This window comes from Barbus barbus (genome assembly GCF_936440315.1).
Source record: "Barbus barbus genome assembly, chromosome: 33".
In the NCBI taxonomy this organism is placed as follows: Eukaryota; Metazoa; Chordata; class Actinopteri; order Cypriniformes; family Cyprinidae; genus Barbus; species Barbus barbus.
This window is the reverse complement of record NC_136761.1, coordinates 8,853,994-8,986,972: the sequence shown is the minus strand read 5'-3', so window position 1 is coordinate 8,986,972 and position 132,979 is coordinate 8,853,994. Positions and strand designations below refer to the sequence as shown.

Sequence of the window (132,979 nt, the reverse complement as noted above, 5' to 3'; positions counted from 1 at the left end):
AGGCTATAACGAATTATTTGATTGTATGTAAATGTCGAAGATTCAAGTGCCTCGTGTACTTTAATGACTAAAGAATGCTGTCCGGAAGTTGGACACAAATGGAACTGACTTCAAAGGAGTTTAAACTAAATCTTCTGGAATAGCTATTTGATATATATATATATAGATTCTTTTCATAGTGCTTTTTTGTAGCTTGACATAGGCTACTGTGGACGACATGAGGGTGAGTAAATAATGAGAATCTTGCACTTTTTATTAAATAACGCGACATATCATGTAAACATATCATGAGGTGAAATAGATAGCGTTTGTGCAGCTGGTTGGAGCTCAGATAGTATCAGTTTATGGTTTAAGGGGCTCAACCACATAAACTCATTTTTTTTTTCGCTTCCTGTAAATGCTGCGTTGGCTGTCCTGTTATCCCACCTCATCCCATTTCCTATTGAGCAAGGTGGGCGTTAGTCTTGAGCAATCATAATTTCTTGTCAACTATTAAACCAGCAGATGATTGAACCGACTTGCCCTGTGGTTTAGTGCTCAGTGTTGTTTTGAGGTGATTGACACCGACACTCTCTAACCTGAAACAGTTCCTTAAACCAGAAAAGTGCAGCTTAATCATTTCCCTTCACACCTTTCAGGAAGGAAAACAGTCATAATAGTGGTGTTTGCCATGTCAAGTATCACTACTATTGCTCATACTCAGGTTAAGGATTTCAATACTAACCTTAAAAATTATATTTTGATACCTAGCATGTGCTGCACCGTTTGTACTGCGGATATGAATAATGCCTTGTTTTATGATTAATGTATGATATTCTTAGACTTACAGATCGTAGACAGTCTTAGGACGATCATATAGATTGATTGCATGCATCATATGGGACCAGGCCTAACTTGATGCAAACTTTGGAGATCATTTCAGCCACTTCTTAAATTAGTATCTAGCCTATATCTATATGTGTAAACTTTATAAATATAACCTCCCACTGAGCATTCCTTCCTTCCTTCATTTGATTTGTTTAAACTTTATAAGAAATATAGAAATCTCCTATTGACAATTTATTTATAATTCATTGTATTTGTGTAAAGGTTATAAGAAATGTAACAATTTATGACCATTTATTTAATATGAAAAATATAAGAATCTCTTCATTCATTCATTTTATTTGTGTAAACTAAATAAATATAACCATTTATTTATAAGAAATATAGAAATCTCCTATTGACCGTTCATTCATTTATTCATTTTATTTGTGCACAAGGTATAAGAAATATAATCATTTATGACCATTTATTTAATATTAAAAATATAAGAATCTCCCACTTCATTCCTTTATTTGTTTTACTCATTCATTCACTTTATTTGTGTACATTTTATAAGAAATTTAAACAATTCATTTTTTGTTAACTTTATAAGAAATATAAAGTTCTCACATTGACCATTCATTCATCCGTTTATTCATTTATTTTATGTAAATCTTATAAGAAATAAAGTTAAATTGACACTGACAGAATTTGCTTCGTGTAAAATATAACCAAAAGTGATGACATCATTGTAATATTTACTAAATGTTTACTAAATTGTCTCTATTCTTAAATTTATTTACTTACTGAATTGTGGTTCTTGTACTTGCATATATTAATTATTTCATGGTTGTCTTCACACTGTACAGTGTCTGCACTGCTGACAGAAAACAAGACGAGATCTGATGGCTCATGTACACTGACTGTCCTTTTGCTGCATCTCAGGTGATGCTCTTTCAGGAAATGCAAATATAATTGGTGAGTTAATGTTACTCTGGACAGATGCTTACTGCTGTCAGGGGTGAGAGTGAGTAATGCTATAAATTTGACCTCTGAGGGAAAAAAAATTTTTTTGTTTGTGACCGCAATGACATTAAACGACCTGAATTAGCATGTGTAGTGAAGGAACGTGCCTTAACGAATAGCTCTAATTCACTGTAACACTAAGCATCCCAGTGTGGTTTAGGTGGGTAAGAGTGATGCATGCTGACCTATTAAATATAAAAAATGGGTGGATCTATTTTCCAGGCCTGTTTCCCATTGCTTGTCATAAAAACGTGTGATTAGGGACTTTCCCATTGAGTTCACACACATCATGTCCACCTTAGCAATGGAAAATATCAAACACCCAAAAAAGTGAAACTTCAAAATTCCGCTGTTCGCTGTCCCGCAGTTTAAAAATAGGTCAGGGGGTCAGGATTGAAATTAGCTGCCGCATTTCCATCCAAAGCTGTAGCAGAGGTGCAGTTCATCACCTCTTGAAATTACATTTAAGTAATTATAAACCCACATATCAAATGTCAATGAATAAATCTCAAACTTTTAGAAGAAATCTGTTCACATTTATTTCTATTAAAATCACAGGAATGCATATAAATAACAAATAAATAGATTCATAAATACATAAATAAGCAGTAAATCTTGTGTAAAATATTCTAGTGCTTTTTTTTTTTTAAATACAACTTTGAGAACTGGCAACGTCTGTCTTCATAGAAGTTACATACACAATTATTATAAAAAATACGTTCCTAGCAATGCAATGTATAAAACATTAAATAAATAATATCGTAAACCAGTATGATGTGACCATTACATCATATAAAAGAAAATTTAAATTACATTTAACCCTGATGTTTTTTAGTTTCCTGAACATTGTCCAGAAATAGCTTGCATCCTTCAGTGCTCAAGAGCAGGTTCACATGATCACTGGCCGGTCAGTTGTCCCTGCATGCACTTGTTCCACCTGAATTTTCATGTTGTTTAGAAACTGCTCAACATCTGTTGGCTCGTACATCTCACAGCTGCAGTTTGAGTTTGACTTAGGTGGAATCTAGAGAGAGTAAGAGAAGGAAAAACATTTTAAACTCTTAATATTAAAAATAAAGCTTCCAACTGGAGTTTTGTTTCATGTCAAACTTTTAAAGGTGGCATTTAAAAAAAAAAAAAACTTTTGGCAGCAGTACCATAGAAGAACCATTTTTGGTTTACCCAAATAATCTTTAAGTGAACAGTTCTTTAAAAAATAAACAAACAAACATTTTTTCTTAGTATGAAGAACATTTAAAAAATCTTAAGAAGCTTTTTTCACTATAAAGAACATTTTGTGGAATGGATGTTGAAGGTTCTTAATGGAACCATTGATGCCAACCTTCATTTTCAAGAGTTTTCAACACAAATTACTCATTAACGTCTATACTGCCACTTTTGGCCTATCAGATGAAGCATAGAAAATTGGTAAGGTGAGAGAAATGTTACTTACATGTTTTATCTTAAGTTGCAGTTGAAAGATGACGTTTTCTATGGCTTCAGCGTCGTCTTCAGGAAAATGACAGTCTTTCATAAGGAGATCTAGCTGCTCAAGAGTGCAGTTCAGAGCTGAAGACATGCAATCCTTCAAAGAAACAGAGACAGGATTGTATTAGGCCTGTTCTAAAGCATCTTGTTTGCAGAGCGCATCTCTTTCTCCCTGCTGCTGTGAGCGTGTGTGTATGTGTGTGAGAATTCTTGTGAGAGCTGTCTCTGCTGGCTTGAGGTTTGGTTTTCTCGTAGTAACCTCCTTCCTGTGTGAGTGATCTACTATCACTTTAGCGAACAAAGTGATGTTAAGTGCTCAAAGCTCGAAAAAGTGCGCTTACCTTTTCGATGTCAACAGGAGATTTTAAACTTATGTTGTTTGGCTGTAAAAAATAAACAAATGCACAGTTAGTTTATGACTTTAAAATGCAATGTGATGGGTAATATTGCTGGGTGTTTTAAAGCAAATAATACTTACACATCCAATATTATCAATGGTTCTTTTTAATTCTGGAATATGCCTCTTCAGTAGTTCCCCAGTATCCCTTTTCACAGGGTTGGCGCTCAGGCAGCTGACCAGTACCAGCGTCAAAGCACAAATCCAGTGTAGAGCAAACATGATGTCCTTTCACCTGCTGTATGGTTATCCTCAGTTCACAGTAGTGCGAGTGACTTATAATCAGCTCGTCTTGTCTATTTATTGGGTGCACTTGGAAAAATGAATGGGTGGGCTGAGGACTTCAGATATTAGCTAATGCAATCAACTGCTGGAGTTTTTTTTTTTTCCTTTTGATGACTGTTGGGATTTTCTTTTTGCCCTCTCTCCCTTTGCTAGCCCCCACCCCCTGTCCTTCCACCGCCACTCTGTGTGTGTGCGCATTGAGGTTTTACGCTGATGTGATATTCTCAATGTGGGAACGTAGTCGCCAATAAATAGTACATAACTTTGTTCAAAAATAATTTGTCAATCATCCTGTCACCTCTGATGCAATACATGTATTTGACATGAGATCATACTGTACAACACCATTACATCATAGGCACCATCGGGTCATTGGTTGTATGGGTTTCAAAATATTTCATCATTTTACTTTATAAGCCAGAAAGAAGTTGGTGTTGGATTTACTTTGTAATTATTTACAAGCAAATTCTGAGTGAAAATTGTTTCAGAAAAACTTCAATTAACATGATGAATGAAAATGTAAAGAAAGATTGAAATACTATATAGAACTTGTATAACTTTTGTATATATATATATATATATATATATATATATATATATATATATATATATATATATATATATATATATATATATATATATATATATATATATATATATATATATATAATGTTTTTTTTTTTTTTTTTTTTTTTTTTTTTTACTCATTATTTAGAGTGCAGGTTTTTACTCGCTCCTTGTGTGAATATGATGGTGTGTCATTTTTCTGACAGCAGTGGGCACTTTAAAGCATTACATTGGTGGAGATGTGTCTGTTGTCTTTGGGCTACTGAAAGTAATGCGTATAAAATTCTAACAAATAAAGGTTCTTTATTGGCATTGATGGTTCCATAAAGAACCTTTAATATTCATATTTCATTGAACAGTTCATGAAATATTTTTTAAAGCCTTTTTTTTACACCTTTTTTTTAAAGAAAATACCCTTTTCCACTATATTTTCTCCCACTATATTTATACCTTTTTGAAATGGAAAGATTCCATGGATGTTCAAAGTTCTTCATCGAGCCATCAGTTCCAACATTGAAAAAAAAGATTGCTGCGATTAGTTATCCTAACTTAAAGTAATAATGCGTTGCTTCAACTTAAAAAACTAAAGAGCCAGATTTACTAAACAAGGCAAACTAGCGTGAGAGCGCAATTCCAAAACAGCACTGATGGCAGTGAAAAGTTCTACCATGCGCTCTGTTCTCTGCGGTGCCTCCTCCTGGCAGCAACAATCATAGCCATGTCAAGAGCGAAATGGGTTAAAGGGTTAGTTCACCCAAAAATTTAAATTCTGTCATTAATTACCCTTATGTCGTTCCAAACCCGTAAGACCTTTGCTCATTTTCGGATCACAAATTAAAATATTTTTGATGAAATCCGGGAGTTTTCTGACCCTGCATGTACAGCAACGTGCAAGGCCCAGAAAGGTAGTAAGGACATCGTTAAAATAATCCATGTGACCTCAGTGGTTCAACTGTAATTTTATGAAGCTACGAGAATACTTTTTGTGCACCAAGAAAACAAAAATAACCATTTTATTTAACAATTTCTTCTCTTCCGTGTCAGACTTCAACATGCCCTCGACGCATGAGTGTGGTGCTGCTGACGAGGCATATTCTAGTTCAAATGCGCAAGGCTGGTCAAAAAATTGCAAGTCATCCTCTCTGTTGAAATCTTCAGACATGTTTATGTTTCATGTACAGATTGCGTCTTCTTCAGTTTGTAAGCAGCGCATCCAGGTTTTACGTCAGACATGCTTTTTTGCATGGTAAATAATGTCGCAAATACCATTAAACTGACTGTTGCAAACCTTAGTAAATCATGTTGCGTGATTCGTTTAAATGCTAAAATTACTGTGTCCACGCCTAATTCATTGCTAAATTTTCACTGCGTGTCTCTCTGTAGTTTTTTAACACCAAATGAGAGTTTGTGTTGTCGCTAGCTGTTAGTAAATCTTGCCCTAAGTGTGTGTGCTTTACTTTAAGACATTTGTATGTCAATTCCCCAAAAATGAGTAACACTGTGGTGCTTTTAAAACATTGTTGTGACTTTGGGGCAATTTGTCTAACTAAAGACTGGCAGAATGTTTTGGGAAGCTTGTTTCTTTTTATATATTAATATATATATATATATATATATATATATATATACACTGTTTGGTGACATGAAAGCTATGCAAGAATATTAATTCCTGGCATTAAAAGATTTAACAAATGTATAAATATAAAAGAAGTGGTTAATTTTTGTCATTTCTTAAAGAAACAACATCTTATATTATTATAAATGGATAATTCAGTTGTTTCTACTCTAGAAATCTTTACACTACAATCTTTTACAAAAATTGTTTTACGAGAAAATACTATTTAAGTCTTCCTTCTTCAAACTATAATTTTTAATTTAATGTGTTGCCATTTCTTTGCAATTATTTGTGAAATTTACTAGAAATTTATCAGTGAAAATTGTTTCAAAGTAAATGCTGAACCAATTCTTTCCCAGTCTATAATGTAATAGTTTCTGGGGGTTTTATAGGCAAAGAAACAGAGTAAATACATTGAAACCCAAACAAAACTCGAAGGTGCTTCAGATGTAATGGTGTGGTATGACCTCATGTAAAATACATGCATTGCATCCTACAATGCATGACAAACCATTGTAAAAATTGTTGCGATTCAGTGTGATCTCACTTTCCAACATTACACTGTACTGATTCGTTTTCTCTGCTCTAGAGGTAAAAGCAGTGGCTTTCAGAAAACAATACATTGATACATTTCTTGCATCTGAAAAGTACATGACTCAAGTTTGTAGAGATTATCTCCAGACTGTTCCTTCCTATTAATGTCTACATTTACACATTTGGAAAACAATGAAGTAGCTAATGGATTTCAAAGTCTCCCATAGGAGAAATGGTGACATCATTTCCTTTTCTATTGCATCACAAACAGTTCATTAGTATAGTGCAAACCCTTAAAAAAAAGGGTTGGTACCACAATATGGTACGTCATGGTATACCAGTTCTGTATGATTACTTTAAGTGATTACTTAAAGTATATTATGGCATACTATACAAGGTATGCGGTATTACCTTAATTGGTAGTGTCCAAAAAGTTATATGGGGCTTATTTTTTTGAGACTGAAATGACACATATAATAGGTCATTAAATGTGTCATTTTCGCCATTTAGTAATATCCAGTGGTGTGGCACAGCAAACTACTACATTAAAAAACTGCCATGGAAAAAGTACCGGTAACATTATTACTAATAGCCTACATTATGCATAGAAACTGGTTTTCCCCATGTACATAGTTTAAAGATCCTGATATTTACGCACATTGCACACGCTACCTAAGTTGTTTTGGTTTGTGGTCAAAAAGTCAGAAAATATTTAGTTATATATTTTCTTATTTTTGTGAATTTTGTGAAGTTTAATAATAACTTCATGTTTATGCAATCTTGGTAAGGCTTCAGTAAGTTTCCCCTTTGCCTCATTGGGGATTGATTCAGTTTGATCATTTTTCCATGCTACTTAGCTGTAGATTGAGATCGATATTCATGCAAATGAGTTTTTAAGGTTAACATGAAGCTTGATTTTATGCAGTGGCCTTGAAATATATATGGGTAGTTGACAAATAAAAATTGGACTGTGTCCTATGGTGTAACATAGCAAAAATGTAGATTAAAACTTAACATACAAATAACATGAGAAAAATGTATCTTCATTCTTAGAGTTTATCTTCAATGTTTAACATTTTTCCATCACACCATAGAACACATTGATATACGTCAACTACCCATATATAAATAGTTAGGCTGCATTTCAACATGTTTTAATTTAACTGGATGGTGGCTGTGAAAATAAATTTTCCTCATTGATCTTTTTGATCTTTCATTAAAAAATCACAATATTCTAACCTTTCATTGAAGTAAAACAACGGAAAGTGGGGGTAGACTCACATTATGAAATAAAAGTCTTTCTCCAATGCATGTTGGCCATAATTACTTGCACCCCTAGAAATTCGTATATGTAAAATATTTCTGTATTCCCATTCATATTTACACTTTTTTTGTTAGAACACCAGGACGACTAGGAGCGTAAAATTGTCCAGCCATGACTTCCTGTTCCAGAGGATTATAAATATGAGGAACACAAAAGCCAAATTCCATTAATCATCCATCACACGGAGTAAAACCTAAGAATATATTTCTGATGTGCAGCGAAAGATTGTTGAGTTTCACAAAATACAAAGTGACTGGTAGAAAAGAGCTAAAGCATTTAAAATCCCCATTTCCACCATCAGGGCAATAATTAAGAGGCTCCAAACAACAAAAGATGTTACAAATCTGCCTGGAAGAGGACATGTGTCTATATCGTCCTAATGCACGGTGAGAAGGAGAGTTTGAGTGGCCAAAGACTCTCCAAGGATCACAGCTGAAGAATTGCAGAGATTAATTGAGTCTTGCGGTCAGAAAGCCCCTACATCACCACATGTTATTCAGGAGGGTTTCAAGAAAGATCCTCCTCCCTCATCCAAAAACAAACTCCAGCACATTCAGTTATCAGACACGACTGGAATTTCAAATTGGACTGGCTTCTATGGTCAGATGAAACTAAACAAAGAGCTTTTTGGCAGCAAACACTCAAGATGGGTTTGGTGCAAACAGGGATAAAAAAGTACCCCACGTTCACAGTACTGCTGGATCTTTAATGTTGTGGGCCTATTTTCCTGATCATGGACGTCCTGGACATCATCATCATGGATTCTATCAAATACCAACAGATAAATAATCTAAACCTGACTGCCTCTGTAAGAAATCTTATAATAGGCTGTGGTTGGATTTTCCTTCAGGACAATGATCCAAAACAAACATCAAGATCAACACAAAAATGTGTGTCACTGAGCACAAAATGAAGCTTCTGCCATGGCTGTCCCAGTCCTCTGACCTGAACCCTGTTGAAAATGAGTGGGGTGAACTGAAGAGGAGAAGCACCAACATGGAGCTGAGAATCTGAAGGATCTGGATTGAATGGTCTCTGAACTCTTGTCAGGTGTTCTCCAAACTCATCAGACATTATAGGAGAAAATTGTTATCTTGGGAAAAGGACGTTACAATAATTGGATCCTAATAATTGTGGCCAACGTGAACTAGAGAAAAACTTTTTTTTTTATATAATGAGACCCCCCCCCCCCACACGTCCTATTGTTTCACTTCAATGATAGGTTAGAATTTTGTGAATTTTTTTCATGAAAGATCAAAAGGAAAACTGAGGGGTGGAGGGCATTGTATGTGCCTTCATGTCTTATTGGTTTAAAGATGGGTCAGTTTTGTTCTGTTTGTTCTAGATTTAACCCTAAGGCCCCTGTATCTTGGGGGATACAGTGATTTGAGAGGCAGTGAAAGTGTAGGTCTCATTTCTTGAATGTTTAGATCTGGTGACTTCATACATACATGACTGGTGTTTATTCTTTGTTTAGTTCAAAGCCAGCATTTAAAAACCTCATGGCCACTAGTGGGAAAATACTCACCCACGTATAAAAGTTTCTAAAAATGTACAATATTTAGATGTTTAAAAAATGTTTGTGGAAATTTTATTAACTTAATTGTTATATTTTTCGTATAATGTTGTCTCTCAGGGGATGTGTATAAATCAAGATTTTTTCCTAATAGATTCTGTGGTCTATAGACTTAAACTTTGAAATTTTAGAAAATCAATTCAGTGTTCTTAAATTAAAATTTATATTCATTCATTTAGTCATTAATCATTAGATATGTTCAATTTAGCTTTAGGTCAACAGTACACAGATTTTTTCAGGAATGTGTATATGTATAAGTAACTATCAAATAAGATGCTCAACAAAAAACAAACATACAAACATTAAAATCAAAAGTAAAAGTTTGTTGTTGTGTGTGTGTTTTGTAGAAAACAAAATTTGTCAAAACAAAATTAAGCGATTCTCAAAAAGCATGAAAGATGTTTCAGGTGAAGAGTCTGAAGAAGTCTGATGCTTGAGAATGCCTTTAATCTTTAATAAAATTCTCGAGCCTCATGTGGAACAGCTGTCCAATATGAGCAAATGTAAATCAAGTTAAATCAGATAATACTTCAAACAGTATATAACAGAGTTGGGTATTAAGACATTTTAAAAAGATGAAGTACTGGTTGTTCAGTGGAACCTTCATCGCACATGATGACTGTCCCTTGGTGATTAGAGAGTGTGGGAAGTGTTTAGTGAAAGTGCGAGAGAAGGGAAGCCTTCAGGGAAAAGCCCTCTTGTGCTTTGTGCATCACAGGTCTTACATGCATCTAACGGCAAAGTTGTCACGGAAAAGCATCTTTTAGCACCTCAGGGTTCCCTCTGTGTGTGTGCGTGATTTAGAGGCTGATTTTATCTTGAACAAGCATCACTCGGTTGTGTAAGAATCCCACTGACTTTTTCCCTAAAACGAAGAAAACTCCCTCTTGACAATTTCTACTGGGCATTTTAAAGGCATCCTGCCCACTTCACATCATGGTAAATGGATAGTTGATTTTTTCCTCTATAAATTTGGAGAACATCAGTGGTTGGGAATAACAATAAATGTTAACAATTCCTAAAAGTGACCTGTTGGTTACCTGAGCTAAAGTCTTGTGACAGGAAGATGTTCACGCTCTCATTTAAAACGTAATGTTTTTGGTATAATGTTTCTGTCAAGATGATGTGAACCATTTGATGTCTCTGAGTTTACAACTGTGATTTATAGAGTGACTCACCAACACGTTCTCCATAGATCTCTTGTCTGGAAACATGAGGAAATGTCTGTTTAATTCAGAACAGCTTGATTTTTGTAAGTGGAAAAACAGGCATGATAGACCTTAGACAGCATATTGAAATTTATGTGGAATGAAACCGAGGCTGTGAGAATTAGACTGCAAAAAGGTTCATATAATTTACAAAACACAACTTTCAATGTTTCAATGCTTTATGGAGGTTTTATCTACTGAAAGTCTTTTGAAAGACATTTGTATGTTAAACAATGGGACAATCCATTGAATGCACTGTACTTCTATTTCTCAACTCCATTTTCATTCCAATCAAGGTAAGTCTAACATTTTGAATGGACATTATGAAAGAAGTTATTTTTGTTTTGTTTTTATATTTTATATACAATGACATAATATGGTGAAGGTGCAGCTCATGAATATGAATTGATGTATTGCACATATAATCTGATGTCAGCCTGTAGCAAGGCCGTTTCTTTTCTTTTAAATCATAACTAGGTTGGCAGGAAGTTCCCACATGATATTACATCCTGATGTGGTTTAAGCAATAAAGCCGCTTGTGAGGGGCTTGCGCCTGCAGGGTCAGGTGTGATCAAGATAACCGCTGTGGGCTGCAACAGTGATGATAATTTATATAAAAGTTCTCCTCAAAAACCCACACACTTGCGTCAGTGCAAACTACCTGAACTATATGGAAAAATGGCATGGTCAGAGCAAGAGGGAAAATCAGTTTCACTTAGTTTCACAAGCGCGTTGTGCTGCTGAATCATAATGATGATTGGAACGTGAATAATGATAAGGAGCTCTGATTTGATCATAGATAGATGGAGAGATATAGATAGATGTATAGATTTATTGGGAGAATAATAGATGGATTGATTGACTGATTGATTGGTTGGTTGTTTGACAGAATGATAAGTCAAACAAGTCAAACAACAACTTGTGTGTGAGAGAGAGACAGAACATGCTATCCACAGATAAATGGTTTTTGAAACTTTTTAATGCCAAGGGCCCACAAATACAATAATTCCCTTCAGGCCTGGTTTTACGTGGGTGCTAATCCACTTCATCCAACGCTATTTGTTCTCTGTCTTCTTAAGTGTCTTTTTTGTTTTACTGACAGGCGATCGAAACGACTGATCACTTTCTGCTAATTCACTCCTGTGTGCAAGGTGGCGCCGACCAACAAAGCATTTTCCCTCAGATATGTATCTTGTATATGTAATTAACATCGTCTGCTGCTCAGCAGCATTGAAGATAAATAAAGTTTGGTTTTACACCACAAACACAAACTATCTATAATGCTTACAAGAATACATGTTAAAATGTAGATTAGAGGCACAGTTAGCATCACTTGAAACTGTGTGTGATTATTAATGTTCTTTTAAACCCACTTTAAAGCATCGTCGAGTGCTGTAATAAATTCATATTGTGATCTATAGTTGATTTTGATTCTGTAATAGGCAGACAGGCACTCTTTTTATGTTTTATAATGGATTGAACAACACCTGCTTATCATTTGTCATAAACATCCTTTAATGTTATAAAAAATACCATGAGCTGCATAAAAAACACATACAGAAAATGTATTGTCATAATCCCCATTATTAGCCCCATAGGGATCTATTGTTTCGTTTCAAACGGGCCGTTTTGCTGAACATTCGTTCAAATGGCATCTCGGCTTTGTTGTCTCCACCAATAAAGTCTAATTTTGACATCTAGAGCTCAAAGAGAAGACTTTTTTTCACAACAATGGATGGATATATTCACAGATGGAAAGGTAGGTATAGATAGGCAGAGAGAGATATTTCATTGGTTATGGTTGTTAGTTAATGGTGGGTGAAGTATTGTAAAAAAAGATGTGACCCTTAGAGTTTAATGTAAGAATCACACATGTAGAGGAAAAGTGGCCAGATAGATAATCTCAGATTAACTCACCCTTTTCTATAGATGACTTATGAACAGTGACCCAATAGCATGTGTCCTTGTGCAACAGGAAGGACCTGCTGAGGTCAATTTCCAGGTTTCACCTTTCAAAAGCTGAAGTATTTTGCCCATACATGTCTAGGCAGCACCAGAACAAGCTCTGAACATGCCATGCTTGTGTGGTTTGCTGTGACCCTGATTCTCATATCTGTACTCTGGTGCTGACTCACCTGTTATTGGTCAGACTGTGATCTGATTATGCTGTTTGTTTACTTTCTGTGTGTTGTATATTGCAGAAGGTTTTTTGTGGCTATCTGAAAATCTGAAATCCCCCGGTTGGAAATCACACACGGCTGTTGTTTAAATCAAGAAAACACATTTGTAACACCTGCTGAGAGAAGCTGTTTGCAGCTGCCAAGCTTTGAAAATTTTGTGATGTGGCTAACCACATTTCATGAGTATGCAATTAAACAAGCTTTTCTTTCATTGATTTGTATTTTTTTCAAAATGCAAATTGCTAAAAAAGAAAAAAAAAAATCCAGGTGTTTGAAACCACAAAGAGGTTTTACCCTGCACTATGCTAGCAAGGCTGGTAATGGGGAAAAAACTCTTATATTGTAAGCAAAAAAACAACAGTCTGAGGGACTTTTTAAAAAAATGATCTTTGCTTTACAATACTACTTGTGCTGTTTAATGCATTCTCACTAGTTTCAATGTCACTTAAACAAATAGCTTTCTCATGATGTACTTCCTAACACATACTGGAGAAATTTGAATGATATTACATTACCAGGCCTTATATTATCAGTTTAGGGCCAAATACCAAAATCAACAACAACAAAAAACCACCATAAACAGTCCAAAAAAAGTGCAGCGGCAGCTCTTCTTTTCTTTCACCATCATCATGTTCCTCAAACCTCTCCTTGACGATTCTGGCAGTGTTATCCTGTAGGAAATGGCCATCACTGGCAAGGAACACAGTTGCTATGAATGGGTGCTCTTGGTTCAAAATGATGTTCAGAGAAATGTGCTATTGGGATAATGAGGCCTAAAGTGTCCCAAAAAACCATCGTCCACGGCATAACCAGCCCGTGTCCGCCCAACGGGGCATCCAGTGTGAAGTATGCAAGTCTTGCGTGTTTGTTTCAGGAGCAAAGGAAGCAAAGTTTCCTTTACTTTAGCGAAGGAAAACCAGTCTCCACTTGGCTTATATCAAAATCCTCCAGCATTTTTCTTTACAAATCCTCGTTTTGTGCTTCTAATTCGTGACCGGTGTTTTGTTTTGCCGTATCTCTGTCACGCTTCCGTGTTTGTCATTAATCACCGCCAGGTGCGCTAAACATACGTCATATGCAGTGGTGGGCCATCAGGGGCAGCAGGGCCTTCTCTGCTGGCCCTATAAAAAATTCAACTGTGTGAAAAATGTTTTTATTGATTATTTAGGTATCATTTTAATTTGTGTAATGTCCACAAAATTGCCTATGATTAGTTTAGTTGAGGCTGAACTGGAATATCCTACATAAAAAAATGTATGGCCAGCACTACAAATAGTGCTGCCCTTTTGTTGAAAGAAGTCACATCTGATTTGTTATGAGCATTAGGGACAGAATAATCAGCCCTCTGGGTCTGGCTACGTGCCCAGTGCTACCCCCTGCGTTAGACCGCCCCTTTAGTCAGGAGGGCCTTTTTGCACTGCTTTAGTTCCAGAACTAAAAGTACAGTACTAAAGTACTGGGACGATTTTGCGCGAACTATTTCCCAGTACCATTTGATACAATGTTTACACAGTATATGTTTACACAGTGTTTTTAAATCATGGCGGGTGAGGGCGTTTTCGTATGCGTTTAGCCAATCAGCATACACTTACGTCACTAGGATAGTTCCTAGAACTGTTTTAGACCCTACTCTGAAGTAGGAGCTAATTTAGTTCCTCCAAACGGAGTTACTGGACCTAAAACCGTTCCTAGTTCCTGCGGTGAGAACACGCCAAAAAGTGGGTAGTTCCATACTTAGTTCGGGTACTATGAAAAGGTTCCTGCGGTGCGAAAAACTACAGCTGCAGTCACTGGCGCCTACACCAGATCTTGTTGCTGATCTACTAAAAACGCCTTTTTCAAGGCGCTCTTTTGCAGACAAAAGTACGGTGGCCGAAAGAACTCAACGCGCTGCAACTTCAGAAAACACATGCAAATAGAGAAAGCACCAGCAAATCAAGAAAACATCTTCATCAGTTTGACAGCAGGTGGTGCAAATGCTCACAACACAAACAAATAAAGAAACACACCGCAAATGCTCACAACACAACCAAATAAATTTTATTTGCAGTGCGTTTCTTTTTTTGGTTGTGTTGTGAGCATTTGCAGCGCGTGTGTTATCAAATTGACGAAAGTTGTTTTCTTAATTTGCAAGTGTTTTATCTATTTGCAGCGCGTTGAGCTCTCTCGGCCACTCTGAATTGGGACACATAGTGTGTCTTCTTTAAAAATACACATATATAATGTCTTGTGACCATAAACACTAGTAATCAAATTTCTACTGACATACATTGGTCTATATATATAGTTCAGTCATGAAACTCTAGATGGTGCAGGCTGACGGGTAACTGATGATATTCAGAGAGTTAAATGACTTGGCACAAGCTGATTAGTTGACTGACAGCCAATGAGCTTACTGCCTTTCATTTATGTGGCTGGCTAGTATTCACTTGAGAATTCCTGCACTTTCAGAGTTTCTCTGAAGCCTTCCACCTTCCACCTTGCAAATGCAGGTCTGACATTGGTCTCCTGTGATGTCATTGCACACATCATCAATGGCATGGAGAAGAATGACTTGTTTGTGAGGGTGACTGTTGTAAACCATCCACCTCCATGTGGAGAAAAACTCCTCAGTTGGGTTACAGTAAGGAAAGGGGAGTATGGGAGTGAGTACAAGATGATAAACTGAGGATGGGCCTGAAACCATGATTGTTCTCAGTGCTGTTGTAACTCTGGGCCCACTAATTTTGCTATGGGGCCCTTTCAAAATCAAGTTCAGTGGGGTTGGTGCCCCCCCCAGAGAACATGGTTCTGGGCCCTTCTCAACCGCTGGGCTCTCAACCTCTCCTCCATCTCTTGGCAAGGTTAAAGCCTGCCTCATCCTAAAATATGATTGTTTTCATCAGCATCCAGCTTTAACACCCTCTAAAAATACATTTACTGTAGGAAAAACAAATACTAATAACAATAATTTAGAATTTTTGGCAATGTTTTTCCTCACAAAAACAGGCATCCTGAAATTGATCATACCTGAACATACTCATAACTCGTTTGCTTCACTTTCATAATCTAAATGTGTAATATTGCTCATTATTTCCATAGAAAATATACATTAAGAGTAAAGCAACAGTTACTTAGCATTTTGAACAGTTGTATCAATATCATTATAATGAAATGAATAGACAAAGATAAAAAAAAAAAAAATGTCAAGAAGGCTCCAATATTAGTGCAACAATTATTGGAAAAAAACAACAACTGTAAAACAGTCAACAGGAACAGGAAACATCTCAGAACTTTGGCTAATGTTCTGGTATGGTTGTCTTTATGAACATAGAAATTATGGTCTTTATTTCTGAAACATTTTAGTTGGATGTTGCATCTAACATTTCTAAATTTTACTACATTTGAGAATGTTCAGAGAACATTCAGATGGAACGTTGCCATAATATTTGCAAAATCATACAATGGAATGTTTCATTTAACAATCACGTTCTTAATTTGTTGTCCTTGCAACGTTTCTTTGCCTTGATCGTGGTAGGACTCTTGCTGTCTATGGAGGGTCAGAGAGCTTTCGGATTCCATCAAAAATATCTTAATTTGTTTTCCGAAGATGAATGAAGGTCTTAGGGTTTGGAACGACATGAGGGTGAGTAATTAATGACAGAATTTTCATTTTTGGGTGAACTGTCCCTTTAAGTATCTTTCAAAGAGAGTTCTGTGGTCTTTGGTGTTCTTAAAATGTTAGCACAAAAAAAAAAAAAAAACGCTATTCATACATTGTTCATTTTATTTCTGAAATGTTTTAGTTGGATGTTCATCTAATGATGAACTCTCTTTTTTTTAAATGTTTCTATTGTTTGGGAATGTTCAGAGAACATTCCCATGTTCTTTTGAAGTTATGTTCTACCAGTAATGTTAATAGAATGTTTGTTAAGAGTTACTGTATCTTTTTTTTCTCCCAAAAATGACTGCATATAAACATTTACACATTGTTATTGGAATGTAATGTTCGCAGAATTCTAAAATGTAATATTCTGTTTAGTTACGTTCTTCCATTAATGGTAATAGATTCATTCAGAGTTCTCTGGTCTTTCATAATGTTCTCAGAAAGTTGGCGCAAAAACCTTTATTTATTTTTATGTCATTCATGGAGTTTTGTTTCTGAAAATGTTGGATGTTCATATAACCCTTATCTAAATAAGTGTTACTACTTGTTTGAGAACCTTAATGTTCCTATAACCAAAAAACAATAGCAAAACATTCTCAGATCATATTTTGTTAGCTAGGTTCATCATAATCTTTGAAGAACAAACAATCCAGTTGTCATCCATCCATCCTCCACTCTGGTAGAGTAAGTTTAGTGTCACACTGGCAATACTGAAATCCAGGTAAGTCTAAATATGAATAAAGGATCCCAGAAGAGGCCATTAACAGGACACATTTAATCCATGTGTACATGGACCTTTTCGCAGTATCCACTTAATTTTTCAATGCAGAAGACATTTTCTGTGAATGTGCGAGACTTCCTCCCATTCAGCTGTAGGGAAATCACAAGACAAATTACAAAGTGCAAGGCAAGGCAAGGCAAGGCAAGGCAAGTTTATTTATATAGCACATTTCATACACAGTGGTAATTCAAAGTGCTTTACATAAAAGAAAGTGAAATAGACATTAAAATCAATAAAAACATGGAAATAAGAATAATAAAAACAAGGAATTTTAAAATGATATAGAAAATGATTTAAAATAAATTTAAAGAAAATGATTATACATAAAATATATTGCAGTCAGTTCGGACATATAGCACAGTGCTCATTCAAATGCACAGTTAAACAGATGAGTTTTGAGTCTTGATTTAAATGTGGCTAATGTTTTAGCACATCTGATCTCTTCTGGAAGCTGGTTCCAACTGCGGGCCGCATAATAGCTAAACGCAGACTCCCCTTGTTTTGTGTGAACTCTTGGTATTTCTAACTGACTCGATCCTAATGATCTGAGTGGTCTGTTTGGTTTATATTCAGTGAGCATATCAGCAATATATTTAAACAGTGCAGTAAACCGTAAAACTGTTTGTGCTACAAACCAGTGTTTATCATTAAGACTACATGAAAATAATACGCTAATAAAGACCAGTTGCAGTATCAAGCAGCAAAACAAGCTGTTTTGTAAGCGAATGACACCGGAAGCCCAACACATAAAAATGACAAATGTCCGCGCCCGCACTCATGGGAAAAATATTGTTGGTATATAGCAGACTCTTTGATGTTTTAAAAGGGTCTTTAGAACTTTTTGATGATTCGATTAGCACTGCTGTACATACATACAGTTTCCAGTAGTAATCATGAGGAAAATTGTGATTTCCTTCCTCAGTTTGAACGGCTGCTGTGATCAAGCTTTAGTTATTTTGAGCTCTCCTGTAGCTCAAATAGTAGAGCATGGCGCTAGCAACACCAAGGTCATGGGTTCGATTCCCAGGGAAAGCAAGAGCTGATGAAATGTAAAAACTGTAACTTGAATGCAATGTAAGTCGCTTTGGATAAAAGCGTCTGCTAAATGCATAAATGTAAATGTAAATTTTCTCACTGGGCAGTTTTGTAGATCATAAGTGCACAGATGTTTAGAAATGTTAGAGTTTACTATCGTTCCCATTAGTGACATTGTGGTGGGAAAAATTCGGGATAGGAGGAAAAAATATTTTTCAAATGTTTTGCGTTTCCTCGCAATGATATTTGCCTTCAACTCGATAATAATAAATCCTGATAAAAATTATTAGGCAAACATGAATAACCTTATTTATAATATTACTAATAAAGCAGAATATGAACGCAACGTCCTGCACGTTAAGCCTTTTCTTCCCCATAAAGCTTAAAGTAGGCCAATGAAAGGTTCCTACTCGTATGTTCACAATAAAGTTTTTATTTTGAACTTGTAAATTCTATTCTTGACATATCAAGAATAGACATTTTTACTAGTAAGAATTGTATTTCTGATATGTCAAATTGGAAGTTCAACTAGTAAGAAATTAATTCTTGATATCAACAACAGATTTTGAATGGCAGCCTATGGTGACATTTAACTAATACAATTACAGATATCAACAATTTAATTCTTGATATCAACAATTAGCATTTTAACTAGTGAAAATGTAATTGCTGATATCAATAATTAACATTGTTACTAGTGGAAATGTAATTCCTGATATCAAGAATTAGCATTTAAACTAGTAAAAATTGAATTGTTGATATCAATAATTCATATCATGTGAAGGAATAAAAGTCAAAACGGCTTGTCATATACATGCAGGGCGTTGCATTCATATTCTGGGCTTTTGCTTAGTAATATTATTAATAAGGTTATTAATATCAGCCTAATAATTTTATCACCTTTTATTATTATCGAATTTGGTCCTCCAATGTCACAGTTTTAAAGCATTAAGCCACATTAAGCGTTTTAGAATGTCCCAAAACTGTCCCTTGTCAAAAAATCTAAAGGATTCCAATAGGAAAATTGTACAGGATTCTAATGGGAATTTCTATTGTATTTTGGAACCATTCCAATAGGATTCCGATAGGAATAGTCCTATAGGACAAGACATAAAAATCCTGTAGGATCATTCCTATAGGATTTTAATGGGATTTTAATCCTATAGGATTTGTTTTTATTATTATTCTAAAGGTGCACTTTTCCACTGTATTTGTTTTACTAACAAATAGTACTTGCAGTTTGCTTAAATTCACCCTGATGTAGACATTGTTCATTGTATGTTGCAAAACCTGCAGTAACATTGTAAACAATGGGAGGTGATTTGTGCAGCACAGCATTAGTACCAAAACATTTCTAAGGCACTGGTAATTGATTGATGACACACACACAGATACAGTATGTAACACTTGCATCCTCCAATGCAAATATCCCCTAGACCAGTTCTAGACTCGGGGAAAGAATTGGGGAGGAAGATATAAAGCTTATACCAGGAGACCAAAGTTGAATATAAAAAATAACACTTTACTGTACCAACAACAATAATAATAATAATAGCAAATACAATTACATCACAACACAGAGCAATAAAACATCAAACAGTCAGTAGAATTTGATATCGTAAATCAGTTTAATTTCCCTTTGAGGTGTATAATACTGTTCATTTCATGCGATAAATGTAATAAAGTTCAGTTTGTGTGTAATGTAAAAAGAGAGAGAGAAAAAAAACATCAAATTCAGTTAATGGAAAACCGGGAAAAAGTATGAAAAATACTGTATCCAATATATTTCAAAGCAATCACTAATGCTCTGTCAATTGACCATATGCACGATTACTTCCTGCTTTTAGATAAGCCAGCTCAGTCATTTCCAGTCAACTGTACTGTGCTGTAAGAGGCTTTGCTTATTTTCTGTACAAAATCCATTCACAATTTGAAGAAAATTTTTGTTTATCTAAGAGGACCAAACGTCCACGTATCATTTCAGGAATGACAAAAACGCAGGTGTTAAATATTATGTGGGTAAATCTGCTAAATTGTTCAGGGACTCATTGCTATGATTGCCAATGATAATGGAAGACAAGCCAATGTCAAAATATAGCAGTGCATTAAGTGATTCAAATTAAATTTAGAGTAGCAAAACTACAACAGTAACAAGTCTGTGTTGACTGAATATATTTAGCAGCTTTTACAGTTAAAGATCAAACTTAAAGTTACTCAATTAAATCTAAAAATATTTAATGCATTATTTAATTGCTATAGCATTAATAATGAACTGGAACATAAACCCTGACCTGGACAACAGGCTCCATTATTACTCCATCAATACAAATAATTAAAATAGCACTAATTTATACAAAACCATATAAGTTAGCACAAACAGCTCAAATATTGTACTCACTACTCCAGTGTGTTATATAATGACATTTTATTATAAACAGCATACATTAATATCAGTAATTAAACAATATCTTTTGTGACGGCGGACTCTGTGCTAATCACCATACAATAAAACGAGCTCAACAACTCACCAACAGATATCGTCCACACAAAACTGTTATTTTCGGATGCAGATCAGATAAGTATTACGATTTCTTCCTTTTTAGCATCTTTAAATACATTTTAATAAGTTAAACAACGTTAATCACTCGATTTCTCAGCTTCTTCTCCTCTTTGACCGTTACTGTTCAAAGTGCGCGCGCTTCAGTTCTTCAACCTTCTGCCCGTCTGTGGTTCTGAATGCTCTGGACTGGGTTTTAATTAAGGCTCTCTCTATATTTTGGTGCATTGAGGTTTTCTTCTACTCTGGCGAGTGCCTCAATCCCTGCCGCTGAAAAACAGCCCCACAGCATGAGGCTGCTACCAACACACTTTACTTCTGGGATGGTACTCTGCATGTGATGAGCAGAGCTGGTTTCCTTCAAACATGATGCTTGGAATTGAGGTTCATCAGACCAGATATTATTTCTCACAGTCTGAGGGTCCTTTAGGTGCTTTTTTTTTTCTTTTGTCTTCACTGAAGAGAGGATTGAGTCTTGCCACACCGCCATAAAGCCCAGATCGGTGGAGTGTTGCAGTGATGTTTGTCCTTCTGTAGATTTCTCCTATCTGCATATATGATCATGGAGCTCAACTTGACTTACCATCAGGTTTTTCGTCACCACTCTAACCAAAGCCCCTCTCCATCGATTGCTCAGTTTGGCCAGGAGGCCAGCTATAAGAATCCTGGTTGTTTCAAACTTCTTCCATTAAGGGCAACAGAGACTACATGCTTCTGTGACCCTTCAATGAAGCAGAATTTTCTTCTGAACACTTTCCCAGATGTGTGGCTTGACGCAAACATGTTTCTGAGCTCTACAGACTGTTCTTTTGACACCAGGTCTTGGGTTTTGCTCTGATATGCATTATCAGCTGTTGGACCTTTTATTAAGACGTGTGTGCCTTTCCAAATCATACCCATTCAATTGAATTTGCCACAGGCTACCTTCACTCAGTCTAGTAACACCTACAAGCAATATGAATGCTCCTGAGCTAAATTCCAACTGTCCCAGATAAGGGTATGAGAACTTATGCAATGGAATAATTTAAGTTTTTTTATTTTTAATAAATTTGCAAAGATGTTAAAACCTTTTTTTTTTTTTTTTGCTTTACCATTATAGTGTATGGAGTGTAGATTGATGTGGAAAAAAAAAGTAATTTAAAGCAGTTTAACATAAGGCAGCAACATAAAACGTGAAAAAATGAAGGGGTATGAATACTTTCGCAAGGCACTGTAAGATCTTACAGGACAAAGTGAATTTCCATTTAAAAATCACAATGTCCAATTATGATACAAATCAATAAAAGATCCTATAGGAAAAATTTAAATCCCATTAAATAAAACACAATGTCCAATAAGAGACTAAGCATCAAATAAAATCCTACAGGACAAAGTGAAATTCCATGAAAATCAATCAGAATGTCCAATAGGATTCTAAGAATCCAGTAAGATCCTAAAGGATAAACTAAAATTCCAGTAGGATTTTTTGACATGGGGTGCCTTGAACTAAGCATGAACTGACTGTATTTCTTTATACTTGAGGCCAAGTTCAAAATAAAACTCTATGAACCTCTCCATTGTGAACATACGGAGCTGTATGAACCACTGCAAGCTGTAAACAGTCCGAACTCAACTGGTTTTGCGAGAGAACTCAGTTTCTCGAAAACATTTGAAAAATGTGTTTTCCTCCCACCCCGATTTTTTTACCCTCACCCCGAATTTTTCCCACCGCAATGTCCCTCCAAGGGCTCCGTAAAAGTCAGTAGACCATAAACAACTAATTACAGGGTGTGTGAGTTTTCTAACTTTCAGCTTTCTCCAGTAGAGGGCGCCTTCGGTTCGTCTAAACAACATACACATTTCATTTTTCCTGACTGGGTGCTCGGCTGGTTATGCATGTATGTATTTATTTGCTGTCAATTGTTCATCCTTTGCAACATTGAAAACGCATAGAAAATAAATATTAATATAAATTAATAATTAATTATCCTAGAGATTTTCAGTGTACTGGTCATCACTATGCATGCATGTATTTATTTGGGATTTATTAGAATTTTTCTAAATTATTATTTTTCATTTGTGATGTGTTTTAGAAATCACAGTTGAAATTATCCTTATGCAGTATGTATTTAAAACTAGATGTGCTTATTAGGCAATGACACAAGCCTAGATATACATTATTATTAAAGAATAATTAAATAAACATTATTATAATAATTATTAATGACCTTTTCTAAGAGTACAGAAATGTTTGCATTTTAATTTTTGATGTTTTTAATCCTGAAGAACTTGCAGAAATGAAAGTGACATAGGACCTTCTATTTGATTTCTAATTATTATTATTATTATTATTATGTATTTATTTAATTTTAATGAAATGTTCCTTATGCAATATGTATTTTAAATTAATTAGATATACTTAAGGCAAGGGCACAAATCGAAAAAATGGTTAAACCACAATAATATAGTGATTACTAATAATTTTAAGTACAGACATGTTTATTTGTTATTTTATTTTCCAGATAATATTATCTAAATAAAAATATTTTCAAGTTAAAGAAAGAAAAAGGAAAGATAGAAAGAGTGAATGAGTGAGTGAATGAATGAATTTCCTCTGTATATAAAATCTTGTATTTTCTTGATACACCTGTCACCAACAAAGCACTTCATTCAAAAATTTCTATTTATACATCCTGAAATTAAAGAAATAATGTCTATGTATAAAAAGTCCTTGACTAGTCCAGGATGGAACAAGTTAGATTAATACCATTCAGATGCATTCAAATGATCTCAGAAACATTTTCCTAAAGACTTTTGTTTTGATAAAGTTTGTTCGCAAACTTTAACTGGTGGTGTATGCCCACAAAAAACAACAAGAACTGTTTGCTGGAACTGATCAGGTTTAGCTTTAAAGGGGTCGTCAGATGCAAAATTCACTTTTACATGGTGTTTGAACATAAATGTGTTTTGTGTGTGTACACAACCACCCTATAATGATAAAAATCCACCCAGTGTTTTTTTTTTAAATCCCCATAAATTTAAAACACACTGATCGGCCTCATCCAGGACGGTGACGAGTCTGTTTGCAGACAGGAGGTTAAGGAGCTGGCTATATGGTGCAATCTTAACAACCTGGAGCTGAACACGCTCAAAACTGTGGAGATGATTGTGGACTTCAGGAGAAACCCCCCTGCTCTCCCCCCACTCACCATCATGAACAGCACTGTGACTGCAGCGGAGTCATTCAGATTCCTGGGCACCACCATCTCTCAGGACCTGAAGTGGGACATTCACATTGACTCCATTGTGAAAAAGGCCCAGCAGAGGTTGTACTTCCTTCGCCAGCTGAGGAAGTTCAACCTGCCACAGGAGCTGCTGAAACAGTTCTATTCAATTCTTCAATAACTGTCTGGTTCAGCTCAGCTACCAAATTTGACCTCAGAAGACTACGGAGGGTAGTCCGGACTGTTGAGCGAATCATTGGTACAACCCTCCCCACTCTCCAAGAACTGTACTCATCCAGAGTGAGCAAAAGGGCAAAATCACTCTGGATCCCTCACATCCAGCACACTTTGAACTGGTCGACGATTCAGAGCTCTGAGCACCAGAACGACCAGACACAGGAACAGTTTCTTCCCTCAGGCAATCCATCTCATGAACACTTGACAATAAAACACGGAACACACAATTCTATTATTTATTCATTATTATTTATTCACACTTGTTTACTTTTTTTATCTAATTTTTTCATTTCAAATTTGCACATATCAGACCTGTACACACATAATTGTCAATATTATATATTGTGCTATTGCTGTTTTGTACATTGCCTATTTGGATATTTGTATTATTCTTTATTATCTGTGTCCTGTCCTGTTGCTGTTTCTCTGTTGCACAGTGGAGCTTCTGTCACTAAAACAAATAAAGCTCATTCTGATTCTGATTCTTCTAAATGATAACCCCTTTCTCATATCAAGCCATTCTAAGAATCTTGGCAGTGTTGTAGTTCTGCACAGGCCCCTCCCACGATTGTTGATTGACACTGGTGTTACATTGTACATTGTACTTATTTTTTGATGTAAGGTACATAGTAGTTAAGGCCACCTAATATAAAGTGTGACCGATGTAATAATGAACATAGCAGTCATCATTTACTCCCGACATCTGAGCCGCTGAAGATGCAGAGGGTTACATTTGTTTTTGAAGGGAATGAGCCCCCGATCTACCTAAATTTGTTTGTTTATGCGAATCATTCATGATCCAGCTTCACCTACAGAAGAAGTGAGTATACGTTTTTTATGAATCTTTGCAAATCACCTTTCCTAATAATGTGCTAGTTGGCAAGTTTCATGATGAATGCGGCTAAAGTTTACAGTCTCACAAGAAGGTTCCCTCACCCCACAGAAGAGAGGCTCATTAGCATTTAAAGAGACATGCAATAAAACGGCTTGCAGTGAACAGGGCTGTTTTTGACATGGTAAAATTGGTGTTGTTTTACTCTACCATTGAGAAATTTTAACCAAAGTATGTTATAGACTTCATCATAACAGCTTGTGGAAAATGTGCATCCGATTAACGGTGACAACAAACACCTTTAACCATTAATGATGTTTCTGTCGCATCTGCTCAGGCACTAAACACATTTGAAATACACAGAGAATTCAACGTCCACCTCAAATAACAATCACAGCCATGATATAAACATAAGGAAACATTTTAATGTCAAATAAATATCATCCAAAAATATGCATCTCATTGTGAGACATTTAATAAGTGTATCTGCTTTTTAAAGATATATTGGTAACATATCATCTGAATGAGTGGTGTTCCTGACAAAGATTAAGAATAAAATTCCTAGCGTACTTAATAAAGTGAAAAATCTACTCGAAAGCCCTTGTGTTGTTGCATAAGGCTTCATCTTCATCAGGGAAACCACCCTTCTTTGCAGGAAAGGGGCTGTTATGAAAGCGGCAGTGCTGGCATCTCACCACAAGGTGTTGCCTAGTTCCTAAAAACGTGAACAATCCTTTAACAGACCCTCCACTTAAAACAAACAAGAAAACGTCCAATAAATAATCAATAAATAGAACAGCAGGAGCAGCGGAGCGTGTGAGCCTCTTCTCTGCTGTGGGTCGGTCAGGTAGTGTCATACACACAGTCTCTTCACTCCTTCATCTCTACGCTTGACTGGCATAGATCTAGAAAAAGAAAAGTAGGTCGTTAACACAGGGCTTCTTATCTCTGTTTATGCTTTCAGAGGAATCTTTTTTCATTACAAAGAAAAGCACCACTTGGACATGTCTTGAGTTTCACCAAAGTCCCTTTAAGGGTAAAATTAAAGTGTTCTATAGTTTTTGGTTTCACCCCAAGATCAAATTAAATAAATAAATAACTCTAAGTAATTCTTTATAAACAAACATAATTTAATATAAAAATAAAAGAAAAAAATATATTTTGCATTAAGAAAATGTAACTTTAAACTTAATATATATAGGATATAAGGGATTGTTTCGAACTAACCTTTTGCAGAAGAGTTTTAAAATTCTGCACGAACATTCGGCTGTCGACCTTTTTGTACGAGTCGCATGATTTGCACTGAGCTGCCTGAAACAGAACATTGCACAAGTCAGAACTGTATGCAACAACATTATTACAATTTATACAAAATACATTTGCAGCAGTTATTTGTGTTGCTTTGTGTTTCTCACCTGTATCTCTTCAGGTTTGCAACTGGATACACCGTTCACCTGTTAAAATGAAGAACAAATAAATAAATGAGCATTTCTCATTTCTTAGATTTAAAATCATGCATGCATTGTGATGCAGTTCACTCTGCCCATAAACATAATAAAAACACACACTCACAATGAATGATTTTTGAAGCTCACGTGAGATGATCTTCTGTGAACGCTTTAGTTTGGCATCAGCGACTGACAGGAGAAACACCTGGGACCGAAAACATTCCAGAGCAGATGCAACACAGCAGTCCTGTGTAAAGAAACAAAGCCAACTGTTAACATAAACCCATCAAACTAAAATATATTAAAAGAACATTTTGCCAATGTCAAGAAAACGTTATTTCTGAACATTACAGTTTCTTAAAAACATTTGTACAAACATTCCATTTTAGCATTTTGCAAAATTTTTGCCTTTTAATATCCTATGAACATCCAATTTAACTTTGAACAAACATTCTGTTGACGTCACTGGAAGAACGCTTGGTCATAACCTTGCCAGAATGTTCCCTGATAGCCGTTAATGCCTTCATGAGTTTTGTTGTCAGTTTTTTTTTTGTGCAAAACCCTGCATGAAAGGCTCTCGGTTCCCCAGCCACGAGCTCTTTCTCTTCCTGTCTGTTATTGTATGCAGAAATCTATACATCTTGACTCTAAATTTCCCTTGTGCTCAAGCAGTTTTCACAGAAACTATGAGGAAACTCTTTTTTTCCACACAGAAAAACACAAACCGTTTTCCGTACGTGAGACGAGAATGTACAGAAACTAACTTTTTCTATGTCACTGAGCCATTATTGGTTTATTTTAGTGTCCTTGTTACATTGCAATTATACATTTAAGTACTGAGTAGTATTAATGAACTACATGTACCTTACTATATAGTTAGGATTAGGGTTTGATTTAGTGTTACTTGCATGTAATTATGCATCATTTATTGTTATAATAGTAAGCATGTGTAACGTTAACAAGGACACCTTAAACTAAAGTGTTACCCAACTATGCAATGTTTGTAATAATAATATGAAAAAAAGTCTGCAACTGTGAAATAGGCCAAATCTGTTTTAGCAGCTCTACTCTCACTCCCCGTGTCAGATTACTCATCATATTTCTCCTAAATGAAGCATACTTTCTCCTGACTGACTTGCACAAAATGACTTTTAATCTAAAAAAGGGAGCAATTACAAAACGAGAGGGTGTTTGCCAAGAAAAGCATGACTAAAAATCGTTATTTCTGTACTGATTGATGGATTCAGCGAAATGTAGATCATTTGTATGTAATCAACCCACGTTTTTTTGCAAATCACGTTTGTATGAAAATCAACTGTGTTGAACTGAAACTTGTTCTGTGAAAGGTGGGCTGTATAATGACAGAAACGTGTTTCTAGTATGGCAGGCCGAATCACTGAGTCATGCAGAAACCGCTATTGAAGCAAGCCTAATTGTGTGGTCATATTAGACCGCCGATGGCTGTATTTAATGGAGAAGAAGAGAAGAAAAATCATTTCTTACCTTCAGATCGTTGACGGTGGGTGAGTTCAAACTTGTGCTTTTGTCCTTTATCTTCTAAAAAGAGAAGAAAATGCAGATTAAAAAATTGGTCAACGTTATGTACAATGTGTAAAAAAAAAAAAAGCCATCCGTAGATCTTTTGAAGTCAACTTACCATTCCCTGGTTGATCTTGTTGAGTTCATGCATAACTTTATTGAGCGTGAGGATCTTTGGCGACTCCTCTGCCTGCGCTGCGATCCAACAAACCACTGCAAACACAAAACACACAGACGCCTTCATGCTTAAGCTGCAAGTTTTCTTCTGTAACTTCTCTAAAGCTACTTGGATTGATGTCCGTCATACTGTCGACAGGTACCCAATCACCTTATATAAGAATCCTTGAGGACGTTGGAAAATCGCTTCTTTGTGGAGATTGGAACACTCAATTTCTACAATGACTAATTAGTTTTTCTTTTCCACTGGCCACTCGTCACAACAGTCAGTTGACGAAGATGTAATCGAGAGGCGCGTGCGCGGGGGTGTACGGATGCTGTGTGTGTGTTTCTGTGTGTGTGTGTATGTGTGTGTGTGTGTGTGTGTGTGAACCTGACCCAGACTTTCTGCACACTTGGCAGGAAACTACAAAACGCTGTCAGTTCCTCTTCTCATTCTGAATCAGCACCAGAAACATGTGTGTGTGTGACTTAGGTGCGGCATCATCAAGCAAGTGGATATGAAAAGGTGCTTTTTTCTTTGTGGCTTCCCACACAAACCATATTGATTATAGACAAAAACAGGAAGTTTAATGTACTTTTCTTCTAGTGAGATAAGAATAGATCGACCTGGAAATGAAATATTTGCAAATCCCTAAACCTGCAGGGTATTAAATGACATCAGATACATGGCCTTCAGAAAGAGTGCACCTGTGTGTTACCTGCTTGTGTTGCTAGGGTTATGATTGTTTATTCACACTAAAACCATTCAAAAATACATTGAAATAAAATATGAAAACTTTAACTTTAGTTAGTTGCCAAGACAACATTTTTCATTTGAATTTAGTTTAATGTAACTTAACTAAAACTAAAACGGAGATAAATGCCATTGAACTATATAGACAAATAAAAAAAAAATGCTAAAAAGTATAATTACAAAATTACTCAAATTTAAATGACAATGTAAAATATATAAATAAAAACAGATTCAATATATTAATACAACTACAAAAAATAAATAAATAACTGAAAATGGAAACCAAAAACATACAAATAAAAACTTGCATAATTTTAATAGAAACTACAATAGCATCTTAGTGATACTAAAAAACACCGCTTGTGGCTTCGGTTCCACAGTGTCACGACACACTAATAGAAAGATCCGAACGCTCAGCACGGCAGAACAGGAAATGACATCACATTGGGCATGTGAACGAGCCCCACCGCCGGCTAATCGTAGGCCATGCTGAACAGGAAGTGGTGGGCAGAGGTTAGCGGCTGTCATAGCCGTAGGGGGGAGGCCCCAGTGACCCCCGGACAGGACAGGTTCACGCTGGGGATTCCTCCCTTCACGAAGATCATGGAAGACAATTTGTGCTTTGGGTGAAAATTTCATGATTCAAAACTTTCCTCTGCCAGTCATGTCTAGATCTGAATGATTTCCCTCAACCTGGAAAGCACAATGCATGCGTGGGTTTGAGTGTAAGCGTATGGGTGGGGGTCTAGAGGTGAAACTGATATCATGACATCAAGACAACATGTCATCTTCCAATTAATGGGTTCACTGATGTGTTTTCTGTGGCTGATGATGAAAATCCATCTAAAAAAAGAAAGTATGTGATGTTCAGTGATTGGGGAATATGCTGAAATACTGAAGGAATTTAAGCCTGACAAATGAAATAATAGTCAGAAAAATGTACAAAAAGGTGTTTTTTGAGTATCATATTTGATACAGTAGGCTTTTATGGCTCATATAGTATGATATAATATGGAAAAAACAGCTACATTTTTATTAAGAGGCTCAAACTGAGCCAAACTAGGTGCAGAAGCTGATATTTATATGGACAAAAAGTATGAAATTCTGATTGTAATGTAAATCAATGACATCCTTATAACAGTATAGCAGGTACTTACATAATATGATATAAATATCAGTCGTCATCTCCCAATAATATGTATTTACTGATGGTATTGATCATCAAAACTTATGATGCAATGCAATATAATAATGATTGAGAGATGAACAAATAAACGTTCCTCCAAAGCCCGATGGCCATATTTGATACTCACTGATTTTTCTAAAAGATGTTTTATGGATAATATCAAGTAAAGCTAAGCTGCTTCAGTGAGTTTTCATATTGAAATATTACTAACAATTTCAGAGTTATTCTTGTTTACTTTATAAGATTTCACAGCGAAAGACACGTGAAGCCCAAGCTGAAGGTTGACATCCAACTATACTAAAAGAAGGCATGAAGTAGACTGTATGCAATAGAAATCTTTCAGCAAAGTTTTGATCGTGTTGTTGATCATTTAGAGTCTTTATTTGTGTATTAAATATGATACATGAGGCTTTATAGGGTTAAACATGCTAGTGAGTGCAACATGTTTTTGGCAGCTGCAAGCATTATCAAATTAGCTGAAATATTTCATTAAAAACACTCAAAAGACGGTAGATATGTAGAATTGTATGAATGACTGACGCTCCAATTCTGTGGAAATCTGCAGATTCTGTGCAGGCCTGAAAAAAAATCTAAATCAAGCCTATTTATATTTTTAATAAATGCTCCTTTCCCGTTTCCCCCATGTTTAACACACAAAGAAGTTCTTTCTCTATCCAATCATTTCCTGATTGATACATTTAGTTTTTCTCTTCATTGTAAACATTCACTTGGAAACATGCCATTTGACAGAAAGTCTTGTGAATGTTGTTTGTTTCATGTTGACTTCGGTGTGTATGTGAGCAGAGATGATACAGATCAGTGTTATCTGTGGCTGATGGTGTAAAACCGAAGAAAATACTGGCAATGATTCACACTATAAAAATGACCATTTTAAATATTATATTACAAGACATCTGGAAAGATGATCCTTTAGAACGTGTTTTACAAACATATAGGCAGACAGTTTTTCCATATAGATCTATTTTTAATCATGTTTGTCTATATTAGTGGGGGGGGGGATTTAATAAAACATAAAGGCTGCATGCATAATATTTTTTTATTAAAAATAATTTTAGAGCATCATAACTGACTGCAGTACAACTCCTAAAGTATTTCTTGTCAAATGTTAGTTAGTCATACTAGGACTTTACATACATACAATAAACCTTTATCATATTTCTTCTTGTTTTTGCAAGTTTTTTCTTCAAAGTCTATTTTTTGCAAGATCAAACACACAAGAACGGTTTTCCATTTTTAACTTCTTTTTCTTTACTTTAATCATTTATGATGACTAACATCACAAAAGTCCCAAATTCTTATGCAATATTTGCATACAAAAATAAAGAGATGCTGTGGAAATTGCGTCTGAGTGTCTGAGGCAAGACATTGAGAACATTTCGTTTATCTTTAAAGACTCAATATTTCCATTGAAGGAAAATGTACCATTATATATTCTGACAGTTTAATCGACCGCAACACGCAATCTGACACACATTGGACATGCAGGCATTGCAATGTTTTCTTTGAATTCCCACAGTAGTCTGACATAAAACTGAATTTCTAAAACTCAAAAACTGTGAATTTTCACAAAAACCATGAATCTTTACTTAAATGTGGGGAAAGACCCTAACGTTGATCAAAGATAACCTATAGCTAAGATACACAGAATATTTCAAGTTATGAGTCAGTTTCTGTTGTCATATTTCCATCATAAGATGAAACTAAGCAAAATTCAGAACAGAAATCTTACTCACTGTTTTTCTGTTAAAACAAGGCTGTGAACCACATCATTTGAATATCAGAGACTGCACTAAAACTCATATACTTTTGCAGGTGAAACTAGTCTTTCAGTTAGACCTAGCTTCCCTTTAAATTAGTTTATGGTCTTTTTCTGAAATTTGGGTTTTAAACTGATAGTCCCACTTCCTCGCTGGAAGCAGAACTTGTTTGTTTTGTGGAGGAGGTTCACATATGCTGATATTGAGGTGGGTTACAGCTGCATTAAAATTGAAAATCAAAACAAAACAGCTGGTTACAAACAAATTGACTCACACTTGAGTCTCGACCAAACAGTTTTGACTTGACTGAGTCACATTATGGTTTTACAAGCTGCTAAATCAGGGAAGTACTTCATGTTAATATGAAGTTCTTGTTTAAATGTCTGGAGAGGAACATAAATTAAGGAACAAAAACTATATGTGTTTGACAGACATACACTATACGATACCATATATGCAGTTATGAATAATTTACAGGTGCTTTTAAACTTAATTGGTTCAATTGCTTGGTACGAATCCAAGTTCAGACCAAAAATATATATATAGCCTTTAATTTTATGTATAGCATTTTTTTTCATTACTGATGATTACTGATAGTCAGATTAGCTCATAGCTGACTGCTGGTTAGTTTTGATTTGCTTACTTTGATGATAGGTGAGGAGTATCTTAGCTAACTCAGTATTTTAAAGGAAATTATCAGTTGACAGCAATTATTATATTTTAGTTTTTGCAACAAGTAGAATCAACCATCAAATCCTCAACTTACCTTACTTCCAGAAATGTTTTAATCAACTTGATTCCAGATTCAAATTCCATCAGTTCCCAGAATCGATTCCCAACTAATATTTACAAATATTATTCCTGTTGTGTGTGTGTGTCAGAGATCATATGCGATTATTGGGGACTTTCAGCAGTGTTGGCCAGTAGCGTTGTACTGAAAATTCAACTTTTCATTGAATTGTGAAAATATCATAAATAATTTGTACCAAAAAATGAATGAAGGCATAATTTCATTTCGTAGCCCTGCTGCTAAATTTAACACATAAAGATGATTAAATTTCAAACAGAAGTTTTAATCATATAAAATCAGTCAGATAAAGAATATCATTGTAGGCAAGATAATACAAATATAAAAACCTAACTAATCAAACTTTTCAGTTGAGTTATTGCTAATGTGTGAACATTTGAGGTCTGGAGCCCTGGTTCATTTCTTCTGTTCAATGTATTGAGATGAGATGCCCATGAGTAAAAACATAAACACCAGAGAGCGGATACTAAAAATTGAAGTTGTCATTCTAATCAAAAGTGAACCTGACAGTGTATTTATAAAAAAACGTAACGTATACATAACATAACTCCTGCAAACATATCCACATGATCACGTTATGATTAAATGCTTTTTTAACTGCTGTTTTCTCACTGCTTTCATTTGCTTTTTACCCCTAAATGAAGAATGAAAAATAACTTAGTTTGAGGTATGTCGGGCCTGTAGTTGAACATTAGCGCTATAATTGAATGAGGCTCTTCTGAGGGCCAGTTGGACCAGGTGGACATTCACCTGGCTGTAAGACCAAATTAGACATAAAATGTTTCATCGAAGTGAAAAGTCTCAACTTGCATCCAAGGGGAAAATAAAAACTCTTATAAAATGGCATGTCTAATATACTGGAAAGAGTATTAAGAGAGTGCACCGTATATATATGGATACCAAGAACTTATTAAAAGATATGGTGTCCTGGAAATGACTCTCTTCCAATCAAGTCCCAACTCCGTATTTCCATGTAGGAACACAGAATATTTGCTCCCCAATGCTAGATCGAGTCATTTTCTCTGACATCTGCAGCTTATACATGACAGTTGGGTTTGGGGGACTGAACAGCAGTTGATACAGGAAATCAGCAGCCTATAAGAGGAGTTAGACTTCAGTGCCTCCGGTGGTATGGGCACCTTCGAAGGATGGGAGAGGAACGACTGGCACAGAGAGTATTTGGGGCATAGCGCCAGATGGTAAGTTAAGGTAATAAAGAGGATGGCTGACACAAAATATTTTATATTTTGAAAATAAAAAAACTAAACTTAAATGTATTTAACAAATTACAAATTACATTAGATTTTTTTCAGAGGTATTAAAATACAAAATAGTATGTAGTATACATGTAGGCTATCTGAAATACTGCCCATCTCTGGCAGAAGGCGAAATGAATGGATGCTTGCTCATTTCATTTTTGTACTATGAATTTTAAATGTAGTTTCGTTTCCAAAGCGCCAGCACAGAAATGGCACATGATTCCATTTATCACGACTAAAAAAAATATCTCTAGTCAGTCACGTTTATCAAGAAAGCAAGTGAGTAAACACATAAATACACAGTTTGACCAATTCATACGTCATTAATAACGTCATGATAAAGTATGATTCAAAAGCATACATCAGAAGAAAACCGTACCGGAGTTCGCATGAACCACACCCCAGACCACCCTTTTTAGGCGGACTCGGGCAGTGTTTGAATTGAGCAGGGGCTGGGTGACCCGCACCTCCTATAAGCATTAAGGGGACCCCCCATAACACCCAGAAAAATTAACTTAGGGAGTCCCATGGTTTTTCCAAAAAACTATAATACTTGAAACATGAAACGTTAAATTAAAAGGTGTCCGGTGTCCCCCCAAGAGCTTTGACACCATTTGAACACTGGACTCGGGTACTTTTTGTGGGTGCGCACCCGAGTTCAGAAAATGGAGTTCATACAAACCTAATTCTGACGTCAATCGACCCCGGGTGCGCACCAAAAGTGCTATAGTGTGAAAGCCCCAGGGAAAACATTTGTTAACATTTAGATTACATAATAAAATTACATTTATATGTTTTATTAAAATATGTGAATATATTTATAGCATTTTTTATTTATTTGTGTATTGTACAACAATACATAGGTTTGCTTTGAAAATGATTACGAAACCATGAAAGCAAAACACTAAAATTAAACACAAAAACACTCAAATTAAACACGAAAATGGAAAAGAGACAAACTCCAAGTCTCGGATGAGTGTCTGAATGCATGCTTAACTAGCTACCAAAAGTCAGTTAAAGAGGCTAAGTCTGAATTACTCTCCAAACTCATTATTGAAAGTGCGACCTGACCGAGGATGCTGTTTAAGACAATTGATTTGGTGCTAAATCCCTTACCTGCCCCTTCTCTTGATCCATCTCGGGAAGCCTATGAGAACTTTAAAAATAAATTTGATAGTAAAGTATTGGACATCAAGGCTTCTATCAACATATGATCCCCCATTGAGCTGTTCACCAACAGATTTGTTAACTTGTTTTCATCCAACTTCCTCTGTACAGCTAGCTGATATTGTTTTTAAGGCTAAATCCTCCAGCTGTGAGTCCGATGTCATCTCAGCTTGTCTTTTCAAAGACGTTTTTGTAACCTTGAGTCCAGCAGTAAGAGCCATCATTAATAGTTCTTTAGCAAATGGAGTTGTACCAGCTAGTTTTAAACATGCTGTGGTTCACCCTCTGCTTAGAAAACCTCATCTTGATCCATCTATCCTCAGTAATTTTAGACCTATTTCTAAGTTGCCTTTTATATCAAAATTATTAGAGAGAGTTGTTTATCATCAGTTGAATTCCTATATGAGTATGTCCAATGTTTAAGATACTTTTCAGTCGGGTTTTAGATCACTGCACAGCATGGAAACTGCATTGTTGAAGGTTAGCAATGACCTTTTGCACGTTCTCGATACTGGTTCATGTGCAGTGCTTGTTTTGTTGGATTTAAGCATGGCATTCGATACAATTGATCATAGTATTCTGTTACATCGGTTGGAAAAGGTGGTGGGCATTCGTTCTGCAGTGGTTGGCCTCTTACCTCAAAGACAGAACCTTCTCAGTGATCATTGGGAAGTTTTCTTCTTCATCAGTTCCCTTGTCATGCGGTGTGCCCCAAAGGTCCATTTTAGGCCCTCTTCTCTTTTCACTTTACATGCTTCCCTTGGGTGCCATTTTTAAGAAATATAACATCTCCTACCACTTCTATGGTGACGATACACAGTTCTATCTTCCAGCAAAAACTGACAGTAGTGATTCTTTGATGTGCTCTCCGGCTGTTTAGAGGAGATAAAATGCTGGATGGCTAAACATTTTTATCAATTAAACGAAAGCAAAAGCGAAATTCAGATTTTAGGCCACTCTAGGTCTTCATCTGTTTTTCATTTAGGGTCTCTCTCTACCAGTGTTCAACCTTATGTAAGAAATCTTGGGGTTACATTTGATTCGTTACTCAACTTTGAGAAACATATAGCGCAGTGGTAAAGGGCAGTTTCTTCCATCTGAGATCAATAGCTAAACTGAAACAGTTTCTGCCCCATAAAGATTTGGAGACAGTAATCCATGCTTTCAAACCATCATGCCTGGACTACTGTTATTCCCTTTACTGTGGCCTGTCTCAAATGGTGATTTTCACCAGCAAATTGTCCAAAATGCTGCAGCGAGGCTTCTTACTGAAACAAAAAAGAGGGATCAAAATAGCTATAGGGGTCTTTAAAATAGCTGTTTTTGTGTACAAGGCTTTATCTGGTCTTGCACCAAAATACATTAGTGACCTTCTGATTCCTTACTCTCCTCAAAGAGAATTACAGCTGCATCTCAATAAATTAGAATGTCGTGGAAAAGTTCATTTATTTCAGTAATTCAACTCAAATTGTGAAACTCGTGTATTAAATAAATTCAATGCACACAGACTGAAGTAGTTTAAGTCTTTGGTTCTTTTAATTGTGATGATTTAGGCTCACATTTAACAAAAACCCACCAATTCTCAACAAATTAGAATACTTCATAAGACCAATAAAAAAAACATTTTTAGTGAATTGTTGGCCTTCTGGAAAGTATGTTCATTTACTGTATATTTACTCAATACTTGGTAGGGGCTCCTTTTGCAGTAATTACTGCCTCAATTCGGCGTGGCATGGAGTTGATCAGTTTGTGGCACTACTGAGGTGGTATGGAAGCCCAGGTTGCTTTGATAGCGACTTTCAGGTCATCTGCATTGTTGGATCTGGTGTCTCTCATCTTCCTCTTGACAATACCCCATAGATTCTCTATGGGGTTCAGGTCAGGAGAGTTTGCTGGCCAATCAAGCACAGTAACACTATGGACACTGAACCAGCTTTTGGTACCTTTGGCAGTTTGGGCAGGTGCCAAGTCCTGCTGGAAATTGAAATCAGCATCTCCATAAAGCTTGTCAGCAGAAGGAAGCATGAAGTGCTCTAAAATTTCCTGGTAGATGGCTGCGTTGACTGTGGCCTTCAGAAAACACAGTGCACCAACACCAGCAGATGACATGGCAGCCCAAATCATCACTGACTGTGGAAACTTCACACTGGACTTCAAGCAGGACTCAAGTTCAAGAGGACTGTGGACCACTGAGCAACAGTCCAGTTCTTTTTCTCCACAGCCAACTTAAGATGCTTCTGACGTTGTCTCTGGTTCAGAAGTGGCTGGTAGCCCTTTTCTTGAAGACGTCTGAGCGTGGTGACTCTTGATGCACTGACTCCAGCTTCAGTCCACTCCTTGTGAAGCTCTCCCAAGTGTTTAAATCAGCTTTGCTTGACAGCATTCTCAAGCTTGCAGTCATCTCTGTTGCTTGTGCACCTTTTCCTACCCAAATTCTTCCTTCCAGTCAACTTTGCATTTAATATGCTTTGATACAGCACTCTCTTTTCGGGCTTTTTCAGCTGCAGCTCCTAAACTTTGGAATAGTTTGCCTGTAAATGTGAGATTCGCTCCTTCACTAACCAGTTAACTAACATGTCAGTTTAAGGGTTTGATGTCAAATTGCTCTGAATCTATTTTTTAATGTGTTTATTTTTCATATGATACATGTTTCCTTTTAAGGCTTTTTATATACTGTGTTTTGTTGTATAGCACTTTGGCGCAACACTGTTGCTTTTAAATGTGCTATAGAAATACATTTTGACTTGACAAAATAAATATAAATGTTTTACTTCACTTATATGATTTATTCAAATATATGTTAAAACGTTTGTTAAAATGTATTTTTTATTCACTTGTGCATTGTACAACAATACATAGTTTGCTTTGAAAATAATTCTGAAAACATGAAAACAAAAACAACACAAAAAATGCAAAATAAAATACATTTTTGCTTCACTTATGTTTTATTAAAATGTATTGATATATTCATTAAAATATTATTTAAATGTATTTGTGTTGTACAAAAATACACTGTCTTGCTTTGAAAATAATTATGAAAACATGAAAAAACTACAAAATACATTTTTACCTCACTTATGTTTTATTAAAATATATAAGTATATTTATTCAAATCTATTTTAAGTTATTTGTTTATTGTGCAACAATACATAGTTTTGCTTTTAAAAAATTATGAAACCATGAAAGTAAAAACACAAAAATTACAAAATGAGAAACAGATCTCAATCTGAACTTCTAACATTTCTAATCACATTCATATTCATTTTATAGCTCTATACTCTTACTGCTTGATAACGGTTGACTCATTTGTGTCTAAATGACACATAACTGAGAATGCCATTAAGCTGAGAACTTCTGAGCTATGAATGGCCATGATTTAAGCAAGATTTGCTCCTAAAAATAAAAATAAAACTCTCAAAATATTCCTGCTGCTTTTTAACACACAATCAAATGCTCATGATCTCAAAAAAGATGAAATGTTATGTATATTTGAAGAGTTCAGATGCAAAAGCCTCTAAGTGCCGTCTGAAATTTTCTTCTAAAATGAGCATTTTTATCAGGCTCCTATATTTATGGTCAATTATCTCACTTGAATTGCATAGGAAATGATGTATACATTGCCATTATAGTAAAATTACCAAACTTAAACACAAGAGCCTGATAAAAATGCTTATTTTAGATGAAAAGTTCAGAAAACACTTAGAGGCTTTTGCATCTGAACTCTTCATTTAGAAATAAATAATGTACTTTATATTGATATATGTGGTTAATATAATATCCAGGCCATTTTTAGTGATTTTAATTCATGTAATTTTTGATAAATTCAGCTAATTTCAGTAAATTTGGTTAATTTTGTAATATAATTTGTTTTTACAACAGGACTGTCTTTACAACAGAAATATTGCAAGCTTGTAAAATATCTTAGTCCATTTATCATCCATGAATTATTTTTTAGTCATTTTATTTGATATACTGGATGTTCACACTACTTTTTCTACTTTTTAACTTCACTGTAAAAAAGTGAAAAAGTAGTGTGAAAAGTAGTGTAAAAAAGTGTAATTTTAACTGTAAAATGTTGTAAAAACTGTTAATATGTTAACAGTGAGTTTCTGTACTATATACAGGGAAAAACGGTAAAAACCAGAAATTTCATGTAATTTTACAGTAAAATGCTGTTGACTGTACAGTTTTTAGAAGTAAAAATAACAAATCAATGTATAATTTACAGTCAAAAACTGTAAACTGATATTCCCAGAATTTGAAAGTATTTTGTTTAAATAATCATGTTTCTTTTATAATTTTTGTTATCAGTTATGTACGTTTGGGCTTTATGTTACATCTTCTGTTGTTTAATGAAAGTTTATTGCATTATTTAAATATCATGTGTGTTACCATGATGGTGTTTTGTGTTTGCATGAATGACTCTGTGCACCTTCTATATATTAGTATATACTTCTGCTTGTGGTGAAGCTACCTGTGATGAGCTTTGATTCTTCATGTTGCTTTCTATTTTACCACCAGCATTGTTATGGTGGTTGTCAGTATGTAAAAAAGGTACAAAACCTTTAATTAATAGCAGTGTGTGTTGTTGAATACATTCAAATTTCCCTGTTTGTAAATTACAGTTTTATACTGTAAATTTTACAGTTTTGTTCTGTAAATGTGTGTTTTTTTTACAGTGTATCCTTTTCAAATGGATTATACAATTGTACTGTATAAACACTCTCTTAGACCTAAATCATACACTTATACACACATAGGTATGTGAACACAAATAGCTACACAAGCTCAAATTTACATGTTATAAAATGTGTCTAAATTAACATTGTTTTCAAGAGGGCTAGCTGATATTATAGTCAGTTTTCTACTTGGAAAACTGCACATTGTCAAAGTACTACAACTTAGTTTGTATAATGTTCTATATCAGGGATGGGCAACTCTAGTCCTGGAGGGCCACTGTCCTGCAAACAACCTGCTTGTAATTTTCATTGTTTAGACATTTGTTAGGATTTTCAGGTATGTTTGAATGGGGATGTTCTGTATGATTCATGTGACCTGCAATGTAACTTGTGTTGCTTCCATGTCATTTATGTATCCTCTCCCAAGGTCTCATAGTAAATTGTCATTTGAATGCATACTTCAAAATATTGCAAATAGTAGTGTCATCTAGGTACTTTCAACTATACTGATATCTGATTTTCATTACCCAATTAGTTCCTTTCCACTACATTAAGAAAATTCAAAAACAGCCTGAATGTATGCGTGAGTAACATTTATGAAAGTGTATTTTAAATCCCATTTATTAAAATCAGTCCAGCTGTAGAAGATTTTAGACACATCTCCTTCATTTGACAGATGTTTTCACTCAAAATAAGGTCTACCGTACAGTTGGGAAATCAGTTAAATAATAGACAAAACATGCATTACAGATTTACACTGAAGTGTTATTAATAGTTAAAAAAAATGAAGGCTGTTCAATAGAACATTCATTCACGTACATTAAAAAACACTAATTCATGTCATTTTTACTTTTCATTAACTGTTGCATATTTGTGGTGGAACAAACACTAAAGGCATCTTTACACAGCAAAGTTAAGGCTGCTTTGCGCCTGCCCTTAAAGTCGGTGTAATGACACAATGCTGCATAAAAGCTTATGCCTGCTCTGATCCACCTCAGCCCCTGGTATCAAAGCATACATTTATAGTTAATACATGCATAATTGCTGTATAAATGCCTTTATGCCATTTCTGAGCAGCATTAAACCAACTGTGTAAAGGCAAGTGCTTCTGTGCCACCTTTGCAGTGTAAATTTGACATAACTAGGTTCAAGTGACAGCTTAAATTCTTAGGTAAAATAATCAAAAATCTAAATATTAAATAATGTTAATTCATGTCAATTCATGACTCTATGTTGCAGGTTGTGACAGTGTTAAAAGACAATAACCTGCAGACTTTTATGACAATGGGAACAAAACGATTAGAATTGTTAAAATGTTTATTGTAAAATCAGCAGCTGTATTTAAAACCGCAGTAAAATGACCACAATCGTTTAGCATATTGTAGGCCTACTACTAGTGTGTCTTGACACTGTAATTAATGCTCCCTCATTTCCTTGCTTCTTTGGCCATCTTTTCACGACCCGCAAATTGATCAAACCTGAGTGTATCAATTTAAATAAACTATACATTTCACGTATTTCAACAAGACATCTTAATATTTATTTGGAATTTCTTAAATAACCAAACTTCAACAACATCAGGGCAGATCCCTTAAGTGCAGCTTAGAAGAATATTCCAAAATACAAAAAAGTTTTCCTTTGATTCCTCCAATCTCAGTTTCTTTCTTTCTTTTTGCATCCTAAATGGATGAAGCTAAGACATGAGGAAAGCAAGGATGCACAAAAATCAGAAATGAGAAGCATCAATTATTGTCCAAATCAACGCAAACCTGGGAACCGTTTAGGTTTGTGAGATGTACGGCAGTCTATTTGCTGACTTATCGTTCATACCACACTGTGTTCTTAAAGGCATATTATCACAACAGAGATTTTTTTTTTATTGTAATCAATTAATAATATTAATATTCTAAAAACAAAAAATAGTTATTGTTTAGCATTTGAGACCGAATTGTAAAGTTAATTAACTGTAGGCAGTGACATGTTGGAACCATAATCAATTTAACGTTTATTTACTTTAAAACAGGCATTAATGTTATTTTAAAAAACAGAAATATTTGGTCACACTTTATTTTAAGGTCCAGTTCTTGCTATTAACAAACCATTAAGTATGATTTGTGCCTCTAATTTACTAATAAACTAATTTGCTGCTTATTAATAGTTAGTAAGGTAGTTGTTAAGTTTAGGTATTGAGGGATGTAGATTCATGCAGAATATGTGCTTTATAAGTACTAATAAACCGCCTATATGTTAATAATAGGCATGCTAATAAAGTGCTACAAAATATTTATAATTGCACAGAATCATAAATCACCAGTATGAAAACATCAAATTGCAAATATACTAAATATAACTGGAAAAATATAACTTAGATAACTTAAATCACCATATTCTTTCAATTAAAATGTTCCAATTTGGCAACTCAAAAAGTCATTTGGTCCCTAAATGTTTCATTTGAGAAATTTTGTCACTTGTTTAGTACAATTGCAGATGTTTTTCATAAAAAAGAAAAGTCTGACTGACTGTCCTATAGAGACCAAAATGCATCCAGACTAATACAAATGAATTTAGGATATTTTCTAACCATTTTTACAAACTTTATAATGTTTATAACCATCTCAACACTTTCTGTAATATCATAAATCACCTATAGAGACTTAAAATGTTCAGATGAGTTCTGTGAGGGGTTTTAAATCTGTTTTCAGGTAATTATGTTAGTATTATAGGTCATACGCGTTTTGCTTGAGAGTTTATTCATCACGTGAACCATATTGTTGCATTTTCTGTTCTATACATGGGCCTTTTTCTATACATTAGCATAAAGCTCGCTGTGCGCCGAGAGTTGCATTTGAGAGTGGGTTGAGAGTTGACTGTAATGTTTCTCTTTTTCACTTTCTCTCTCTGTAGATCATTAGACATGCAGACACAACAACCTCCGGTGCCACTGTTCATCCAGACTGAAGCCAGCTGAAGGCAGCAGCGGACTGACGCGGCTGATATTGGGGGCATGTGTGAGGACACAGGTGAATCAGTTTTCCGGCTTATTCAGACTGAGAACGAGAGGCATGTCGATTTTGCGGATATTACGGTAAGCACACAGGAAGACAGGGCGATGTGGGCGGGGGACGGCCAACCTGGCTGTGTGTGTGCTAGGAATAGAGGCACTGTATGTTTACGCTTTTGCTATGGAGCATGAGGCTCGTGTCCTACTTCTCTTTTTGGCCATTTTGGTGCCATGATGTTGAAGTTGCTAATGTGTTGTCATGATATTTAAAGCAGTATTTCACTTTTTGAAGAAAGAACACAACTGCCCTTGACTATACTGAAATATCACACGCTCAAAAGGTCATCCCAGTGCACCTTACATCATTTGATAAAATAATTACCTAAAAATTCACTATTTATATTGAAATAAATATACATTATTTGTTTACTTACTGAAATATCACATGCACAAATGGCATCCCAGTGCACCTTACATAATTTACTAGAATTATTACCTAAAACATTCACTATTTATATTAAAATAAATATATATATTTTTATGATTTTATTTACTTACTGAAATATTACACACACAAAAGGGCATCCCAGAGCACCTGAGTGCAGTGTACCTAAAAAACATGAACTCTTTATATTAAAATAAATATAAATATATTTTATTTATTTATTTGTTTGTTTGCTTACTGAAATATCACATATATAAAATAAATATATATTAATACTGAAATATCACATATATAAAATAAATATATATTAATACTGAAATATCACACGCACAAAAGGGCATCCCAGTGTACCTGAGTGCAGTATACCTAAAAAACACTAATTCACTCTTTATATTAAAATAAATATAAATTGAAATATATTTGTATTTATTTATTTGCTTGCTTGCTTACTGTAATATCACATACACAAAAGAGCATTGCAGTGTGCATCTTATATAACTCAGTAGAATTATTATTACCTAAAAAAATTACTCATACGCTATATGTATATGCTTTTACATAATAAAACTATTCTCCAAAAAAAAAAAAACTTAATTTGAAAATGAAAATTCCTAAATTACAGTAAAATGGATGTGAACTATAATATATAAACAATTAAATTTAATTTAATTATTTAATTTAAATAAATGAATTATAATTTGAACAAGCAATAATTTCTGTTACAATAACGTGAATATTTAATCTATATGAAGATTTATGTCTTAAATCATAAACACAGATTCTGTCCAGAAATCGCAACGTTTTTGGCTTGATATCAAGCAAATTAAAAGAAATATGTTGTTTTCATAAGCAATAATGTTGCAACAATGATGCAATAATGTAAGCTGCTTTTTTTCTGTAGATTTAAAAAACAGGTCTACAGGTGACGTAGATGTTCCATCTCTCAGGTACTGTATTCCACTTTCAGAGTCTCATATGCTTAAGAGACTAAGCAACACCCTTTCTGTGCACCACAGGTACATCAGTGTTCAGAATACACACACTTTTCACTGCTATTAACATTTTAACTGAATAAACAGTTTGTCAAAATATAAATGCACAAGCACATACTGTATATAAAGTACATACATGACACTGAATACCTTTAAAGTTAGTTGTAACTTAAGCAGATCAGCTCAAACATCAATTTCAGTGACTGACTCATCCTTTTACAGTCAATATGTGCTATTTCTACACAACAACATGCCAAAACAAACAGCAGAAAGCAATAAAATAGTCACGTTTACATACCAGTGGATGCCGTGAGCCTGAGCTCTTATCAGTGTGAACGGTTTGCTGTCTGACTGAAAACTAAAGGGGTCTCGCACTCAATTATCACTATATTTATCAAATCTGAAACAGTGACATTTCCTTGGCATTTAGGGGTTAACAGATCACCGCTTCTAAAAACAATGTTGTTATGGAAACGCAGTGATTTAGAGGAAACAAGACACAATTTCCTGTCCAGAGGCCCGTATGTGGGAGTATTATTTGTGAGTTCAAAGCTAATTTTCCTATAAGATCGTGCAGGGTACGCTTGCAATGCGCTGGGAGGTTTCTGAGAGGAGTTGGCCTTGTGTTTTTAAAGGTTATTCGGTAGTTAAACAGTTAATTTGGGGGGAAAACATGGTCAGTGCACTTATAAACAAAGTACTGTGGCCGTACCATGGTATTGAATGATTACAAAAAGGCACAATGGTGATAGCGTGTTATTTGGACATATGCACCACATAAATACAATTTTTTATTCATTTAGTGATACTATGGTATAATCATTTGATACCATCATTTTACCATGGTAAAACTTATGAAAAATTGGTGGGGTGTGATTTGTTAGACCTATAATATTTTTATTCTACTATTTAAATTTTTATTATTTTTTTTGGATAGAGGGGAAGTTGAAGGTCCATGTGAAACTGTAAAGTCCAAAACGTGATTTTTGTCTTGGTAATGTAAAATAAATAGAAACAAGTGTTCAGTTTCAGTAGTACTCCATTAAAGTACAAAATCCCCAAATGAAATACTTAAAGTAATCAATAATTAATTCTTAAAGTGGCATATGTTCAAACAAGGTACATTAAAACTGTATGAGTCTCCCCCATGTTTCAGTCTCTTAAACATTTGGTACTTTTTAAAAATGTACAGAGTGTGAATAGATTTCTAGTTTTTGTTTGAAAGTCTCAAGCAGACAATAATATATGGTGTGTTTCACAATTTTGAGAAGAAATACATATTTGAGACACCGTTATAGTTCTAGATTCAGTAAAAGTACATCAGTCTGGTGCCGTTTTCTCGTTTGTGATTCATATACTTTGAAGAGAAAATGTTTAAACCGTCAATAAGCAGTTAAAGTGGGTTATTTGGAGCTTAAAAACATCCGTTGCACTAAAAAAGGTTATAGATGGACACATTCCGGCCCGTTATCAAACGCCCATCACTCACACAACCCAACCTTCAGATACGGAGGCAGCGATGAAATTTTGACACCTTGACGCAAATCGCTTTACCATTTCCTACTTTCCATTTAGAATTTTTAGTGCCTGAAACTTGTAAACAACTTTCACCTTGATGCAAGCAGATTCGCCAACGTCTTTGAGGGCCTGGAAAATATCTGTGACTAAAATCCTGTTTATGTACTTTTAATTATTTTTGGCTTCTGGAAAATCTCACTTTAGTTGGTCGCAGTGAAGATTTGTCGGCCTGTATTAGGGGTCGCGTGGTGCAGTGTGTTTTTGCAGCTTCACTTTTAGACATAAAGAGCAAAATCACTTTTACTGATGCCTTAGTCAAAAGGGTTTGCGTTCAGTCATTTCATTAATGTGTCATTCATTTCTATCACAGCGATTGAGTCATACTGGTGGTACGATGGTCTTAAATGTTTTTGCTCTCACATGTCTTTAGACACATTTACCATCTAAGCAGACACACCATAAAAATCTGTTGTTGCTATATAAAGTGAATTTTTATATATTATAACACTGCATATAAAACTACAGATTGGAGTGGGCTATATGGCAAGAATATCTTTTTCATGCTGGTCTTTAATTTTGCAAGTTACTGAGCAGTAAAACTAGTAGGTAACTAATATAAGTTAAAACAAAGCAAGTAAGCAGTATGTTTCTTACAACAGTTTTCAGGTAAGAAATACTACAGAAATCAAATCAAATGTAAGATACCATACTGTATGAATTAAATATTCATTGATTAAGATACAAAATGATTCTGGTGAGAACTGATTTTCTCTTAGTCTTTTGTTGTTTAATATTTATGATGCACAACAGCAGGTTTATTAGGCTGCTGTCACTTTAAGACCAGTGGAAACTGATGCACAACAGTCTCAACTGTTTCCTTCATCTAAGACGTAACTGACTGTATTTACGTGAATACTCACCAAGGCGGCATTTTGCCATATTTTTGTGTGTATTTGACCATTTAGGTGCGCATCCGAACCCAAAATATACTTTGCCGGTGCACTTCTCAGAGTGTATAAGTTTATAAATAGTGTTGTGTGTTCCACAATTATTGTCAAGTGTTCATAAGATGGATTGCCTGAGGGAAGAAACTGTTCCTGTGTCTGGTCGTTCTGGTGCTCAGAGCTCTGTAGCGTCGACCAGACGGTAACAGTTCAAAGTGTGCTGGATGTGAGGGGTCCAGAGTGATTTTATCCTTTTGCTCACTCTGGATAGGTACAGTTCTTGGAGAGTGGGGAGGGTTGTACCAATGATTCGCTCAACAGTCCGGACTACCCTCTGTAGTCTTCTGAGGTCAGATTGGGTAGCTGAGCTGAACCAGACAGTTATAGAAGTGCAGAGGATGTATTCAATGATGGCGGAGTAGAACTGTTTCAGCAGCTCCTGTGGCAGGTTGAACTTCCTCAGCTGGCAAAGGAAGTACAACCTCTGCTGGGCCTTTTTCACAATAGAGTCAATGTGAATGTCCCACTTCAGGTCCTGAGAGATGGTGGTGCTCAGGAATCTGAATGACTCCACTGCAATCACGGTGCTGTTCATGGTGGTGAGTGGGGGGAGTGCAGGGGGGTTTCTCCTGAAGTCCACGATCATCTCCACTGTTTTGAGCGTGTTGAGCTCCAGGTTGTTAAGACTGCACCAGACAGTCAGCTCTTTAACATCCTGTCTGTAAACAGACTCCTCACCGTACTGGATGAGGCTGATCAGAGGTGCAGTCGTTGGTGTAGAGGGAGAAGAGCAGTGGGGAGAGAACACAGCCCTGAGGGGCACCAGTGCTGATCGTACAGGTGCTGGATGTGTATTTTCCCAGCCTCACTAGCTGCTGCCTGTCTGTCAGGATGCTGGTGACCACTGACAGACTTTCGCGGTTTTTAACAACTCCTTTTAATTTCAGCCGTGTCGTATTCTTTGCTTTCTCATTCATCCATGTTTCTTGATCACTCTTATATAGGGGTGGGCGATACAACCAAAATCTTCACGATATGAGTACATTTATATATATCACAATATAAAGTTATTTTTGCTTTTAATAAGGTTTTTATGATATCAAAATTTTTGATATCATAAAATCACTTGTTTTTAAACTGCAATACTTAAAAATACATGCAAAAGATTGAGAGCAAAAGGCGATAGTCCAAAAATCTTTACCAATTGACCCATTTCTTCCGTTACATTGCCCCCCCCCCCCCACTGTAACGCATTAATCATTTTAAAAAGGCCTGTCAACTAAAAGATGTGTCGATATATTAAGCTACATACAGACACAAACGGACGCATTTGGTCACAGTTTGTTTGAAAAGTACAAAGTGGACATCTTCAAGGTAGATACAACATTGTCAGAACGCCTTCTCCTACTACAGAATTAGCATTTTACAATTTAAAAATAGCATTATTGGTGGTATTTACAAACAACATAGACACCATACACTTTACAGCAAATCTGTCTCACATGCTTATACAGGTTCATTTCACATTTTCTGATCAATTTGTACGTTATAAATTCAGCAAATATATTTCTACATTAATCATAACTCTACCCTAACTCTTACAGACTTTAAATAAAAAATAGTGATCATTTACTCACCTTCAAGTAATTTAAAACCTGTATGACTGACTTTCTTCTCTGGAACACAAAATAAGATTTATTGAAGAATGTCAGTAACTAAAGTTTTGGTTCCCATTGACTTCCATTGCATGGACAAAAATACTATGGGAATCGAAACTGTTTGGTTACCGTTATTTTTCTAAATAATCGCAGGAATAAATAATTAAACACAGGTTTGGAATAACTTGATGGGGAGTAAACAATGATAGAATCTGGGCGGTCGATCACTTTAACAAACCTTTTTTCTAACGACTTCTTAAAATGTCAGTTTTTCTGGTTTTACTGTATTTGTGGGAAAGTTAAAAAAATTCAACGCATGGCAATGAGGTGTTTCCCAGTTCAACACTCACTCTCGATTTGACCTTTGTTTCATCCTAGACTTGAAATGCAAATATCACATTCAACTTGTGTAATATTTGGTTTTTAATGCAAGTTGTCTATTGCTGTCTGAAAATTCCCATGCTACATGTCAATATATGAGGAGTTCATGTGCAAAATCAGATAACTCTGTTTTTAACAATTCTCAGAAATCAAGTTTTTTCATTGTGCATTCCAGTTAAACTCAATCAAACTGCAGTTGGGTTATTTTGACTAGGTTAAAAAATACAAAAAAAAAAAATTACAGCTAACTCACACAATAAAAAACATGATTTTTGAAAATTTTAGAAAATGGAGTTATCTGTTTTTGCAGTTTTTTTTTTCAGTTTTGTCTTATGTAAGACTAAGGCAGCTAATGTGGCTTTATTTGAAGTGAAATTTCAAAATCTCTGCTGTTAGCAGTGTGACATACCAACAGTCATCATAAAACTGAGATGTGCTATAATTGTTTTGAGTTTACTTAGTATTTAACAATCATAGGCCTGGTTTCACAGACAGGGCTTAGATTTAGCCAGGATTAGATCATAGTTCAGTTAGGACATTTAAGCAATTTTTATAAACGTGCTTAGAAAAAAACCATTAATGGTGTGCTCTTGGGACAAAACAAAGATATATACACTGATATATTTTAAGATCAATCAGTGCAAGTTTCTTTCAGTTGAAACAGCTCAGATTTAGATTTTAGTCTAGGACTAGGCTTAAGCCTTGTCTATAGAATAGAAAGTCTATAGCATTTAACAGATGACTGTGGTTTGAGGTGTCATCAGTTCACTGACATTGTATTTTAGTGATATTTTATTAACACACATAATTGATGTCTTTAAAAAGGAGTTATACTGAGGCACTATACAGTAAGTTGTCAAAGACCAAGAGGACATTTTTATGGCCAAACCCCCAAACATTTGGTTCTGAGTCGCAGGGTTTCCACTTTAAGACTTAAAACTCAAAAGGATATCTTCAATTTTTATATATTCGTATATATAACATAGGTACATTTATTTTCATGCATTGGGCTTGATCATTATGCGGCACACAGATGCAAATACATTTTTATTTCATACTGTACAAAATATGTATAGATTAAAATGTTTTTACAACCTTGTAAAAAAAGGAAGAGAAAACGAAGCAACACAAAACAACACTTCAAGTCCTTTAAGAGGCTTATAGATATAATAGCTTTAGCGATGGAGGGATTCAGTACAGACTGGTCTTTTTCATTATCCGTAGAAACTCCTGCTCATTTATCTCTCCGTCACCATCTCTGTCGGCCTCGTCGATCATTTCCTGTTCCAAATAAAAACCCCGAGACACAATCATGTCACAAAACAATTGTCAAAAACATGCAGTGTTTCCTAACGGTGTCAGCTGTTGCTCCGTGATGAGGGATCTTATCTGATCTTATGTCATTCACTACCCACTGACTAACCAGCCACTTTCTCAGGAGAGATACAATTTGACTGTGACTTTTACACACAGGAACATCCTCTTTCTGTGTATTTCCCCACATCTGGAGAAAGACGCACCTGTAACTCCTCATCCGTGAGGTTCTCCCCAAGCTCTTTGGCCACTCGCTTGAGATTTTTGAAAGAGATTTTGCCAGTGCAGTCGTCGTCGAATAGCCTGAAAGCCTTCAGGATTTCTTCTTTTGAGTCTTTCTCACTCTGTTGTGAAAGATAAATGACACACAGCTTAACTCAGTGGGAGTGGGCATGATGAGCAAAATCACAGTATGAGTAACTTTATATCACGGAAACGGTATACCGCGCCAAGACTTTTATTTTTGTTTGGAATTTAAAAAAATAAACATTTGGTCATCATAGTCAACTAAACGGAAACTAAAATTGAAACTCTGAAACAACAACAACAAAGCACACAAAAACAATTTTCATTACTTGAAATAAAATAAATGTAAACGGAAATAAAATATATTAAAAATATATATTCAGCTAGCTTGCCAAAACAGCATTTCTAATCTTAATTCAGTTTATCCTGATGTACTAAAATTACTGATAGTAAAACTGAAATAAAAAACTGATATGACTGTTTTCTTCTGTAGAGCTGCTTTACAGTTGAGATTGACGTCTTTCAAAATTGATGAATTTTAACAATAACATTAACATTGTTATTTTCCTGTTTGTTACATTTTAATTTTATTATTTTCATGATATTTAAGGTATGACCCAAATTACAGTTTGAGTAATTTAAGTCATAATGATATATGGCATCAAGATTTGAACAAATAAACATTTTATATACAACATAACCATGTGCTTAAGCTTTTTTTTGGATAATTTATTGAAAACTTTACAAATAAAAGGTATTTCGACTAACTTGATTGCTTTTTCTTTTGAATTTGACAGAAAAATTCTGATTATTTATTAAAAATAGGACACTATTGTAATGAATACAATGGTCAAGATTTTATTTTTGCTGGGAAATGAAACAAATGAACATATTTTGAACGATGTACCAAAATTCAGATTATTCATATAAATAAAAAAACTACATTATGGAAAGCATAAGTTAAAAAGAAAATAAACTTCATAAAATGGTTAGTTTAAATTCTAAATTCTGATTGGATGAGCCACTTTTGAGCTTTTGTAAAAACAGACGTTGGCAACCGTAAACAACTCTCTCAATGCTTCACTAATCTAATAACACCACTTAATAGCAAGATCCTTTTCATCTTGATGCGTTTCTTTTCGGATATTTTACTGACGTCATTTTCCATCCAAACACCTGAGGTTTGCAACAGTGGCCAGATAGCTGTCTAATTAGTTATGTTATCATTCGGCTTGCAGACTTACCATTTTCTGTGTCATCATAGAAAGGAAATCATTAAAGCTGATTACACCCGATCCTTCTTTATCAACATCAGCAATCATCTTTTTTATCTCTTCTTTCTTCGGCTCAAACCCCAGAGCTCGCATAGCAACCTGTGGAAACAAGTTAATTACTCTGTTAGTATATATACACATATTGGAAACATATTTGAATAGATTCACAATATTAACATTTTTCAACCATTTACTTTTAAGGCAAAACACTACAGGCAAATAAACAATGGGTTGTTCATATATCATTTTGCCTGATTTTATACAACATTTTATTTTTTTTTTAAATGATGAGAATTTTTTTTTAGCGGTTCACGGTATTTTCTGAGTCATTTGGATTACTTGTGGATTATTGTGATGTTTTTATCAGCTGTTTGAACTCTCATTCTGACGGCACCCATTCACTGCAGAGGATCCATTGGTAAGCAAGTGATGTAATGCTACAATTCTCCAAATCTGTTCTTATAAAGAAACTCATCTACATGGATGGCCAGCAAATGTTCATTTTTAAGTGAACGTTTCCTTTAAATGCATGAAATTTTATTTAAGAACAAATATAAATTATGCTTGTTTATATGTAGAATACCTCTTATGGTCAATAAATAATTCTAATTTGTGTTAAAATTAATAACAGACTATTAAAAATAAAAATAATAAAAGTATATTAAAATTCCTGTTAATGACAATTACTGATTATACATGTAACCTCAGGGTCATGGCAAATTCATTAGCCGGTAGTAGGTAAGGAGTAAGATTCATCACTGAGATGGGATTTTACGATTAGGTCATTCCTAGATTAAGTTTAGATGCTGTCTCCGGGCCTTTATCAAATATAACATTATGGCTACAGGTCTCAAACCACTGATCTATATATAATGAGTGTGTCGCTCATTGCGTTCTAAACTGCAGATAGTGAAGCCACCGGAAGTGTTCTGTCCGCCATTTTACTACTCCCTACCAGCAGTGATTCACAGGCAAACCGCTGACCTAAAATCACCTGATTTGAAGTGAATCAGACAAACTTATGCACTTATGCATCTCCATACCATCAGAGATGCTGGCTTTTGAACTGAACGCTGATAACACGCTGGAAGGTCTCCCTCCTCTTTAGCCCGGAGGACACGGGGTTCGTGATTTCCAACAAGAATGTCAAATTTTAACTCGTCTGACCATAGAACACTTTTCCACTTTGAAACAGTCCATTTTAAATGAGCCTTGGTCCACAGGACACAACGGCGCTACTGGACCATGTTCACATATGGCTTCCTTTTTGCATGGGAGCTTTAGTTGGCATCTGCAGATGGCACGGCAAATTCTGTTTACTGACAGTGGTTTCTGGAAGTATTCCTGGGCCCATTTAGTAATGTCAATGACAGAATCATGCCGATGAGTGATGCAGTGCCGTCTGAGGGTCTGAATACCAAGGGTCTACCATAGGTCTTCAGCCTTGTCCCTTACGCACAGATATTTCTCCAGTTTCTCTGAATCTTTTGATGATGTTATGCACTGTAGATTATGAAATTTGCAACGCCTTCGCAATTTGATGTTGAGGAACGTTGTTTTTAAAGTATTCCACAATCTTTTTACGCATTCTTTCACAGATTGGAGAGCCTCTGCCCTTCTTTACTTCTGAGAGACTCTGCCTCTCTAAGACATCCCTTTTATAGCTAATCATGTTAGTAATTAGCTGCTAGACGTTCTCCCAGCTGAATCTTTTCAAAATTTCTTGCTTTTTCAGCCCTTTGTTGCCCCCGTGCAAACTTTTTTGAGATCTGTAGCAGGCATCAAATTTGTGGATAAAAGTGTAACATTTCTCAGTTTAAACATTTGTTATGTTCTCTATGTTCTATTGTGAATAAAATATTGGCTCATGTGATTTGAAAGTCTTTTAGTTTTCATTTTATTCACATTTAAAAAATGTCCCAACTTTTCCAGAATTCGGGTTGTAGTATCAGAAATTGATTTGAATACAATGAATAATACAATAGCCTCTGTTACTATATTGCTCTACATAGTCAGTACTGTATGTAGTCAGTTATTTTTCTGAATAAATTATGATGTGTATATTTTTAATGTCCTGATTGAGCAACATCTATTTCCTCTCCAAGATCGCGCAAATATGTTTACTAGCATTACCATTTCCATGTAAAATGTTTTGTATATATGCTAAATTAATAATTATTTTAACCACCGTTTAAATCATAACCTGCTTCAAAATGAATGCAGTTAACGAAATCATTGTTGAAACATTTGCAGTTAGCCTACTGTACGAATAAAAACTCTATAAAAAATTATATAAACAATGAATTACTGTACAAGGCGAAAAAAGGTAGCCTATATGTATATACAAACATAAATCTTTCTTCAGATTTCAGAATGAGCACTTTGTCAATTGTTATATATATGTTGAGGTCGTGTCCGTCTGATGTTCGCTACTGTAATGAACGTAACTTTTTAATAAGCTGGGGAAATTCCTGACATTAAAAAAATAACCGTTTACATGCCTGTTTTTTGGATTGTAAGAATGTACAGGGATACTTAAGATTTAAAAACTCTGACTTGTTAGGTGACATTTTCTCATTAAATTCGTACGATTTCCTATTAATTCAATGGAATGTATGGGACCAGTGAGGAATACCAATATGGTGGCACGGTGGCTTCACTTTCGTGACGTCATGAGCAATCCAGTTCTCTACTATAGATCAGTGTCTCAAACCTTTTTTACCTTCAGTTCCTTTACATCTATGTTTCCAGACCCGTCTGTGTCAAACAGATCGAACGCCTCTTTGATCTCCTGCCTCTGTTCCTCTGTCAGTTCTGGTTTAGGACCTGCTCTCTTCCGCTGGTTCGTGGTGGCGCTGGGTTTCCTGAAGCTTGAAGCCTTGAAAATAAAAGCAGAAAGAGAGATTCAGCCATGCTTCCACCAGGGGGTGTTATCATGGTTTTCTTATACGTCTTAGAAATGCTTCTATACGGGAGATCTCAATGCACTGGAGGAGCTATGCAGGCACCCCCTCCCTCATTTCCATGGTGCACACAGAACAGTAAAAATAAATAAATGTATAAAAACTAAACTCAGTGGAAATAAATACACGTGGGAATAAATAAATACAACATTAAATGGATGCATAAATAAATAAAATAAATGAAAAAGTTAAAGTTAAAAATAAATATATAAATTAATAAAGGAAAAAGTAATACATTACAACTGTATTTGTTTTATCAAGTTATGATATATTTTCCTATTATTAAATTATTTATTTTTCATTTCTTCAGGTTTTTTCCTCCATATTCTTACTGTTTACTGAGTTTTGTTTGAAATAATCACATAAAAATCAGACATTCAGAATATGAACTGAACTAAAAATATTATTCCTGTTGCAACACAGATAAAAGTGTCCAAACACATCCTAAATGTTGCCTATCCTGTGTTTCCTTTTGTATATACTATATTTTAGCACATTTTTACAATAATTTGCATACTTATACTATATATATATATATATATATACATGCACTGGTGTTCATTAATAGCAAGAATAAATAAATGTTACTTAATTAAATCACATTTACATAAATTATTCACAGGCTAATCTGTATTTGGTGGGAGATTTTAAGAGCTGGATTAGTTTCATAATCACAGATTTACAAAACTTCGGTTTAATTAATTAGATTCAAGCAAGCACATTTACTGTAAAGAATAACAGTTTCTATGTTACCTCAATAAAAGTGTTTTATTCATAATATAATTTAAAGAAACGCACTGTTTATGCCTCTCTGCTGGTTTCCACAACAATAACGCCATCAAGCTAACAGCTAAGGCTAACGGACATCTATAAATACTCTTATTTAGTTTCTGCTAATGTGAAATCATTCACAAAGTTATAAAAGTAACTTAATTTATACTTACCATCTCGAAAGTTTTAGGAGAATTAAACAACAGCTATGCAGCTTGCGTGAAATGTTAATAAACAAGAATGTCGTTGGTTTCCTTGAGCGCGTTTGGATGGGCGTGTCTTCTGAGTGATTGACAGCAGATTGATCCAATAGCAGGTACAGCCTGTCTGTCTAGGACGTATTCTACCAATCAAACATGAGTGGGCGGGTTGTTAGATGTAGTTGACAGTTTGTTTCGTGTAGCTTCTGTCTCTTAGCAACGAGCCGGTAGCAAGCGTGTTGTAGCGCATTTCAGAAAATGGACCCACCAGGTAAACAATGCAGCTCCGCGGTGAAGGTTAGTAGCTTCGGTTTGATTAGGACATTATATAAGATAGAGTTAGTACATATGACTCGAATTTGAGTTGAAATTTGATCCAAAATGAAAAAATGCTTTGTTTTGCCTGCATAAAAGCTAATTTGCCAGTAAGACTGCATAACCTCGAGTCGACCTGTCATACGGAAATATTCTTTTATTGAGTCGGTTTACTCATTTTATCTAATATAGCAGCTTTTTATGCTTTTGTCAACTTCATTTATGCGTAATTTATGCATTTAATCTAAATGCAATAATCTATGTGAAACGTGTGTGCAGGATCCACATTATCCATTGTATTAAATATTAAATAGGGACATATTAGCCTATTAATCTTACTTACTTACTTACTTTTAGTCATTTAGCAGACGCTTTTATCCAAGTCTTACTGTACCGACACTGACAGATGAGAACACAAAAACCTGAAAAAAAAAATGAATTGAGCTTAATAATAACATTTTACAGCTGAAATGTTGATAAAAGTTTGCAACATTAAAACTGTTATTTTCCTGTCCTTTAACGTTACCTGGTTATTTTATTATTTTCGTTTATTAGAAAAAAAAAAAAAAAAATAGTATGAAGTGTAGTATAAATGCAACGTGATTATACATTTTCTCAGTGTCAGATGTAAAGTTTTAATGTTTGTCAACAGTACAGTATCTTAAAACCATCAGAAATCAGTTTTTCTTAACATGGTTTGCATTGAACATCTAGTAGAGACTCAAAACAATATCAAAATTACAATAGAAAATTACATTTTTGAAGGTTTCATGCTCTTGGCAGCCAATAATTCATCAAACAACACAATGTTCAAAAGAAACTTTTAATCTTAGCAACAGACGAATTTGGGGAAATACTGTCGAGTTTGATTGGAAGATATTGCAGAGATTTTCTGATTCCTTTTAAAAATTTTATATTTATTTTGCTAACCCAAATATGTAAATATATGCATATTTATGCATTTTATTATTTATTGGATTTAACCTTGTTTTTCCTTCAGCCAACAACCTTATCACAACACACAGCTAAACAATAAATAATTAATGATATAATTAATTAAATTAATAGTTGAATATGTGTCCTATCCTGAATATGTACATCCTTTTTGTGCAATAAATGGAAAATTTGAAAATGTTAAATAAGAACATAGAAATATATTAATAAAATATATATTTTGGTAAATACAAATACATGTAAATTATTAATGTACAAATTATTAAGTCTAATAAAAGATTACAAAAATCTCCCAAAAATGAGTGAATTAATACAAAAAAATTAAGGACTACATATCTGGGGGGAAAACCTTGAGTATTTTTTGTTTACATATTATAATTGTTTTATTTAAATTTTAGTTAATCAAAGTTTTATTTTTACATGGGTAATTGCATTTTATTATTGTTATTTAGCATTGTTTTGTCCCCTTTGCCTGCAGTGCAATCCTATCAGAACACACAGCTAAATAACATAATATTTATGTTGTAAATATTAACTATCCAGCATCTCTCGTTATTCCTTATTCATAGATGTGTGGAAGTGCCACTGTTGCTCAGCGCCGCCACATCGGACTCCAGCAGTTAGAGGCTATAGCCGCAACCACACATGGTTTTCTGGGCCCCAACAAACGGCCCAAGTTTATCCAGGATGAAGACGCCGGGGATGCGATGTTGGTCAGCTCCTGTTCACGTCTGCTCGAGTGTATCGAGCTGGATGGCTCAGTCGGACAACTGCTGCTTGAGACGGTACAGGCCCAGCAGAAGCTCTTCCACTCTGGGACAGGCGCGCTAGTGTTTCTGGCAGGAGTATGGAGTAGAGTTGCATTAGAGTGTCTAAACAGAGGAATAACTGTGTTGGATATCAAAACAGCCATGAGGAAAGGATTGGAGGTGTGTTTGGAGGTATGCAAACAATCAGCTGTAAGTGTGGAAGAAGTTTCTTGCCAGAAACTAAAGGACTGCAAACCTACTTCAGCTCTTAAATCAGAGATTCAGGACACAAAGATGCAGCACATGGATGTTAAACATTCTCAGAATCTCAGGTTGACACTCAAACACAGCAGACACTTTAATTTCCATGATGCACAGACCGAAAACACACAAACAGCTCTGGATGACGTAACTCACATAGCGCAAGCCGTCAGCCACGGATGTGACTCCTCCATGCGTTTAGTTTTAAAAGCATGCAAGTTGCAATCCAAAAACACAGAAAATGCACAAAACAGATCTTTGGATATTCAAAAACTGGTCACGTGCCTCATTCCAGGCCTGTCTGAGGAGAAATCAAGCGTGTTACGTGGCTTTGTCACGTTGCTGTCAGTTGAACAGGCCTCTGTGGTTCGATGTCTTCAGGGTCAGGCGTTAAATATCACTTTGGTGAACGGCGATTTGTGCGAGAAGTATCGCCACATGGGGTTTAATAGGCCTGGGAATGTCGTGCACATCACGGATCACGCTAACATGTCTGACGTGAGTCTGGAAGAGCGTTGGATTGAGGATGCATTAAGAAAACTGCATGAATTCAGCATAGATGTTGTGCTTGTGAGCGGCACGGCTGGCGTGAAACTCAAAGACCGAGTTCTTGGCGCAAACGTCCTGGTTATTGAAGACGTTAAAAGCAGCATTTTGAAGGAATTCAGCACATGCACAGGCGCCGTCCCAGTTTCGTATGTCACACAGATTGACGAGAACTGCGTGGGACAAGGAGTTACAGTCAGTCAACTGAGAGATTTCAGTGGAAAAAATGATTTAGTCGCAGTTAGCATTGTGACTGCAAGCACGTCTCTGGTTACGGCGGTCATAAGCAGCTCTGTATCTGCTAAACTGCAAAGCTTGGAGGATCTGTTTTGGAGCTGCGCTCATCGGTTGCACCAAGCACTCACAGATGGGAAGTTGCTGCATGGTGCAGGAACCACTGAACTCCTGTGCATCCAGCAGCTTCATCAATCTAAACAGACAGAGATGGAAAACCCACAGGAAGGTGTGGTGCTGGAGCTGATGGCTGAAGCCTGGATGGATTATGTCTCCACTTTAATGATGAACAGTGGGTCGGTGGGGTCCAAAGCAGAGGCTTGGACGGCTATTGCACATCAGATGAGACTTTATAAAGATGAAGATGCCATATCGCGGGATGCAGATGGAGCTGGTGTGTATGATAACGTGACAGTAAAGTCTGAAGCCTGGAGGAGAGCTCTTGATCTGGTGTTTCTGGTGCTTCAGTCTGACACGGAGATCATTACAGGTGTCAGTGAAGGAGAAAATGTTTACAGGGAGCTCATGTATCTTTGATATCTGAGGCATAATTATTTTTTTGAATCAAAATAGAATTTAAACGTTATTTTCATATATTCTTCACTTTGAAGATATTTTAGGTCTTTTCTGTTCAAGTAAAAATATGCTAAAATACATCATGAGTGTTGTTTTGAAGATTTGCGTAATATTTCATGGCCTGAAAAAATGAATGGTTTTGTTGAATGAATTTGTTTTTTATTTATTATTTGTCTGTTTTATACAAAATACATATATGATGGAAATGTAGAAATGATTAAGTCTAATAAATGATTATAGAAAATACCTAAAAAGGATTAAATACATAAATTCAGGACAGAATTGTGTGGGGAAAATTAGGTCATTCATTCATTCAGTCATTCATTCAGTCATTCAATATAGCCTACAGATTTTAATTTGTATATATATATATATATATATATATATATATATATATATAGATCAGGAGAGAGTCTCCTGATTGTTTGATAGAAAGGCAACTAGTACAGATGGCAATGCCATGATGTTCTTTTAAGTACAATTCATTTATCATTATATCATATTCCATTTAATATCTTCATACCCTTCAAATCCCAGTTGAGACCATTTTCATTTGAATCACTTTTTTAGCTTACTATACTGCCACAACGTGGACATAAATGTGCATTGCATGCATAAATACTCAATATATACTATACATACAGATGAACTCTTTAGTGAAAAGAGTTAAATATTCTGCTGCTAAAATAATGTACAAAATCTGAAAAGAAACATATTCAACTCAAATCATATTTATTTGTATAGCACTACAATAAATATTATTAAAAAAAAATTCTAAACAGAATTATATGGAGATTTATTTCACACAATGCGTCCAAGTGAAGTAATTTAATATGTGTCTGCTGCAGCTCGGTATACACAACAATTGAAGATATAAGAAGACATGTTTGTCTTAAGAGTTTTATAGTAACATAGCATATCAACATGATGATGATGCATTTGTAAGTAAATGTGATTAACATCTAAATAAATTCACAAGAGCAAGTATATTGTTTGCACATGTTTATTTACATTAAAGGCAAAATAACTGAAATAATAAGAGCACAATTATAGCTCAGGAACATATTTAAGTCTGTCTAAATGTGTAGTAATTGCAATGTCTTCTGGTCCATATCCTTTTCTCAGGAATGTGTGCTAGACACTGATTAATGTAACATAAAAATACTATACATATTTATATATTTTGCTATTGTATTGTGGAGTGACACTTTCATAAACGTTTCTATGCTCCTCTGATTATATAAGGGTAAATATTTCAATATCATAGCACAACAAAAGTGATCAGCAATAAAGATAAGCCTAATACAATAAAAATAATAAGGTCATATAGATCATAACACAGTCTCGGAGGTAAGAAGTGGCTTATCCTTCACCTGAAATTTCTTTTCATCCTGAATGAGACTGATTATATAAGTGTTTGTGTGTGTGTGTGTGTGTGTTAAACACATAGAATTAATATAATAAAATAACATATTATCCGAAACTAAAAATAAAAAAATTATTTTACGTTAATATTTTTTAAGGATACATGCACAGAGGGTCCCCAGATTTAGTAAACTTCTGAAAACAACATCGAGAGCAAGCAACTGGTTATTTGCCAAACAGGACAAATAAAATACAGTCAGAAAAAGTGACATCTCTCAGTGCAAAGACGTAATAATAAAAAAAATCTCCGTGTTTTAATGCTGCTGTGGAACACAAGTTCAAATCTATTTACAGACATATCAAATATATTTGCAGAGCACACTGTGTATAAAATAAGATATAATAATGATAATAGTTTTATTATCGGTGGTGGTAAAGACTTTTAATTTGAAGTTCCAGTGACTCAGGAGGCCATTTTGGCTCCACGGTGGCTGGTTTCACCCGCAGTGAGTTGGGCGGCTCATGCAGACAAACATCAGCTGAGTCTCGTCCATTCTGGCATGATCAAAACTCACACATTCGCCGCATCTACAGAGTGAAAGCGCCCGTGAAGCCATGTGGATTACCCCGGAGGAGGTGTTACTGGCCAACGCGCTGTGGGTGAGCGAGCGAGCGAATCCCTATTTCATCCTGCAGAGGAGGAAGGGACACGGGCGCGGAGGAGGCTTCACAGGTATGAGATATTACCCAAAAATAAACCATCAGGGCTCGTATGCATGACCGATCACACATGCATAATGAAGGAGAGTTTATCAACGCAGTTATACTAGCTGATGATTCATTATAACATGTGCAATAACCTGTAGGTGGATTTGTTTTGGTCGCATCTCTTTATTGATGCTGACTGTGTTTGCGTCATCTGTTTATTGATATCTGACGTGCTTGTGAAATGTAAGTTTATACATGCATGTCTTAAATTTAAGTATATTTATATGCTTGTAATTTATAAGTGTATGGTTTAATGTTGGTTTTAAGAAATACAGTAATAATTAAATTACAGATGGTTGAAATGATAACTTTAACATTTATTAGGTGCCTGATATAAAACACACTCTGCAGTACCGTGGTTGTGTATGTGTGTGTGTGTGTGTGTGTGTGTGTGTGATATATATGCATATGTGTGTATATATACATGCCTTGAAACTAGAATCTAAATCTATACTAAATCTATAAGATTTAGTTAGTTATAATCTAACTAAACCTATATCTTGAGTATCATGAGAGAAAAGCCTTTGTTTGGTTTGTGTCACAATATGCTAACTACTTATTCCCTCCTGAGAAAGATATTCATATGCGTTTCCTTGGCTCCTAAAAACAAACAGACAAAAACAGGCACTTTTTAAGACGAATGTCTCACATGACAGCAGAATGACTGCATTCACCTCTGAACCTGAATGTAAACTCAATTACGTTACGAAGACCTCAGCATTACCCTGTTGTTGTCTGGAAGTTACACATTATTGGTGTTTTGCCATACTTGAGTGAGACTCTTATTAGGTGTAATGTGTGTTAATGTCACGCTTGTGCAATATTCAACACATCGCAACAACACTGTATCCCTTTTGAAGAAGCCAGTTAGTGTTTGTCTCCATTAGAATCACACATTAACTGATCATGTGACCCCTGTAGGAGGAAGTCAAGATGTGTGTGACAAACGGCATGCCATGCCTTAAATTCCTCTCTCACGCACACGAGTGTTTATCTGGGTAAATATGTGTGTCTCAGCAATGAGAAGTGAAGGAAACACTGCGCTCTGACGCCTGTTATTGACTAAGACATACTGCATGTAGATGTGACCTGTGAACTTTTCTCTCTTTCTGTCTTTCTCTCAGGTTTGCTGGTGGGTACGTTGGATGTGGTGTTGGACTCGAGTGCTCGCGTGGCTCCGTACAGGATCCTGCACCAGACGGGAGAGTCACAGATCTTCTGGAATATTGCTTGTGGTCTGTATTTAAAGTCTGTAGAAAATCACTTGATATCTGGGTCCTAAATGTACTCAAAATAGGGATGTCCCCACATTCTTAGTATGCAGAAAAAAGCAACAACTGCATAATTTTAATTTCAAACTGATTTATTAGTTGGTGCTTACTTAATTTTATGTAATGTTATATAACATAATAATATTATTTTTTAAATATAATCATTATATAAATGTATATAATATAATTTATTTTAAGTATATTAATATTCATTCGTAGTTTCTTAGTGTTCTTGTTATGTGGATTGGTTAAAATTAGTTGTGGATGCTTTTGAAAACACTGCTTTGCGAAGCTTAGAAACCTTCGCAAATATTTAGTTTTGATCCAGAAGTTCAGAGTGCATATCGAATTGTCAAAGTTGTGTGATCAGTAAATCTCAGATCGGTGTTATAATATAGACACATTTATATAATAAAGAAGGAAGAGTAGTAGTTAATTTCCTCACAAAATACACTACATTCGTTCCATAAATTTGAATGTACATTCAATAAAAATGCAGTTTAAACTTACTACTTAAAGATAAGGGGAGAGAGAGAGAGCACACTTCTGTTGTATGATCCTGATTGTTGTTTGCTTGAATGGCACATGTATCATTTGAATTAAAACTAAATCGTAAATATGGAAAATGGTGACATTCACTATAAACAGCATTTTAAATGTGAAGCATACACGACTTTATGGCCAAGTGAAAATAGCAGCCTGTGTGAAATGCGCTAGTCTTTACATGTCTCTCTCATTCTGCACCAGTATAAAAGCGTACACACATTGCGCATGTTTTGCTTGCTTGAGGTTAATTGCATTATGTGAGTCTTTTTGGACTATAGGCCACAGCATGTTTCAGATGAATAAAAAACGTGACTTATTTCAGAAAATATGTTCATCACAGTTAAAGAAACACTCCACTTTTTTTGAAAATAGGCTCATTTTCCAACTCCCCTAGAGTTAGACAGTTGAGTTTTACTGTTTTCGAATCCATTCAGCCGATCTCCGGGTCTGGCGTTAGCACTTTTAGCGTAGCTTAGCATAGATCATTGAATCGGATTAGTAGTCCCCAGCTAGGTAACTAGTTATGATATAGCTGGGGACAATATAAGAGTTCCTAGCCTTATCAGCCTAGAAAATCGCAACTTTTCATTTCCCGTCAGTCTTAGTACAAAATGTAACTATAGAAGAGTCAAGTTTTAAATAGGAAAAATATCTAAACTCTTTGGTCATTTTTGAGCGAGATGTTCCTTTAAATGATTTATATATAATGAGTGGTTCCCTGAATTTTTACAGTAAAACAGATTACAGTTCTGCTGCAATGGAGCAGCTCTAACACTATTCAATTAAAGATGAAGTAGGCTACCATAGAGCAAAAAAAAAAAGAACAGTAACAAAAGCTTGTGGAATACATATTAATGGTGGGCATAATTAATTGTGAAAATAACTGAAGGAAATATCTATTTGCTAAATGAACTAAGCCAACTAATATTATACATATTCTTTTGGTTTCTGTACCCAGCATTATTAAAAATTATAAATGCAATGAAAATACAGGTATCGGGACTCGGTATCGGGCCTGTTCCTCAAAAAGTGGTCAAGCATCCTTACAAAAATGAGAAATTTTGTCTTGGCAACTAGCGGAAATAAGTTTTTATAAGTTAAAATTCATTGTAGTTAATGTTTATTTTATTGCAAGTAATGTATTTTTCAATGGTTTTAGTTAATGAGCACAAATCCCTCCATCCACAAACTCAAATGATTAATCCAACAATTACTCACTTAAAATGACAAACATCTGTAAACTATACTGACTTTGTATTATAGGTGATCTAGAGCTCTCAGTCTAGCTAACAGTCTTGATTTGTCTTTTTCCAGACAAATTGATTAGTCTGGATTTGTTTATTCAGATAACAAAGGAAACCGTCTTGATGTTTTCTTAAACAGATACTCTGTAGTTCTTTTACTCGGGTTCAATTATTACCGTCATCTCCGCATCGACTGAAGAGTGACTGGCTGTGTTCAGTCACATCGGCTGTATCTCCTGTGTAAACCTCACCTGACCTTTAAACAGCCGCTCTGAATTTGAGTGACATATTAAAGGCTGTGACACAGTTAATTCTGATGGATGTGTGTGTGTGTGTGTCTCAGGCTCGTCTCGTAAGGAGATCACTGAACACTGGGAGTGGCTCGAGACAAACCTACTGCAGACTCTGTCCATCTTTGACAACGACGATGACATCACCACCTTCGTCAAGGGCAAAATACAGGTGTTTTTTTTTTTGTCAAAGTAAAGACATATTGAAGCCATTAAATTAGGGTTAATTAATTTATTCAGAGATAGTGAATTATAGTAGCTCCTCAAATCTTAATCTAGGTCTAAATGTTTCTCTGAATAAGTAACACAACTCTCACTTTTTGTTGGTTGCTAGTTTAACATTTTTATGTTAAAGGGGTCCTCGGATGCAAAATTCACTTTACAGGTTGTTTGAACATAAATGTGTGTTGGAAGTGTGTGTACACAACCATCCTATAATGATATAAATCCACCCAGTGTTTTTTTTTAAATCCCTATTTTAAAATCCCCTTTCTCAAATCAGGCTGTTCTGAGATTCCTGTCAGAATGATGTAGTTCTGCACAGGCCGCTCCCATGATAGTTGATTGACAAGACCGTCTTACCTTAGACCCGCCCTGAGGGAGCTGTGAGCTGTAAACAGTCCGACCGACTCTGGTGCAGGGGATTGAAGTGTTTAGTTGTTGGATGCAATAATGAATATAGCAGTCGTCATTTACTCCCGACATCTGAGCTGCTGAAGAGGCAGAGGATTAACGTTACTTTTGTTTTGAAGTGAATATGCCGAACCCTGATCTACATAAATGCATCTATGTTCGCCCAAATCATTCGTGATCCAGCTTTATCTACAGAAGTAAGTGAGTATAAGGGTTTTTATGAATCTTTGAAAATTGCCTTTCCTAATAACATGCTAGTTAGCCAGTTTCGCGGCTGAAGTTTAGTATGCTCCATAGATATATATACCTAGATGCCTCATTATCGACAGTTTCTATGGGCTGTGATACGTAAGCCATCTGACATTTTTGGAACGGTCTGCAAATCTTTGAGCGCATTGACTGTTTGCGTCTACAACAGCAAGCTATATGCTTGTATATCTTTGAATATTCATTGATTATTATGGTGAATGCTAGATGGCTGACACGTCAAGGTGTCTGGAGCGGTCAAATAGGGAATCTACACATATCTATAGTCTGCTCGTCACTCCACTGAAGAGAGGGGGGTGGAGTCAGCAGAGCTCACGAGCAAAGGAGGATAAAGGAGGTATTTTTTACACTACCATTGAGAAATTTTAACCAAGGTATGTTATAGACTTTTCATTAAGACCCTAAAGAATCATATCAACTTGTGTAAAATGGGCATCCGATGACCCCTTTAAAAAAGGAAATAATCATGATTAGAAATCGGAAAACTGGTTGTACTGGTTGTACAAAGAATGTGAAACTGTCACTACATTTTCAAGCTGGAGTTTTGAGGCAAAATAAACTACAAAACATGCATGCAAAAAGTTTTCAACGTTGATAACAAATGTTTCTTGAGCAGCAAATCAGTATATTAGAATGATTTCTGAAGAATCACGTGACACTGAAGACTGGTGTGATGATGCTGAAAGTTCAGCTTTGATCACAGGAATAAATTACATTTGAAAATAGATTCAAACAGAAAACAGTTATTTTAAATTATAATAATATTTCACATTATTACTGTTTATATTGTATTTTGAATCATATAAATGCCGGATTGGTGAGCGGAAATATCTTTACTGACCTCAAATTTCAACTTGTTCTTTGTAGGGCATCATCGCTGAAGAGAATAAAAGTGGCAAACCTCAGGAAGACGAGGATCCTGGGAAGTTCCGTGAAGCCGAGCTGAAGATGCGGAAGTTGTTTGGAATGCCGGAGGAAGAGAAGCTGGTGAACTATTACCCCTGCAGCTACTGGAAGGGCAGAGTCCCGCGGCAAGGCTGGATCTACCTGTCCATAAATCACCTCTGCTTCTACTCCTTCCTGCTGGGAAAGGAGGGTGAGATGCATTTTACATTTATGCATTTAGTAGACACTTTTATCCAAAGCGACTTACATTGCATTCAAGTTACAGTTTTTACATATTATCAGCTCTTGCTTTCCCTGGGAATCGAACCCATGATCTTGGCGTTGCTAGCGCCATGCTCTACGATTTGAGCTACAGAGAACATACTTGATGCATACTGCAAAATGTACCGTGGAACTAAATTTGTACAAAAACAGAAAATGGAATGAATCTAGAACCCAAACAAACAGCGTTATATTTTTGATTTTTTTTTTTTTTATAAATTACTATTTTTTTTATTGTTTGTACATATATATTTTTTGCTTTTTATAGCAAAATAATATACATGTACTTGTAAAGAAACATACATACACATTTGTAAACTAAAATACTATATATATGGTTTTTAAGAGTTTCAATTGAGTTTGAGTGGAAACAAGTTATGCTAAGCTATTTTATTCAGCAAGGATACATTAAATTGATCAAAAGTGACAGTAAAGACATTTCTAATATTACAAAAGATTTCTATTTCAGTTCAATTCTGTTCTTTTGAACTTTCTATTCATCACAGAATGCTGAAAAATAAAATCTAACACAGTTTCCACAAAAATATGAAGCAGCACAACTGTTTTCAACACTAATAATGGACCTTTTTCAAATTTCCGGGTTTCTCAGCAGCGGAAATTATCATAGTTGGGTTAACTTCAACAGCAGTGCATGGGAGAGTACCACAAATATCAGAAAATAGTATAAGATGTTAGCATATTAGAATGATTTCTGAAGGATCATGTGATACTGAAGACTAATATTGATAGTAATGATGCTGAAAATTCAGCTTTGATCACAGGATATGTTACGTTTTACAATGTATTCACATAAAAAACAGTTATTTTGAATTGTAGTAATATCTCACAGTAATGTTTTTACTGCTTTTTTTAAATCGTTAAAAAAAAATCTAACCAACTCCAAACTTTTGCTCGATAGTGTGCATAAAATATCCACAGTATGCCACGACTGGCCAATCAGAATTAATTATTTTAGGTAGCTGTTTAGTGATGTCATTTTAAACGCTCTGTGAAAAGGGCTCTGTTTGATATTGAATTAAGTGTCCTTTAGTTAGTGTGAAATTGTGTTAGTGCATGCTTCTTTTCTTCCACCACCCTTCATGAAATCTGTTCTTCCCCTTACTTGTTTTCAAATCTTTTTCATCTTTGTCTTCATTCCTGTGACTGTAGTTTCGCTGGTGGTGCAGTGGACAGACGTCACGCAGTTGGACAAGAATGCCACGCTGGTTTTCCCCGAGAGCATCCGCGTAAGCACACGCGACACCGAGCACTTCTTCTCCATGTTCCTCAACATCAACGAGACCTTCAAACTGATGGAGCAGCTGGCCAACATCGCCATGAGACAGCTGCTGGACAATGAGAGCTTTGCCGCCGACCGCTCGCTCCCCAAACCCGGCAAGACCCTGAAAAACGTCTCTGCGCTCAAGAGGTGAGCAGACCGCTCACAGATGAGTCATTGTATAATTGTATAAACAGAGCACCCTTTTTGTCAGAATTGTCTGGTTTTATTTTGTGATTTTGTGTTTTCTCATGTTTCAGGGACTTGGATGCACGTGCAAAGAACGAGCGGTACAGAGCGCTGTTCCGGCTCACACAGGACGAGCGTTTGGATGGACACACCGACTGTACACTCTGGACGCCATTCGCTAAGATGCATGTCGTCGGTCAGATGTTTGTTTCTAACAACTACATCTGCTTTGCCAGTCGAGAGGAAGATCTGTGTCAACTTATCATTCCACTGAGAGAGGTAAACGCACACACACTAGTGCGTTTTATTTTGTATGCAATTATTCTCTTGACAGCACTAACACTCTCTCTCTCTCTCTCACACACACACACACACACACACACACCCATACAGTTACAACAGCTTGACGGACACGTCCTCTCTCATTCTTTCTCTGTAGGTGACTATAGTGGAGAAAGCGGACAGCAGCAGTGTTTTGCCGAGTCCACTGTCGATCAGCACTAAAAACAAGATGACCTTCCTGTTTGCCAACCTCAAAGACCGTGACTTCCTGGTACAACGCATCTCTGACTTCCTGCAGCGCACGCCTGACAGGCCATGTGGTCTAAACACTCAATCTGTGAGTCAGAATTGATCAGAATAGTAATAATTTAATTTTATGTACACTTTCAATCAAAAGTCTGGGGTTGGTAAGATTTTCAAAATCTCTTTTGCTCACCATGGCATGTATTTCATTAAAAACTACAGTAAAAACAGTAATATTGTGAAATATTACTACAATTTAAAATAACTGTTTTCTATGTGAATACATAGTAAAATGTAATTTATTCCTGTGATCAAAGCTGAATTTTCAGCATCATTACTCCTTCAGTGTCACATGATTCTTAGGAAATCATTTTAATATGCTGCTCGAGAAACATTTCCAATTATTATCAGTGTTGAAAGCAGTTCTGCTGCTTCATATTTATCTGGAAACTTTTTTTTTTTCAGTATTCTGTGATGAATAGAAACTTCAAAAGAACAACATTTATCTGAAATAGAAATCTTTTGTAATATTATAAATGTCACTTTTGATCAATTTGATGTATCCTTGCTGAATAAAAGTATTAATTTAGTTCAAAAACAAAAATCTTACTGACCTTAAACTTGTTAACTAGAGTTTTTGCTTCATGATTCATGATTAAAGACATTTGCCCCATTGAAGCATAACTCGTTTCCATGTTTGTCATTACTTCCAGGAGAATCCCAGCCCGAGTACGCCACCCTCCCTGCCCCCATCCCCTCCAGTACTGGGGCTCGGAGAGATGCCCCAAAACCAACACTACAACCCCAGTCTGCCCACTGCCAAGAAGGGCCTACTGCAAATCTACCAGCAGGATGTCCCGGAGGAGCTGGGGCCTAAAGTGGTGAGACACACCCCTCTCACATCCATCAGCCTTCTTTTGAAGTGGTTAAAACAAGTATGCATAAAAGGATTTTAGAATAATTTTATCTGCTTATTACGCAGCTAATTAGCACTTAAATGCACTACAGATCAAACGTTTCTGTAAGATTCTTTGATAAATAGAAAGTACAAAAGGACTATTAAAATATCTTTATTTTCAAAAAAACTTACTGACACAAACCAACTTTATTTTTGTTAATTAAAACTAAAATAAAAAAATACATAATTTTTTGGAAATTAATTTCCTCAGAAACAGAATGAAATCTAAAAAAAAACAAAAAAAAACTTGTTGCCTTATGTTTTCTTGGTTATGTTTTGACCTTCCTCCTTCACCTCCTCCAGACAAGAGAGAAGATGAAAGAGGAATCATGGAACATCCACTTCTTTGAGTTTGGCCGTGGAGTTTGCATGTACCGCACGTCTAAGACCAGAGAGCTGGTTCTGAACGGGATACCAGAGAGTTTGAGAGGAGAACTGTGGCTGCTATTCTCAGGTAATGAGTTATCCAAACACCAGGGGGCGCTGCTCACCAAGACCACATTACTTTTTTTTTTAGTAATTTTGTTAGGTATATATTATATATATATATATATATATATATATATATATATATATATATATATATATATATATATATATATATATATATATATATATATATATATATATATACTTGTATGTATATTTAAAAATTATACATACAATGTTGTTTAAAAATTATTTCAGTAAGCAACTTTCCTGTTTAACTCTTATTTTTTTTTATGTTTTAGAAATGTCAAATTTTATTTTTTTCCATTTTTTGGGAAATTAAAAATAGCTTTAGTTTTTTTTAAATATTAATAACAAGACTGGTACTACATTCCAGTCACATGATTTAGTTTTTTGATTCAAAATTAAATATTGTAATTTTGCACTTTTAATCTGATTTGTCAAGAAAAAGATTGTTTATTGTAAGTGTATTTATTTATTTGGAAGGAACCAAATAAAAATAGTAGTCAGTCCCTTAGCATGTTAGCAGGTCACTAGGGCTGCCCTCGACTAAGGATTTTTCTGGTTGACTAGTAGTCGTTAATTTTAAGCATTAGTCAGCTAATCACACGTTTATTAATAAAACATTTAAATCATTATAATGAGCCTTTAATGATTATGAATGTGTGAGGGGAAAAAACAGTAAGGAGACTGCATTGACACATCATAAGCCACATTGTAGGTCGATGAATGATAGGCGAGCGTTTGGGTGTCCTGCATTACCCATTACCTCATAGACCAGCCGTTAACGATCTGTCCGTCACAGACTGCGTGACTTTTCGTCTGTGGAATTATTATTATTATTATTATTATTAATTTCCTGCGACTATGCGGCTAATACAATTTTGGTCGACCAAGCCTTTTCTGGTCAACTAACGATTTGTCGACTATTAGGGGGCAGCTAATAGTCGACTAATAGTTAAAAACCCCCCCCCAAAAAACATGTTGAACATGTTGCATTATGGGAGACAGTATTCTGCTTTGTGTGCACTGTTTATATCCTGCACATTTTGGAAAACGCAGTACATCATTTGGGTATGCGGTGCATTAATGAACATTTGTGTACTGTGCACAGTTAACACAAGTATTCGCATGCTTATCCACGTGTGTGTGTGTGTGTGTGTGTTGACTTCTGCTGCCTGTGTGTGTGACCATCATGTTTGCACGTCAGTGTGAGATCTCTCACGCTGTCAGAGAAAAACAGGCTGTCAGCTGTTGTTATAGAGCTGCTCTGCTCATTACGATCACATTATGACTTTTAAAACCTGTTATTTTCCCTGTGTTTCAGGTGGTCAGAATGAGATGGCCACACACCCGGGTTACTATGCCAGTTTGGTTGAGCAGGCGATTGGTAAATGTACTCTAGCGACAGAGGAGATCGAGAGAGACCTGCACCGCTCCATGCCTGAACATCACGCCTTCCAGAACGAGATGGGCATCGCTGCCCTGAGACGCGTCCTGACTGCCTACGCTTACAGAAACCCCAGCATCGGATACTGCCAGGTACACACACACAAACACACACACAAACACACACTCACACACACACAAACACACACTCACACACACACAAACACACACACACAAACACACACACAAACACACACACAAACACACACACACACACACCCCCCAGTCTGATGTTGAGTATATAGCTACAGTCAGCCCAAAAATTATATCAAAACTTAACCTACATTCTCTATGAATGCCATTGGATTACTTTTTGCAGCTCTGTGTGGAGGAGTTGTGACCATTTGGACAAATGAGATTTTATTATGGCCGAACTACCTAGTGTGACCAAGAAACAAACCATGTGAACAACAAAATGTATTGTCATGATTGATTTATGGGTTGTTTTGTGTCATTCTTGGTCTGGACATGTTGTAAAATATGTGAGATGTTTTTGAGATCATAACATAAAATCAGAAGAATCACAATGAGAATAGCTTAGGCCTAAACGCTTGTCTTGATGACAGAAGAAGCCAAGAGAAAAACAACAGCATGACACAAATAATAAAAATACAGTAAGGATAATTGAATAATATATTAATCAATTAAATGTGTGTGTGTATATATATATATATATATAGAGAGAGATGGATAGATAGCCCATGGTTATTGCACAAAAGTAAAATAAAACTAAACATAATTTAATGCAGCGTTTTTATGCTATCACTGGGTTTTAATTTAACGGTCAAATTATTTACATGTATATAATACATAATTCATAGTAATCAATTTACACCTGAAATTATAAATAAAACTCTTATATAAATGATAAAAAATTGATTTATAAAACTCCTTATAAGTCCTTTCTGATAGACTCTTTGCAGCACATCAAAAACAGGAACATAGTGTTTGTCAATCTTGCGTTGCAGCGTGCCACATAGGTCACTTGAAATGTATTTTTTTTTCCTTTGGTATGGGAGAAATCTAGTTTTGTGTAAAAAAAAAAAAAAATGTATTTGCTTACTCATTTATTGTCTTGCATATTGATGATGTTTTGCAGTCTGTGCATGTTGGGTACATTATATAAGTACATTATCTCAGACTTAAGGACTGGTTTGAGACCAGCATGGCTCTGGCACAGTGTCTGTCTGTGGAGAAGTCATATGAGAACTGCTGTTAAACATTGTTCATCACTCTCTCTCCAGGCGATGAACATTGTTACGTCCGTGTTGTTGTTGTATTGTACTGAAGAGGAGGCCTTCTGGCTGCTTGTGGCGCTGTGTGAACGGATGCTGCCCGACTATTACAACACTAGAGTTGTTGGTCAGTCAGGCAAATATAAGCACACAATGAAAGTCGTAACCAGTCAGATGTGATTGTCTGCTCACCGGTATTTTCTGATCTGTGTCAGGAGCACTGGTGGATCAGGGTGTGTTTGAGGAGCTGACCCGCGAGTGTTTGCCGCTGTTGTACGAGCACATGCAGGATTTGGGCGTCATCTCCACCATCTCTCTGTCCTGGTTTCTCACACTCTTCCTGTCCGTCATGCCTTTCGACAGCGCGGTGCTGCTGGTCGACTGCTTCTTCTACGAGGGCATTAAAGTCATTTTCCAGGTAAGGATTATCAGATGCTGCATCACATACTGGTGAAGTTTCTGAGGGTTTTGCATGCATGCAAGTCTTGGACAATTTTGCCTACAAAATCTTCACAGCATGCAAACAGCAAATGTTAATTAGGTGTGATTTACTTATGGAAAAATATGACCTAGACCTGCACGCCATGTTGCATTGTATGCAGTTGCTAATGAACATGATGTAGAACGACAGACTGTGTGATGTAATCTATAGAACGCAGGCAGCGTTTCCCACAGACTTGCACTCTATTTGTGATAGCACTTTTTCTGGAATTTATAACTTCGATGTGATGAAAAAATGATCGCTATTCGATATAATTTATGATACTATGGCGTGACACTACCACAACTTTGATTGCATAAAATTTTTATTTTATAAAAAAAAAAAAATCAATATGGGAAAGCCTGAAATTCAAGATCCAAGATTTCACAATACAAATCGTTGCAATGCAGCTTTACAGAAAATTTTAAGTTTCTTTATATTTAGGAGGAGGTTATTAGTGGTGACTATGGCAGAAATGTACAGTAAAAATTATGCAGCTAGTTACAAATTACACGTAATCAAACAGACGGTGAACACTATTAACTGCAATGATTATATGTTGCGATTAAGCAAAATTTGGTAGTTTTATTATGTTGTTCCAGGGTTAGCATCATCTGAGGTCTTCTGGGGGGTTGGCATCATCTCCTCTCAGGTGTTGTGTAGATATGAAGTCAAAAATGCCCCTGAATGGGTTTTTGTCTTATGACATAGTTTAGCAATATCACAAAAGCAGCAATATCAGACAAGAGTGCTGTTTTCCTAAATATCTACATGGTTGCAAATGTGATATTGTTTTTATACAACAGTTCAGTAAACAAGAGGTACATTTTAGTACCAAAATAGTTCCAGATAAATCCATAGCAGAGCTGTTTTGCATATCAAGTGAGTCAGTGATTAATTCATAAAGACAGTCACTTAATTTATTTCCGAATTAATCGCTCATAAAGACAGTGACTTCCCACCACCTACTGGCACTATTAGCTTCATATTTAGAGCAACATTTCATAAAAAAAAAAAAAGTCTAATTTCAATATTTATTTACTATTAATGCCCATTTAAATCTCATAGGATTATTAATGCAATTCAAATTGCAGTGTAGATGTTCAAAGGTGGCATGAATGCAGTCTATGTAAATATATCTCAATGTCACTTCAGAATCAGCTTCTGAAAACAATGCGATGGCCAGTTTCTAGCCTTAAAATATTGTGTAATGAATTATATGTTGAATTAAAATATTTTCTTAAAGCTACTTTTTAATGCAATAATAATTTTAAATGATCTTTTGGGATGTATTTTCTCTGCCCACATTGATGTGTGATTTATTTGACTTATTAATTGGCACACAATGTAATTAATTAGATAAAAAAATCTCTTAACAGTCCTCATATACGTGTTTATATATGTATGTGCATTTTTGAGCAACATTTCCCAAAGAACAAAAGCACCTGGTCAGTGTCTGTGACATGTAAATGTGACTAACAGGTGTCTGTCATTCTTCTCCAGGTGGCATTAGCTGTGCTACATGCAAACATGGATCAACTGCTGTCCTGTTCAGATGAGGGAGAGGCCATGACTATTCTGGGCAGGTGAGTGTGGCTAATACAGCATCATATAGTTCATAGTTTACAAGATGACTGTAGAGTGAATGCAATATGAAGGCAATGTTAATTTAACAGTTTTTAGACATTCACATTGGCATAAAGCAATTAATGAGTTTTTTCTTCTTATAAATTCAGTTTTAACCCTAAAGCCTGTATGATATTTGTATGTATAATACTTAATCTATGAAACTGTTTGACATTTCACAAATAAAGTCTCTAAATGATAAAAACTTTGCTGTTGTACTCCATCTACTACATGCCTTCTGCCGTCTGATTGATAGTTTAGCAAGCAGAAGGTCTTTTAGTATAAACGTCCACCTTCAGCTCGTGCCTCACGTGTCTTTTTGCTGTGAAATCTGTACTGATTTTTATTAAGTAAACTTAAGAATAACTTTGATATTGTTAGTATTATTTCAACACTTACTAGACTGAAACAGCTTCAGTTTACTTGCTTATCTAGATATATATATATATATATATATATTTTTAAATCTTGAGTAACAAATATGATCATCAGGCCTTTGAGCAACTTTTATTTGTTCATCTTTCAATCATTATTGTGTTGTATTGCACTATATGTTTTGATCATCAAACTAAGCATTTCAATACCATCTTACCAAGACATATTATTGGTGCTATAGAATGACAACTGATATTTTTATCATTTTTATGCAGTGTATCTGCTATACTGTTATAATGATTGATTTACATTACAATCATCAGAATGTCATGTTAACTTTTTGTCCATATAAATATCATCATATGCACCATTTGTTTTTGTTGTTTTTTTTGCTCATTTTGGGCCTATGAATAAGGTTGAGCTGTTTTTTTTCTTCATATTCTCACTATATCATACTATATGAGCCATAAAAGCCTGATGGATCAGAGATGTTATTTTTAAAAAAGCAAACTTTAGGTTTATTATCCCTTTTCTATTGTCTGAGCTTTGTGAAGATGCATTAACAAGTTTTGTGTTCTTTCTCTGTCCTGCAGATATTTGGATAATGTTGTAAATAAGCAGACCGTTTCTCCACCCATTCCCCACCTTCATGCCCTGTTGACTAGTGGCAACAACCCTCCACCTGAGATTGACGTCTTTGAGCTCATTAAAGCGTCCTATGAGGTGAGGGGGTGGAGCAAGAGGGACCTAGACGAACACCAATGCCAATATGATCCTTATTAACTGCATTCATTGTTTTCATCTAATTGTAGAAGTTTGGCAGTCTGCGTGCCGACGTCATCGAGCAGATGAGGTTCAAACAAAGGTTAAAGGTCATACAGTCACTAGAAGACACAGCCAAGAGGAGTGTGGTAAGTGTGTGATCAAAAAGTCTTATTTCACAATATTAAATCTCCACATGTGATCATTTATGCTTTATTGTGTGATATTCAGGTGAGAGCGATCATGACAGAGTCTGCCTTCACTATTGAGGAGTTGGAAGAACTATATGTTCTTTTTAAGGTAAGATAAATGCGTAAACTCAGGATTTAATTAGAACTTTTTTGTTTTATTTATTTAGTTTATTTATTTGTAGTAATATTAATTAAATTGTAATAATAACTCTGTTTTACTTAAATTGTTTTTGTTTGTTTAATATTTTATTTATTTTGTTTAAATATGTTTTATCTGATCTGTGTTTTTCCAAACACCTTAATTCTCATTTTAAACGAAAGAAACCACTAGCTGTCAGTATTATAGTAGGTACCACCAAAATTGGTCATGGCACATTTTGTTTATTCATTCATTAATTTATTTATTAATATTTAATAGTAGTAATATTTTTTTTTAAATAATGTATCATCATTATTACATTATTGTTTGTCTGTCTATTTATTTATTTTTTATTTTATTTTGCTTATTTTGTTTGTAGATGTTTTTTTTCTGATCTGTGTTCTTCTGATCACCTAATGCTTTTTTGCTCTTTTTATTTTCCACAAGTTGATATAATTCTTTAGGGTCTTAATGAAAAGTCTATTACATACTTTGGTTAAAATTTCTCAACGGTAGTGTAAAACAACACCCTTTTTACCCTGTCAAATACAGCTCTGTTCACAGAGAGCCGTTTAGTTGCATGTCCCTTTAAATGCTAATGAGCTCTGCTGACCCCGCCCCTCTCTTCCATGGGGTGATGAGCAGTTCTCTGAGAGACTCTTAACTTTTGCCGCATTCGTCCTGAATCTTGCTAACTAACACATTATTAGGAAAGGCACACATTATTTATTTGTTAGTTTGTTTGATAATCTGTTTATTTTGTTTGTAAATGTATTTTATCTAATCTGTGTACTTCCAGAAGCGACTTGCTCTGTGTATTTATGTACATTATAGTGGGGCGGTACTGCCAAAATCCATCACATTACAGGTTATTTTAGATATAGGTATATTAAAGATGGAAATTTAACTAAAATGGTCTATATATTAAATCAACATGTAGTAATGCTTGTTTTTTATTGAACCAGTGATTAAATTTAGATTAAGAAATTAGAACTAAATTAGAAATTACATTAAATTTACAGAAAGGTGCTTCTCATTTAGTGCAGTCTAATTGGATGATTGTGTAGTTGCATGCATTTGTGGTATATGTCTGCAGTACCTACTGTCATGTCCTCCAGCTTTAGTTATTGTATGTGTAATTGTGTGAATGTTAGTGTATATGTGTGTTTGTCCCAGGCGAAGCACATCATGAGTTGTTACTGGGGTGCGAGCAGCACTGCGGCGGAGCGGCACGACCCGAGTCTGCCGTATCTGGAGCAGTACCGCATCGACTGCGGCCAGTTCATTCAGCTCTTCTCTGCTCTGGCACCCTGGAGCTGTGGCCTTCACACCAACACGCTCTCCAGCCGACTCTTCCGCCTGCTCGACCAAAACAAAGACTCTCTCATCAACTTCAAAGAGTTTGTCACCGGACTCAGTGAGTGGATGCGTTTACACCACAGCTTGGAGATTGATAGAGTCAGAGTTTGATTCATGTGAAAGCTGTTACTGCTTCAGATAAAAGCTCAACAATCTGAGACCTCAAAAGCTTCTCCATAGAATTCTGAAACGCCTCATCAGGAAAAAGAGATTTTTTTGGCATCATACATTTAGAAGACCTAATTAAAAACAAACACCTGTCAGACAGATTTAAAACAAATTTGGCTGATTTGTAAATAATCGTTAATATCATGCTCGCATATCGAGTATTCACAATACATCATACAAAATTAAATTTTATTGCATCCTTGGACTTTATATTGGACTCCATAATTGCCTTTGTCTTGCAACTTGTGAGAATAAAAGTGTTAAGTGATGTTTTGATAGCATTCAAGTTGGCAAGTTTGAATAATTTTTTATGAATCAGTTCAAAGTGTCATTTTCAGTAAATTGATTCAGATTCACTTGCAGGATCAATATACTCTACCGTTCAAAAGTTTGGGGTCTGTGAGATGATTTTTTTTTTTTTTTTATGTTTTTGCAAAGTCTCTTATTTCTCACCAAGGCTACATATATTTGATCAAAAATACAGTAATATTGTGAAATATTGGTATAATTTAAAATAATAATTTTCTGTTCAAATTTACTTTATTCCAGTGAATTTTCAGCATCATTACTCCAGTCTTCAGTGTCACATGATCCTTCAGAAATCATTCTAATATGCTGATTTGCTGCTCAAGAAACATTTTCTATTATCATTGTTGAAAAATTATGAAACTGCATTCAGTTCATATAATTACAAACATTGAAAAATAGATTTTTGCTGTTTTAGATCTTCTAAAAATCTTGAATCTACTTTGCAACACTGTTTGGTGGAAATATTATACTAGAAATATATTTATAAAAATAGAAGGTCAAATTATTGAGGGATAGAATAAGTTAGTCTGCATGTATTGTGTAACAACTTACAGTAAATCAAAGAAGCAACTTGTGTATCTGTTCTAAGCTTCTCGACATCCTCATCACAGCAGTTTTTGGTTTGTGTTGCCTCTCAGGTGGAATGTATCATGGCGATATGACGGAAAAACTCAAACTTCTCTACAAACTCCACCTGCCTCCTGGTATGTTTACAGTCACAGAGACTTTATTGACCTGGGGCCTGTTTCATAAAATAAGTTGACCAAATAAGACTTAAGTTATTTCAGTTAGTCTGACTTATTGTGAGTTATTGTGAGAAATAAACCTGGCTTGTTTGATAAACTTGTTTTATGAAACATCCCCCAGGCCATGGAAAGAGTGTAAAAGTGTAAGTAGAAAGAAAAACGAAGTAGGTTTTATAGTTAGTGTTTTTATTTGTATTTACGAACTGTGTGTGAACGACAAACATGAGCGCAGTGTGAGGAAACCAGATCACTTACTCTCAGCAAACACTCTTCTGAGTGTGTGTGTTTGAGGTTTATTGAAGTGAGAAACTAGCATTTGTTTTTGAACCGTATGTGTGAAGATTTTTAGACAAGATTAGAATGAGATGATTATTTCTGAGAGTGTGTCAATTTGAGTGCGTATGTGATAGATTTGTTCATTTCATTTTCTCGTCTCTCTTTCTGAAGCGATGTGTCCAGAGGAGGCAGAGTCGGCGCTGGAGGCCACGCAGTTCTTCACTGACGATGACACGCCTCAGGGTACATGAACGAGACATGTATACTACATAAACAACATTTGAAGCCAACATTAAAGAAATATTTCAGATTCAATACAAGTTAAGCTCCACAGAAGGTTATTTTGCCTTTTTTCAAAATAGGCAAATCAATGAGAGTAAACAAGGTCTTTTTCACTTTTTTGCACTTTTTCATGCACCGGGTTTAAAGTTGGTTCTTGTTTGATAACAATTTAAAAAAATTGTAGTATTATGTAATAAATGTACAGTACAGTCGCAAAGTTTGATGCTGACTTTAAAAGCCAAAACTACTCGAGTTTTTATTGTTTTATTTACCGTTGTACTGCTGATAGAGCTTCACTTGTATGAACTTGTATTTCTTTAGCAATATATGAGAGAATATTCAATTTATTCCAAATAAATGTAATTGTTATTAATACTTTCTTTTAGTTTTCTGAATATTTTATTTTGAATAATCATGTTTTGACTTTGATCTCCCTGCATGTGCCTGTGGATGGTTCGGTCCAGGTTTAATGACTGATAACTAATTATTAATCTTCTGCTCTCTTATTTTCCTCATTTGTTGTCTTCCTTATCTCCCCTTTCTCTCTTTTAATTCTAATACTTTCTTTCTCTCATTCTCTTTTTCTCGTTCTTTCTGTCTTTCTCATCTGATCACTCCAGATCCTCCCTTCCTGTCTCATCTGGACTTCCTGGCACAGGAAGTGAGCTCAGGTTTGTCTGTCATGTTGAGTGTGTTTTCTGTCTCTCTTGTGTTTTTGGGCATCAGAGGATGCTGTCAGAACAGATGAGTTTTTTTTTTTTTTCTTCACTAACCACCTCTGGTTTTGGTGTTTCCCAGTCAGTATCAGTTCACCATCGGTCTTTCACATGATATTATCTTACCTTTGTGGTGCTCTTTTAATTTTTAACCATGGGTTTGATGTCATGAAACCTTTCTGGTGGAGACTTTTAAATGGTTAATGGCTAAATGTCATTATGATGTCAGTGTTTATTAATGCAGCATTAATATCATAACAGGTGAGGAGCTGAAGGAGGCAGGGGACGCGTCAGCGGCCGGAGACACAGATGAGAGAAAAGGTGATAATACTCGCTAATTGATGACTCCATTAAGGAATCGGTTTTAATCTGGTTGTTGTTGTTTAAATGTCAGTGTCTTGTGCTTTTCAGACGAGAAGCCGAAGGACTACAAGTATTATCTGAGAATGTGGGCCAAAGAAAAAGAGCCAAAGAAAGAGAGTATCAAAGATCTGCCTCGGATGAATCAGGTGACCGGTATTCACTGATCTCGCTCTCATTTGTTGGGAGAGAAATTTGTGTCCTTGTGGAAATTTTAGGCCAGTGTGGCCTAAATCAGATCTCCACTGACGAATAACCAGTTGCATATCTGATTTTTGTGCAGAGATTTCAGTGTGAACAATTAGATCTGATTTTTAACTACATGCTTGATTTACCCTCGGCATGAACTATAAAGTGATTTATGAATTGGACTGTTTCAAGTATTGCACAGAAAGGTGCAAAAACATATGCTGATGTGCATTAGATCTAAAAGGTTTTGGAAAATCTCAGTGAAAGGTGAAATGGTAAGACAGACCCAAAGAAGACCCGAAGTCCAAAGATGTTCTTGTTTACTATAATAAAAAAAATTAAAAACTGGATATATTATTAGTAATATTATATTATATAACTCATATAATTACTCTAATAAATCTAAACAAATTATGGATTATAAAAGTACATTTTAAACATTGCAATCCAGTTCAATAATTGTTTACCTGTGCATTATATCTATGCCGAACAAAACTTCAGTGTAAGCACAGTTAAATTGAAGAAAGTAGTCAGGAAAATATTAGCCATTTAAACCTCTGAATCTATTTAATCATTTAAGATCTATATAACTCTAATATTCACGTTGAGATGCTTACATGAAGGTTTTTCATTCTGATATTGATTATTAACAGCTGAATTTAAACATAGCCATTAACATAAACTTTGTGCTTTCAGACTCTTACAAAGCTGAAATGGGACAATTGTAATGTGAATATGGAGAAAAGTTTATTTTTTTTCTAGTGCTGTCAAACGATTAATCGCATCCAAAATAAATGTTTTTGTTTACATAACACATCAGTGTGCACTGTCTATTTTATGCATACATAAATACAAACACATGCATTTATATATTTAAGAAAAATGTTGTTTATATATTAAATATATTTGTAAATATATTACATGTAAATATTTTCAAAATATATACTGTATGTGTGTATTTATATAAATAAACACAGTACACATATATTATGTAAACACAAACTTTTATTTTGGATGCGCTCAACTGCGATTAATCGTTTGACAGCACTAGTTTTTTTCGTTTAGAGACCATCATGTACTATTGAGACCTAATGATATTGATATATATATGATAACCATTACATATATTTTTGTATTGTATATAATTAAAACTAACGATTAATTGTTAACACATTATAAATGCTAAAAAAATAAATTATATATTTTGAAATGAACATAATTTTTCTCTTAAGCCATTTTACCAAATAATAAACTAAATTTATGAAATATACTGTATGAAGTATTGAGTGTTAGCTCTAATATATATATAACACTGAAGTACTAGATTGTAAAAAAAAAAAAATATATATATATATATATATATATATATATATATATATATATATATATATATATATATATATATTATATTTTTTTTTTTTTTTTTTTTTTTTTTTTTTTTTACAATCTAGTACTTCAGTGTTTTTGACCTATTGAACAAGTGCATTAAGACTAAAACACATTTTTGTATTCATTCAATTACAGGAGCAGTTCATTGAGATGTGTAAGACTCTCTACAACATGTTCAGTGAAGATCCCATGGAGCAGGAGCTGTATCACGGCATCGCCACGGTGGCGAGTCTCCTTCTGTGCATTGGAGAAGTGGGCAAGAAATTCACCAACAACGGCAGCAAGAAAACTGAAGCCCAGCTGCCCTCAGCGGTCGACGCTCTGCAGCCGGAGAGGGAGGACTCGTCCGGCGAGGGAGGATCAGGACAGTCCCTGGTCTCCAAGGCTCTGGCAGAGGCGCAGCTAGAGACGCCACCTCCAACAGCGGCCGGCTCTGACGAAGAGGCCAAAGACGACACATCCGTTTCGTCCTACTCCGTAGTGAGCGCCGGTTCACTGCAGTGCGAGGACATCGCCGACGACACGGTACTGATTGGCTGCATGAGCGGAGATGCTGTGGATCGGAGGCGGGGCAGCGCGCCAGATGCCGATTGGTCAATCACATTCGAGCAGGTTTTAGCATCATTCCTGACAGAAACATCGCTGGTCGACTACTTTGAGAAAAAACACGATCTCCAGAGCAAAATAATGGCATGCAAGTCACTGAGAGCCGTGGAGAGACAGACAAGTACGTCGAGCGATCACGATTTCTCTCTGAATACACAGTGACACGCTCATAAAAACATGCATGAACACACAAACACACACATACAAATGCAAAACAAGCATATGTGTATGTATGTCCGGTTATTCTCTTTAGGAGTTTGATACTTCTGTGTCATAGTCAAACAAATAGTGTTTCAAATCCATCCCAGCAGCTTTCCATACAAGTAACCTCTGGAGTTTTAGATGTAATGACCATGTTTCACCCTAGTATCTGGTTTTTGATGGGTTGAATGCGTCAACTAGCAGGTCTGGAATAGAGGATTATGGGATAGGGCATACATAAATCTAAATATATCTGTATATTAAACTGCTTCGGCTCATACAGATCAACAAATGAATCGTGTCACTAAAAATATCTGATTTGCACACTCGTCCCAGGTTCAAATATCCCTCACTAAAAGTGTACATCACTAATGCTTTCTTGCACGTGTGCTACAGTATAGCTGGATATATTCTGTGTATTTGGCAGTAAGAAGTGTCCTTTCGGTGAAGAGTCCACCTCATAGCTCTGTTCAGATTCACTTTAACCCCTCAGATTGAAACAGTTGTTCAATCTTAGCTTTGGTTTAAAGCCATGTTTCTGTGTGTTAAAAATCAGCTTTACTGTTTCTAAGTAGGTCATTGCATTACTGATCAGACGTGTAAAGTTGGTCGAGGACGGCGTTGCATGTGTTTGTTGTGGTGTTTTGTGAGGAAAGCGTCATCGTTATGTTCTATCAGATGTTTGGTTGCCAGAAACTACACAAGCGGTACAGCGCTGGTTTATTTACATCATCCAAAATGTAATGTGAGATGCAGAAAAAAAAATGTAGCCGATTAATTTACCACTATAATGGCCTTTACCACGTAAAGTAGGAATTGTTTGTCTTTCATTCTCCAAAAATGTTTTTTTTTTGCTGTCTGGCCAGAATAAGCAAGTACAATCACTGGGCTTCGTTCATAAAAACCTCAAGCAGAGCGAATTAAGTGTAAATTACCTGTAAAGGCATTTGAATTTTGTCACTTTGAAATAAATGAAACATTAATTGGATTGAATGCACAATGCAAACAACATTTGTAAATGTATGTAAATTGATGGACTGAATTGAATATAATCATTCAAGAAATCATGTAAACTGTTGGATTAATCATGTTATGTAATTCAATCCATCAATTTACTGTTTTACAAATGTTTTATGCATTGTGTTAAATTAATAGCAAACATTCAGTATGCATTAAATTGTTGCATTGAGTAAAAAATACATAAAATTCTATTGATACATTTTAATTTAGATTAACCATTCTCATAAATAATAGCATTAATTTAAAATATCTTCATGTCTGCATATTTTTATGTACATTTATGCACTGAATAAAAATGTAAGAATCATTATGTAATTAAATGAATAATTACATAAATTCTTGAATTTAATTCAGTGCATCAGTTTGCATTAATTTACTGTTTTGCATTAAAATAAAACATTTAGCATTGTTGCATTGACAAAAAATCACATCTATGTGAAATTATATTTACAAAAATTGATGTTTGAATTTAGTTAAACCATTCTTATATAAATCATAGCATTAAATTATTATTTTTTTTAAATATAAGATTTTTTCTCAATTTTTTTTTTTTTTTATATAAATGAGGCCCTGTTACGTTTATTTTGAAGCATGCAGTAAAAGTAACATTTCTGTTTCGTGGTCGCTATGTTTCCTTTTTATCAAATGAAGATGGAGAAAACTCGGTAACCTTTAGTGTGGAGAAACTCTCAGCCATAACATGATGTTCTAGAATGTTAAAAAGAACTTATTGTAGGCCTGTACATTGAGATAAATATTGAACCTGTTGTTTTAATGGCCTTTTCATTCTGATCTTTAATCACATGACTGAAAGAGTCTGGACGCCTGCATTTAATCTGATGTAGTGGACTTCTTAACCTGTAAATAGTCGCATATCACATTATAATATCAGAAGTTTTAAAGTCAAATCATTTGCAATGATCGTTCTTGTTTGTTTATAGTCATGTATCGCTCCGCTTTTGTTTGACCTGTCACCTGTAATTCGTTTCTATTCTATATTTGTGTTTTTTAACAGTTTGCTTTTGTACTAAGTAAACTAGCTTTAAATTAAACCTGTTCAGGTTAAAATATAAATCCTGAAAGGTTTCAGTATTAATGTTCAGATGTTTAAAGAGCTTTAACGTGATTTAAATGGGACAGAATTTAGAAGGCAACATCTGAACCAGTAGAAATGAGATTTTAAATCAGTGATGCAGCATTAAAATATATAAAACTGTTTTAAAATTGCACAGGTTGATTTAAAACATAAGTTCATCTCCGCTATGAAACGTACTTTTGTCATTTGAATCTGAATGTGAATGAATCTCCCGCTCCTGCCACGTGACCTCTTGTCCAACTGTGAAAATAACTGGCTTCACTGTGTTTCTAATTAATGCACAAACTAACACCGCTTCCACTTTCATCCTGCATTTTGCAAAAGGAGTGAATCTTTACTTGTTGTTCTCTTGCTGGAGAGTTTCTATTTCTGTAGGCTTCTGTCTGTGACCTGCAGTTATTATCTGATGTCCACTCATTTAAAAGTTGTTTTAAAACTTATTGTCATGAAACCAGTATTGTGTAATAAAAATCAAGTTATGGAAAATCTGAGTGTATTTAGTCTTTTCGTGCACATTGTCCAAAGTGCGACTGAAAGAAACCTCTTCCAAAACAAAGCACTGATGACTTTTTATTATGTAATGAACAAAAGGAAAATGACTCAGTGGCATTAGTATCTGTTCATCAGTGGTTAAATTTATGTGTTAAGTCATTAAAAAAAAAAAAATAATAGAAAATGTAATAATTATAGAAAATTAATAATACTAAAAATGTTTGTATTAAACGCTCTTAAAAGAATAGTTCACCCAAAAGCGAAAATATACTAAGGATGAGTACATTTCAAGCAGTTTTTAATTTTGACGTGAACTATTCCTTTAAAAATAGCAAGTTTAAATATCAAAAAGCTGCCTGCAGATGTGTGTATTTACAGTAAGCGCTAGAAGAGCAATGCAGCTGAAATGAAAAGCGTCTGTGTGAAACCTCTAATGTTTGTGACGTGATTGTGAAAGTAGTTTAGCTTGCAGCACTGGAGAGACAGCAAGTGTTTCTGTCAGATCCGTGCATGCAAACTTCAAGTTACAAGAATGTGGGCTGTGAGAAGAATTATTTGAGTTTGTGTGTGTGAAATGTTAACTTGCAATATAATTTATGTTTATGAAAAAGACCTTTTAATTCTGCTTTTTCCATGCACTAATTTTGCTATTCTGTCCTTCAAACCTCTGCCTTCTGTTTGGCTTCAGATGAATTATTTTTGTTATTAAACCGTCATTGCTCTGAAATCCGGTTGAAAATCACAGGTTGTTGGCTTGTATGATCTGCTGCAGGATGCTGTCTACATCATTCGTGTCGTAGCTGATTCCCTGCATATCCAGGTTCGGTAGAATGGAAGTCAATAATGCAACCACATTCTGACGGATAGACCGCAACCTCTCCAGCGTCACACTGCTGTCAAGAAGGAACGACAAAGACATATTCATATTTGTGTATGTGTGTGCGTGTGTGTGTGTCTGCACACAGTAGAATTTATTTAGGCATTTATATGATTAAAAATACTGTCAAATCTGTGAAATATTATTACAATTACTTTATTACACTTAATTTATTCCTGTCATTTACTCCAAAAATTAATCCAGTCTTCAGTATCACATGATCCTTCAGAAAGTTTGCTGATTTGCTGCTCAAGAAAGATTTCTGATTATTATCAGTTTTTTTTAGGTTTTTTTTTGGAAAACATGAAAAACAGCATTAATTTGAAATGAAAATCTCTATAATATAGAGATATTATACATGTTATTTGTGTCATTAGCAATATTATGCATGTCAGTGTCACTTTTGATCCTTGCTGAAAAAAAAGTCCCTCGAAAAAACCTTTATATCTATGTATATAATATACAAAAGATATATAGATGTATAAACCAAATATTTAATAAGAAACATGTAAGAAAAAATAAAAATGACAATAAAACAATAATACAAATGTAAATGAATATGACTTCAGCTGTTAAAAGACACAACTATCACTTTTGATTAATTTAATGCATACTTGCTGAATAAAAGTGTTAATTTCTTTAAAAACATATCTATTTATATTATATATTGATATATAAACTACATATATATTTTATATATAAATATATATATGCATTAAAATATATAGATGTTTTTCAAATTAAATATTGTTGGAAAAGTCAAATAAAATAAGATATGTCATACCTATTGTAAGTGTGGTTGGGTGTGTTGGTGCTCTGGTCTCTCCTGTCTTCAGTGTCTCTCTCTGTCTGTCTCACTCGGTTCAGCAGTTGGTCTCTCTCTGTTCTCAGCTCGTTCAGATCAGTTAGCAGTGTCTGGTTCTCACTCTGGAGTTTGGCTAGTGTCTTGCTCCAGTACAGCTCATCTCTCGGACTTGTTTCTGCCTCCTGCTGGATGGGGGAAGAACTGGATGGAAGTCTGTTGGCCTGTTCCTCTGATTTCTACAGATTGAAGGTATGTAAAATGGATTTAAAAGGATTAGTTTATTAAATGTTGTGTGCTATTGATTAATTATGGTGTCAATCTGATTAAAAACTACACATAGGGCCTTACTGATGTTTAATGATTGACCAAACAAATCAGGTTTCTCACATGATTAATAACTCAAATGTATTAACAAATTAATAGTTAATAACAAATTATACAACTGCTATATCTAAGCAATATATCAAATCTCAACTGCTTGATTGTTATGTTGTCAAAAATGTAAACTATATTATTGCCCAAACAATATATTAAAAGATGGATATATAGTACATCCTACTTTATCTGCATACAAATAATCAACAGTATATATACTATACAATATATATATACATACAAATTATGGTTGCTTAATTGTTTATATTGTCAGAAAATATTTCTATATTGTCACAAAGCTCTATTTATAAAGTTGAATATATCTTACTATTGGATATATATATATATATATATTATAAATATATATTACAATATTCTGGTTCTAATGTGGCTCAAATTGGCTTATTATAGTGCCACCTTGTGGCTGATATTTACAAAAATTGGTACACATATTAATTTTCACAAGATGTACAAATGTATTGATTTTCATAATAGTTGGCCATTCAGATTTGACATTAGCCAAATCTGAACTATTTGTATTGTCGCAAAATATAGCTATATTTTCGCCCAGCTCTAATCTGCTAAATGCGACTATAAGGCATCACAATTTTAAAATACTGATGTCATGATTTTCTGTACATCTCACTTTATCCACATACAGTATAATCACGCAAAACAATATATATATATGAGTAATTGCTCATATGGTCACAAAATTATACTAATTATAACAGCTCTATACATAAAGTTGGATATATATATAACACATTTTTATAAAAAAACATAATGAGATATACACTTGTTATGACTTAAAGCAAGGATTTAGAAGAAACAAGAATTCTGATTCTATCACGTTATTATGCAAAAATAATACAATGCATTGTATAATGTACAAATACATTAATTTTCATAACAGTCTGCCACTTGGATTTGGCATTAGCCACTGAAATTTGATTGGCTGCTGGCATCCTTACCTGACAAACAAAAAGTTCCTCCCTCCTAGACTCATTTGACATCGGGTTCAATCTTTCCGCATTTTGGTCACATGACACTGAATCACCCATGGTGACATCAGAAGGCCCACCCCCTTCCGCCTCCGTCACCATGGCAACCTCTGGTTCACGAATGCCCATGATTCTTTTCAGCCGCTTGGTTTCCCGCTCCAGCTGAGCGAGTCTCTGAGCAAGTGCCGAACGGTCAGAACTATCTGCCGGTAACGGTGACACCGGCTGAAATCCTGGCCGGCTGAGAGGAGTGACGACCACTGTCTGAGTCATGGATGTGGAGGTGTGTGGTGAGAGTGGGTGAGGGGGGATCCTGGGCTGATCTTTGGGCATCTGTGGCCCCTGAGACGTCTGGGGCTCAACTGGGCCCTCAAGTACAGCGGCTTCTGGCTGAATAATGTCCTCCTGAGCCACCGTATCCACCGCTGGTGATATGCTGCTGTTTGTCTCTGATCCTTCCTGCGTTTTGTCTGTTGTTTCTGTCTCTCCCTCAGATGGGACGTCTGGAGCTTCAGCATGGTTTGGGGACTCATTGCCCTTTTCAATGTCTGAACATGTTTCTTTCCTTCTTTTTCTAAAAAAATAAGTAAGCTTAGTTACTAAAAATAAGTTAGTCTGATGATTTCCTATGCGGGAAGTGCTAAAGTATAAAGGCAGCTTTAGATTTTCATGTATAAAGACCCAATTATATTGTAAAATATTATCTACAAATTATTTACTTTTATAAGTCAATTGTTGAAATAAATGCATTCATTTGATTTACTTTTTTTTTTTTTTTACACTTTTTTTTTCTCTTTTCTTTAAAAAAAAATTACATTAAAACAATAAAAATGTCAAATTTGGTATAACCTCTATATTATATTTTCTATACAACTTATATTAAAAGGTTCCTGAATAATAAAATATCTGGTTTAAAGTCGAAGTTGAAGGTCTCTGTATCACCCACTTAAATATTGTATAATATAGTTTGTCATTTGTCACCACCACAGTAACACAGCAACGTTTGTTAAACATGTTAAATACACTGCAATGCATCAACCAAGGATTTGCATCTGCATTTGTGTACTTGCTTCCTTCTTAATGACGAGCAACTGCAAAAGTGATTCTTTAATGTGTGTAAATGGCCGAGTTGTGTATCTGTCAGACCTCGGGGAGGGTGAAGACTCTTTTTCTTCTGTGACAACGACGTTGACTTCATCCTCAGCTGTATCCTGTGTATCTGTGGTCATGGTAACTGTGACCTCATCCTGTTTGCTTTCTGATGCAGGTTCAGATAGTCCTCGACAGAGAGGACGCACTGGGCTTTTACTCATCTACAACACACACACACATATTATTATAGTCTGAAGTGAGATCAATGTATCAAAACCAAAATGAGAAGTGATATTTCACATGAATGAATGGAATTTCTATAAATGCCTCTGAATGGCCACATAACTGCAGCCATTAGAACCAACTACTAAAATATAGTTTCTTATATAATTTTTTTTTTCCCCATAAAACAGAAAAAAAAAATTCTAGATGCATTAACTATAAATGATCTACTAAGGACAGCATGACTGTAGCTTAAGAATTATTGGGTCGCTTGGCAAACTACAGTATCAAAATACTGCTGTTCCCCAAACACTGACACACACCACCAATTTATATTTGCATAGGCAAAGCTCTCACATTCATACTCGTACGCATTATTTGTCATGTCTGCCACATGCAAAAGAAGAAGGCCACATGCAGACCTACAGAAAACATCTATACAGACCAAACACACACAACTGAGTCAACAAGCCCACAGCGAGTGTGATCACACCCTGACACTTGTGAGAGTCAGAAACCCAAGTTCCTGTCCTGAGGAACGAGTACTTCCTCATCTGACACACAAACAGAGGTGAATACCTCCAGAGATCTTCCTCTTCTCTTGATGGAGGCATGTTCCCTGCGCACAACAAAACACACATTAACACTGCATGCATTCATACTCCAATTTCAGGTATCTGAATGTGGAGCCACACATTAGTGTAAAGTTTGTGCTTATAAGTTGTAATAAAGATTACTGGAGTTCACCTTACAAGAATTTTCTATTTCTATTTAATTCAATTTTACTTGTTTTTTTGTAATAATTTGTGATATTTACAATGTTTTTTTTTTTTCTTTCACAGAGACAACTTTACTGTCTTAACTGTTTTTTGAGTGTTTTTTCATAGCTGGGTGTTGTGACTTCAGCATTTTCCTCCGTATCCTCCGGTAACGAACAGCTCCTACACAACAAAAACACAAGAATAAATAAGACGCATTTTGAAATTTAATACATAGTGTGCGGTTTACAGCATACTATGCAATATATAATTTGCATTTCAGCCATCCAGTTATCTTTTCCCTTATGGTTATTGTCTATTTTTAAGCCAGTTATGTGTAAAAGGCCTTAACTCTGTGCAGTCTTATTAAATAATAAGTAAAGAAAAGCAGAATGGAATACTAGTGTACTGCATACTGTGTACTATGCCCTTTAAACCAAGTCAGTCTCACTAGGCCTGCCATTTTAATTCTCATGCAGTGTGGCATGCCACAGGGTTTGATTGACAGCCCTGCATTGCTTTAGTTTCCGCCCTCAGCGGTTGTACGCTGTCCTCCATTTTCTCCGCACTCGAGCAGCTGTAACGTCAATAATGTCTCGCAAGCAATCCGCAAGCTCTGTGTTTGCATGTAAGACTGAACATAAGAGTCTTAATTTTCTCCCAACATCTGAGCTGCTGAGGACACTGTGGATTACTTTCATTTTTCAAGGTAATGCGCCTCAACATCTACCTAAATACGTGCATCACTCCAGACTCCTTTGTGAATGTCGTTATAGTGCCTAGCATTTTAACCGTATTTGTGTACGTACATTAAGTATTTTTTAACTGATCAGCGTCATGCTTGTGAGAATAGTTTGCGTCGTTCATAGCGCAAGATTCTTCGGTAGCGCAGTTGTGCGGCTCGGTCAATTGATCTCTGTAACATCGCACTGTTTTGTCCCACTTTCAGTGCATTTGGCTTCCCATATGTACGGCTAAACACTGCTTCTCTCGCTCTCAGTTATGTTGCTTCTACTGTTTATTGCTGTAGATATGCAATGCAGAGAGAGACGTATAGGCGTCGCCCTCTTCTGGAGACGGGGCGGGAATATGCAGCTCATTTGCATTTAAAGCGATACACTCTATAACAGCTGTTTTTTGGACACACCCCAAAAATGTCAATTTCCAGCTGTTATAATAAATGATCTGTTGGGTATTTTGAGCTGAAACTTCACAGACACATTCTGGGGACACCCAAGGCCAATATTACAGCTTGTAAAAAGGGGCATAATAGGTGCACTTTTTATGCACACAGTATATATACTGTATATACGAGTATTTAAGTACATGTACAAGTATACATTTACATTTATTCATTTAGCTGACGCTTTTATCCAAAGCGACTTACAATTGCTATATATGTCAGAGGTCGCACGCCTCTGGAGCAACTAGGGGTTAAGTGTCTTGCTCAGGGACACATTGGTGTCGCACAGTGGATTCGAACCCAGGTCTCTCACACCAAAGGCATGTGTCTTATCCACTGCGCCATCACTAGTATACTAGAACTGCATTCTGAACATACATGTTTAATTTAAGATAACCAAATGGGCACAGACTAACCGTAAGCGTGGTATTGGGTGCATGCTGCAGCTGAATGGATCAGGAACGCTTCCAGCAAACAGGTGAGTCCTGATTCCTCTCCATTTCAAACACTCTTCACACTGAATCCACATCACATCCCTTCGGACACAAGAAAGCCATTAATACACCAGCTCAACTTGTTGTGTTGTTTTTGTTCATATGTTGATGTAATTCCAATTGAAACAAGGTTGGGACCAGCCACTAAACTTGAGTTCAGCTTCAAATTCATGATTTTCTACTTGCTATTGCTTGTCAGAAGCAGGTGGTATAGACTGTCGCAGTAAAGACGTACAGCATATTTATAGGTCAAAACCCAGAAATGAATATTTTAGCTCTTCTAGTTCCATTGTCCCGAAGTCAATGGCTTTTAGGTTAAATGCCTGAAAAAAGGTCAGAGGTGAACACAAGCTTCAGATATTATGTTTTATTGTACGACATAAAACACATCAGTGATTTTTAAGGGTTTTACTTGAAAGGTGGTTGCAAACAAATGGCTAATGGCATTACTACCTTCTATTTATTTTAATTTTTTTTACTATTTTCAATATATTTTGGGCCTTTTTTCCCTATCTTTTAAACATATATTTATTAAAGATATTTTTCAATCCAAGAAAATACGTTCATAGATTTTGTTGTCTGTAACACGAGCATAACATTTGAATAAAACTAAGTAATGAATGAAGTCCCACTGTATGACTGGAAATGTATTTTTTTGCCCCTGAAAAACATTTTGAAATATATTTTGGTATATTAAGGTTGAAACGAAATATATTTTCACTTTAAAATAAAATTATATATATTTCATTAAGCCTCACTGTTTACATAATATATTTAGCATATATAAAAAATATATGTTTAGGCCAGAAAAGAAATTGCCATATGAGTGCGTTTATAATCGCACTCTAGCAAACTGTTCAAACTTTCATTGAAAGACTGAAAGAGTTGAAGGAATATTAATGCTGGAGGCATTTAAGTCATGCGACTGTGGTGTAGTTCACTTATAGTCTATGTTTAACTTTTTACTTCTACCGATGATGAAGATTATTATGATGAAAAAAATATGTAAGAACCAAACATTTGTCAAAAGCTCAAACGAAAACTATACATGTTCTGACGTTACATTTTTGCAAAGCTAACAAAACAAAGTGTCAGTTTTGTTTTCATGGGAACCTTGGTTGTGATCAATCACGTGTGCTGCGTGTTTTAGTTGTTGCACGGTTTGCTCGCAGACATCACAGATATGAACCATGCTACTACTTTAGCCGTGTGATTAACAGTTTCACGTTTCTCTGCACCGCCCACCTGCATTTAAGAGCTCAACTCGACCTCTGCCATCACAAGACGCTTTTTGTGTGTGTGTTTTCTGTGATGCACGTACGTGTGAGGTTTGTGGTCTAACAGACAAATAGTCCGTTTTTAGCAAGTTAGGTTGCACCATCTTTCATTTTTTTTTACCCACAAACCCATGGTACTATTCTGGCCATCTGACTAACAGATCACCAACAGAGCAAAGCAGGTACCACAACACTGTTGTGTGAAAAGTTTTGGAGGAAAACAATCATACACGTCTTCTTCCTCCTCTTCCTCTTCCTGTTCACCATCCTCTTCCTCTGTTTCCTCAGTATCCCCTTCTTGGCTTTTCTTCTCTAAGGCTTGAAACGCTCTCTCTTTTGCCTTCTTTTCCTTCTTTTCACGCCAGTAATCATTCAGTTTGAGACCAAGAGCAGCTAGTGTGAGTCTATGAGAAAAGCAGCAAAAAAAAAAAAAAAGTAAAAAATGGAAATATTTATTTAATAATACATTTATTTATTTAATTATAGATAATAATCTATAAATGATTATATATTTAAATTAATCTATATAAAATTAATATATATTTCAAGATTTTATATGCATTTACAGTAAATTATATAATCATAACTTATATATATTATATATATATATATAATGTTTTACTTTTTTTTAAAATAACATTTTTTACATAATTTTTTTTACATGCATGCATATTATTATATTATAGTGTTCTATATTTCATATAATGTATATATATATATATATATATATATATATATATATAATATTTTAGGGTTGATCACAAAATATTTTATATAAAATTCTACAATAATTTTTAAATAATAATTAAAAAAAAATTACAACATAAAAATGTACTGACATTTCTTTGACTTGTATTGTTAACTCTGTACTTAAACCCATTATTTGTGATCAGCTGTAGAACAAAAAAAATCAGTTTCACCAAAGCTTGTTTGTCTATGGCCATAGATTTGAATTTAGTTTCAGTCTGGCATTCAAATGAGTTGCTATTGGAGCCAGATGGCACTGCTGTAGCGTTGCATGTTAATTTGTTTGATGAGTTCCTGAAATGCACCTGTACTCTTTGGTGTACTCAAAATCCTGCTTGTTATGAGCAGGCTTGAGGAAGTTACACTCAATTACTCCAATGACCCCGACACCTGACCTTTGACCTGACGACTGAAGGAGAGAGATGGGAAGTGAAACACAATGATAAATGAAACAAATGCACAGTTATTGTTTACATCTGGATTAAGGTATAACCAGGCCCAAACAGAATCTATTATAGTTTTCTGCATTTTCTGTGCTGATTTTGTGGAGATGTCTGTTCTGTGGAATAGATAACAATAACATGAAATACATGTGCAGATTATGTGTGGACCTGCTTATATCTCGGTTCTCCACATGAATGGATCCAGTACCTTGATTTGGCAGCCAACTTTCTCATGGGCCTTTATCAGTCTGTTTTTATGGTACATCATAATTCCATAGTGCTCCTTATTTTTCTGGTTGAATCCAAAAGTTATCTTCACTCTTTCGTTCTTAGAGTCATATTTAAAGAAAACACTCTTGACACTCGAGTTTGACTAGGGGATTATGGGAAAAACATTTCACATTTCACATTTTCATTCAGTTTAACCTGATGTACTTGAATAACTAAAACTAAAATTGAAATAAATTTGAATTAAAAAAAAGATAAAAATGAAAATAAAAAGAAAAAAAAACTAAGATAATTACTACAATTTTAACTATATGGAAAAATATAACAAAAATGAATTAAAAATATTAATAAATAATTTTTTTAATTAAAAAGCCAAACAGATTACTAAAAGTGTAATTAAAATTAAAATTAAAAAAAGAAAAATATGAAAATAAAAAATATTTCAAAATGCACATTTAAAAGAAATATGACAAAAATAAACAAATTAAAATAAAAACAGAAAATATAAAAATAAAAAGTCAGGTTTTGAGGCAAGTAGAAGGATACGATGAACTGGGGTTTATAGACATCATTCTCGATCATGGACAGACTCTTGGCAATCAGCTTTGTCTGAACTTTCTTCTCTCTCAAAATGATCTGAATCCTGGGCTTCAGGTAAAGGATACTGAGATATGCCTGGAATGGCAGACATAAATTACATTTGTGTTGGTGTTTATTTTTCCACTTAATTCTCAACTTTTTTGCATTTAAAGGAACACTCCACTTTTGTTTGGAAATAGGCTCATTTTCCAACTCCCCAAGAGTTAAACAGTTGAGTTTTACCGTTTTTGAATCCGGATCTCCGGGTCTGGCGGTAGCACTTTTAGCTTAGTTTAGCATAGCTCATTGAATCGGATTAGACCATTAGCATCTCGCTCAAAAATGACTAAAGAGTTTCGATAATTTTCCTATTTAAAGCTTGAGTCTTCTGTAGTTACATCATGTACTAAGACCGACGGAAAACGAAAAGTTGCGATTTTCTAGGCTGATATGGCTAGGAACTATACTCTCGTTCTGGCGTAATAATCAAGGAAATTTGCTGCCGTACCATGGGTTCATTTTTGAGCCATTAAAGCCATTAATGTCTAAACCGCTGGCCACAAAAGTGAGTACACCCCTTAGTGAAAATGTCCAAATTGGGCTCAAAGTGTCAACATTTTGTGTGACCACCATTATTTTCCAGCACTGCCTTAACCCTCTTGGGCATGGCGTTCACCAGAGCTTCACAGGTTGCCTCTTCGACATCACGGAGCTGGTGGATGTTAGAGACCTTGCGCTCCTCCACCTTCCATTTGAGGATGCCCCACAGATGCTCAATAGGGTTTAGGTCTGGAGACATGCTTGGCCAGTCCATAACCTTTACCCTCAGCTTCTTTAGCAAGGCAGTGGTCATCTTGGAGCGTGTGTTTTGGGTCGTTATCATTTTGGAATATTGCCCTGCGGCCCAGTCTCTGCTTCAGTATGTCACAGTACATGTTGGCATGCATGGTTCCCTCAATGAACTGTTGCTCCCCAGTGCCGGCAGCACTCATGCAGCCCCAGACATGACACTCCCACCACCATGCTTGACTGTAGGCAAGACACACTTGTCTTTGTACTCCTCACCTGGTTGCCGCCACACACGCTTGACACCATCTGAACCAAATAAATTTATCTTGGTCTCATCAGACCACAGGACATGGTTCCAGTAATCCATGTCCTTAGTCTGCTTGTCTTCAGCAAACTATTTGCGGGCTTTCTTGTGCATCATCTTTAGAAGAGGCTTCCTTCTGGGACGACAGCCATGCAGACCAATTTGATGCAGTGTGCGGCGTATGGTCTGAGCAGGCTGTGACAGGCTGACTCCCTACCCCTTCAACCTCTGCTGCAATGCTGGCAGCACTCATGCGTCTATTTCCCAAACACAACCTCTGGATATGACGCTGAGCACATGCACTCAACTTTGGTCGACCATGGCGAGGCCTGTTCTGAGTAGAACCTGTCCTGTTAAACCACTGTATGGTCTTGGCCACCATGCTGCAGCTCAGTTTCAGGGTCTTGTCTATCTTCTTATAGCCTATGCCATCTTTATGTAGAGCAACATTTTTTTTTTCAGATCCTCAGAGAGTTCTTTGCCATGAGGTGCCATGTTGAACTTCCAGTGACCAGTATGAGAGATTGAGAGCGATAACACCAAATTTAACACACCTGTTCCCCATTCACACCTGAGACCTTGTAACACTAATGAGTCACATGACACCGGGGAGAGAAAATGGCTAATTGGGCCCAATTTGGACATTTTCACTTAGGGGTGTATTCACTTTTGTGGCCAGCGGTTTAGACATTAATGGCTGTGTGTTGAGTTATTTTGAGGGGACAGCAAATTTGCACTGTTATACAAGCTGTACACTCACTACTTTACATTGTAGCAAAGTGTCATTTCTTCAGTGTTGTCATATCAAAAGATATAATAATATATTTACAAAAATGTGAGGGGTGTACTCACTTCTGTGAAATACACACACATATATATATATATATATATATATATATATATATATGTATGTATATATATATATATATATATATATATATATATATATATATATATATATATATATATATATATGTAGAATATTCTAAGTGAATGTGATACACAATCTTGTCAAAAAGACTAATCATCTTTACGAATTTGATTGTAATCAAACCCTCTTTCGTTCTTCCTAACCTCCCTACATTAAAACGCAATCAAAATTTTAACATCTCATGCAATGCTGAGATAAAATTTAATAGAGACGTTTTGAGCAACCGTTGCCTTCGCAGCCTCCCTGGTGAGTGGTCCAACTGTAATTTGTACATTGTCAATCCTGTCAGACTAAGAACAGAGATATCAGAATTATTTTTATATTTGTTTTCCTAAAACAGAGAGTTAATAATATTGTTTGCCTCCTTGATAACATTTAATTGAAAATAAAATTCCTCATTTGAAAAAAAGGGAATTGTTTATTTTAATTGAATTTGTTTTTCACCTTTTTCTCTCTTTTCCCTCTTCCTCATTAGAGTGACGAAGTCTTCACATCTTTAGTCTACCACCTAGACACCCTGAGACCAACACAGTCATCACTACACTACACTAGTGGTTCAAAATCACTGACACGACACTTAGTTGTCGCACCACACATAGGCTTTCACTCCACACAGATCTGTGTCAGTCTCTCTTCTCCCTAGCGTGCCAACATGCCGCAGACTGCAGACCCCTTTGCACAAGGGGAAGATGGGAACACTTGGCTGAGAGGCACGACAGACAACCTCACCCCCAAGATCCTTAAACTGTTATTATTTTTAATAATAATCCTAATCCTCAGAAGATTCCTGACACAAGATTCAAGCCAGAACAACAATCATGAGGAGCTAGTCAAAATCACCAGCTCTATAAGCTATGCCTTCACAACCCAGCTGAAACTTAGCGACAAGCACGTCACCCACCTTCAAGAGGAGCTGACATGTGTTCAACACCGCATAGATAAGCTGGAAGTGAAAGTTCAAGATCAACTCAAAGCACCCAACGAGAGGGAGCAGAAAACAACGGAACAAGATAAGGAGCTCCAAGCAGCCCTGACAGCAGCTCAGCTCGACCAACAACATGCAAAGGCTGCCCAGAAAGACCTGGTAAACAGACTCCAGTATGCCGAACAGCTCCTAGAGAAAACCAAGACTGTAATCAGCGACAAGAATGCTGAAATCAGTGCCTTGAAAGACCACCTTGAAAGGTACAGTACTGAAATAGACAATCTGACCCAACGACTAGACGATACAATCGATCAGCTCTACATGGTCAGAAGAGAACTTAAACATGCTTATAAGCAGAAACGAGCTAAGGCGAGAGAAACATCTCTCAGCCTCACCTCTGCTGAGCAGAGCAGAGTCCCACATCCAAGAACTGGTACGTAACGAAAGAAGCGAAGGGCCACAACCCAAAAACCTCACCTGCCTTCGCCACAGAACTCTTTCCTGTCAACGAAAGAAAACCTCCCATCCAAGCAGACCTCGGAGCTGCACATAGGATGACCATCAAAGACCTCGACAAGCTGTCTAAAAACATCAGCAGGTTCAACCCGAACTCCACAGAGGGCCACACCATCCAGGCCCATCTTCAAGATATCGACTTCTATCTGGAAATGAGACCTCATGCGACTGACACAGACAGGTTATACCTCCTTAGAGCCACATCCCGTTCCGAGGTACGAAACGTCCTAGATCGACAGCCCAGTCGAACGAAGTCAGACTACCTGCTACTTCGTGAAGTCCTGATTAAACAGTTTTCCGACCCTGACTCTGAACATGGACTCTTAACTGCCTTGGAAACCAGACAAGGTCGACAAGAGGCTCCACAAGCTTACTTCGTCTCTTTTAGTCGTGTTATTATTATTATTTTGCAGTATTTCTGTTTCCGGTGACTCACTTCAGGGGCTGCATCAGGTCGCACTGCGCAGACACAGGCCACGTCACTTCCTCAAGACGACAACAAAGTTAAGTCTGACACAGAGAAAGGGACCGATGGCCGGCCAGCCGGAGTTCGTCTTTGGGAGATGTGTGTGTACTTCTAACATGTTTGGTTGGTAAAATAAATGTTGTAAATTCAAATCAGAGCGTCTTCCGTGTCTGGAATGGATTTATTCTTGAGTCTATAAGGTAACAATAATATAATAAGATAACCTTGTTTGAAATAGGTTTGGCTAAAAGAAAATTTTGGTTTCGTCTATACTACTAGGTACTTATACTATATTGACTGGGTTAAATAGAATTGCATTACTAAAGAGAGACTGAAATACAATTTTCATTGACGAAAACTAGACTAAATGTCATCAGCTTTTGTCGACTAAAACTAGACGAAAATAGTCATGGATAATTCTGACTAAAATAAGACTAAAATGCTCAGACTTTTAGCTGACTGAAACTTGACTAGACTAAAAAGAGTATGAACGTGACTAAAACTAATAAAAACTAAAATGACAGCTTCACACAAAGACTAGACTAAAACTAAAAAAAGGTCTATGCAATTGAACATTTTCAATTGAGCTATTGCTATAAACTTGGGATTTCACATTTTCATTCTCTTAAACTCATCCTTTCCTTACTTTCTCTCTTTCTGCAATGTGTGAATGCTTGTGTTCATGTGTTAGATTAGTTTATGTCTTGGGTTTATATAAATAAAATCTTATTTATATTGAAAAGAGAAGTATCTTGTGGTTTGTGCTCAGAAGTTAATGTCTTAATCTGCCGATCTTGTTACTGTGCTATTTAATAGTGTTTTCACTATATTTGGGATTTTAATATCCAGTGCAGAGTTTGTTATATGGCTGGTTCAGTGAATCGCCGCAACAGTGAGTCTGTTCAAAATTCCCTATAAAATCATAAATGATTCCCTTTGAGCTAAATTAAACTATTTCTTTAAATTACATATTAATATCATGTTTTTATTACGTTACATATATATATATATATATATATATATATATATATACACATATACATTTTGAAATATAGAAACACAACAGTTTGTACCTCAGTGGAAAAAGTAAATAATAAAAAAGTCTATGATTTGAAGACTGTATTTCTGACAGTTTCTGATCTTTATCCCTGCACTACAAAGTTACTTTAGAGTCTCAAATTCACCAGTTCACACTGCGGCACTGTATTATCATTTTCTCAGCTCCACCTAAAATTCACACACACACACACACACACACACACACATACACACACACACACACACACACACACACGCGCACACACATGCACGCACACAGCCGCACACACATACATATTTGCATTCACACAGCCGCACACAGCCGCACACACATACATGCACTCACACAGCCGCACACACATACATATTTGCATTCACACAGCCGCACACAGCCGCACACACATACATGCACTCACACAGCCGCACACACATACATATTTGCATTCACACAGCCGCACACAGCCGCACACACATACATGCACTCACACAGCCGCACACACATACATATTTGCATTCACACTGTAAAACAACCACAGGCCATAAATGTCAGGAAGTTTCTCGCTCTGTTGGCCATCTCTCTCTCTCTCTTTCTCTCTCTCTCACTCACTCTGAGAGAAAACTCCATCTCAGGGACGCTGTTACTGTCTCTGCGGTGCTTGTAATAATCTCTCCTCCATTTTCCCTGCATGTCCTCCGATTTGATGTCCGGCAGACGGATGTCCTCCACATCCGTGTCAAAGTCAAACTCTGGCTTTCCATCTTTGTTTCTGTGAGAGAAGATAGTAAAAATTTGATTTAAAGACAAAAAAGATTTAAAATCATTCAGTATTTTTGCATTCAAGTTAGAAAGAGAAATATCTTTGGATAAATTGGAAAAAAAATGAAAAAACATTAAAATATAAAGTCACCCACTCAATATTTTTAGCTTTATATTTCAATGCTTATTTAACAGATCAAATGTAAAAGAGTTATGCTGATTAAAACTGCACTTACATTTTAGGATTTGGTTGACACTTTTTTTATCCTAAGTGATTTGCATTTAAGAAAAATACTTTATCAGTTTCACATAAAACATACTTGCATATTGCATTTAATCTATTAAGGAAGTGGCTAATAAACATATATTACAAAATCTACCATTCAAACCAAAAAATGTCCATCAACTAAAGTGACACTGTAAAAGTCCTGATATCTATGGAAGCATGAGATAAAAAGGCTGCAACTTTTTCTCTGACAATTCGGACTTTATTTCTTGCATTTCTGAGAAACAAGTCAGAATTGTGAGATATAAACTCAGAATTTTGAGGTATGAACTTTCAAAGAAAATTTCATATTTGCGAAATATAATATATAATATATAAATATATAATATATAATATATAAACGTATAATAGCAAGATATAAGAAATTTACATCTCACAGTTCTGTTTTTTTTTTTTTTTGTAATTGTGAGTTATCTCACAATACTGACACTTTTCTTCATGATTCTGAGTTTATATCTCGCAATTCTGACTTTTTTTCTCAGAATATTGAGACAGAAGTCTGAATTGTGAGATATAAACTCATAGTTACAAGAAAAAATTCCGAACTGTAAAATAAAAAGTTACCTTTATTTGTTTCTTATTCCATAATGGGAATTGGCTTCCATAGTTATCTGAGATAAAATAAATATACTCAAAAATACAAGTAAACACATAAATATCATTGATTAGAAAATAGCCAGCTGCATATTTGATTGCTTAAATATGCTATTTGTTAGAGTTGAGAGAATCAAATGCTTTAAAGTGATTAAAATGACTTGATTTGTTAAACTAAGCAGTTCAGGGTTATATTCAAAACAAACACAAATCAGGAGTATGTTGTTATGACAGAGTCAGTACACTCACCTGCATGCAACATGTAAATTACATGCAAATTAATTTTGACACTGAACATAATGGTTCTCCTGTCTGCATTTCATCTTTCACTACGACTGACTGCATCCACGCAACTCTGACAGACCTGCGGATGTTCCAGATGAGTATCTTGGTTCCTTTTTTGCCCTGAATGGAGTCCAACTGCTCTTGTAACTCAGATTCATTCTGGAAGAGAGAATATTTCAGGATGGCTCTCAGACTCGCCTCTGAATCCTCTGTTACCACCAGTGTCTGTGAAGCAGGAGTTAAAGGCAATGTTTTGTCCCACTGAGACATCCGTTTACAGTCTATATGCATAGAGTGCATGCATATGCATGAAAAACAAATAAATGCATCTTATTTTTTCTGTATGTATATAGTCTATGCATATAGTCTACTTGTCTACAATATGTATGCAAAGCACATGCACATGCATGCAAAACAACTCCATGCATCTTCTGTTCTCTTTAATCCTCCTGTTGTGTATTTGACTCCCACTAATTTTCAAACTGTTCAAAATACTGGTTAAACTATTTATTTTTTCTTGGAATGTGGTGAATACTCCTCATTTATGGTCAAGAATGTGCATGCAAAGTTTCAACACATAGATGTGTTTTGAAAAATTCTCAAGACTTTTGTGTTGGGATCTCATTGACTCCCCTATTGAACCCCAGTGGTTTCCATGCAATTAACACTTTAAAGAACACTAAAGAGTGAAGTAAGCTTGTCCAACACTAATATATGAAGTTCTTGAGAACTTATGAAATTCAAGATTCAAAGTTTACTCGAAATTGAGAATCGCCTTCTGAATCATCCAAGGAAATACTTTTCTCACCTATTTTATATTTTGTAGTCTCTGACAAGCTAGAATAGACATTTTCTGTTTTTATATGACTATTTTCAAAATGATTTTTGTCAAATTGTATGCAAACCAATGTGAGCTATGTTGAGTTTGACCCCAAACACAAAAGGTTTTGAACACAACAGGAGTTTTAATCAAACAGAAAAATTTTCATGTCTTGAGTTGAAAGACCCGTATTTCTACTGAACAGAAGGATATTGGTCTGTTGGTTAAACGGGGCGATGGGTACGATCACAGCCTGAGCTTTAATGGCCTGTAAGAAGCTTTGAGACAACATGCCCACGCTTTGACAGCCACCATTTTTTGTGAAGATCAGAGCATCGCGGCCAAGACGCATTGAACCCGACTTAAACCCATTTCCGTATACGCCGATGGGCTGATGACTGCTTTTACTGGAGCCTTTCTCTGTGAATCCAAAGCTGTAAAGAAAATCAGAGATTCCTCTTCACAAAATGTCTCTCCTCAACAAGACTTGAGGCATCATTCGTGTCTGTTTTCACACACCTGAGCATTTTGTGCAGTTTGCTGGGCGTCATACCGCTCCCGTTGTCCATAAAACTGAGGCACAGCTGTTCTCTGACTGTCACAACATCAATCCAGATGTTCTTGGCTGTGACTCCTGGGTCAGATGCATTATCTATGACACATGCAGAGAAATTTATATCATTTGAGTGCAGCTGCATACTGTACATGCACAACATGATTGCTTTTTGCAGCACTTTCTGTTTTGCCTTAAACTGCAAGCCATTGTAAAAAGGCAGATCTCTAAATATAACCTATAACCTACAACCTAAAAACAGACACAGGAGCCGTTTAACAGGAAACTGCAGAAATATTAAGATGGATTTAGTTAAACCTCAGATCTTGATCATTAGGTCATCAAAAGCAAGGTTTAGAAATATGTCATCTCAAAGTAATGAGCACAGTTTCCTGTCTCTAACGGTACTGAGATCCGATCCTAAAAGCGTTACATATTTCCATCAGCCTTTACCATAAACCATCTATCTATCCTAGCAGAGAAACCGCAGGTGTATTTCATCACGTTTCACAAACACATCATTAGTCTTCATTTGAACACTACATCTACAGTTTTAGTAACGTTAAACCCATCAAACTTATTTTTTGATAAATTATTTGCTTGTAAAGTGTTCGTTTATCTTTGCATTAAATCTTTTTTGGATTCATGCATTTGCATTGCATCAAAATGCATTCGATGGGATGCACCCAAGTGTTGCTCTGCGGTATTTTATTATCAAATGCAATGACATTCAGACATTTTACGTGTTCAGATACTATGCATTTAATCCAAAACCCAACTTTACCGCGCAAAATGCATTGTGCGTGTTGACATTACACCATTAATGATAATTTTAGCATCTGTGACTGTATTTTGCCTTAAAAGAGCTGCAACAGGTGCACAAGTGATGTGCGCATTTATTGTCTATGAGATTCGCGGAAGTTAAAACCGAAAGTATCGCCATTTCCTAACAAAACCTGACTTTTTCCTCTGAATAAATGAATGCATTTGTGTTTTGCTCACCGATGAGTTCCGCGACCGCACTGAAGGGCCATGTGTGACTGGTGGAGTTGCTCTCCAGGTACGACGGGCTCATCTATAAAAACAACATTACGCAACATATAATCATCGTAAAGTACATCGTAGAGCGTGAGAAAAGCCTTTAGAAAAATAAGAAAGAGTACACACAGAGCTCAGCCGGATCCCGTGTTCGCTCAGTCTCGCCATGAGGGTTAAAACACACGTCAGATGAAAAGAGATGCAGATGGTTCATTCTTCCTCCTTCAGTGTCTGTGTGTGTGTGTGTGTGTGACGGGACACTCCCACCCAGAGCTCCACAGAACACATCTCATCTGCAGACTCTTTTCTGAGTGAGTTAGTTTCCTATGCCATATATTTTTTCATCATAACTTTTTAATAATTTGAAAACATTCATATATATATATATATAAATTTTTACACGTTATCACATTTCGTTTATTTATTGTAGTTGAAGGAGAGGATGGAGTGGAAGCCGATCTGACCATATCTTTCTTTCTGATATTAATTATTTTATTAATATTTCTTGTGTGATTATTAATCAAGTTATTGATCAGTATTTAACCTCCCAGATTGCTTGATGACTGATTTAAGTAGTAGAGCTATCTATATTCGTATAGATTGAAGAAGTGCATGTATTCTTTTTATAAGTTGTTAGGGTAAAAGGTGTGAACACATGCTGAGTGTATTCTTTCTGTAATGTCACAAGGCCAGGCTAAGGGGTCAGGATGACTTACCATCTACGTGAGCTACGAGTAACTGAGAGAACTGTGACATTTAGATGTTGAATAACAGATATTAAAAATCCTGTTCTATTCTCCAAGATTGATGGCTGCATAGTATGTGTGTAACCAACCGTACTGATAAGATGCTCGCTAGAAGCTAGAAAACCTTGAGATGCAGATAAGGGCTCTGTGAGTATGTGTGTGTGTCGAAAATATCTCCCCCCACTCACCATCATGGACAGCACTGTAACAACAGTGGAGTCATTCAGATTCCTGGGCACCACAATCTCTCAGGACCTGAAGTGAGACATTCACATAGACTCTATTGTCAAAAAGGCCCAGCAGAGGCTGTACTTCCTTCGCCAGCTGAGGAAGTTCAACCTGCCACAGGAGCTGCTGAAAAAGTTCTACTCCGCCATCATTGAATACATCCTCTGCACTTCAATAACTGTCTGGTTCAGCTCAGCTACCCAATCTGACCTCAGAAGACTACAGAGGGTAGTCCAGACTGCTGAGCGAATCATTGGTACAACCCTCCCCACTCTCCAAGAACTGTACTTATCCAGAGTGAGCAAAAGGGCTGGTAAAATCACTCTGGACCCCTCACATCCAGCACACTCCCTCTTTGAACTGTTACCGTCTGGTCGACGCTACAGGGCTCTGAGCACTAGAACGACCAGACACAGGAACAGTTTCTTCCCTCAGTCAATACATCTCATGAACATTTGAATTCTTAACAATAAACATGAAACACACAACACTATCATGCTTTTTATTTTTTATTTAACACACATACTTATTGCATTTAAAATTTGCACCTAACATACCTGTACATACTAAATTGTCTATTTTGTATATTGTGCTTGTGCTATTTTGCAAACTGCCCATTTTGTATATTTGTAAAAAAAAAAAATTAATTGTTATTATCTGTGTCCTGTCCTGTCGCTGTCATTCTGTCACACTGTGGAGATTCTGTCACCAAAACAAATTCCTCGTATATGTAAACATACCTGGCAATAAAGCTAATTCTGATTCTGATTCAGAGTCTATTCTCTGTGTTAGATGAGAAGACTGTCTCCTGCCGCCATCCTGATCCGAGCTGAGGTGTCTTCTTCTTCATTTGCTAATGCCTACAATAATCATTTGGAGATATGCTGAAGCGTTTACGTCCATATGTGGAAACTATCTAAGTTTATATAGTTTTTAGAACCAATCAGAATGTTGCTGACCTATGCATTGACGCAATTAGCATCCTCTGTCAGTATTCAGTTATTGGTGATGTTTGGATTGTAAGCAGAGAGCGGCCGACAAACTCCATGCGAGTGTTAAAGCTGACTTCTGCCTGAAACTGAAAACTATTTCTTCAGTTGAATCGCATCTGCGACTCCTGGTCTTCATTTGAACACACCTGGTCCTTTGGGTTTTAACTGTTAATCCCCAAAATAGTTTTTTTCTGTTTATCTGTAGTTACTATTAAGGTATAAAGTTCACTGTGTTAACAGCTGTTTACATCATAGACTTTCACTTTGAGGATTTTATCAAACACATTAAAAGCCCAAGCATATACAATCAAAACAACATACTAATAATATAATATAGAAAAGTAGAATTTTATTCATTTATGCTGCATAACAGTATGTCGGTCTTACAGCTCTGATACTCAAATCTTGCGCACTCTTGTGCAATTCACAGAATTAGACAGAACAGTGAGTTTAATATAACATCTGAAATATATTGATATATCGATATATCATTAGTTGGATTGTTCCTCTCTCTCATTCTTTGATGGCATAGAAAAGCCCCCAGCGTTGGTCTCCAGTCTCACAGCGCTGCAGTTTTTCTGTCCATCCATTTACAATGGCATCATAGTCTTCCTGAGAGAACTCCTGTGGAGGACACAAAGATTACAAGAGTACATGATAAGCTGCTTCCTTTCCAACAATATTCATGCAAACTTTAAAGGAATAGTTCACCCAAAAATAAAAAAAAAATACTCACCCTCAGGTCATTCAAGATGTAGATGAGTTTGTTTCTTCACGGGAACAGATTTGGAGAAATTTAGCATTACATTACTTGCTCACCAATGGATCCTTTGCAGTGAATGGGTGCCGTCAGAATGAGAGTCCAAACAGTTGATAAAAACATCACAATAATCCACAAGTAATCTACACAACTCCAGTCCCTCAATTAAGGTCTTGTGAAGTGAATAAGAAACAAATCCTTAGACATTTTTAACTTTAAGCTGTTGCTTCTGGATAAAATATGTCTTCTCTCCATAATATTAATTGTGGATGTTTTTATCAGCTGTTTGAACTCTCGTTCTGACGGCACCCATTCACTGCAGAGGATCCACTGGTGAGCAGGTGATTTCTCCAAATATGTTCCCATGAACAAACAAACTCATCTACACCTTGGATGGCTTGCACTGGAAGGTTGAGTGCATTTGCATTTTTGGGTGAACTACCTCTTAAATGAAAGTGAAACATGTTTTCAATGCCTGCAAATGTGATTTAAATAAAACGGGAGGGAAAAGGAGAAAATACTTCCTCCAACAGCATGCAAATGTGTGGTTGTAAATGTAATACAGACGTTATGTATGAGTGTGTTTACATGTATAAACTCCTCTTTCATCTCCTCGGCTCTCTGCAGTTCAGCCTTTATGACTTGAATAAATTGCTCTGTTCTGTCCTCAGCGCGAACATTACTGAATCCCACCTCGCTCAGGAACTGAAAAACACACACAAACACACTCAGCAAGAGCATAAACAAGCCCTATGTTCCTGCACCAGCTTTTTTTTTGGCATATTCAGCATTGTAGTGACCACAATCAGCATTACATAACAGAGCAATACTAAATCTCAGTCCAAACTAGCTTTAATAGTACACTATGAATTTATGAGGTCTGTACTTGTCCGTATCTCTGAGGTGTGTAGAGGATATATCCCCGCTGGTTAACGTAATCCTGAAACACTGGCGACCAAGGCTTCTCTCCACAGCAGTAATCACTGATCAGAAGTCTCCCGCCCGGCTTCAGCCATGACTGAAACACACACATAAAAGAACAGTTTACCTCAAAATACACATTCTTTCATCATGTACTTCAATGACAATACCTCATTTGTTCAGTAGAGGGCAGAAAACGCAAATTATTTGCTCTTATTTCCTAAGAATTATTTTCCACGTCAGCATTTGCTTGCTGTACATCACTGCATTTGCCTGTTTGGATCGAATCCTCAACAGTTCAATACAAATGCAAAGCCTTGTTTTTATAAGCCATACATAATGTCTCACTCATTTGAGTCTTGGTAGAAAAATAAAGATGGCTCAAGGTGCAGTTAACTAAAACCACATACACAAACACCTACACACATATATTGACTGGAACACCTGCTACCCAATGACAGTATTTACATCTACAGCACACAGATAATCATTTGTATATCCTCATACACACAAACAACCTTTATGCGCACACATACAGATACACAGTATGTATCCTACATATGAAGTGACAGCCATGAAAATAATGCACACATGCAGGATTTTACTTGTGAGAACACTCACATAAAACTTTCTGAAGAGGTCAAGTTTGTCCCTGATGTGCAGAATGGTGTCTCTGCTGTAGACCACATCAAACGCGGCGTCAGGAAACCTTCTTTTTGTGGCATCCGACACCTCAAACTGCACCTGCAGAGGAAGGACAGACAGTTACTCCACTATTAGGAAGAATGCAGCTCTGTTCGTTCTCAAAGCTATGCGAATAAAAAGTGTCTGTACTCTTTTTATTTAATATACAATTAGTTAACATTTTAAAAGAGATTTCTAAATGTCCTGTGGAAAAAAACTTAGTACTAGGATGCTAGGGTGTTACTATGCAGTTGTTATGTTGTTATATGTGGTTGCTATGTGTGTGGTTGTCACGGTGTTGCTACATAGTAACAACCTTATTTCAATAGGTGGTTGCCAGGGTGTTGTGTCTAGTTACCAGGGTGTTGCTACGTAGTAACAACCTAGATGTAATAGGTCGTTGCCAGGGTGTTGTGTGGTTACCAGGGTGTTGCTACATTGTAACAACCTAGTTGTAATAGGTGGATGTCAGGGTGTTTTGTGTGGTTGTCAGAGTGTTGCTATGCAGTTGCAAGGTTGCTATAGGTGGCTGTTATGATGTTAAGGGTGGTTACCTGGGTAATTCTATATAGTAACATCCTAGTTGTAATAGATGGTTACCAGGGTGTTGATATGCAGCTGATAGGTTATTATAGGTGGCTGCTATGGTGTTAAGGGTGGTTACCAGGGTGTTTCTATGTAATAACAACCTAGTTGTAATAGATGGTTACCAGGGTGTTGCTATGCAGTTGATAGGTTATTATAGGTGGCTGCTATTGTGTTATGGGTGGTTACTAGGGTGTTGCTACATAGTAACATCCTAGTTGTAATAGGTGGTTACCAGGGTGTTGTGTGTGGTTATCAGGGTGTTGTTATGCAGCTGTGAAGCTACTTGTTTGTTGTATTTTTCTATGTAGTTGCTAGGGTTTTCTGGATGGTTGTCGGGGTGTTGCTATGCAGTTGACATGCTGTTCTGAGTAGTGTGTGATTTGCTTTGGGGTTGCTATAGTGATCTGGGTGGTTGCCAGGGTGTTGCAAAACTGAGTTGTTGCTTTTGCCATGGAGTTACAAGTTTGTTATGGTTGGTTGCCAGTGTTTCAATGCAGTTGCAAAGCTGTTCTGAGAAGTTTGTTGCATTTTTTTATGCAGTTGCCAGGGTGTTGCTAGGTATTTGCTGAAAAACTCAACTTACTAATGGCAGTTTCTCCTTCACGGCTCTCTCCATGGCGATCTCCACCATGTTTGATGACAGGTCCATGCCTAGAACCTCAACTCCAAAGGTCTGTTATTAAAAAAGATAATTCAGTAAGTTAGTAATTAATCACATCACAGTAATCAGAAACTACAGCTGTGAATGATCATGTGAAAGTGGTCAGAATGTACACCACACTAAAATATAGACAAAACAGAATTTCTGTCTGATAATATTTAATTATGGTTTGCTTGTTCTGAACACGTTCTGAAGCAACACACAAACCCATCACACGTCAATCTTTGGCTCACCTTGGCCATGTAGAAATCTCCACCTCCAATCCCACAGCCAACATCAAGAACCTTCTGTCCCGCGGTCAAGTTCAGCATATCAACAAACTCCTAATAGGTTACAGATTAATATATCAAAGAGATTGAGAGAAAACAAGCCATTAATTATTCACTAAAATGATGAGATAACACTGAGAATTAAGAGATCAGTAGTTCTCCACTGCTCAGCCACGAGCCAAAAATTAGAAATCCTCAAAACCAGAAATAAAAGTATATGACAGAAATATTAATAAATTAATTGCTTAAATTGTTAATCATTTTATTACAAACACTTTAGTCTGGTAAACACTTTTGGTACTTTGCTTCAGAAGTTTACATAATTAAAGTTACTCCAATCGGCTAGATGGCGAGAAGTGACCATATTATAATTGAGTCAATAATGATTAATTTAAAAGATAGGTTCAAAAAACCTATTCATTCATTCAGGAAGGTACAATTTTTTTTATTAATGGGTCATTAAATGATTTATTTAACTGATTCATTCAAAAACGCATATTTATTTACGCACGAAACAAGCAGCTGTCGAATGAATCCTTGAATTATTCATTCAACCGCGATGTTAGTAGCCTAGGCTATTCTTTCACTAGGCTACTAACGCTACACACACAGTGCCTTTATGGTAGCTTAATAATATGTAGCCACTATTTTTTGGGGGTAAAAAGGTAAAAGTAGGCTACCTTTCGAAAAGGTAGATTGTAATAAAAGTAATTATTATTATTTCTTTCTTTGTATTTTTTAAATGAACTTCACATGGCATTTTTGAAGATGTATGACCCTAAATTCTGCATCCCTGACCTTGGTTGTGCTGAATCCACCTGTGCTGACGTATCCTGATCCGAACATCTTCTCATAACGTAAGATTCCTCGTCTGGTGTACTGCTGGTTATCTAGAAACTCCTGGAATGTCGAGAAGCCGCCCTGATGCTGCTGTACCACATCACGACGAACTTTCTGCATGAGCCAGCACAACTGGTTCTGGTTGTTCTTCATCTAAGACAAAGCATTTTTGTTTCAGTTTATTATACCGAGGTCATGTTCTTAAAATAATTTGCTGACAGACTGGTTTACCTTCACATAGGTCTCAACTGTCTTATTGAGCACCATGTCAAAGCCAAATTTCTTCTCTGTCTGATCTGATTCATCCAGCAGGAATGACGTCATCAGGTGGTTGTAGTAAGCAGGGCTTCTGTAGTGTGTGGGGTTAAAATCTCGCTTGCAGTCACCTGTGGGCATCAAAAAGACATTAAAATTTATAGAAAAACTTACATTTTACAATATTAAATAATATTCATTATGCTACTCTAAAGCTGTAATAAAAGTAATAAAGTATGAGGATCATTGTGCGCTATATGAGGGTTATTATAGTTAACTAAAACTTTTGTTACTTGAAATAAAATAAACTTTAACTCAAATAAAATATGCAAATAAAACAACTTTAAGCATATTTTGTTTCAGCTAATTGCCAAGGCAACATTTCTCATATTCATATAGTTTAACTTGATGTGCTAAAATAACTGAAACTAAAACTGAAATAGAAAACTGTACAGACATATTTTAAACAACACAACAAAGAAACTTTAAAAGTAAAACAAAAATTGAAAATCTAAACATATGTATAGAATATAAAATATAATAGAATATAAAAACAAATTCAAAATGTTAATAGAAATATAATAGCATCTCAATTATGATTAAATTATTAAACTATTTTTAAAGTGTTTATCATTTATTTGCATAACTATAGATTCTAGAAATACAGTTTTGTCAAAGTGCTTATTTATTTTGATTTTTGTCACATCAATTAGAAAACAAGATTGCAGTGTCATTCAATAAAATAGAAAAAAGAAATCACTGCCATTAAGTGTTAGATTACAGGGTGTTGTTTCTCTAACCTGACTGGTGAAAGCAGGACTCTCTGAAGAACAGGTATCCTCCTGGGCGGAGCCACATGAGGAACTTCTCAGCTAATGACTTCAGCTCATGATCACTCAGATACATCAACAGCCAGTTAGAGAAGACCACGTCAAAACTGAAACAGAAAGTGTCAGAGAGATGAAGTGGAAGATGGAGATAGACATCAAATGAGATGGGATACATCTTCTCAGATCATTTTATACCCAATGAAATTAAAATCGAATAATAATAATCTAAAGAAGATTTTTCTGCTATGAAGAAACTTTTGTGGAATGGAAAGATTCCATAGATGTTAAATGTTCTTCACGGAACCATCAATGTCAATAAAGAAGCTTTACATTCAAGAGTGAAGCTGTGAACTCTTGTACACTAACAGTTGACACATTGTATACACATTTACTATTTACTTTCATTCTTTTCTAGGAAAATTGACCAAAAATACTTGTGACTCCTTAGGGGTGTATCTAAACGTTTGGCCAATCAGTGCTCTCTAAAATGAGAATCATAGCAATGGCACTCTTAACCTATTTGCCTAAAAATCCTTTAAAGCCTTTAAAAATAGGTCTTTATTTATTTCATGACATTTCAGTTTGCGGAAGTCTTTGAGAACCTGAAACCTTGTTCTTCTGGAGACTCCAGGTAGTGTGCAGTTTTGCATAAACTGTTCCTGGTGGTTTCATTCTTGGTCTAACACCTAATTATTCATCTTAATTCATAAAGTCTTTTGCCATTAATATCGTTTCTCCTCAAACTGCTTTTTTTTTTTTTTTTTGTGAATCTGCTTCCCCAATAAGCATTTTTTGTTAAGCACCTTAATTTTGCGATTTCTACATTATTGCATCCTTCTCATGGGTACGTAATCCTTTTTGACCTTTCAGTGGGAGAAATTTCTTTTTGGCCCATTTTATCTGTAAAAGAAAATCTGCTTAATAATTAGTCACATCTGAATATAAGCCATTTTATATTCCGGCCCTCATTAACAATTATATATCTCATATAAATGATTATATACACAACTAATAGTAGTTATTGAGATTTGATGTGGTTTGGTATTGGTAAAATATGGTTGGAAAAAAATATGATTAGAATATTGGCTGGCCTAATAATTCTGCACAGACTGTGTTTATAGGGCTGAATATATCGATGCTTTCTCTCACCTGTGTTTAGGGAAGTCCAGCTTTGTGACATCAGCTTGCATGAATTCAGCGTTGCCCAGGTGACTGTTGTCCTTTCTGTTCTTTTCCACAAACTTCTCCATGAAGTCCACAGCGGTCACGCGACGGGCCTTGCCAATGAGGTGACGTGTGAACCGACTGAAAAGAGCAAAGGTCATGATAACAATGCAGCAAATAAACCATGCTTAAAAGCTTAGTACTGGCCAAGAAACAGATTACCTAACCATTTGAACTTTTGATTAGATTTACACCAGATTTTCATTTGATAGTTTCTCTGGGACATATAATTGTATTGCTGCATATGATTGTATACAATGAATATTGTTGAATTAATGTTCCTTGTTTGTCATTTAAACTCGTTTTTAAAACTCCTATCTTGTTGAATCTCATATAACTTAAAATGAATTGGTTCTTAATGATTTATTTTAATGAGTTCAAGTAATATAAAAACATATGATGCATGAACTGGTAATTTTTTATAGTGTTGTTTGTATATATCTTTAATATCTTGTAAATAATAAGTTGTAAAGTGTTTATGCATTATGGTAGTTTTTGTTCCAATGCCTTCAGTTTATGATGATTTTATTTCTAACATGAAAACTATTTTATTAATTTCTTATTTATTAGTCTTATTTTCTTGATGCAAAACATTAACTGCTGTTTTGTCTTTTGATTTCAGGGTGAACTATGAATTGGACTTGCTCGTATGGTTCACCCAAACATCAGAGATCTGCAGGTCTCTTCAGAATCAGTCAAAGACAATGTGATCACTGACCCGATTCCAGCACCGAGTTCCAGCACATCAGAACCAGCCAGAGAAGGGAGCATGGAGAGAATCTCTGGCAGCTCATGTTGGGTCAGTTCCTGAGCGTTTGAATCCAGCATCATCTCCTCTACTGTTGCAGACTTGGAATGTTCCTTCCAGAACTCCATCATCATGTTTCGCTCAGTTTCTATGGAGGCAAACCCCATCAGGTAAGGACACTAAGGATATTTCTATTTCTATTTATTTTATATTCATGGTTACCGTTACAAAAATTGACTAAACTCTTTAAAAAAAAGGTTCCATTTTTTTTTGCCACAATGCCATATAAGATCAATTTTGGGTTCCCCAAAGAGCTTTTCAATGAACATTCTAAAGGAAGTGTGGAGAACATTTTAAAGGGGTCATATGGTGCAATTTCTTGTTTTCCTTTTCTTTAGTGTGTTATGTAGCTGTTTGTTCATGTATAAGATCTGCAGACTTACAAAGCTCAAAGTCTCCCACAAAAGGATTTATTCCATCTAAAAGAGAAGGCTGATCCCACCCGGGCTAAAATGCCTCATTCAAACATGCCTCCACATGTCTACGTCACAATGTGTAAATATTTGCATAATGCTGCCCAAATGTGCACACAAAGAAAGAAGGCGTGGTTTCATTAACCGCAGTAGTGTTGATGCAGCCATGTCAGGAAGACGCTGTGTGTTTCTGTGCGAACGCAAAAGTGCTTTATTTGGTCTTCTGAAAGTAGATTCAATTAGGAATCATTGGTTAAGATTTATTTACAACAGAATAGCACAAGCCAAATGTTCGAATTTGTGAAACGCATTTTATGGATGACAATCTCATGAACCTAGTAGAGTACAAGGCTGGCTGTGCACAAAGGCTATTTCTAAAAAAAAAACAAGTCAATTCCAACTTTGCTATGACAATCTGGCACTTCTGAATCAGCGACTGTAAGTATGTTTTGTTATTAGTTTAAGTATTTGCTATTGACTGTTCAAATGCGGAGTTTTGCGCAATGTAGAGTAACACGTCATGTGTGTGTGTGTGTGAGAGAGAGGAACAGGGTCACATCACAGTGGAGTGTACAGCCCATCAGAAATCATAGCACGTCAGCTGTCTTAACCGCGGCTTGTGTACTGCAAATACATACAAGCATCATACACTATGTCTGTCACGCGACTCTGTTCCCCTTTCGGGCTTTAATTAATAGTAAAACTAACGACATTTATATATTCGTCGTCTTTATATATTCAACGTCTTTATATTTACTTTGAAAGCTGAAGCTTGAGATTATGGTAAGGGGTGTTACATTTCCGACGTGCGCTTGTGGTGTTCGGCCAATCACAATGCACCGCGTCAGCTGGCCAATCAGAGCAGACTGTGCTTGTCGGAAGGAGGGGCTTTGTAGAAAACTACGAGCGTTTGAGAGAGGCGGGGCATAGAGGAACTACAATAATGTACAGTATTTGAAAAATAATGTGTTTTTTGAACATTAAAGCATGTCAACATATTCTGTTACACCAAATACACAAAATAATGATCTTTAAATATAGCATCATATGACCCCTTTAAAAGAACATTTTCCCACTATGAATAATCTTTTGTGGAACAAAAAGATTCAATGGATGTTAAAGATTCTTCTTGGAACCAGTGATGCCAATATATTTTGTAAAAGTGTTTATTAATTCTGAACATCTTTAGTCCATGTTTGTAAAAAAACAAAAAACAAAAAAACAGGTAAGCAACACATTGAATTAAATTTTAAATTCCGAAGTAGTTTTGTAGATTAAGTGTATTATTTTTGGTTTATAGTGCATAATTATTATGTAAAATAAGTGTTAATTTAAATTGAACAAATCTCATTTGCTTATATTGCATGTTTTTCAGAATGTTATGTTCTCTTAATTATATGTTCTCCAGATATCAGGACATTTTAAAAAAGGGTTAGTCTCATACCATATTTCAAATCTATCTACAATAATAAATGGAGTCCAAAAATGATCCAAACATTGTTTTAAAGTTCTACTCTGTATGACTAAATTGAGAAATGTCTGAATACAGAGATCTGTTCAAGTCTGTTTAATTTTATCATCTCATACAAGCAATACTTGACAAAATACTGGCCATTTAAAAAACAATTTGGGTCAATCCCTAAATTAAATTCTAATGATATAATTACACAACTTCAAAGTGAGTTATATTTAATGAAGTCATTTAAGTTTCATTTCATCATCTCATACTAGCAATATTGACATGGGAAAAAAAAATCTATTCCATATGCTTTTGTCTTACCTTTTTCCATATCAGTGAAATAGAATAGAATAAAATCACAAATATACAGATTTTTTTCCACCGGAACAGTTTGTCAGTGAGCTTGTAAGTCTCTTTAAATACTCATGCGCGCTGTCCTGTCCGGGTCTATATTACTCAGGACCAATAAACCCCGCTGACCACTAGGGCGAGGGGAGGAGACCTGCGCTTTACGCATGAATAATAATGATACTGAAATCCAGGGGGATTTCGAAAGGCAGTGATGGAACGGGATTCCCTTACCGTACGACAGGACTGGATACGCGTTCCGTCAGGCTTCGTTCACAGACGTTTGAAGAGGGAGGCGTCAAAGCTGAATGAGACCATATCCTTACACTTTCTGATTGGAGAAATGGAGAAGAGAGAGAGAGAGAGAGAGAGAGAGAGACGCCGGTATGCCCCTCCTCGGGCTTATTAATGGTGATGCAGAATTATGAAACAAGCGAAAAACGTAACGTGTAGTTAAAGCTTTACACGCGCACCGGCTTCTGCTGGAAAAGTGCTGACGCGTCTCGTGCGCGCTCTAGACAGGAATGCGCGCTCGTTGCGCAATATTGCCTCATGCATTCTAGAGCCAAATGCTGCCAAACTGAAGAGAGGAACGTTTAAACGAACAGCCACTAGATTATGATAATCAATGTGTAATTCAATCCCTTATTGCGCTATTTGGTATTGTGCTCATGTTGGGCTGCATTTGTGTTGTTTTGTATTATATTTTATGTGTTTAATGATGAAAGCAATCGATTTATATTCCACATAGCTGAAAACCAGAGGTCTAGTTGGCATGCCACTCTAGTGCATATATTAATAATATAATTAATGTACCTTTTTTTGGTGTTTTTTTAACTTTTTTGAAAGATTTATTACTAGCTACATTAAAAAAGAATGAATGAATAAGTAAGTAAATACATTTAAATTAAAAGTAACACACAGGGTTATTATAATGAACTGATACTAAAACATTACTAAGTAACTAACTAACCTGTGTTGTCATAATTTGAACTTGCCTTTAAATATAAAGTAACATGCTGGTTTGTTATAATGTTATGATACTAAAACTAAAACAATAATAACTAACTAAATCAATAGCTTGGGGGGAAAAGTGTATTGTATTTTGAAATTGTATTTTGTTTTAGCTAGTTGCCAAGATATTTCTAATTTTATTTTCTTAGTAATTTATTTTCTAATTAATAGAAAATAAAAAAGAAATGTATTTTCTAATTCTAATTAATTTATTATTAATGTCTAATTAATTTATTAGAAAGTTGGCATAACTGGAATGTGCCTTTAAATGAAAAGTAACATTCTGGTTTATTATAATATTATAATAATGTTATAATACTAACTATCTAAATACAGCTCGGGGAGAAAAGAACTGAAATTGTATTTTGTTTCAGCTAGTTGCCAAGATTTAGTTGGAAATATTTCTAATTGTATTTTCTAACTTTGTTTAAGTTGATGTAGTAAAATAAAAATAAAAATAAGAACTGTAAATATGTGTTTTTTTAAACTCCTAAAACTATGAAAATGGATGTTAAAAAACTACAGTATCTCACGTTTATTAGCATGACACATACTTTACAAAGTAAAAATATGTCCACCTGCCCTGAGCTGATGTTTATAAAAATACCCTAATGATAGTCACGTGACAAGAATATTAAAAAAGAACAAAAAATAATACTTTTACTCAGCAAGAATGCATTAAATTGATCAAAAGTGTCAGTAAAGACATTTATAGTGTTACAAAAGATTTCTACTTCAAATAAATGATGTTCTTTTAAACTTTCTCACCTCCACTAGATCCTGAAAAATAAAGTATATCATGGTTTCTAGAAAAAAATATGAAGCAGCACAACTGTTTTCAGCATTAATAATAATCAGAAATGTTTATTGAGCAGAAAATCAGCATATTAGAATGATTTCTGAAGGATCATGTGAAGCTGAAGACTGGAGTAATGATGCAGAAAAGTCTGCTTTGATCACAGGAACATTTTACAGAAGAAAACAGTTATTTTAAACTGTAATATTATTTCACAATATTACTGTTTTTTACTGTATTTTTGATAAAAATAAATGCAGACTTGTTGAGCAGAACAGACTTCTCTCAAAACTGATCCCAATATATTGAACAATAGTATAAGTCTGTGATTTTAAGTACAATACTATAAATCCACTTGGCCTATACAATAATTTAGATCATGTGGCTATATGATGTTTAAAAAATAGACATTGACATTGTGATTCTGCTCACAGGCTTAAAATAATATGTCATTTTGACACCAGTGAAGTAATATAATAGTGCTACTCATGTCTACATATATCTGCTAGCACTTTTTTATCGAGATACTGGAGATAAAACAGAGTTTAGCAAAGGACAGATTATGTAAGAGCAAGACATGCTGCTCATTAACCCACCACAGGGCACAAACTCCCAGAATGCCCCAATGTTTCATTAAAATCATCATTACTAAACCAAAGTCCAAAATACATTACTAAACCAATCAAAATTAAAATACAAAAATACATTGGTAATGTATTACATAAGAATAATACAGACACACACATAGACATTCATGCATCATAATTGTATTTTTATGTTTTATACTCTGCTGTGTTGTGCTGTGAGGTTTTGTGTCTATTTTATTGGGCTATTACTGTTACGCTGCAGGGTTGTTCTGTTTTTATGTGTAAGAATTCCACTGTACTTTCTCATATGGCAGTATTAGTATTAGATTACTAGTCTAGTTCACATTTGTCATCAGTCCAACACGCACCTGAGGAGTGTAAACATGAGATCATAGTTCAGTGATCAGGTTGGCCTGTCCTGGACTCTAAGCGCTGGACTATGGTGTGATGTTGATCATAGTCTTTAGTTTTTTTCCTCTGGGATTTGAACAGATTATTCAGTTGCCAGATCTCTGTGCTATTTAAACTACTGCACGTGTTTAACAAACAGTTGCATAAGCTAATGATTCACATGGAAAATGATTTCAAGGCCCAGTTTCAGGCCAACTTGTGCTTTTATGTGTGAAATAATTAAAGTACCTCCTTTTTTAAAGTGCTTTTTAACACCCATTTCATATAATTTTCTGGAATAATTTGGATGCAAATTATTTGATTGTAAACCGGGAATGATTGCGCAAGACCATTAGTGACATCATTGGCAAAAGATCAAATCGTTTTGATGTTTTATGACACGTTAATGTTAGTTGAGATTATCAAATGGTTTAACCTGCCTCATTATATTCTTGACTGTATACAGTAAATATCTTGAAAAATAAACCTTATGATTTTGGATGCTCATATGTATTGAATTAATCCATTAACATGGTTATTATCATGAACTGAAACTAAAACCATAAAAAATTGTTACTTAAAATAAAATAAACAAAACTGAAAAAAAAAATGATTTGATAAACAAAATACTAAAATACATAGAAAAAAAATGAATAAAACTAGATATTTAAAAAACTAAATCTAATAAAAATGACAGACACATCAAAATGATTAAAACTTTAAAATTAAAACAGAATATATAATTAAAAACATTAACAAAACATACATTCATATTAAAGGAACACTCCACTTTTTTAAAAATACACTCATTTTCCAACTCCCCTAGAGTTAAACAGTTCAGTTTTACCGTTTTCGAATCCATTCAGCCGAGTCTGGCGGTAGCACTTTTAGCTTAGCTTAGCATAGATCATTGAATCGGATTAGACAGTTAGCATCTCGCTCAAAAATGACCAAAGAGTTTCAATAATTTATATCGCCTGAAAGTAGTCCCCAGCTATATCATAACTACCTAGCTGGGGACTACTTTCAGGCGCTGCATCATATCACTGCGCCTGCTGCACCCATGGTACGGCAGCAAAGTTCCTTGATTATTACGCCGGAACGAGAGTATAGTTCCTAGCCATATCGGCCTAGAAAATCACAACTTTTCATTTTCCGTCAGTCTTAGTACACGATGTAACTACAGAAGAGTCAAGTTTTAAATCATTTTGGAAAATGAGCCTGTTTGGGAGTGTTCCTTTAACAAATAACTGTCTAAATCAGATCATTCTGTCTATATTATCTATATAATCAATAACTGTCTATATTAAATCAGATCATTTAATTAGACAGTGTTAAAAAAGTATATGAACCCAATGTAAATATGAATATTGCATTTGTGAAGAGTGTTTTTCTCATTGACTAGTTCAGGTCTCTATAAGATGTGTGTACAAAAACTGCTGATTTTGTCTGTCCAGAGGAGAATGACACTATTCGACACACTATTTCCCCGTCTAAATACTGTAAAGCTGATATAAAGCCACCCATCTTTATATCAAGCTGATGTAAAGCTGCTTTGGCACAATTTGCATTGTTAAAAGCGCGTTATAAATAATAGTGACTTGACTTGTAGCAGCAATAGATGGCAGCATATCTCCAGCTATTTTCTCAAGAGGCCGTCACGGTCTTTCATGAAGTTAATCAGATTTTAATTGTGCTGTTAAACACTGACCCCCCTCTGTGTTCACTGTACTGGAAGTTTAATTGAAGATTAGTGTGTTACAGCTCATATTAAAATGGATTGACACTATGGTGACAGTAAATTCAGTGTTAGCGCTCCACATAGCTTGGAAATCGGATTTTGTTGTTTACTGTCTCTCTCACACACACAGGAAGTATTGGCCTTGGTTCAGGCAGATCCAGCAGCATACGCTGGTTTATTGCCATCATTTATTGCTGTTTTGGGGGGGAAGGTATGCTACCGGATAAACTACACACCTCAGCAAAAACACAGCAGTTTGTTTGGCTGTGCTGCTAAACGTGCAAGAGAGAGAAAATATGTGAAACACACACACACAGCGAAGAAGAACGACTGACTGAACATTATTGCAAAACAAATTAATGATCTTGCGGCACTAAATGTGTCGTTCCGAACAGCAGAAGCTCTTTATTTTCCATTGACTGAACATTATTGGGTGGAAAACAAAGCCAGTTTTTTTGTTTACTTTTGGATGTTCTCTGGACATTCTGAAACAATAAGTAACGTTTAAAATGTTAAAATGTTAGACGAACATCCAAATGTTTTGGAACATTTTGCCAGAACCAACGTTTATACGTAAGGTCTTTGCACACTGAGTACGACATTTTTGCACGTTAAAAAATAAATACGACTTCACGGTGTGCCAATCATTTACACACTTTACACTGGTCTTTACAGTTAGGAGTTAATATGATATTATAATATCAATAACCCTCAGTATTATCAGTTAAAATAGTGATGCTGGCCTTAGAAAACAGCTTTAAACATGCTGCATAAGTCATTTCATTGTGATTCAGTTCAGGTAGAGACATTATTTAAGGAGAGAGCGTGACTTTCCATATAACATCATGTTTAACATTTAAACTAACGAGGGGAAAGAGGAAAGACATATTTCCTGGATAGATGCATATGATAGAGTTTACCCATCATAGGCTAAACCAGTCCAAGGACAGACTGCTGAGATGAATGCTGAAAGAGAAATAAACACACACATGTCATATTGACACATGACACGTATGACACACGACATAAAAAAAAACTCTTCATCATGTCTGTTAGAAAACATCTCAAGCATTCAGCCATTATGTGTGTTTACTGAACTAGAAAGATACAGTATGAATGCTGTTCAAGCAACTGTCACTGAGTTTAATGGGAATGCAAACGGTTTGTATCATCCAGATCACCTTGACCTGAAAAATAACATGTCTAGTTTAATAGCATAGAGGTTTGAATGCTATAAGGAGAACTTTGTTGAGTACTAAAGTTTGTGTATGATTGCACTTAAAGGAATAGTTCATTCAAACGGAAAAATCTGTGATCTTGAACTCTCAGTGTTATTATCGTTAACAAACTAAAACTGTTCATTACATAACAAAATGAACATTAATTGAAATAAAATAAAATATATAAAGTTGCCAAGGTAACATTAATCATTTCCATTTAGCTTAGTACTGAAATAACTAAAACTAAATAAACTAAACTAATAAATACAAATAAAAAGGGCCAAAAAAAAAATGAATCTGACAAACAAAAACAAACAGCATTACTATAACTTTAATTTCAAGTCAAGTGAAATCATAAAGTATAAAATCTAATTCAAAATAGTAAGATAAACTAATATGTGACTTTTTGAGCAATGTTCCTTGGGCACATTTCCACTGAAAACAGGTAACAAATTTCTGTTTGGATTCTGTAGATCGGTCGTGGGCCCTGTGTCTCACCTGGATGCCCATTGACGGCAACATTGCTCAAAAAGTTGCCCCGTGTATCATCAGCCTAATGAACTGGATGTCTCGCACATTGACAGAAAACGGCTTACTTCCGCATTGAAAAATAAGGTGGATAGATAATGGTTCTTTGTTTTACCCGCAAAAATTAGCCCAAATGCTGCTCATGTGACCGCACCTGTGTTTGGTGCTGTTTGTTGTGATTATCGCAGCTGAAGACCCAAACCTGCGAGGTTTCCTTCATAATTTCATTTGGTATGGTACCGACAAAGTCCAGCATCCTACCGTGTGTTTAATTGGTCTCATTTTGTTTGCACCGCAGCTGCTGAGTAAAAGACACTGTTATAACGCCGTGTACGCGTGTCTGCTGGGACTGCTTTTAAAGCAGGTGGTTTTACTGCAGTCTGTTTCTCTGAAGAATCACCTCTTTCACTTTCTGTGACAGTTCTTCAGCTTCTTTAATCGGCTGTTTATGCAAAGCAGAGCTCTGTGCACACCACTGCCGATGCACACTGTGTGTATTTGTGTGTGTGCATGAGGTTGTATTGGCATTAGGTAGACAGCTTTAAACGACAGCGCCAAATGTTGCTTACTGGTCCTATGAGAATCACAGATGAGTGGGTAGAGTCTCTTTTTCTCCTTCTTTTCTCAGTCTATTATGAGGCTGTTTTCTCTCCTCATGTCTCAGAATAGAAATCTATTCACACATATAACGTAACAGAGAAAATGCGCTGTTCGAGTAACATACTGTGCTAATAAGGTGTCTTTAAAGGAAAAGTTCAGCCAAAAATACAAATTCTGTCATTCTGTCATCCTCACATGTGAAAGCCTACTAGCCGGGACATCTTCTTCATGTGTACAGACATGATGCAGCGGCATGCTCAAACTTCCCATCTCAAATTATTGCTTTTGCTAAGATTTTTTCTTTAGAAAGATAAACGTGTATAGTTATGTAGTAGCCTACATGGGATTACACAAGTTTTGTATTTTAAAAGGGAACCAGTTTTAAGGAAGAATAATTTCCTTTTTGTGTTAAAATAATTTTTTAATGAAATTCGAATGGTATGAAAATTAGAGATTAGACTGTACAAAAATTGAAATGTACATGTAATGCTAATACTCATTACATACGCGCAGTCATGCAATGTTGATGTTGTTAACATTAACAATCTGAGAACAAAGTATAATCATAATTAGATTAATCATAATTAGATTTAATCACCATTGGTAGCGCAATTTATTGTAATGCTTTTAAATAAAGCAACTCAGAATTTTGAACCAGAGTTTGTGGTTAACTCTGGAGCGCATGCACCTGAAAGCGTGACGTGCAGCAAACAGCCAATCACACGGAACGTGTGGAGAGCATCAGCAAAGCGTCCTTTGGATTCACTTCTCGTGAGAGTCAGCAATTCACTTTTCTGCTGAAGATTAAGAGGTCATTAATAAAAATGTAATAAATGTAAATACATTTACAAGGCAGGAATAAACACTTCTGCTTGGCAGCTGAAAGAAAATATATGAGTAAGGAATCGACTGAATTTATGTATAGTTTCACAGCACACAGAGATCAAAAGGAAAAAAAGTTTAGTCATTTTAAAAGTTGAATATATTAAAGCTTAGCTAAATGTATGTGTATATATACAGTGCTGTGAAAAGTTTTTTGCCCCCTTCCTGTTTATTTTTGATTTTTTTGCATATTTGTCACACTTATAAGATTCAGATCATCAAACACATCTCAATCGGATTGAAGTCCAGACTTTGACTTCGCCACAAAACCTTCATTTTGTTTTTCTTTTTAATTTTGTAGCGTAGGTTACCATGATGACAAAACCCGTTAAAAACGTGAAGTTACCTGCATGGGTAAAAACTGAGACTGGCTTCTTGCTACAGGCCACTGGGCAGTTAAGCTCCAGATATAAAAGCACTTCAAAAGTATCATAAATGATTTGTGCTCTACATTAACCCAGGGTTAAAAATGAAACAATTTAAAGTAACTATTCCTTTAGTAAAGCAAAGCAATCATCAGAATGTTGAAAGGTCATTAAGCTCTATAATGATTGCAACGTGTTTATATTGATGTTCACATCAACGATCCTCCATCCTATTAAAGCAGTGGAAAACTAAATAAATATCTCTTTGATCCCTGCAATGATATATTGATCTTAATTCTTATGTTGATTGATTTAATTAACAGCTTAATTCTTAAAAATATTCAACTTTTATTTATGCATAAAGCATTGACATAAACTAACAAATCCACTCATGCAACAATAAAGAATTTATGCATTTCACTACATTATTGTAGTTGTCTGTTGGTTGACTTGCTTTTCTGGAGTTCTGGTAACAGGAAAACAAGTTTCACATCTCAAAGCAGTTTTTTATTATAAAATACTCAGGCACAAATCAAACCAAAAAGCATAGTGGATTAGTTGGGTTAGGGCTTATTGAATGCTTGGTTACATTGTTTGATCAGTTTTCTAGTTTTATCTGCAGTTTTGCTGTTGATTTTGTCATAGATAGTAACTTGTTTTGTGACTTCAGGTTGAGTTTGATTAGTTAATAATTCACTTGAAGTGTTTCATGCACAGTATGTGTTGAGGCTTGTGTGGCATTTTGTTGTCTTTTATGAATGTATTTTATTACATGAGTATCCATGCGTTAAGCATTTATGTGACATGTTTTTTAAAATGTACATGGGGTAAAGCACATCATATTCAACAATCTACATTATGCCTTCTTGAAGTTAGCTAATATTATTATTGATATAAATTATATCAATGAATATAATTATTGAAATGCAACCATGTGCTTTTATTTATTTGTAGGCCCATAAAGTGATTACAGTTTGTTGTATTTTATCATGGCATTTAGTAGAGAGTTCGCACAAAACACACACACACACACACACACACACACACACACACACACACACACACACACACACACACTGAGAGGACTGATTCATAATGCATATAATTTAATTGCACCGAGAGAGAATATTTCATATCCAGTAAGCAAATCACATCTCACCCGGCCTCTCATTCAGTCTCTCACACTCTCTCGCCGTCTGCCTGCAAAGCATGTTAATTTATGTGTTAAATGAAAGCAAATCAGTTATCCGCTAAAGGAGAGAGTGTGTGTGGTGTTGTTGTGTGTCCCAGACGGTCTGATGTATCCAAGGGTAGCAGCTGTTTCTAAGACCCTTATGTGACAGTTTGTGTGTATGTGTGGTATGTGTGATGTAGCTCAAACAGACGGTCATGTCGTCCTGTAGCAAAGAAAAACCATAAATCTAGTATCCTATAGCAATCAGATTAGATGGGCGGTAAACAGAGACTTCTTAAGAAACAAGCTCCAATTAATCTCACAAGCTTCTTCTTGATATGAACTCCAAAAAATTCTCAGCAGATGATCTGAGCTGCTGTCATTTGTGTTTATTTAATACATAACATCAAGGTTTTACTTTATTATTGCAGTTTTCTTTTGGTAGACTTACTATTTTGTCGTTTTTATGCAAAGTTTGTGCAACAGGAAAACAATTATGCACCTCAATACAGTTTTTATTATCATATACTCTGGTAAAATTCAAACCAAAAAGCATGGGTTAGTTGGATTAATGCAGATTTATGCAACATGCAACAGATATACTGTATACAATGCTGTATTAGATGTGTTTTCACTTCCCTTTTACCCATTTATTTTGCTGTCCTAACTATATTTGATTACATGTTTAGTTGCACTTTATTATTTGCACTTAATATTGTTTGTAGCTGATGTCTGCGAGTCACTGATCAGACCTAATCCACTAGAACTCTATGAGACTATGAACGAATCTCTTTTGCTCATTCTCTTTCTTGTATCATTTCATCTCCCCTCTTCTCTCTGTGAGTGATCTGATTGTTTTCTTTTGTTCTCTGTTTCTCTCCTCTTCCCCCTGCAGGCATTTTGCCTTCTGTCTATCTGTCTGTCTCAGGGACTGATGATAAATTTAGAGACTTGTTAAAATCTGTCGCACACTTCCCACAGGCTCTTTCTCACACATACACACACACACACATTCCTGATTTTCTGTTGAATCTTTCTCATTTTTCATGTTTAATCTTGCTTTTAATCACACGGGTGATAAGCAGGCTCATTCTTCACACAGAGAATCATTTCCCTTTTTATCCATTACAGAGTAAACAAACTCATTCCAGCCCAATCTCACAGATATCAGCGTCCTTATGGAAATCTCATAATGCTCCTTAATCTCTCTGTTGTTATTTCAATCCAAACAGGAAGGATTATGAAAACAGCTTGTCTTTTTTCTGACTTTTCCTCAAATCATCATTAATGGCATTAGATATGAAGAGCTAGTGATTTGATGAATTCCTAACCTAAAGCGTTACACTAATACCAGTCTCTTCTGCTCACCAAGCTGCTATTTCTTTTATTAAAAATACAGTAAAAACTGTAATATTGTGAAATATAATTAATAGTTAATTTTAGATTATATATACAGTAGACTACCTTTTAAAAGTTTGGGGTTGGTGTAATTTTGAAAGAAGTTTCTTCAGCTCACCAAGGCTGCATTTATTTGATGAAAGATACAGTAAAATTAAGACTATTGTGAAATATTGTTACAATTTAAAATAACTGTTTTCTAGTTGAATATATATTAAAATGTCATTTATTCCTGTGACACAAAGCTGAATTTTCAGCATCGTTACTCCAGTATTCAGTGTCACGTGATCCTTCAGGAATCATTCTGATATGATCATTTGGTGCTCAACCAACATTTGATTATTATCAATCTTGAAAACAGTTGAAACCGTGAATAATTTACATTTTTAAATATATTCAAATAGAAAACAGTTCTTTTAAATTGTAAAAATTGATCACATTACTGTTTTTACTGTATTTAACCAAATGCAGCCTTTGTGAGCATAAGAGACTTCTTTAAAAAGCCATTAAAGTGATAGTTTACTCAAAATTGCCCAAATATTCATTTTTGGGTGAACTATCCCTTTAAGAAGCCACTTAGCAACTAATCAGAGTACTTTAGCATCCACATAACAATGCATTAAAATCCAATCAGAACACTTTAGCATTATATGGCAGTGAATTTTGCACATTTTCTGAAGAAAATTTATCTTTTTTCATTCTTTCTTTCTTCCTCACTTCACGCCAAAGTAAATACATTTTCAGATATATTGTGACAACTGCAGGTTTTAGGTTGTTGTGACAGGCTATTTCTATAGCGATGGCCTGGGTTTGTTTCTGCAGCGGCGCTCAGGACTGACTGATAACACAAATTCTTCGAAGAACCAAACATTTGAACAACCATGAAGCAGAAAGCAGTGCCTCTGAAGGGGCCAAGTTTCCTTCAGTCAGACACATAGCTCGCTCTTCTTCTCTATCCGCTCGCTTTCTCTCTGCCTTTCATCTGTGTTTAATAACTTCCTCTCCGTCTCTGCACTTCCTTCAGTGATGAGGCGCTTTGCTTGTGGTAACAGAGGGCTTCATTTTTCCCATTACAGGACTCATAGATAAACACTCCTGAATATATGTGGGCTCAGCGAGATTATGAGGTGGGTCACGAGAGAGAGAAAACATACCGCAGGGTTTTTTAAAATACATTTTTTCTCATTATATGCCTTAATGCTACTCTCTGCCACTGAGAATACACAGGAAAATAAATTATCGGTGTGCATGAAAGTCCCCCAAAATATCTCTCTAGAGTACATTTCTGTAAATAAGGCCATTCTCGAAAACGGTCGAAATATTAACTTGAATTATGAGTAATTTTATCAGAATAAAACTGCATCTGGACATTTTGCATACTGTCGTAGATGGAGGCATCTGGTTATTTTCATTACATTATATAACTGTTAGTGCTCAAAGGTTGCTCAAGGTGCTGAAAATGTACTCATCCTCAGGCCAACCAAGATGTAGATGAGTTTGTTTCTTCGTGGAAATAGATTTGGAGAAATGTATTACATCAGGATCCTCTCACATCAAAATCCAGCCACATATTTAGAACTGTTTTGGCTTATAAACGGTGCTTGATCTGTACACATTTCTCTCCTGATTCAGATGAGATGACTTTTTCATAAGAGAAAGCAATATTATGGAAAGAGGAATCATATTTTAGCCAGAAGTTAAAAACACACAGCTTTCATGTCACAAGACATTAACTGATGGACTGGAGTCATATGGATTACTTTTGGATTATTATAATGTTTTTCACAGCTGTTTGGACTCTCATTCTGACGGCACCCATTCACTGATGAGCTAGTGATACAACACTACATTTCTCCAAATCTGTTATGATGAAGGATCAAACTCTTCTACATCTTGGAATGCCTGAGGACAAGTACATTTTCAGCAAATTTTTATTTTTTGGTGAACTATTCCTTGAGCAACCTGTGAGCACTAACAGTTACTTCAAAGGTTAATACACTTAAAAACTGTGGTGACCGTTTCAGTAAAAAGATGCTGGATAACTATCATAAACTCTTCTTCTCGAACATGAGGGGATTTTTGGAGCCCAAAAGCATATTGTACACAGATGCATACTTTGAAAATCCACTGTAAATATTACACCACCTGGGCACCTTTGGCATATATTTTCTATGCACAATGATTTGGGACACACTAATCTTACCCTTGTATATTATTTAGGATGGACAGAATGTGAATATGGATGCAGCCAGAGATCTGGTGTTCTTCTGGGAGCAGAAAGATTTCACAATGTGAGCGACACCGAGCTGCAGGTCTGCGTCACACTGCAGGTGTAAAGCTGTGAGCTTTGGGTTAGTACAGATAAGACTCATCCTTTGAGATTCCTGCCGTAATTCTGATCTGATCTGCATACTAACAGAGTCCAGTGGCTGGAAAGTCTGTGTTTGTCCTGGGAATCTCAGTGGTTCTTGCTTTGCCGCTGTACAGAAAGTACTGAAGATTACACAAACTAGACCCAGCCAAATCAACAGATACTCAGCATGAGTGTAGTGGATGACATTTCCATTTATTCATTTAGCAAATGCTTTTATCCAAAGCGATGTACAAATGAGGAATCTGACAACCTAAAATCACATGTAACCTTTGCAAATCCAGTAAAAAACATACTGTATCTGTCTTTTTTATTGTTCCAGGTTGACTTAATGCTTTAAAAAAAAAATAAAAAAATTATTGGGGAAATATAAAGATTACAGATAAGCTTAATAAAGTCAAATCAGAAGTTCCTCCAAATTTTCTTATGCAAACAAAAATCCAACAAAAACTAATTATAATTCTTTCTACAGTTATTGACTATATATACATATTGATACATACGTACAAACCTGCAAACACAATATACTTAGTGTACACTCTATATGCAGACATATGCACATATTTCCCAACATACAGAAACTCCTAAAACAAACAAAACAACTTTCCACCCAACCACCCACCTTCACTCTGTCTGCCTGATACGCACCACATAGGGAGGAATACTAAAAGAAAAACCGGGAGTAGAATGGATCTTAGATCCAACTCACGTTACTTCAACATCCCTCTCTTCCAAGTCTCCTCTGCCTTCTTCCCCTAAATACCGTATACTGTATAGGGTTCCCAAGTTTTAGAAAACTGTTATCTCTTGTTCCTTAGACAGAGCCGTATACACTCCAAATGTAATGTATTTGTAAGTTTGTCAAGCCACAGCTGAAAGGGAGGTTGCAGTTTATTTTTCCAGAATGTTAAAATAAGATTTTTGGCCATTAAAAGTCCATATAAGAAATCGTTGTTGAGACCTGGACAAACAGAGCTCATGCTTTGAAACCCCAAACACAATTAAAAACTCATCCGGCTCAGAAATGACATTGAAAATCTTGCACCAAAAGCTTTGAAGTCTGGGACATAATGCATAACTGTGAAGCAGGGTCGCATCAGCCGTCTTGCATTTGTCACATTTTGGAGAGATATCTGGAAATATTCTAGATAATTTCATCTTGGAGTGTAGCCTATGCAAGATTTTGAACTGGATGAGGCAGTGTCTGGAGTTTATAGAACATCTATTAATCTCTTCCAGGCTATCCGCCCATAACTCTTTGGAAATTTCTGACCCTAATTGTTCTTTCCATAAGCATTTGATTGAAGATATAGTAGGTAATTGGGAGGCCTGGAGAGCGTTATAGATGCAGGAAATCATTTTCCCTTTACCAAAAGAGTCTTTAAGGCAGGTGTTGAAACATGAAGGGCTAATTGTTGCGGACCTGTCCAAGTAAGATTGTACATACTGTAGTTCTTGACTTGCAAGAACCTAAACAAATTACTTCTATGAAGTTTGTATTTTTCCTGAATTTTTTCAAAGGAAATAAGGGGACCATCTTGAAACAGATCGCTTACTGTGTGAATTCCTGCATCTCTCCATTGTTGAAAACCTTTATCTAGTATGAAAGGTATAAAAGAGGGGTTGTCAGCTATGGGAATTAGTAAAGGTAACTGTTCTGTACATTTCCTTTTTACAGCTTGTTGGTGAAAGAATTACAGCACCAAGACTGTACGGGGTACATACATTCAAGTTGTCCGCTTTTATCATTTAATATTATTGATATGATTCTAAGGTTAGCCGCCCAGTAATAGCAGCGGAAGTCTGGAAAGGCAAGACCCCCTACACTTCTAGGTTTGGAGAGATGTAGTTGATTAATTCTATGGTTTTTATAATTCCAAATAAAGGGTAATATAATTTAATTTATTTAATTGCTTAAAAAAAGACTTGTAAAGAAATAAAGGGGTGTTTTGTAACAGATATAGTAATTGCGGGAGAAAAACCATCTTGATGGCATTTATTCTACCTATTAATGAAATAGGAAGAGTCCTCCAGAACTGAATATTTATTTTCAAATTTTCTAAAGGGGGGGCATAGTTGGCTTCTAGTAGCAAGCTGAACTTCCTAGTTACAATGTGACTTAATGCTTTTAAGGTTAAATAAATACATAAATATACAAATAACTTAGACTATTAACAAATAACCAATACAATAGGCCTGTTATTTTCTATGTTTATATTAGCATTCTATTTATTAAAATCAAACATAAATCTTATCAACTTAGTGTTTTAAGCATTTTTAAAAACATTTATTTATTAATAACTATAAAAATGCAGCAACTGTGTATTTCAGATTTTATTTGAGAACGGATGATCAGCTTTTTTTAACCACCTTATCTTCGAATCACCATACTCCTCAAATGCTCTGTAAGCCCTGCAGGTGCCATAATGGTCTCAGGGTACGGCTTGTTTCTGTTGTGTTGTGCTAGTTTCCTTGTGTTATGCTTGTTTTCATTGTGTTGTGGAGATTTTGTTGGAAACAAAACAATGGAAACAAGACGCAACACAACGAAATTACCACAACACAACAGACACAAGTAGCAACACAATTAAATTAGCACAACACAACGAAATTAGTACAAAACAATGGAAACAAGCCACAACACAACGAAATTAGTACAAAACAATGG

General features: G+C 35.5%; 6 protein-coding genes across 9 annotated transcripts; 2 read left to right on the top strand and 4 right to left on the bottom strand.

Moving 5' to 3' along the window:
- Positions 1-25,700: 25,700 nt before the first annotated feature.
- On the bottom strand, positions 25,701-28,746 carry LOC306853022 (uncharacterized protein). The gene is made up of 6 exons (XM_079390180.1): positions 28,401-28,746; positions 28,247-28,300; positions 26,868-26,990; positions 26,711-26,749; positions 26,523-26,606; positions 25,701-26,200 (listed from the first exon to the last, which is right to left on the bottom strand). The coding sequence occupies exons 1-6, from the start codon at positions 28,524-28,526 to the stop codon at positions 26,180-26,182; spliced, it is 447 nt and encodes a 148-aa protein (XP_079246306.1). The 5' UTR covers positions 28,527-28,746; the 3' UTR covers positions 25,701-26,179.
- A 20,291-nt stretch (positions 28,747-49,037) lies between these two features.
- On the bottom strand, positions 49,038-55,887 carry LOC306853220 (centrin-1). The gene is made up of 5 exons (XM_079390472.1): positions 55,753-55,887; positions 54,568-54,723; positions 51,816-51,944; positions 50,532-50,669; positions 49,038-50,292 (listed from the first exon to the last, which is right to left on the bottom strand). Exons 1-5 carry the CDS (start codon positions 55,753-55,755, stop codon positions 50,203-50,205), a joined length of 516 nt encoding a protein of 171 aa, XP_079246598.1. The 5' UTR covers positions 55,756-55,887; the 3' UTR covers positions 49,038-50,202.
- Positions 55,888-55,989: 102 nt separating this feature from the next.
- LOC306853021 (chaperonin-containing T-complex member BBS12-like) lies at positions 55,990-59,663 on the top strand. Its single transcript, XM_079390179.1, has 2 exons — positions 55,990-56,076; positions 57,618-59,663. Exons 1-2 carry the CDS (start codon positions 56,038-56,040, stop codon positions 59,373-59,375), a joined length of 1,797 nt encoding a protein of 598 aa, XP_079246305.1. The 5' UTR covers positions 55,990-56,037; the 3' UTR covers positions 59,376-59,663.
- Positions 59,664-61,308: 1,645 nt separating this feature from the next.
- Positions 61,309-84,812, top strand: LOC306853299 (TBC1 domain family member 9B-like). Of its 2 annotated transcripts, XM_079390603.1 has the most exons (23): positions 61,309-61,512; positions 62,672-62,782; positions 64,952-65,070; positions 66,666-66,894; positions 68,136-68,394; positions 68,505-68,712; positions 68,873-69,052; positions 69,672-69,839; positions 70,220-70,370; positions 71,694-71,908; positions 73,060-73,177; positions 73,266-73,468; positions 75,035-75,117; positions 76,126-76,255; positions 76,345-76,443; positions 76,526-76,594; positions 77,801-78,041; positions 79,099-79,164; positions 79,654-79,725; positions 80,385-80,435; positions 80,742-80,801; positions 80,892-80,989; positions 82,554-84,812. In XM_079390603.1, the coding sequence occupies exons 1-23, from the start codon at positions 61,395-61,397 to the stop codon at positions 83,184-83,186; spliced, it is 3,681 nt and encodes a 1,226-aa protein (XP_079246729.1). In that variant the 5' UTR covers positions 61,309-61,394; the 3' UTR covers positions 83,187-84,812. The 2 variants fall into 2 exon arrangements, with proteins under 2 accessions (XP_079246729.1, XP_079246730.1); XM_079390604.1 differs by lacking the exon at positions 80,385-80,435.
- Positions 84,813-85,790: 978 nt separating this feature from the next.
- Positions 85,791-105,462, bottom strand: LOC306853300 (MORC family CW-type zinc finger protein 3-like). 2 transcript variants are annotated; one of them, XM_079390605.1, is made up of 17 exons: positions 105,349-105,462; positions 105,184-105,256; positions 104,148-104,280; positions 103,842-104,062; positions 102,888-103,035; positions 101,494-101,653; positions 95,885-96,013; positions 95,319-95,438; positions 94,973-95,076; positions 94,151-94,324; positions 92,566-92,685; positions 91,072-91,149; positions 90,788-90,827; positions 90,041-90,207; positions 88,865-89,468; positions 87,495-87,751; positions 85,791-86,726 (listed from the first exon to the last, which is right to left on the bottom strand). In XM_079390605.1, exons 1-17 carry the CDS (start codon positions 105,385-105,387, stop codon positions 86,573-86,575), a joined length of 2,721 nt encoding a protein of 906 aa, XP_079246731.1. In that variant the 5' UTR covers positions 105,388-105,462; the 3' UTR covers positions 85,791-86,572. The 2 variants fall into 2 exon arrangements, with proteins under 2 accessions (XP_079246731.1, XP_079246732.1); XM_079390606.1 differs by having other exon boundaries at positions 85,899-86,723.
- Positions 105,463-107,514: 2,052 nt separating this feature from the next.
- Positions 107,515-117,761, bottom strand: LOC306852839 (uncharacterized protein). Of its 2 annotated transcripts, none has more exons than XM_079389947.1 (12): positions 117,480-117,761; positions 114,936-115,113; positions 114,143-114,298; positions 112,964-113,100; positions 112,140-112,294; positions 111,867-112,061; positions 111,033-111,122; positions 110,722-110,811; positions 109,488-109,610; positions 108,832-108,963; positions 108,534-108,650; positions 107,515-107,809 (listed from the first exon to the last, which is right to left on the bottom strand). In XM_079389947.1, the coding sequence occupies exons 2-12, from the start codon at positions 115,097-115,099 to the stop codon at positions 107,699-107,701; spliced, it is 1,470 nt and encodes a 489-aa protein (XP_079246073.1). In that variant the 5' UTR covers positions 115,100-115,113; positions 117,480-117,761; the 3' UTR covers positions 107,515-107,698. The 2 variants fall into 2 exon arrangements, with proteins under 2 accessions (XP_079246073.1, XP_079246072.1); XM_079389946.1 differs by having other exon boundaries at positions 117,219-117,493.
- Between the last annotated feature and the right edge of the window lie 15,218 nt (positions 117,762-132,979).

Excerpts from the sequence above, each read along its gene's own strand:
- LOC306853022 (XM_079390180.1), bottom strand. The coding sequence starts at position 28,526 with ATGAAGGCGTCTGTGTGTTTTGTGTTTGCAGTGGTTTGTTGGATCGCA. Across the intron at positions 26,991-28,246 it reads CCACCGTCAACGATCTGAAG|GACTGCTGTGTTGCATCTGC; the intron begins GTAAGAAATGAT and ends TTCTTTACACAG. Across the intron at positions 26,201-26,522 it reads TTAAAACTCTTCTGCAAAAG|ATCTATGCCAGTCAAGCGTA; the intron begins GTTAGTTCGAAA and ends TTCTTTTTCTAG.
- LOC306853220 (XM_079390472.1), bottom strand. Across the intron at positions 51,945-54,567 it reads TAGATGTAAAGGAACTGAAG|GTTGCTATGCGAGCTCTGGG; the intron begins GTAAAAAAGGTT and ends TTGTTTCCACAG. Across the intron at positions 50,670-51,815 it reads CTATGATGACACAGAAAATG|AGTGAGAAAGACTCAAAAGA; the intron begins GTAAGTCTGCAA and ends CTTTCACAACAG.
- LOC306853021 (XM_079390179.1), top strand. The coding sequence starts at position 56,038 with ATGGACCCACCAGGTAAACAATGCAGCTCCGCGGTGAAG. Across the intron at positions 56,077-57,617 it reads AATGCAGCTCCGCGGTGAAG|ATGTGTGGAAGTGCCACTGT; the intron begins GTTAGTAGCTTC and ends CCTTATTCATAG.
- LOC306853299 (XM_079390603.1), top strand. The coding sequence starts at position 61,395 with ATGTGGATTACCCCGGAGGAGGTGTTACTGGCCAACGCGCTGTGGGTG. Across the intron at positions 70,371-71,693 it reads ACTGTGGCTGCTATTCTCAG|GTGGTCAGAATGAGATGGCC; the intron begins GTAATGAGTTAT and ends CCTGTGTTTCAG. Across the intron at positions 79,726-80,384 it reads TGACGATGACACGCCTCAGG|ATCCTCCCTTCCTGTCTCAT; the intron begins GTACATGAACGA and ends TGATCACTCCAG.
- LOC306853300 (XM_079390605.1), bottom strand. The coding sequence starts at position 105,387 with ATGGCGAGACTGAGCGAACACGGGATCCGGCTGAGCTCT. Across the intron at positions 94,325-94,972 it reads GAGTACACCAAAGAGTACAG|ACTCACACTAGCTGCTCTTG; the intron begins GTGCATTTCAGG and ends CTTTTCTCATAG. Across the intron at positions 92,686-94,150 it reads GAAGAGGAGGAAGAAGACGT|GGATGTGATGTGGATTCAGT; the intron begins GTATGATTGTTT and ends TTGTGTCCGAAG.
- LOC306852839 (XM_079389946.1), bottom strand. Across the intron at positions 112,295-112,963 it reads GTCCTGCTTTCACCAGTCAG|GTGACTGCAAGCGAGATTTT; the intron begins GTTAGAGAAACA and ends TGATGCCCACAG. Across the intron at positions 110,812-111,032 it reads GAGATTTCTACATGGCCAAG|ACCTTTGGAGTTGAGGTTCT; the intron begins GTGAGCCAAAGA and ends TTTTAATAACAG.